At 44.8% G+C, this 144,179-nt stretch overlaps 1 protein-coding gene across 2 annotated transcripts; it reads right to left on the bottom strand.

The window, feature by feature from the left end:
- Positions 1 to 67,037: 67,037 nt before the first annotated feature.
- PHKA1 (phosphorylase kinase regulatory subunit alpha 1) lies at positions 67,038 to 129,177 on the bottom strand. 2 transcript variants are annotated; one of them, XM_051968647.1, is made up of 33 exons: positions 129,066 to 129,177; positions 127,888 to 128,046; positions 125,093 to 125,140; positions 122,285 to 122,453; positions 116,815 to 116,897; positions 116,194 to 116,274; positions 113,097 to 113,195; positions 111,990 to 112,136; positions 110,825 to 110,878; positions 108,919 to 109,041; positions 106,653 to 106,748; positions 106,050 to 106,157; positions 102,170 to 102,248; positions 100,089 to 100,223; positions 97,080 to 97,189; positions 95,852 to 95,996; positions 94,256 to 94,334; positions 93,148 to 93,332; positions 91,671 to 91,847; positions 90,678 to 90,772; positions 90,020 to 90,159; positions 86,149 to 86,308; positions 85,278 to 85,357; positions 80,603 to 80,681; positions 80,342 to 80,471; positions 77,962 to 78,063; positions 76,280 to 76,395; positions 76,164 to 76,202; positions 73,107 to 73,157; positions 72,343 to 72,513; positions 70,851 to 70,904; positions 69,960 to 70,160; positions 67,038 to 68,329 (listed from the first exon to the last, which is right to left on the bottom strand). In XM_051968647.1, the coding sequence occupies exons 1-33, from the start codon at positions 129,141 to 129,143 to the stop codon at positions 68,156 to 68,158; spliced, it is 3,747 nt and encodes a 1,248-aa protein (XP_051824607.1). In that variant the 5' UTR covers positions 129,144 to 129,177; the 3' UTR covers positions 67,038 to 68,155. The 2 variants fall into 2 exon arrangements, with proteins under 2 accessions (XP_051824607.1, XP_051824608.1); XM_051968648.1 differs by lacking the exon at positions 73,107 to 73,157.
- Between the last annotated feature and the right edge of the window lie 15,002 nt (positions 129,178 to 144,179).

Below are 144,179 nucleotides of genomic sequence, written 5' to 3'. Positions count from 1 at the left end.
TAACCTTAGTACCACTTGACCTTTTTCTTAATAGCGGTTTTTTTCTCTCCATTACACATCAAGACAGATGTTAATATTCACTTAAATTTTTTTTCTACGTTCCGAATATTTTCCTTCTCTCCACCACCTCCCTCCTCTCCAAGACAATAGACAATTTGATGGAGGTTTTATAGATATCTCACCCGAGCTTTGAAGCTCCCCAGACTATTTTGACAGGAGTGGACCATGCTTGGATATTCATCCTTTGTTCCTGTCCCTCTCCTGTTTCTTCTTCATTGAATCTGAGTTGGGCGGGGAGTTCCCTGTGCATCCACACCCATTTTTTCCTTAGCCAAAGTTTCCCCTTTTGGCTTCAGAATTTCCTTTCTGAGGTACACATTTTCATATATGGCAAATGTGATTATTTGTTCTGCTCAGGCATACTTCTGTTATTACAGGAGGGGAGAGGGGACAAATCACTGGGGTATAGACAGTAAACAAAAACAAAGAGTGGAAAATAAAGCCATTCTTCTATTTCCTAATTTCATTATTTCTTTATCTATGGCCCCATCCCAGAAGCCAAATTCCTTAAGAGAGGGGAGCAGCTCTTTTTTGACTTTGTACCCCCGGGGCCCAGCATGGGGGAGCCTGGCTCTTCATTAATGTTGGTGGAGTTGGAATAACTTGAATAACAGCAAAAGGGGCAGCTGCCCCAGGGCCCCAAAGCTCCATTTTGCATTACAAATTGCAAAGTAAGTATTAATTTACAGGGGCCTCTTGGGCCTGTGTTGGCCCAGGCCCCCACCTGTTCTTAATCTGCTCCAGCTTGAAACCCAGAACATCTTTCCAGGAATATGGGAGCAGGAGACCCCCTGGGACTCCAGCGGCCTCAGGCCCCCTGGGAATGGGGCAGTACAGGATAAGGCTGGGCGGTGCCTGGCCACTTGCCCCCAGAATGAGCCTTCGGCCTTGGAGACCACTTCTCAGTGAGGAAGGTCCAGGTAACTCACTCTGGTGGCTGCCCTGGTGTCATCAGTTCAGCCTGAGCTCTGGACAAACTGGTGCTGTCATTGTTTTCCGCCACCTGTCTCTCATCTGGCTGCTCTGAAAGGAAATAGGATCTGCTCTGAGGCCGCTTGGCAATTGTCGCCTAGTAGCTAGAGGGGAAAGGGATTTGGGGGGCCCTGAAAATAACTCTTGAGCCAGCCAGCTCCAGGGGCGATAGGAGAAGGCTCTGGAGGAGCTGAGGATGGGGAGGGGTTGAGGGGGAATGTTCCCAGGCGTCAGCGGCTCCTATTTCACTAGGGCCTTAGGTTACGGTAGTGGTTCCCAAGCTCTTTCCTTTCAGTAGCCCTGCCTGCCTCAGAAACTGTGCCAGGCTCAGCATTCCCATTTTACAGATGAAGAAGCTGCTACTCCGAGACAGTGAGTTAGCGTCCAGTAAAAGAGCAGATCTGCCATAGGAAAGCCGGTGTTGCGACTTGAGTCCTTCTCACTTGACTCCTGCTCCATTTCAAAGTGGGAAAAGGCCCCAGTGCCATAGATCTCCCCAACCCCAAGGAGAGATGGGAAGCAGAAACCACCTGGCTGCCTCGGCCTCAGTCTGGTTTTTAGTGGGCGCTCTGGACTTGACGAATGAATGAGTCAGACCACATGGGCCGGGGAGAAGAGGCTGGAAGGGAACGCAACTTAGTCTAGTTTGGAAAGTCTGGAATAAGTCACAAATGGCCCAGGTCAGCCCCAGTTCCAGTTTGGTCCCCGCCCCAACTCCTCCATTCACCATCAGGGATTATGGGGGCTTCTAAGTCTCTGGTGCTGAGTATCCTGATCAGATATCCTACTGTGTACAAGGCAGCCTACTAGGGAGGGATGATACAGAGATGAGTGACCTTTGACCCCAACTCTTGGTCACATGAGGCTCATGGCTTAGCAGAGGAGGCAGCAGAGCACTGAACTTGGGGTCAGGAGGACCTGGGTTCAAATCTCATCTTAGACTGGGTTCTATGACCCTGGGCAAGTCACTTGACCTCTCTGTGCCTGTTTCCTCATCTGTGAATTGAAAGGATGGGCCTTGATGATTTGCAATGATCTTTCCAGCTCTCTATGATCAATAAAAATGACCTTAAGTGATTAAGTGCCAAAAGTCAAATGCCAAACTAAGAAACCCAGACTTTATTCGTTTGCAGGAGAATGAGATTGGACAGCTGGGTGGGGCTACAGTGGATAGAGCACCAGCTCAGGTCCCACAGTCAGGAGAAACTGAGTTCAAGTCCTGCCTAAGGCACTTCCTAGCTATGTGACCCCAAGCAAGTCACTTCACCCTGTTTGCCTCAGTTTCCTCATCTATAAAATGAGCGAGAGAAGGAAATAGTGAACCACGCCAGTATCATTACCAAAAAACTTCCAAATGGGGTCATGAAAAGCCAACCATGACTAAAATGACCTAACCCTAGAAGTGTAACAAATGCCTACTATATACCAGGCAGATTGCCAAAGCCTCAGGGATGCAAAAGACTTGAACAAAACACTTGCTGCTCTCAAAGAGCTTCCATTTCAACATGAGAATGGCCAGAGAGAGATGGAGACAGGAGACATTTAAGAAGCAAAATCTCCAAATCTGGGCACAATTTTTCAATGAGCCCCTGCTAGGTCTTGTCCTAAGGACTCATTGGTCTATAGTTTGCAGATCCCCCCCCCCTTTTCCATGTGGGGGAAATTGGGATTTTCAGTTCTACTAATATTCTCCAGTTTTGAAAAAAGAAAAAGTTCCCCGATAGCAGCCGCTCCAGAGGTGGGCTCCCACACCCCTGTTCTTCCACAGGCTGGGCTGCAGCTTCTCTAGGCCTGGGCTCTCTTTCTATCTTCTCATCACCTTGGAGTCACCCTTTAGGTTCCTCCTCGAAGGGATGGCAGTTCTTAAGATTGATGAGGAATCCCACCCTATCATAAAGCTTAATTTTCATTGGCTCTTCAAGAAAGAGATGAACTTCTGGAGGATCCCAGGAAAGTATCTTCCTCTAGGCAGTCTGATTAAACATCCAGGACACCCAAAAATAGCAGCAAAGCATTTATGTCAGGGAATAGCACCTTGACCTTCGGTCCAGACTGCTTTGCTGTTATGACTCCCTTCTCATACCTGGGCTGCAAATGAGAAAGTGGGATGAGGGGATCTCCAGGGCCCTTTTCCACTGGCAAGCCTTCTCTTCTATTCTAAAATCCTTTCTAGCTTGGGCTTTATTTGTTGTAAGGTATGACACAGTTTGGGCCTTCTCACCTGTAGGGTTCCTTCCCGCTCCAACAAACTGGACTTCCACCATCCTGTCCTGTGGCCCCTTCTCACTCCACCATTCTGTGCTGTGTCCTGAGCTCTGAGACACTCTATCTGGTGTCCCCTCCTGCATCTGATGTTCCATTTTGGGCAGGCCCCTCCACAACTGGACAACCTCTGTTCAAAGGTCCTTCCTACCTCTGACATGTCATGGTCCATGTCTGATTAATGACTGAGGGCCATCTCTTATCATTTAATTCAGAAGGAAGGGCAAAGAAATATCTCTTTCGGCTCTGCCAGCCCTGCCTGTGTGGACTCCCTGCAGAGACCTTCAATTTGCCTGCCTACCCCAAAGGTCAAAGTCCAGAACTGAAGCTGGGAGCCTCCTTTAGGGCTCCCCTCACCATGGAGCCTCTCGCTGGCTGGCACCCCGTCCCTCAGCGCTCACCTGCTAGTGGCGCTTCCCGGGGAAGGCGTTCCTATGGCTTGCAACAATGCACCCTGCTGGGCGAGAAGCGAGGGCGCTGCTGAGTCAGGCACAAGCCCCCACCCACATCTCCTGGCTTCAGCTTCTCCTTCCCCTGACCCTTATTTGGGACTCAAGTAGGGGCCAGGAATAGGAGACGAAGGAAGGGGGGGAGGAGAGGGAAGGGAAGGAAGGAAAGAGAAGTAATTTTAGAGCACAGGCTATTCTCGGGAAAGTTCAGGGGGCTGGGTGGGGTAGTGGAAGCTAAGAGTCACGAGCAGTGAGAAGGTGGCCTATGGGCAAAGGATGCCCAAGGGCGGGGCCGTGCTAAGAGAGGAGCAGGTGTTTGTGGACATATCTGCTCCCTTCTTAGATGCTAAGCTCCTCCAGGCCAGGGACTGCTGCCTTATGTGGCCGGGACACCCCCTGACACCTGGCACATACAGTACTCAGCACGTAGGCCATGTCCAATTCACGTCGGGTGAGTTGCATGGAAACAATGTGGCCCAGAATGGCCCTGCCCCCTTCCCTCAGCAGCTAATCCATTTACCAGCTTTACTCTCGGGAAGAGACTTAGCGCCAGGGTGAGAAGGTGTGCGAGGCGCCCAAGGTACTCAGCAGGAGACACTTATTAATGTAACGCTTAGAAAAGCCATCAATTTTTGTGCCAGAAAAACGAATTTTCCAGGGCCCGTGTGTGTTAGCTGTTAATCCTGACAGCTGCCATTGGCAGTGGATTGACAGTTTACCAAGTGCCTTCCAAAGAGTATCCCAGTTTAGCCTTACAGTGGCCCTTAGGGAAAAGAAATGGGCAGGCCGCTGCCTCCTCCTCCTCCTCCTCCTCCTCCTCCTCCTCCTCCTCCTCCTCCTCCTCCTCCTCCTTCTCTTCCTCCTCCTTCTCCTCTTCCTTCTTTTCCTCTTCGTCCTCCTCCTTCCTCTTCCTCTTCCTTCTCCTCTTCTTCTGTCTCTTCCTCTTCTTCCTTGGAGCCTGATGTTCAGAGAAGTTAAAGGACTTGCCCTCTAGTTTGAAAATGGAGCCAAGGCTCAAAGCCAGTGATTCTGCCTTCTGGGTTCCCTCCATTCTTGCTGAGTACTACGCTGAAAGCTTGAAGACCCAGAGAACCTGTAACATGTCTTGTGGGGAGACTCAGGACCTTGGCACAGGCTGCATAGATGCCTTGCCCTGTCCGTGCCCAGGGATCATCCTTCAAATTCAATTGGATTTGCTCCAACAGCAGTTCCCACGTCCCAGGAGCACTTGCCCCATATCCTCTGGCAGAACCTTTGGTATTGGGAAAGTTTTCTTCCCCACCATGCCCAGGAGCTCCCTGGACACCAAGAGGAGAACTGAATTCACTGTACCAGAAACTACTTTCAGGTGTTTGGGAGGAAGAGCCAAGAGATGAAATCAAACCTCCTGGGCTCCTGCCTTAAATCTTTATAACTCTTTACAATTTACAGAGACATGCCACAAAGCAAATCCCAGGCAGCTGTCCTCAAAATGACCCTAGGAGGAAGTCTGGGGTAGGGGCCCAGACTCATTTAGTACATGAAGAAAGGGTGCTTGGCAGAGAAGTGCATGTGATGGTGGAGAGAGAGAGTGTGTGGGCTTCGGGGTGTGAACACTTGGGCCTTGGACTCGGGTCTTGTCTCCGGTAAATCCCTTCGGTTCTTTTATCCTCTGTGAAATGGGGAGGGGGGAGGAGGATGGGACTCACTCATGTTGGAAGTCACTTCCAGCTCTTTCTGATATCCTAGGATCCAATGACTTGTCAAGTCACTTCCTGGCAGAGGCAGCGTTGGAACTCAGCCCCATCTCTCACCTTCTTCAGGAAGAGGACCACTGGATTACATGCCAGGCTTTTGGGTGGGGTCTTCTATTCTCAATGGCTCCTTGATCAATAAATGCCGATTCCCTCGAGACAAACTCTCTACCAGGAGGCCAACCATCCAAAAGCCCAACATACAAACGCCTCTTCTCCCAGCATCCTCTTCCCCAAGTCTAGATGTGGCACTAGCTCCCAAAGGGTGAAGGCCAATACTCCTCAAGCTTTTTCAGCTCTGTATCATGGTTACCCAAGAAGGGCAGGAACCCCAGGCAACAGAAAGTGGCTCTGGGCACTCATCCTAATTCAGTAAACTGATCGATTTGAGAGATGCTGGGCTACCTCATTACCAGTTCCTACTGCATTAGAATGGGAATTCCTATTTTAAGCAAAGAAAGAAAGGAGGGGAAAGTAGCAGTTCTAGCCTGGCTCTGGAGGTGGTGATGAGCTAACAAATCATTCCCCCGTCCCTGGCCAGACAGATCTGCAAAGCTGACAAATGGTCAGGAGCTCAGCGGGCCTGCCCCACATACAAAAGCCATGCCATTTCCTTTGGTTTATCTTGTGGCCGTGTGAATATTTCAGCTGACATTCAGACTGAGTTCTCAAGTAGTTTCCTAGCAAGCCGATGGTTTTTCCATCCAGTTTCACCAGTCTACACTGTCTACCCAATGAATAGGACCAATATGGTAGAGCTCACTTTATGGGCAAAGAGAGGGAAAAGCTTTGAAAGCACTGGCCCAGGGTTCTGGCCAAGAGCCTCCACCGGAAGGTGGCAGAATCACTAGGGCATTCACCTAATTTGTCAAGTCTGATCGTGGCAACAGTGGGGGGCCCGGGAAATGACCCAGTCTTGGACCTAGAAGAGCCATGCTACCAAGTTTGAGAACAAGGATGGCTATACTTGATGGTGGCTGAGAAGGATGGATGGGGAAGGGAAACGAGGAGAAGGGAGTGCCCGCCTTCCAGGCATGGCAAGCAAGCCAAATCATGGATGCAGGAAACAGTTGATCAGGGGCCAACCAGGGAATAAATCAGGTGTAAGGAGGCTACAAAGGTAAGATGAGAATAAGTAACGAAGGGCTTTTAAAGTCAGGATGGTGGGGAACCATTACACTTGTGATGTGATCCTCCTGGTGCTTTAGAAAGGTGGTCTGCAGAGCTGACTGAAAGAGGGACTGGGGTAAAAAGAAACTGAGGCAGGGAGACTGACCGGAAGGCAGTAGGCATGAGGTGTCGCAGGGTGATAGAGTGGAGAGAACATATTGAAGAGCTATTGTGAAGGCAGAAATGACAAGACTTGGCGTTGCATTGGATCTGTGGAGGGAGTACCAGTGAAGACCAGAGGATGCTACTGAGCCTGAGCGACTTGCAGGATGACGGGTCCCTTGACAGCAATCGGGAAGTTGGAAAGAGAAGAAAGTTTGGAGGGAAAGACAGAGTTTAGTTGGGGCCATGCTGAACTTAAGATCCCCCTATTCCATTGGTGGGAGAGCAGCTCATCCAGCTTTGGAGCCCACCTCTCACCGGACTCTCACTCCGAGAAGCTGTAGCCTGGACAGGGGCCACACCCTGGTAAAACTGGACAGGTGGGTTAAACCAGGATGAGGGCAGCCAACAAGCCTCAAACCCATCATTGGAGTTAGAGGGCATGTGAAGACTTCAGCCCGGCAGAATGGATAGACGAGAACAGCTTGTTCCAACAGTCATGAAGGTGGCTGAAGAAGGCACCGTGGAACAACACTCAGAGCTTGGTCAGACGCCAGTGATCCCAAGGTCATCCCCTGCATCCCAGGCCATCGTCTGGCATCCTGACTTTGGTCTTGCCACTGGACATCTAGTTCTCTGGTAGAGAGAGCGACTCCATCTCGCTTAAATCCAGTTCACGAACAAGTCAAGCTATCATCCCATGGTGTCACCGGTTTTCAAAAATGAAGGACAAACAACAATTCCAACAGGTGAGATGCCTAATCAGAGACTATGACCCCTCACATCCCCAGGCAAATAGAAATGCTCCCTAGTTATGGCTCTGTGTGCTATGAGCAGGCAGTAATAACTGGTGAGGGACAAGGGGGAGGGAGCAGTGTGAGAGAATCTTCTTCCATATGAAGGCTTGAAGATTGGAGACCATTCCCCCTCCCCATTCCCTCTTGGAAGGGTCAAAGCCATTTCTGGTTCTGCTCCTAGACTCCAGGGATATAAATAACTACTGGGGAAATAATCCGGATGGAAGGGATGGAGGGAGAGGGAGGGAGAGTCTGAAATGCTGCAACTGTAGAATCAGATTACTTGGAAAATCTGGGAATGGAATTTCTAGTGTCTTTCCAAAAGTTTATCAGAGGCCTTGGTGATCATGGCGATTTAGGATTTTTTAATCATGGTGGTTTTCTAAATTATGAATAAATGCTAATAAGTTTAAAAAAACAAAGCAATCTCATATTCTAGGAGGTTTAAGTATAACTTCTATTTAAGGCCCTAAGTATGGGCGATGGTCGGTGCCATATGGAGATGGTCTGGAAACCCTGGCTGTCTTTCACAGGTTTGCCAAATTTTTCGCCACTAGTATTGGATCTTGCTTTGATTCTTTAGAGATAGTGTGTTTTGTGATTTGAAGCTACACAGTATTACTGGGAAAATGATGGTGTAACAAAGGCAGGTTTTTATAGCAGAGAACAGTCTGAGGGGAGGTGACATTTGAGACCGCTGCAGTTTGCTTTTTTCTCATTCAAACCCGTCCACTGTGTGTGGCCACGGAATGTGTACTATGTACGGACGGACTGACTGGATGAGCAAGCCATCCAACTACACGGTCTGTACTCTGGACAAGAGGTTGGGCTTTAAAAATATCTTCCAATGGGAATTGTTAAGCTGAGCTATCTTGAGTGGTTATGAATCAAGTTTGTAATTCATTAATGTGGAGAACTTCCTAGTATGGAAACTCTCTTCACCTGTGCAGAAAAGAGACTTGCCTCTAGCTTAAAAGTATTAGACATATGTCTGGGGGACACTGCAAGCATCATTATGTTGCCTGTGTCAGAAATAGGACCTGAAACTTTGTTGTTCAATCAAAACTGACTCTCTGTGACCCCGTGCTCTCCACTGTCCATGGGGTTTTCTTGCCTAGGATCCCAGTGTAATTGGCCATTTCCTTCTCCTGTAGATTAAAGCAAATGACCTGCTCAGATTCACACAGCTAAGTGTGAGAGGCTGGATTTGAATCCAAGTCTTCCTGACTTGGAGCCTGGCACTCTCTCCACTGTGTCTCTAGTTCTGAAATAAGATGACATAAGTCATTACATAAGTAATGTTTCTGGACATTACCAACAAAGTCCAGCAAGAAGAGAAAAAGAAATTATGTAATAACAACTGATAGTATAAAATACTTGGGAATTTACCTGCTGAGACACACACGGGAACTCTATGAACACGGCTTCAAAACACTTTGTACGTAAATAAAGCCATCTCAAAAATTGGAGAAAAAGGAATTCCTTACGGGGGGCGGGGCAAGTCAGTATAATAAAGATGACAATACTGCTTACATTCATTTAGTTGTTCAGTACCGCGCTATCCAGCCTACCAAAGGATCACTTGATAGAGCTAGAAAAAAATAACAAAATTAACGTGGAAGAACGAAAGGTCAAGAATCTTGAGGGAATCAATGCAGAACATTGGGAAGTGGGGGGAAAAGGGGAGCCAATGGTCCCAGACCTCAAAGTGCATTAGAAAGCAGTCATTCTCCAAATACTTTGGTACTGGATAAGAGAGAGCTTGATCAGTGGAATAGATTCGTTCAGTCACTTCAGTCCTGTTTGACTCTTCCTGAACTTACCTGAGGTTTTCTTGGCAAAGACAATGGAGTGTTTTGCCATTTCCTTCTCTAGATCATTTTACAGATGAGGAAACAGAAGTAGGGTGAAGTGACTTGTCCAGAGTCACAGGTTGTAGGATCTGAGGCTGAATTTGAACTCAGCTCTTCCTGACTCCAAGTTCAGCTGTCTTAATTGCAGCACCACTTAGCTATCTCCAATCTGGTGCTCTTAACTTTAAGGTCAGCTCTTTACCCACTGTGTCAGGCTGCTTTCTGACTCAAAATATTTAAGTCAGTCAATCAGTCAATAAATATTATGCATATACCATATGTCAGGAACAAGTCCTAGGAATACAAAGAAAGGCAAAAGCCAGTGCCTGTCCTCCCAATCTATCAGGGGAGATGATAAGCCAACACATACGTGCAAACATGCTGTATCCATGATAAATGGGCAAAATGAGCAGAGGGAAAGCACTAGAATTAAGTGCTGGGAAAGACTTCCTGTAGAAGAGGGGATTCTGGTTGGTATTTGGAAGAAGCTGGGGAATAGGAGGCAGAGATAGGGAGGAGAGTATCACAAGGAGAGTTGAGAGATCATGGGTCTTGTATAAGATACAAGAAGGCTGGATATAGAGGGAGGGGCTCAGTTATGAAGGGCTTTGAATGAAAAGTTGAACATTTTATAGTTGATCCTGTAGGTGACAGGGAGTCACTGGAGTTTAACGAGGAAGGGGATGAGAAGCTTTGGGAAAATCACTGCGGTGGCTCAATGGAAGACGGAGGACAGACTGAAGTGGAGAGGGAGTAGAGGCAGGCAGAACCATAATAGGGGTGAGGTGATGAGGATCTGTCCTAGCAGAGGGGCTGTGTCAGAGGAGATATGAAAGATGTACTATCAGAGGAGTGGGTGGGCTGGCTGCATATCAAGAGCAGGTGGTCTGCCTGAGGGTGTCACTGAGACCCAGGGAATGTTTGGAGAAAAAGGCTCCCAGTACGGTGGATAAATCCTTAATGGAAGAGAGATGAAGGACTCATAAAAACAATTGCATGGGATGAGATGATGAAGATGGTTATGTTCTCCCCCAGATGAGCTCATGAAACCACTGTTGATATTATTGCTCCACCAGGAAAGTCTGGCCTAGAAGAAAGAGTCAGAGGAGAAGCTGACTTAAAATGGCACTGTAGTAGGAAGAAGTCAACCCTAGTCTTTTCACCAAGATCTAGAAAATGTACCCGACTGAGTCCCAACTGAGAATAAGTCTCAGTGAGTCATTTTTTCCTGCCCAGGTTGGAACAGGGAGGAAGACTGAGAGGTTTGTGAGCACAAGGGGAAGGACTGTGTCCAGGGCAAATAGAGGTCCAAGATCCGGGATAGAAGAGCCTACACTTGTGCAGAGGGCACGAACAGGTGTCAAGTGGCAGCTCTGTTGGTCATTGCCCAGTTCTGGGTCACAGATCCAGGGTGGACTGAGGAGGGGACCGGCCCTTAAGGGTGCTATTCCAGGCTAAGGTGTGGCTGTGGGCTCTGAGCTGCTCTCTGAACCAGATATAAGTTCACAAGCAAACAGAAGCTCTTTGGCTTGGATCCCAGGAGCAGAGAGGGGTCTCAGCTCCAGCCTGCAGCCCAGGCTAAAGCCTGCAGGAATAAATAGGACAGGAATCCCAGACCAAAGGGGAGCCTGCAGTTCTGTCTCTCTGGACCTGTAGAGCTTTCCAATTGGCTGATAGTGGCTGAATCCAGCAAAACTATAGGAATTTCCAACCTGGGGCTAAACAGCAGAAGTGTTGTGTAGCTCCAAACCCATAACAGGAACTTGCAGAGATCAGATTAAAAGGGCAGTGATGAGACTGAGTTAGAGCACTGAAAGTTTACGTATCCCCAGGCTGATCAGTCCTTGAGATCCTAGAATAACACAATATTCAATACCTCTAAGCAAGCAACAGGATGACGCAAGAAAACAAAAGTTCAACTGAGACATTTCACTCAGAAGGGCACAGTCTAGCTTTAATGTAAAACATGAAGTCGAAAAGTAGGTTATAACAATGAGCCAATGAAAAATAGAATCCCATCATAAAAAAGCTATTGTGGTGGCAGGATACTCAAGACACAAACCCTATAGAAGGGAATGACTCCTAAATATCCACAAGCAAAGCCTCCAAGAAAAACACAATTTGGCCACAAGTTGGGTCAGAATTCCTGGAAAAGATGAAATAAAAGGTTTTTTTTTTTAAATAGCAAAAGTGATGTCAAAAAACAAGTGATAATACCAGAGAAAACATGGGATAAGAAATGAAAGTTATGGAAGAAAGATATGAAAAAAAGAATTATCAATTTGCAATAAGAGAGACAAAATCTTACCCAAGTGGAAAAAATCAGAATTGATAATAATGAGAATAGAGCCAATGACTCCATAACATAACAAAAAACATTCCAAAACAGTTAAAAGACTGAACAAAACTCCCAGAAGACAATATAAGGTACCTTACAGCAAAACCAACTGATATGAGAAAAGAGATCAACAAAAGATAATTGAAGAATTATTGGATTATGATAAATGTGGAAATGTGTTTAGAAGAATCGCACATATTTAATCTATATTGGATTACTTGCTGTTTAGGGGAGGGGGAAGTTGGGGAGGGAAGTAGAAAAATTTGGAATGCAAGGTTTGCAAGGGTGAATATTGAAAACTATCTTTGTATGTGTTTTGAAAAATAAAAAGCTATTATTAAAAAGTAAAATAAAAAGAATTATTGGATTAAAGTCAGTTCCCTATTAGTATAAATAATTAATATCCTGAAGTAGACACCTTATTCAAATTCCCACTGCAAACTTCATTGTTCCATTGACTTGGAAAACCAAGTTCAATATTTTATATAATTATAACTTTGAGTAGTGCAAATTCAAATACGTATGACCACTTCCGAGAATCCTTTGTTCACATGCATCAAGATGATCATGACCCAGACTCATAAAAGAAAGTAGATAACATATTTCCAAAAAATCATGAAAACTTTCAGAAATGTCCATCAAAATCTAGAGCTTTAAAGTAAAAGGAAAAAAAAAATACTACAAGCAGTCAGAAAGAATTCAAGTACTGAGGTGTCATAGTCAACACATGGTTTAGCAACCATTACTTTGAAAGAGTGAAGATCTTGGAATATGATAGTACAGAAGACAAATATACACAGGCTTATAACAAAATACAGTTACCCAACAAAACTGATTATAATCCTTCAGGGGAAAAATGGATTTTTAATAAAAGAGAGGACTTTCATGGATTCCTGATGGAAAGACCAGAGCTGAGCACAAACTTTGAAAACACAAACACAGAAGTTAGGAGAAACACAAAAAAGAAAAATAATAGGCTAAACAAAGACAAACTGTTTACAGTCTAATATAGGGAAATGATTCATAAATCCCCTCAGAACTTCGTTATCAGGGTAATTGAGGAAATCTAATTAGACAGAGGCCCTGGGAATGATTCTGTTTTATCTTAATGATTTTAAAAGAAAGATGGAAATAGAGAAGAAGAGGATTACATGAAGAGGGGCTGGAAGAAAGGAAGAAGGAGGATGGAGAGAAGTGTTGTACTTAATTGTCTAAACAAACAGGAAGAAAAGGATGGAGGAGGAGTAAATGACACTTGATCCCCCTCATCTGAACTGTCTAAAGGAGAGAAGAATATATACATCATTGAATATAGAATTACATTTTACTCAACAAAAAACAAGGAGGAAAGTGGGGAATATACAGGGAGGGTATATTAAGAGAAGGAAGAATAATCTTAGGCAAAGGAAACTCAAAAAGGGGATGGGAAACAAAGGAAATGAAAAGTTAAAAAAAATAGGATGAAATCAGCTCCGATAGATCAGTGATGAATAGAATGAGCTACACCCAGGGAAAGAACTCTGGGAGATGACTATGAACCACTACCTAGAATTCCCAATCCCTCTATTTTTGTCCACTTGCACTTTTGATTTCCTTCACAGGCTAACTGTACACTATTTCACAGTCCGACTCTTTTTGTACAGTAAAATAACTGTTTGGACATGTATACATATATTGAATTTAACTTACACTTTAACATATTTAACATGTATTGGTCAACCTGCCATCTGGGGGAAGGAGGGAAAAAGTTGGAACAAAGGGATTTGCAACTGTCAATGCTGAAAAATTACCTCTGCATATATTTTATAAATAAAAAGCTATAATAAAAAAATAGGATGGAAGGAAATACACAATTAACAATCATAATTGTCAATGAGAATGGGATGAATTCACTGCTAAACTAGAGAGAATAGTTGAATGAATCTAAAAAAAATCAACAATATGCTATTTATAAGAAACAGACTTGAAAAGAGGATGATGTACACAGAATTACAATGAGGGCTAGAAAAAGCTATTCAATTTTCACTGAAGCAAAATAGTCTGGGATTGCAACCATGACCTCAGACAATATAACAACAAAAATTACATTAAATTAAAAGAGAAAACGGGGAAATGGCATTTTGCTAAAAGATGCCATAGACACTGAATTAATATAAATACTAAACACATAACGCACCAAATGCCATTCACATTTCAGAATTAGAATTTGGTGAAAGTGGATCTCGAGCTCCTCAATACCTTCACTCGCCACATTTTTATCTCTTCCTCTCTGTCAGTGGCCATCCCCCATTGAGTCCTCAATCCTGAATACTCTACCTTTTCCTGTGCAGGACCAGCGACCAAATCTAGGGGTTTTCTTTGCAACAGCATCTCCGAAATCCACATATTCCTATCTGTCTCCACTGTCTCATTGCTGCTTTCCGCCTCCTCCCTCTTAAGCTGCAGTGCAATGCATTTTTCTTGCCCATCACTTCCATGTTCTCTATTCCAACTTCAGAATGCTATACATATTTTAATAATAAAGACACTAGCTGACATCAATGCCCTTTCTAAGCATCTCACTTGGGTTTCCAGATCCCATTGTGCTTTGTTATTCGTGTTTTGTAAATGAATGAACCAAGGCATAGGAAGGTGAAGGGGCTCAGCCATGGTCACAACTACCATTTGTCAGAAGCAGGATTCGAATCCTGAGTCCAGCTACCTTAATGTAGTTTCTTCCGAAATAAACACAAACGTGCACTTGACCACTGCCTTCCAAAGCAGCTGCCAGCCACACTGTACAGTCTGGCTTTTGCCTCTTCTTCTACAACAAGCTCCTTTTTAGGTGTGTTCACTGAACCTGGGCTCCATCACTCTCATCTCCCCGAGCCTAGGTCCCTAGCGTCTGGAATTGCACACAACACCCCCTGTTTTGCAGCCTTCCCATCTTATTTTTGAAAATTTTTTTGAGGCTTTTATGTTTTATAATCACTTTCCAAAATCTTCCCACACGTTACCACACTGAAGGGAAAATAAATCCTGTCAGATAGGATATGCAACATTCCACACCCACAGCCAGCATTTCTCTAATAAAAGTTAGAAGGTACACTTCCTTATCTCTTCTGAGGGAACAACTTGGTCATTATTGTAACAACTATGTCCTTTTCCTTCTTCAAATGCAAATGCAGGCCCACTTTCTTCCTGATTAATTACTTCTAGCCCATCACAAGATCAGTACCTTCTCCCTAAGACAGATTGTCCATGTAAATTCCCATAGGTTTCAAAGGATTTACAAAATTGTACATTTGCTTCTCCCAAGGAATTGGAAAGGCTTGATGCCAGAGACAAGGTCTGATCACCAACATCAACCCTTCTCCTCCCCAGCCCATCCCCGGTCCCTTTACTGTTTACTCCCTGAATTTGATTTTTGTTATATCCCATCTTTTGCTCCCCTGAAGTTGACAGCACTTCGGATAAGAAAGAAGAGAAGAGAGAGCAGAGGATGATGGAGCTGTGAGATCCACTGAAGGTGAAAGGAATCATTCCCCAAAGGCCCTATTGACAGCCACAGGGTTTTAGTAGGTGACCAACCAAACCCAAGGCCACTTAGCTGCTTTACTAGCCATCTGGGCTGCTTCTGCTCCTCTAGCTGTCCCCCTCGGCCTCCACAACGTTTAGGGGTGCACTCTGGCATTTGTGAACCGATGGATTATTTTTCTGAGTGGCCAAAAGACTTGAATCTGAAATTTGGATTCTCTTGGCCTGTCACTCTAAAGGACAAATACAAGTTGTGTTAATGAGTTTAAGTTATTATTTTTTTGATGACGCAGCTGTTTTGTCAATAGGAAATGATGGGGGAAGAAGAGGAGAAGATTCTTCTTCTTCTTCTTCTTCTTCTTCTTCTTCTTCTTTTTCCTCTTCCTCCTCCTCCTCCTCCTCTTCCTCCTCCTCCTCCTCCTCCTTCTTCTTCTTTTTAAACAAATTGTGACTACCTGGAAAATTTGTCCCAGAAAAACAGCAAGTGGTGGTTTAGTAGACTATAGAGCATGGAGTTAAGGACAAACCATAGGTAAAACACTTGGATTCCTCCTCTTAAGTATCTGAATGTGATCCTTAGGAGGAAAAAAAGTCTAGTAAAGAATATTAATTCTTCATGACCCTCAAACTTGTCCAAATCACACAGCTCTTGACAGTCTGAAGACAGATCATAATACAAGGATCCATTTTGGGTACCTGATTGTTATACACCGAGATCTGGTCCTGAACTTTGAAAGTTAGGATATTTTGATTCAGGTCACCCAGGAGAGATGAGGCTTAGGGACAGAGATTGAGGCTAACCAAGTTCCCATGGAGCACGTTGATTATTCAGAATGAGATCAGATTGGTTTACATTTGATGACAGCCTCTTCCAGGGACCAGAATATTCACCTCTTCCCGGTGGTAACAGTCTCCTGAACCATTCCCTAGTTGCTTTATGAGAAAAAGCAGTTAAATGAACCTGAGATAGAGGTTGGTGGCCTAGTGGCCACGGACAGGCTGAGAGAGTCACTGTTCCAGTCACTAGAATACTCTGGTGTGGCAGCCAGGTGCCATGTTTCTCATCCTCAGACAGTGTTGGATAATCTCAGAAATATCTTTCCTTCTCCGGCCTCCTTTTTTTACCCTTGTCTTCATAAGACTGCCTGCTTCATGACCTGCCAAGTCTAATGCTCTACTTACTATGCCATCTTGCTAACTGATCTCAAAGTTATTTTATCATTATACTTAAGCCATGAATTGTCACCATAACACCATGAAGAACCAGAGTGACAAATACTATCTGTGTTTCTCTCAGAAAGAGAAGGAATAGATGGTAAAGAAAATCAGAGTCATTTGTTCATACCCCATCGCAGGGCTTTTCCTCTGATACTGTCACCACTCTGGTGCAGATCCTTCTCACGTCTGGTGGTTGGTCTCCCCATCTCAAGATGCTCCCCACTGCAACCCATCATCCCCTCAGTTATGGAAGTGATCTTTCTAATGGGCAGGTCTGACCATACCACCTTCCCCTTCCCCATTTAAGAACCAAGAACTTCCCTACTTCAGTGTTGCAGACACCATCAAAAGCAAGAGTTTTTAACATTTGTTTGTGTTCTGGGCCCTATAAAAGTTCAGTGAAGCTTCTGCCCTTTCCTTCTTAGCATAAAATAAAATCCATAGGATTATAAAGGAAACAAACGATTCTGAAAAAGGTAGGGGTGTGTGTGTGTGTGTGTGTGTGTGTGTGTGTGTGTGTGCGCGCGCGCGTGTGTGACAATTAGGGTTAAATGACTTGTCCAGGGTCACACAGCTAGGAAGTATTAAGTGCCTGAGGCCAGATTTGAATAGGTGCTCTATCCATCATCTGGCTGCCCCTTCCCCCATAGATTTTTAAAACAAGTTCACAGATCTCAGGTTAAGAAGTTCTGCTTAAAGAACCCCTGCTTGAAGCCTCTCCATCTTGGGTAGAACCTGTCAGACATTGGAGGAGGACTTTGGCCAAAGAACAGTGAAATGAGTGAGAAACGAGGCAGCAAGTGCAAGGTGATGTCATCTGTGTAGATGGTGGATTTCCCAAGCACTTTAACAACTGATCACTTGGCTCTTAAAAATATTTATAGAGTCCTATAGCATTGGAGCTGAAAGGGATAATGGAGGCCATGTAATCCAATCCAATTGTTGATTAACTACCTATTCTGTGCCACCACTGAGCTGAGCCCTGGGAACACAATGAATAAAAAGCTAGCCCCTGTCCTCAAAGAGCTTAAGTCTTCTATGAGGGAAGGAGGTTAGTATTCCTCCCTCAGCCTCAGAATCAGAGAGAAGACCCAGAGAGATGGATGGGCCTTCAAGGCCTGAGCTAGCAGCCAAGTGCTAAGTGTAGAAGTAATGAGTTGAGACCAAGCAGAGCAGCAGATGCAAAGTGAAGTGGCACCCTATGGAGTGGTACCTTACAAATCTGGAAAATGAGGTTCAGAGTCTGCTTTCAGGCCCAATTTTTCTGACTCTTTTTGTTGTTTATTTTAGTTTTAAAGATGTCTCTCCTCTTCTTTCTATCTCCCCCTCTCCACTGAGAAACAAACTATTGCAAACATGCATAGTCAAGTAAAACAAATGCCTACCTTGGCCATGTCCGTCAAAATCTTACAATGAGTCCCTTATCTCTTTCTTAGGAGATGGAAAGCAAGTTCTATCATGGGTTCTCTGGAATCGTGGCTAGTCATTGCTTTTGTCAAGTCTTTTCAATGTTGTTGTTATTATCTAAATTATTTTCCTGGTTCTGCTCCCTTCATACGAGTCTTCCCAGGTTTCTCTGAAATTATTCCCTTTATCCCCTCTGAGGCTGTGCAAGATTAAGATGGAATTGAGAAATGCTTTAAAAAATAAACATAAAATATGATATACTGTTTTCTTACTGTGATTTTCTTTTTTTCCTTTTCCCCCTGAGGCAATTGGGGTTAAATGACTTGCCCAGGGTCACACAGCTAGGAACTGTGAGGTCAGATTTAAACTCAGGTCTTCCTGACTTCGGGGCTGGGGCTCTATCCACTGCACCATCTAGCTGCTCCTAATTGGTGGTTTTCTATGTCAATATGCTGCCTTTGGTGTTTGTTTCCAGTTGAGTTTAACACCACGGCCTTCTTAAAGCACTATAATATGCATCACATTCATATATCACAACTTGTTCAGCTATTCATGTCTATATAAATATACATAGGTATATGTGCATGTATGTATATACACATATAAAATGTACACACATTTTAGTGGCTGATTCTTTGCTATCAAAAAGAGCTGAGATAAAATTTTTGTATATATGAGTCCTTTTCCTCTTTCTTTGATCTTTGTTGTATAGACCTAGTAGTGGGACACATTAAAGGATCTGCATAGTTTAATAGCTTTTTTGGTGAATAGTTCCAAATTGCTTTCTAGAATGGCTGGTCCTCACCACAGCTCTACCAACAGTGTGTTAATGCACTTGTTTTCCCACAGCCCCTCCAGTATTGTCATTGTTTGGTTAACTTTGCCAATCTGATGGATGTGAAGTGGAACCTTTAATTTGCACTTCTTTCATTGTTACTGATCTAAAACATTTTTTAAAATATGGATAGTGACAGCTTTGATTTAGTTCTCTGAAAACAGCCTCTTTTTATCTTTGACAATGAATAATAATAATAATGATACTGGTAACAATAGCTAACATTATACAGAGTTTACTGTGGGCCAGCCATTGTGTTAAGCGCTTCATAATTATGTCTTTTGATCCTCACAAAAACCCTGGGAAGTAGGTATTACTATTATCTCCATTTTGCAGATATGGAAATGGAGGCAAACAGAAGTTAAATAACTTGCTCAGGGCACATATCTAGTAAGTGGTTGAGGTTAAATTGGAAGTCAAGTCTTCATAATTCCAGGCTGAGGATTTTATACATTATGATACCTAACTACCAACTAAAAATGGAGAGGTGGTTTATTCTTATATATTTAAATCAGCTTCCTATATATCTTAGAAATATACTCTGATATTTTATCAGAGATACCAATTGCAAAGATTTCTCCATACACACATTTACAAGTACTTCTCTTTTCATTTTAGTTGCATTGGTTTGTGCAAAAACTTTTAATTTTTTGTAAACAAAATTGTTCATTTTGCCTTCTGTGATCCTTTCTATCTCTTGTTCACAAATACTTGTCTATTCATAAATGTTTCAGATATTTCTTCTTTTTTTCCTCTAATTTGTTTATGATGTCATCCTTTTTTGTTTAACTCATGAACACATCTGGAGTTTGTCTTGATGGATGGTGTTAATATTGCCCTATACCTAGTTTTTGCCAGACTGCTTTCCAGTTTTCCTAAAAGTTTTTGTTGAATGGCGAGTTCCTGTCCGAAGAGTCAGGATCTTTGGGTTTATAAAACAGTAGGCTACTGTGCTCATTTGCTTCTGTGTATTGTGTGCCTAATCTATTTCATGGGTATCGAGGTGGCATAGAAGAGAGAGCTCCAGCCTGGAGTCAGAAAGAATTGAATTCAAATCTAGACTCAGACACTTACTAGCTGTGTGATCCTGAAAAAGTCACTTCATCCTGCTTGCCTCAGTTTCCTCATCTGTAAAATGATCCGGAGAAGGAAAAGGCAAATCGCTCCATTGTCTTTGCCAAGAAAACCCCAGGTAAGTTCAAGAAGAGTCAGACAGGACTGAAGTGACTGAACAACAAATTTATTCCACTGATCAAGCTCTCTATTTCTTGTCCAGTACCAAAAATTTGGAGAATTACTGCATTCTAATGCAGTTTGAGGTCTGGGACTGCTAGCTCTCCCTTTCCCCCACTTCCCAACATTCTGCATTGATTCCCTTGAAATTCTTGACCTTTTGTTCTTCCAGATTAATTTTGTTATTTTTTTCTACCTCTGTGAAGTGATCCTTTGGTAGGCTGAATGGTATGGTATATTGAACAAGTAAATGAATGTAAGCAGTATCGTCATCTTTATTATATTGGCTTGGCCCCCCCCCCCATAAGGAATTCCTATTTCTCCAATTTTTTAGATAGCTTTTTTTATGCAAAAAGTGTTTTGAGGCTGTGTTCACAGAGTTGCTATGTGTGTCTTAGCAGGTAAAGTCCCAGGTATTTATACTGTCAATTGTTATTTTAAATATAATTTTTCTTCTTGCTAGACCTCTGTTGGTAATGTACAGAAATGCTTATGATTTGTGCCAGCTTATTTCATATCCTACAACTTTGCTGAAGTTGTTAATTGTATTGATTAGTTGTTTAGTTGACTTTCTAGGGTTCTCTAAGTAAACCCTCAGATCTCCAAAAACAATGATTTTGTTTCCTCTTTGTCTCTGCTTATTCCATTTTTTCTTATTAATATAGTTAGCAAGTCAAGTTCTGTATTGAATAAGAGTGGTAATGAGGGATATCCCTGATGTTATTTGAAAGGCCTCTAGTTTATCCTTGTAGATAATGCTGGCTTTTGGTTTGAGCTAGATACTACTTATATTAAGGAAATGTTTATTCTTTTATCATTTTTTTAAACAAGTTATCACAAGTTTTTCCACATCTATTGACATAACCTTATGATTTTTTATTGTTATCATTAATATGGTCACTTCTTTTTGTAATCTTTTTGATAATGAATCAGCCCTGTACTCTTGGTATAAATCCAAGCTTTGTGATTTGTGGCTCTAGTCTCCTTGCTGATTTTTTTTTGCTTTAATATTCTGTTTTGTTTTCCCCTGTATAAGTATCAAAACCATTTTTGTATCATAGAAGAAATTTGATTTCCACCCTGTCCCAGTTTTTCAACTATTTTAGGTAATACTAGAATTAATTATTCCTTAAAAATTTCCTTATAAATCCATCTGGACCTGTTTTTCCCCTTATGGTATTTATATTTGCTTTGTTCAATTTCTTTTCCTAAAATTGTATTATTTAAATCCTCTATTTCTTGTTCTGTTCATCTGTGATCCAGGGAACAGAGAGAGCATTGTGTCTGGAGTCAGGAAGACCCGAGTTCAAATCATACCTCAGATAACTATTCATTGAATGTGAGACATTGCCCCAAGTTGTTAATGAGAGAAATAAAAATCAAAACAACTCTGAGGTTTCACTTCACATTCAACTAATCAGATATGATAAAGGGTAGGAATAGTCAATGTTTAAGGGGATGGCAAAAGATAGTTATACTTTGTGGCTTGAAAAACCCAAAAGGTATTAATAAAGACTTTTTAAGATTAAGTTGACAAAGTTGATTGGACTGACCTGACCAAATATAAAAGAAACCTGCAAGAGTAGTGATAAAATTTTCAAGGTACTCAGATCAACTCTGAGGTTATCCTGAAGAGATATTTTCCATAGAATGGAAAAGAACACAGAACATTAGTATTTAGTATTACCTACTAAAAGGCAATTCAGAACACATCACCAACTAGTGACCACAGGAGGTCCTACTATCATCTCTGGCAAATCTGTATGAGAAAGATTTATGCATGTCATGGAAGGCTTCCTTGATAAAAACATGAGAAAGATGAAGAAAGATTTTTACAAATAATTTTTACAATACATCATATCTTTACTTGCACAGTAGAAGTACAGATATATATTATAAATATATATATGCTGTGTTCATAATTTCTTAAAAATTATTTTTATTGATGTATTCTGTGTTTTACATCATCATAGTTTTTCTCAGTATCTCCTTCCTTCCCAGAGACCTACCCTATAAAACAAGTAATATTTTTAATGATTAAAAAAAAGAAGAGAAAAAAATCAGTATAATTAGTTCAGTGAAAAATTGTGCAAACCTGTCACGTGTAATGCCCATGGCCCCTTTACACCTAGGAAGGAGTTGTTTGAAAGCATCCTTTCCTATCTCTTCATTTGAGTCACTGTTAGTCTGGCTACATTAATTTTTGACTTGCTTATTGACTTGGCTGTCTCCTCTGTCAGAATGGAAGCTCCCTGAGAACAGGTATTGCTCTATTCTTTGTATTTGTTTCCACGCCCACCCACGCCCACCCACGCCCAGCACAGGGCCCAGCTTAGAGCAGGTATCTATATCTATATCTATATCTACTATATCTATATCTATATCTATATCTATATCTAAGTGTTATATTGAAATTAACCTCTAAAAATCCAGTCCTTTCCACAAGACCTACCACAAATGCCCAGTTGGGAGAAGAGAAGAGAAACTGATCTGAGGGGCAGGCCAGAGAATGATGAAACAGTCATCTCTGCCTGACCTGAAGGACAGATGGGTTTGAGGGCACACCTGTGGAACTAAAAGGGGCCTGGGGAAGCCATCGAGTCTTCTGTAGAGGAGGACATTGAGGTCTAGAGAGAGATGAAAGGACTTAGATGAGGTCACAAAGGGATTAAATGGCAAAACTGAGATATGAAGCCAGGCCCCTCTCCCTCTCCATCTTATACAACTGCCTCTTTTGTAAACTAGCTTATGCATTTAATACCAATGGTAGACCTTTCTCCAATTACACAGAAAGTGCCTTGCGCTTGCTCAAAGGATTGGTGACCTATTGCTTGAGTCTTGAGTTATTTTTATTCACACACTCATACACACGCGCACACACACACATGCACACACATGCACACACGCACATGTTACTTCCTCTAAGCCCTGCCAAAAGAGGACACTTTCCTTGCTGTAACTTTGACCCTTCTGGTGTATCATGTGCTGCTTGCCATGGTTACTACTTGTTACTTGGTTTTATAAGGGTGCCCGATCTGTCTGTCTGCCCCTTCTCTTTCCACAGCTGTAGCCCTATACACTGTACTCGGTGCCAGCCTGAGCCAGCCTGGGGGCTAGAACTGAAGGCAGGGCAGGCTGAAGCCCATTTAGGACAGTGGCCTTCATCCCCACAGGCTCAGTTCCTCCTTATCACACATGCAACTGGGGCCCCCTAGTGATCAAAGGACATCCCTGGCCACTGAGGCTGACCCTTTGTTTCTGGTACTTTCCCCTGCATCCCACTACCCAAAAGAACTCGACCCTCACATGTAAGAACATGGACAGAGTCTGATGTTATTCTAGATTTAGAGAAGGATAGTCAGGCTTGGAAAGATTACCCAGAATTACCCAGTTACATGTCAGAGACAGGCACCAAACAGGTTTTTCAGAGCCAAGTCCAGCCTGATGGGTAAGGGCCCCCTGGTACTTCATGTACCTTTTATCCACCCACTGCTAACCAGCACATATGCATACTCCTTGATCATTCCTCTCCTGCTCATGAAGCCTTCCCAGATCTCCCAAGCAGACAATTACTTCCTCCTGTGTCCCCTTTGCACACATTCTGTATTGGATTGTCACTTTGTGCAAGTCTCATCTTCCATACTGGTTTCCAAGCTTCTCGGGGGCTATATAGTATACCCCTCCCATTATCTAATCGTTACATGTCTCTTGAATGGATCTGTCTAACCAGATCCCCTCATGGCACCTTAAAGGGTGGGACGGAATCTTAAAAAACCTTAATTCCTGCAGCATGGTGCAAAACCATGCTCAACTAAAAAAACAGCTTTGAGCCAAATTAGCACTCAATATTAATTGGTTTGATTTCAGAAAACCACCAGGCTATTTAGGTCTAACTGCATATTATAATCTAAAATCTCTCTCTATAGATCATACATGGTTTATTTTGCAGCAGTGATCATTTAAAGCCCCCTCACATTTGTTGAGCATTTTAAGGTTTGCAAAAGGCAGTAAAATATTCTGCACTGTCCTTGTGAATTTATTCCTCATTTTAATTTCCTTTACTCTTCTTCAGGTGACCAGACTTCTGCTAACCAGGAAGCTCTGGAAGAAAGGATTTCAAAGGAGTTTTGAGTAGTTGAGGAATAGTAGATGAACATGGACATGATCATGTAGAACATTTAAGGAAGAATACTGAGAATTTCTGGACCCTGGTGGCCAAGTCCCATTCATTCGTGAACATGCAAGTTCCAAATGCTCCCAAAGCAGTATTCACCTTTGTTAATAACTCTATTAAGTGGTCGATTCAGCCAGAATCTAAAGGTTATTTGTTGCTGCTAGAAAGCATCGCACCATCATCCAAGGGCTTATAATCTGAAGGTCAGTGTCATCACATCAGCTTGTAAAAGTGAACCAAACCAACATGAGATCATTGCATAATGGCAATAATTGTAAATACAACTGCAGTTATATTCAGGAAGCATCTAAATAGTGAGGGCCCTCTTCTTGTTTCCCTTTCTACAATCTTACTTGGTGAACTAGCTTATCAGTTCCCACAGTTTCAATTTTCCAATGTCAATGCAGATGACTCAGTTCTGCTTTTCCAGCCTTTACATCCATCTGCTGACCTTCAGCTTCACATCCCCAAATGCCTTTTAGATTTCAAGAACTGGATGTTCCATGGACATCTTAAAGTCATCATGTCCAAAATCGAATTCGGTATCTTTCCCCCCTTCTTAATTTTCCTATTACTCTTCAGAGTACCACCATCCTTCCAGGCTCACCCCACAAATGTCACCCTCAGCTCTTCTTCCTCTTTCATTTCTCCACTTCCAATCAATGACCAAGTCTACGAATTTCTACTTTCATAACATTTCTTGTCTATTCTCTCTTCTCTCCTCTTGCACTGATGCCATCTTGGTACAAGAAGCTTTTACCACCTCATTCCGAGACTATTCCAATAGCCTGATGGTGAGTCTGCCTGCTTCAAGTGTCTCCCACTGCAGTCCATCCTGCTGCCGAGGTGATCATCCTACCATAGAGGTCTGACCGCACTATTCAATAAACTTCAATAGATTCCTATCAACTCCAGGATCAAATAAAAAATTGGTTTTCAGAGCTCTTCATCAGCTGCTCTCTTCCTAGCTTTCCAGTTTTCTTATACCTTGTTTCCATGTTGCCTTCCTCAACAGCTTGGGAGCTCTGTGAGGGCAGGGACTATTTGTCCTTTGTCTTTCTTTTTATCTCTAGCATTTAGCACAATGCCTGGTACACAATAAGTACTTTATTTTTTATTTTTATTTATTTTATTTTTTTAAAATTATAACTTTTTATTGACAGAACCCATGCCAGGATAATTTTTTACAACATTATCCCTTGCACTCACTTCTGTTCCGATTTTTCCCCTCCCTCTCTCCATCTCCTCCCACAGATGGCAAGCAGTCCTATACATGTTAAATATGTCACAGTCACAATAAGTACTTAATAAATGCTAGTTGACTAACAAATATTGATGCTGAAATCCAAAAACTCCTTCAGGACTACCCTGGATCTATCCCTTGCCTGTCTAACACTTTCTCTTCTTTCCTGGACACTTTTATCCTCCATTCTTGTACAACTATGTCTCCCCCCAGCCAACTAGGATGGGAAATTCATCATATATAGCAGTGAGAACACCCTCCCCACCCCATAAAACCCATGACCTTTGGGCTGCCTTGAGGCAGCCTTGTCCTGCTGCTGAGTGGATGAGACCCCATCTGTCCTACACATTAGATAAGTGAAATGCTAGTGAGCTTGACCAAGATGAAGGCGCAGTTTGAGAGCAGTCTCTGGAAGGAGTAATAAGTGACCTCCCAACACCTATTCTTCCTCCTCCTGTTATGTCTACGAGACCACTGTAGCCAATGTTCTGGCTAGCTCCATGACTACAGCCATTGGTAATTTGTTTAAGGTTTTAAGCCACTCCTTGGGTAGGTTAGACATGATTTAACATAATACAAGTGTTTAGGTCTAGGGAAGTGAGTGTCTCACAGTACTCCATCCTCATAAAATCACCTCAGTAATACTATATTGAGTCCTGGGTATTACAGGTTTGGAAGGGCATTGGTATACTGGTAATCTTCCAAGGGAGGGCAGTCAGGATGGTGAAGAACATGGCCAATTAGCTGAAGAGACTAGAGGGAGTGTCGGCCCTGGAGAAAGGAAGACTTAGGGGGGACATGAATGCTATCTTCAAATTCTGGAATTATTATTATTTGGTGTATAATGTGCTACCATCCTGTCTGTCTCCCACCCCCAGTCTTTCCCCACAAGTTTGTTACTAAAGAGTCATCCAATTAGATTTTCTTGGGGCTTTATAGACTGCTCTGTGCTTATGTGATTCTTGCCGGGTACTCTAGACTGGGGATTGTATCATTTCCTTACAGATCAGTCCATATTTTTCAGGGTTTCTTTAGAGAATTCTAGAATCCATCATTAAACATGTAAGACACTGATACTGGACCATCCAGTCTGGCATGCCCGCATTGAAGAAGGCACTGTGATCTATGAACCAAGCAGAATTTCAATAGCTTAAAAGCAGCGTGAAATGAACAAATTCAGATCTATCTCCATTCCAAATGTGCACAGGAACTATTTGTGCCCAATTTGTGGGAGAGCCTTCTGACCTAATATCAGGCTGATCAGCCACAGTTGCACACACAGTACCTTGACCCCAACATCATGATGTTATTTTGGTCCTTTCTGAGATCAAAGGACAGCAACCCACAAACCTTGTGACAAGCAATGTGCTAAGTTTTCAGAGATACAGAGAGACACAAGAGACAAGGATATGTCCTCAAGGAGGACATATCTGTTGGGTGAGACAACAAGCGAGCTACATGCAGGATTAATTAGAAATAATAAGCAGAGCAAAGGGACTGGGACTAAGGGGGCTTGGGAAAGGTGTTCTATAGAAGGGGGGGTTAGTTGGGGCTTGAAGGAGAACAGGAACAGAATTAGGCAGAGATGGGGAGGAAAAGCATTTCAAGTATGGAGAAAAGGCTCCAAGTCCTATGATGGTGGGGCTGGTTCATAGAACAGCTTGGGGACAGTGTCCCTGGCTTGAAGGGAATGTGTCAGGGACATAAGAAGAATGGAAAGGGAAAAGGGGGCTAGGTTACCAAGGGCACTGGATGCCCAACAAAGCATCTGCAATTTGGCTCTGGAGGCAATACTGAGCCACTGGAGTTGACTGAGTGTGCATGTGTGGGGTGGGGTGGACATAGATAGACTTGAACTTAGGTAAAATCACTTTGGGGGCTGCTCATAGTTTATATTTATGTTCTCTTTATGTTTACTCACATTGTACAAACCAGACTGGAAACGTGACTCTGGAAAACATGACACCTTATCTCATGCTACTTAGGCTAAGGGAAATGATGACAAAAGCATATTGAATGGAGCATTTTCCTAACCCAACTCTTCTATCCTAACCACCATTAAATAAAGAAAGAAAAACATCCCAAACAACAGAACGCTGCCCATGATGGTCAGTCATTTCATAAAGTCATGTATTAATAAGGGAAAGTTGAGGGCCAGGAACACCACTGAAGAACGGGGGCATGAAAATATGCACATATTCAAAAGAGTTCTTTGTATCAACAGGTGACCTCTTCCCACAGTTGCTGTAATTAGCTGAGAATTGAAAGTTGGTTGGTTTTTCAGATTCCTTGTAAAAACAGGCAGGTCTCAGACTTTCAGAAACAAGAGTCTACTATACTTCCAGGACAGTGCATCATTGTGATTGGCACGTCTCTCAACAAAATGGTATTGAGTGGCGAGGATGGGATTTTGATTAGGTGGAATGACTCAGCTCTTGCCATCAAAGAAGGGAGGCTCTGACAGTCCTACCTCATGATCTGGGATCTCAGAAGACAGTGTTCTCCCGAGGATGACCCCAGGCAAGTATGTCCAGCACCGAGGGGTAGACTCCTACCGTCATCAAGAATTGGGAAATTAGAAGGAAATCAGAAACCATAAGGAAAAAGAAGAGGGTCGGGGTAAGAAAACATTTTATGGACAAGAAAACCTCATGGTCCAACAAGACACTTTCAAATCACATAGCACATAAGTGAGATTAGGAAGGCCAAAGTCTAGAAAGATCATATAAGCTCTCATTTTGGAACATAAAAGTCTACCTTAAGTCTAGGCAAAGAGATCAACAATAAGTTAGATGGGATCATCAGGATCTCATGAAGTAACCAACTCAAAATGAAGGGCTTCTTAGCAGAAAACCATGGTCATAATCTTCACCCCCCAGACAGCTGAAATACGGTCCATATTTTAAAACTGTTGGTCCAAAACCCAGAAGACAGAAATGACAGCATATTCCATTTGTATTATGCGTGGCAATTTTCAAAGTGCCTTCACATATACAAGTATTCCTCAAATTTTAGTGCAGTTTTAAGTTTCAATAGCCTGAAACTTTAATCGAGACTTTTGGGAAAACCTGTGTTATGTGATTGGACCCTTATAACAACTTTGAAAATAAAAAAAAAGAATCTATCCTTCTTGTCACGGTCACTTTCTTAGCCCCTAAAAAAGAAACTTCCATTGCACTGGATCTCTTGGCCTTTCCTTGAGCATGCTAAGTTCTCATATGAACTATTGGGTGGAGACTCAGGAACTTGTCATTTCTGGAATCACTTCTGCCCAGGGTCTAGCATTATCACAACCCATAGTAATCATGCTCTCAAACAAAGCAAAAAAAAAATGAGTTCTAATTAAGAGACGAGGAAGAAAACTACATCTTGCTAAAGGTACCATAGATAATGAAGTAATAGTGATACTAAACACACACACACACAAACACTCCCCCCAAGTGACATAGCATCCAAATTCTTAAAGAAAAGTTTAGGTGAGTTAGAGGAGAAAATAAACAATGAAACTATACTAGTGGTGAATCTCAACTTTCCTCTTTATAACCAGATAAATCTAGTCACAAAGTAGAATTTTTAAAAAGTTAGATATGATAAACCTCTGGAGAAAACTTATGGGGATAGAAAAATATATCTTTTTCTCAGTGGTATATGGCACATACACAAAATTGACCATGTATTAGGGCATAAAAACCTCACAATCAAATGTAGAAAAGCAGAAATATTAAATGCTTCCTTTTCAGATCATAGTGCAATATAACAATTACATTCAATAAAGGACAGGGGAAAGATAGAGTAAAAATTAATTAGAAACTAAATAATCTTATCCTAAAGAATGGGTGGGTAAAAAAGAATCATAAGAAACAGTAATTTCTTTAAAGGTAATGACAATAATGAGAAAACATATTAGGATTTATGGGCTGTCTCCAAAGCAATAGTTTGAGGAAAATTTTAGAGCTAAAAAAATTCATATCAAAATTCATTCAGAAGAACAAAAAGTCAAGAATATCAAGAGAATTAATGAAAAAAATGTGAAGGATTGTATCCCAGAAGTCCCAGATCTCAAACTTTATTATAAAGCAGCAATTGTCAAGACTATCTGGTACTGGCTAAGAAATAGAGTGACATATCAGTGGAATAGATTAGGTACACAAGGTATAGTAGTAAATGGTGATAGTAATCTAGTGTTTGATAAAGCCAGAGATTCCAGATTCTTAGACAAGAACTCATTATTTGACCAAAACTGCTGGGAAACCTGGAAAACAGAGTGGCAGAAATTAGGTATAAATCAACATATCATACTATATACGAGATAAGGTTAAAATAAGTATGTATGATATAAGCAAACTAGGAGAGCAAGTCACCAGTCAGATCTATAGAGAAGGAAATAGTTTATGACCAGAGATAGAGAGCATTACGAGATGTAAAATGGATAATTTTAATTATATTAAGTTAACTTTTTTTCCACAAATGAAACTAATGTAATCAAAATTAAAAAGAAAGCTGAGAAATACATTTTACAGCAAATGTCTCTGATAAAGGTTTCATTTCTTAAATATTTAGAGAACTGAACCAAATTTATAAAAATACAAGTCATTCCCTATCAGAGCAGCTAATGTGACAGAAAAGGAAATGTTGGATGGAGAGCAATTTGGAACAAAGTCCAAGGGGTAATCAAACTCTGCAACCCTCTGATTCAGAAATACCACCACTAGCTCTATATCCCAAAGAGGTGAAAAAAAGGAAAAGGGTCTATCTGTGTTGTGTCCTGCTTTCTAGAGCCCCATGCTGGGGTGATTAAAATATCCTGCTTTCTCGAGCCCCCAAGTTGGGGTGACAAAACATACCATTCCTTTCTCAAGCCCCCACTCTGGGATGATTAAAATATACCTTTCTAGTGGAGAAGTGTTGAGGATGGACTCCTGAGGATGGTGGGAAAATGGAGTCCATTTATTTCAAGGACTTTCCCCTTTAACAAAAACAACACTGTGCATATGGGACCACATAAACAACTTGCTATGGTACATAGCTTGCCACAGAGTATCACTCTTCCACCTGGTATCACCCTGCTTCAATCACAACACAGGTTGTCACTACCCCCCCGACCCCCCCCCCCCGACTTCTCGGGAAGGCCAAGAGCCCTTAGGGGAGATGGGGAGCCAAACCAGACATTGTTAGCAGGTTCCCTCTGGGCTGAAGGGTCTTATACCTCATCCAGAGTTCCCCCACTGTCTGTGACCTTGTACATATTTGTATAAAAATATTCCAAGCAACATTTTTTTTTGTGGCGGAAAAGAATTGGAAAATAAGGGGATGACCATCAATTGGGGAACAAGTTGTGTATGAATGTAATAGAATACTATTGTGCTTTAAGAAATGACGAGTAGGTGGATTTCAGAAAAATCTGGACTTGCACTAATTGATATAAAGTGAAACGAGTACAAGCAGGAAAACAATGTGTACAGTAACAGCAACATTGTGTGATGATCAACTCTGATGATTTAGCTATTCTCAGCAGTACAATGATCCAAGACAATTCAAAAAGATACATGATGAAGAATGTTATCCACATCCAGAAACAACTGATAAGAGTCTGAATGCAGACCAAAGCACATTATTTGTCACTTTTTATTTTTTGATGTTTTTTTCTTTTTGTCTGTTTCTTCTTTCCCAAGACTAATATGGAAATATGTTTTCATAATTGCACATATATAACATATCAAATTGCTTATCTTAGGGAGAGGGAGGCGAGACAGGGGGAGAATTCAAAACTCAAAAATTTTTTTAAATCAATGTTAAAATTTGTCTTTATATATAATTGAAGAAAAATACTATTAAGGGAAAAATATCTCAAAGAACTAAATCAGAACTAAAATATGTGAATCTTCATAATTAACATTTAAAGGAAGATAATCCATTTGTTTTTTTTCCTTTTAAAAGTAAAAGTTACTTTAGTGAGACTATTAGTAACAAAGAGTGACAACATTAATGTTACAAGTCTCTACTCTTATACCATCTGAATATAGTTACCTCACACTACCACAGAAATTTAGCATTATTTATGGGAATCTAGATCTAAATGCTCTAAATTGATCTAAAACGAATTAACTGGATCTAAAATGAATTAACTGGATAATTGAGAAAAGCTAATCATACTTGATCTCTAATATGTAGAATTAGAAAATAAGTAAATTGGAGTCAAATGAGCTTGAGGCCAGTTTGCTTTAAAACATTACAAGAAAAACAAGGCCATATTTAGAGATTAGTACAAAAATGGACACTTCATTACATTTTGTCTAAGAATTAAAAAATGACTTTTGTCAGTAAACATGAGTCAGGAAAAACTGGTTTGACAGTATAGTCCCAATTTCTCAAGATGCATGTTTTTAGTCAGATCTGACTCATTTAGAGTTTTCTGGGCAGATACCATAATGCAGTGGTCCTAAGTGTAGTCCAAAGAATTGTTGGGGTCTCTGAAACCCTTTCAAAGGGTCTACAAATTCAAAATTATTTTTTATTTCTAATATAGTAAATAGCTATAAATACAACCCATGTGAACAAAAACTCTTTGAACAGATCCTTGATAGTTTTTTTTTTTTTAACAACATGAAGATACTGAGAACAAAGGTTTGAGAACCACTGCCATAATGGTTTGCCATTTCCTTTGCTCTATCCACGGAGCCAATCAGTTGCCCTTAATAACCAAGGAGGTTGGTCACTAGCCCATTGCCCAACCTGCTAATTAAGTTTCCTAGGACCCTGGTCCTGATTTCTTATTGGAAAATGACCTCATTTTGATGGTTTTGATTTCACAGTTGGTGACAGGGCAGTCTTCTATTGGCTTTTTTTTTCTTAAACATAATATAAATTTAAACTTTGTAGGGCTTTGGGCTTTTTACTGGAATATGAATACCATTGCATGTCCAAAGCTACCCTACCACGTGCTGCCTATGGGCCGATGGCAATGGAAGCCATGCACCTATGTGATCCCCCATTGACAACCCTACCATTGGGAGTAGCAATAAAGTTTTGATTTTATCTCTGTGTGGCGCTGTTGCTCTTTGTCCAAACCACTCCCTCCCTCTGCTTTGCAGTTAATAAAAGGTAAACTCCATTTTATTTGCAGATCTCAGGTGTTTGATAATTTTTATTTTTACCTCCAGCAAACATTATACTTGAAAAATTATTAAAGTCTAACCTGAAACAGAAAGTATTTTAAATAAATTTTCCAGTGACTTATTTTACAAAACAAATGTACCATTAAAGGTCCTTTTAAATGACCCAAACTAGAAGACACTGTTACTTTCAGCTAAGCTATCTGTACCTCCTGAAATGAATAGGTCATTGACCAAGATGCAGTATTTGATAATTCTTGGCAATAAAATTATTCAGATGACCTAGAGTTAACTCAGGAGCAAAAAGGAAAAAAAAATCTTCTTAACATGAAACAATGCTAATACATTTAATTCGAAGTAAGCAATTAGAAATGATCTTAATTGATTGGGCCCAAGAAAAATAAATAGTTTGCCAGCAGGCCAGGAGGGCAGGAGGTCAAAGTTTACCCTTATAAAGTGGCATTCTTACTTTCATCCCATAGTATTTCCACCATTGAGCTTCAGCTAGCCAGCAGTAGAGTTTGACTTTTCTTAAAGCTTGAGTTTCATATAGTAACTACTCAAACGAGCATAAGCAGTCTATAGGCTTTAAAAAGTCTGTGTATCTTGACCTTACAAACCAATGGAAATCGTCGTATCATTCTGTCATGTTAGCAAAAACATGTTAATAAATCTAATTCTTCATCAATAACACAAGCTCCAGCTGGGGTGGCACTTCTATAGAAATGTAGGATTGCTTTCTTTGTGCTAGCAAATCTGGAACCTCTTAAGTTCTAAAGAGATTTTACATTAACATTTTATATGATTCCAGCTCCTACTGGAGTGGGTGGCTTGTTTAAAAAACTGGGGGATTTTTTTGCAATATAAAACATGGGCTTTTGATTGTTTATGCTTCCAAAATGACTCTTTTTTCTAGTAAGCTTTTTGTTTCCTAATTCCTATATGAAAGATAAAACACCTCTGATATTATCTGCTTCCGCTTTTCTCTGTTATAGTCAAAAGCATCATATGACTTGGATGTTTGTGAATTTTATAAATTATATTTCATTTCTATTTCAATTCTCAGCCCGAGGAAAATTTGGTATATGCATGTTTCTTTTATAAGTTTTCATTGATATCTTCTGTTTCTTACATCACATTATTATACTTAAGTATCCCTTTCCCTGGCCCTTCTAGAGAGCCATTCCATATAGTATTTCTTAGAGAGGAAAAAAAAAATCAGTTATCACTACATTGAGAAATCTGAAAACTTGTGCAGTGTGTAACACTCATGGATCTCTCACCTCCTCAGATCAAATTGCTTACCAGGTCAGGGAGGAGGGATGGGAATGAGGGAGAGAGATAATTTGGAACTCAAAATTAAAGAAAATGTTAGAAATGGTTTTTACATGAAATTGAGAAGAAAATTAAATATGACTATTTCTGTTTTTGAAAATCCAGAAGGGGGGTATGTTGGAATATCTTCTTATATGTCTTTATTCAAGTCATGCTTTTTCTTGATATTGTTCCATTCTCCTTTGTGTTGGTATATAATTCTTTCCATTATCATTGTTGTAGTACTGTGTCTATTATTTTCTTGGCTCTGCTCACTTCCTTCTGAATCGGTTCTCGGAGATCTTCCCAGGCTTCTCTATATTCATCACATTGATATAGAACAGCAATATCTCATAGTATTCCAGTATCACAATTTGTTTATCCATTCCTAATATGATGAGTATCTACTTTGTTTTCAATTCTTAGCTACCACAAAAAGTGCAGTTATAAGTGTTATAAGTTATAAGTTCTCTAGAACATGGGGCCTTTTTCCTTATTGATGATTTCCAAGGGGGTATAAATATAATTAATGGAGTCACTGTAGTTACTTTTCATACTTTCAAATTATTTTCCAAAATGGTTGTACTATTTCACATTCCAGCAATTTTCATTTATCACCCCACAACCCCTCCTACATTGTTGCCATTTTTTGGTAATTTTAATTTTCAACCTCAGGGTTGTTTTGAGTTACATGTATCTTATTAGTGATTTGGAGCATTTTTTAATGTGATTGAAAATACTTGGACGTTCTTTTGAGAACTTTTTGTTCACATTCTTTGATGAGTTATCTACTGGGTATGGCTCTGTGTGTGTGTGTGTGTGTGTGTGTGTGTCTCTATACACACATATATGTATTGACTATTTATATATCTTACATATCAAATCCTAAGTGAAATATCATACAAAGTTGTTTTCTCTCCCACTTGCCGACTTCCCTTCTTATCCTAAATGATTTATTGTAGTGTGTGCTGGAGCTTTTCAGTTTTGGTCCCACCAGATGGCTTTAACGATTTTCTTTTTAAAAAATTATTTTCTCCAGTTATAGGTAAAAACACCATTTTTATACATGTACATTCATTTTTTTTTACACATTTCCTTATGAATAATGTTGGAAGAGAAAAATCAGAACAAAAGGGAAAAACACAAGAGGAAAAAATAGAAGAAAAGGGCAAAAAAGTGAACATAGCATGCATTGATTTCCATTCAGTCTCCATAGTTCTCTCTCTGGATACAGATGGTATTTTCCATCCAAAGTTTATTAAGATTGTCTTGGATCACTGAACTGCTGAGAAGAACCGAGTTCTTGCTGTTGCCATGTATAATGATCTCCTGGTTCTGCTCGTTTCACTCAGCATCAGTTCATGTAAATCTCTCTGAAATCAGCCTGTTCATCATTTCTTATAGAAGAATAATATTCCATTACTTTTATATACCATAGCGTATTGGGGAATGACTCAATACGCTATGGTATATAAAAGTAATGGAATTACTTTTGGAATGGAATGAGTCATTCCCCAATTGATGAGCATCTACTTATTTTCCAATTCTTTGCCATCACAAAGGGAGCTGCTACAAATACTTTTGTACACGTGGGTCCTTTTCCCTCTTTCATGATCTCTTTGAAATACAGACCCAGTAGTGGAACTATTGGATCAAAGGGTATGCACAGTTTGATAGCCCTTTGGGCAGAGTTCTAAATTGCTATCCAGAATGGTTGGATCAGTTCCCAACTCCACCAACAATGCATTAGTGTCCCAGTTTTCCGACATCCCCTCCAACATTTATCATTATCTTTTGCTGTCATCTTAGCCAATCTGACAGGTGTGAAGTAGTAGTTTAGGGTTGTCTTGATTTGCATTTCTTTAATCATTAGTGATTTAGAGCATTTTTTTCATATGACTATAGATGGCTTTCATTTCTTCATCTGAAAATTGTCTGTTCATATCCTTTGTCCATGTTAATTGAAAGGCTTGTATTATAAATCTGACTCAGTTTTTTTTACATATTTTAGAAATGAGGCTCTTATCAGAAAAATACTGGCTATAAAATTTCCCCCCTATCTTTCTACTTCCCTTCTAATCTTGACTGTGTTTGTTTTGCTTGTGCAAAATCTTTTAAATTTAATGTAATCAAAGTTATCCATCTTGCATTTAATAATGTTCTTTAGTTCTTCTTTGGTCATAAATTCTTCCCTTCCCCAAAGATCTGATAGGTAAACTATCCCTCACTCTCCTAATTTGCTTATGGTAACACTCTTCACACTTAAATAATGTATCCATTTTTGACCTTATTTTGATATGAGGTTTGAGTTGTAGGTCTATGCTGATTTTCTGACATCTTATTTTCCAGTTTTCCCAGCAACTTTTATGACAGCTTCTTTAGAATATAGAGGTCCAAAAATACTATTTACCCTTTGCTCTTTCTTCTTTTCATCATATTCATGGATATTTTAGATTTTTTGTTTTTCCAAGTGAGTTTTGTTATTATTTTATCAGGTTCTATAAAGTACCCCCTTGGCAATTTGGTATTAACTTGATATAACATTAAAAGTGTAAGTTAATTTCATACTGTCATTTTTGTTATATTGGAATGATCTAGCCACAAATGCTGAATGTTCCTCCAGCTATTTAAGTTGTTCTTTAAGGAGCACTTTGTAATTTCATCCAGACAAGTCTTTTATGTATTTTGGTTTGTTGATCATCAGATATTCTATACATTGTAGTTAGTTGGAATGGGATTTCCTTTTCTGTAATTGATGTATATTTTATCATATTGAAATGGTGTTGATTTTTGAATTTTTTTGGTAGACTGCAACTCTACTGAAGTGACTTCCTCCATTAGTATAGTTGCTGATTCCACTGTATTTTCCAAGTAAACCATATCATCAGAAATTAGGGATAGTTTTATGAATTCTTTACTTATCTTTATGATTTTAATTTCTTTTTTTTGTTTTATTGCTATTGCTAACATTTCCAGAACTATATCAAATAATAGTGGGAAGAGTGGACATCCTTGTTCCACTCTCATATTTATTGGAAAAGATTCTAGTGTATCGCATTACATATGATGCTTGATATTTATATTTATATAAATCATATGTATGAATATATGTATGTATGTTCTCTGTCAAAACTCTGTAGAGTGAATTGATTTCCAAATACCTGGGCTTCTTGACAGGCTATTCTCCTTAATGAATTATCATAGAGTGTCCCCTACAAAGGCAATGTAATCAATCCCCAGATCAGCAGGAAGGCGCCAACTGTTGTTTTCTTCCAGTGATTCTGAAAGGTTTTGACAAATTGAACCATCTTTAAGCACCCAGCAGCACCTGGTGAAACAGCGCCATCTTCTGGTGAAGCGGATAAAAGGTGACAAGAGAAAGTCTATCTCCCCCAAGATATTTCTTAGATGAGAATTGGTTCCAGATAGAAAAGAACAACAAAACCAAAGGGAAATAGCAGTACAATTGCTTCATCTAGTTCAAGACCATTTAAGAGGATGGTCAGAAGCAAGTAGGAGTTCTGGTCCAGGAGATAGAGAGGGAAACTATGGACTGAGAGAGGCAATGAAACCTGGTTCTGGTTCCTAAGCCTTGTTGGGCTTTGAAACCTATTTTTGTTAACCTGCTTTTACTCCTCTTGCTTGTATTGGATGAACCATTTATCCTGTCCTGACACCTGGGTTTACCACACCTTCTATATGGTAGTTTCTTAGGAGATCATTTTCCAGAAAAAATGATAAATTTAGAAGCCTGGATATTGCAAGAAATAATACAAGAAGACTACACAGACATTTTGAAAACATACAGCAAAGTACTGATTAATAGCATTCACAGATCTCTGCCAGAGAAAAATCCACTTCTTAAAACTCTAAGGTATGCAGTGCTTGAACTTAATTTCCATAAAATGATTTTGCAGGCATCCACAAAGAAGGAGAAGTCTTCAACTATAGAGGAAATTAAACTTGAAAAGCCCCCAAATACTCTCTATATCTAGCAATCAGAGGAGATATTATAATAAGATATTCTAAAAGCAAATAAGAATGAGCTATGCCTCCCCCCTTCCCGGCCCAAACATATCCTCCAAAGCTGAGTCTAATAATCAATTCATGAAACTTATGGACCTTGAACCAAAGACAAGAATTAGTAGGTACTTAATAAAAGTTTCTTGATTGACTCTTGCAAAAGAAATCAGAGGTAATCAGGACATTCTACTCAAACATGCTAAACAAAAGAAACCTAAGGGAGGAAAAGATCACTTATCAAGAAAAGAATGAAATAAATAATTTGCATCTTTTTCAGGCAAGACAAGGCTACTGTTGGTTTAAAACCCAATGAAGGTTTAAAATAAAGGACAAAGAAGACTCAAGAGACAAAGGATCTAAAGGACTGAAAATTTAAGAGGAACTTCAGGAGTGAAGGGAAGGGATGGAAGAAAACCTATACTCCCTTCTATGTATAAGAATTATTTTTCTGGAGTTAGGAAAAAAAAAACATAATCAGTAGTCACTCAAGAGGGGAGAGTCGGGAAAAAGCCAGAGAGAAGAGAGTAGTTATAAGTGGAAAGGAAAGTCATATCTTCAGACCATGCTTCATCTTATGTCATACCATTTGCTTTAATTATTTTGGCATCCATTGTAGGATCAATGTTCTCTTTTTTCCTTACGTGGATCCAAATGCCCGAAAAAAAAACCAGTTTCCATAAGATGGAATATACTCAGCCCTGGTATTCCCACTCTAGGGCTGCGCTTTCGTAAGTGATGAGTAAACTCAACTAATGCCCTATAGCTAGCATAATGATTATGTGTATATGTATGTACACATTTAAAATTTACCTATATATCTACAACCATATATGTTTGGTCATAATTCATTCTTCTGAGGAGTTTATATCCTAATGGGAAGTAATGAGACAGATGGACAAACACATACATTTCCACATATAAATAACTATGATTGTTAGCAGAAGAAAACTTTAGCTGGAGACTCAGGACAGCCTTCTCCATTTAACCACCCTTATTAACTGGGGGACAAATCATTTAAAATGACTGAGTTTCTGTTTTCTTATGAGTAAAATGAGGATAATAAAATAGGCCCCCACTATTTGATCTGATAGCTGTGACAGGAAAATTGTTATTATAATATTGTTGTTTGCCCTTCATTATCAAAGAGGGCCATGATATCATGGAGGTGATACTGTGGCATGCAGGTGAATTGGATTTAAGTGAGAGAGGTACCTGCCTCACTTTTCCCTCCAGAGCCATCTGGGTCCAAATGAGCAGATATAGATCAGGATGACTGGAGATGAACCTTAATGCAGTGGGAGACCTTGGCCTTTTAAGGGAAGGTCTTTCATAGGTCTGTTTGACTGAAGCAATACCAATTCAGTGATCAAGGTTAAGTCAGAAATGAAGCAAAGAATGGCCTTTTTTACCCTGTCAAAAAAGAAAAAAGTTATCTGGGAGGGGTAGGCCCTTAGAGTTTTGGGCCCAAATGGAAGCAATTGCTATTTACATTCAGTCTGAGGCAATGACAGAAAATTGTTAATAGCAAATGATCCTTTGCTCTTAAATGTCAAGTCTCTTAAATGATCCTAATAAATGTCAAAATTTTAGTAATATCTTACATTCCTATTCTTAAGATACTTACCCTCAATTAGGCTGAGCTGAACCCTACCCTAAATCCCACTCTGGGATCTTACCCTGTAAACAAAGCCAGTTTCCAAAATAGCTGCTCTTATTCTTGTCCCCCTTCCACTGGGACTCATAGCATGGAGGACAGAAGAGCTAGAATGAAATGGTTTTCCTTGCTTGGACAGCTAGAGTGACTAGTATCACATGATCAGGTCTAATATGGTCTACATGGTTTCCGTTCCTCTTTCTCCTAAAAGTATAAGACCCTTTCCCACGAGTCTCCCAGTTGGGAAAATCCATAAAAGATCCACGAGTGCTCTGCACTTGTGGGATATCCCCCAGGATGGCAGGCTTGATACCCTGTTATCTTGATTAAAAGATACCTTATTTCTTCTCTTACAAGTTTTATTTCAGGATTTGACAGCTGCAAGCAAAGCTTTATCAACTGTAAAGCTTGGGAGAAACAAATGCTACTGGACTAGATGCCATCTTCTTTCTCTCTAAATATCTCATTCAGCACTGAGATTCTGTGACCCTATTATTATCTCTAATGCCAGGCTTCCTATTCAAATTGAGTAACCATTTATTAAGCAATTTATTATGCACAGTGTTCAGTGATTCTAATCCAGCCCTAATTAATTTCCCTTCTCTCTTAATAACGGTTACAAGCTCAACAAAATTTGGATCTTTATTATATGATATATATCCAACGTCATTTATGGCTTTCACGTTTATTTCCTGTGTGATGCTGGGCAATTCACTTATGCTCAATGGATGTCAGCTTCTTGATCTGGAAACAACAGGTTTGGATTAGATGAACTTTAGAGGTCTCCTCCAATTCTAGATCTATCTTTATCTGTGGATTCGTGTTGTCTAAACTAGATTGAGGTCCTTATAGTCAATGAATAGTTTCATATTTTTTTTTCATATCTCCTGAGGTGGAGTGTAAATGCACACTTCCTTTAGGAAAGCTGCTCAACAAAGCCTAAAGCTGCCTACTCTTTTTCACAATGCTCAAAGCCTATAGGAAATAAATGCTATTATGTAGCTCCATTAAAGATAAGCCTGACTTGCCCCTGTTCCTTGTCTCAAAAGTATAGAACCGTTCTCAGCTTAATTACCTGAAATTACATCTGTCCGAGCCAAGCAAACTAATTTGTTCTTTCCCCTTCCCTCACCTCTTCCAGACTTTGGTTTTACCCTCAAAGCAGACAACGGGGGCTTTTCCCAAATTCAGAGGCCATTCAGGTGTAGCTTTCTTGTCCTGCTGAGGCACCTCCACATTTTTTAAAATGCTAAGCAGTTTGATTTTAATAAGGAAAGAATTTGCCAATGATTGGTAGAGTTGAGGATAAAAATAAAGCCCAAACTCCTTCCTTCCCAAATTGGCTAGGAGCCCTCAGATTTCCTCTCATTCCTACTACCCACCTATCCCTAGTCAGACTGCTAGCTGTGGAATGGGATTCAGTCAGCCAGAATGGTAGAGCTCTCCTACCTCTGGGGATAGAAGGGGGGGGCATAGAGAAGTCACACCTTGGAGTGGAAAAGACCTTGGGGTGAGAAGACTTGGGCTCCATGCCTGGGTCAAGTCAAGTCACTACCATTCACTGAACCTCATTTCCTCATCTGTCAAATGAAGGGATTTCACTAAATTATACCTCTGGTCCTTTCTGTCTCTTGCTGGAAAGTTGTTGTCTGAACTCTTAAATCTCTGCTATGTGCTCATCCCACTGTGAGAAAAGATATGAAAAAAAATATGAAAAAGTCATTGACTATAAGGACCTCATAATCTAGTTTTAGACAACACGAATACACAGATGATGATATGTGTTAACACCCTGGATACTTTAGAATCAGCCGGAGTCATAAGCAAAAGTCCTTGGTCTTTATTCTTGGTCGAAATGAGATGAATGGACACAGGACTCTCCACAACTCTCTTCTTCATCTCCCGGTCAGAAGTCACTCTGGCTTGTCTTACTCCACCCTCTAATCCCTCCTCCAAATCTCTCTATACACCAATAGATTGAGCCCACACAGAATGGTGGGAAGGGCCATTTTCCAAGCATATGCTAATAGAGTATTATCCAATCAGTAGTTAGCCTTAAGTGCTCGGTTGTCTGACCTCAGTGCATGAACTAAAAAGAGTTTCAGCCCTTTTCAATGATAGATCTAGAGTCAGAGGAGACCTCTAAAGTTCATCTAATTCCCCTATCATCCAGGCCAAAATAAAAACAAACCTAGAAGTATAAACTTTCTTGAAGAAGATATATGTTGCCACATTGACCAAGCCTGAAAAGTTACATACTTTCCTGAATCGCACATTGGTCATGTCTAGCTTTAGGCTGTTTGTGGTTGCCTTGCTAAACCTAAACCTAAGTGTTATAAAAAGAACATGGAAGAAGGTTAGATCATTTGTTATTCTTTTTATAAAGTAAAGAATAATTTGCATGCCACAAATTTGGTGGCTCAAGACATTCAAGACCTGCCATTTCCCCAATCTTTTATGTGAAACAATAAACAGATTGGTTTATTTCTGATATTAAATGAAATGTGTGCCCTAATCACTATTGATCAGAGAAATGCAAATTAAGACAGCTCTGAGGTACCACTACACACTTCTTAGATTGGCTAAGGTGAATATTGGAGGGGATGTGGGAAAACAGGGACACTGATACATCGTTGGTAGAATTGTGAATACATCCAGCCATTCTGGAGAGTGATTTGGAGCTATGCTCAAAAAGTTATCAAACTGGGCAGCCCCTCTGACCCAGCAGCGTTTCTACTGGGCTATATCCCAAAGAGATCTTAAAAGAGGGAAAGGGACCCACATGTGCAAAAATGTTTGTGGCAGCCCCCTTTTTTATTGACAGTTTTTATTTTGAATTAGGGTTAAGTTCACACAACTATTACACATTAAATGTCTGAGGTCGGATTTGAACTCAGATCCTCCTGACTCCAGGGCCAGTACTCTATGCACTCCACCATTATAGCTTTTTATTTACAAGATATATGCATGGGTAATTTTTCAGCACTGACCCTTGCAAAACCTTTTGTTCCAACTTTTCCCCTCCTTCCCCTCACCCCTTCCCCGAGATGGCAGGTTGACCAATACATGTTAAATATGTTAAAGTATAAGTCAAATACAATATAAGTATACGTGAAATACTATGAACTAGTATTGAAATAGTGTACAATTAGCCTGTGAAGGAAATCAGAAATGCAGGCGGACAAAAATAGAGAGATTGGGAATTCTATGTAGTGGTTCATAGTCATCTCCCAGAGTTCTTTCCCTGGGTATATGTAGCTGGTTCAGTTCATTCCTGCTCTATTGGAACTGATTTGGTTCATCTCATTGTTGAAGAGGGCCATGTCCATCAGAATTGATCATCATATAGTATTGTTAGTGAAATATATAATGATCTCCTGGTCCTACTCATTTCACTCAGCATCAGTTCGTGTAAGTCTCTCCAGATTTCTTTCAGAAATCATCCTGCTGGTCATTTCTTACAGAACAATAATATTCATATATCACAATTTATTCAGCCATTCTCCATCTGATGAGCCTCCACTCAGTTTCCAGTTTCTGGCCACTACAAAGAGGGCTGCCACAAACATTTGTGCAAATACACATCCCTTTCCCTTCTTTAAAATCTCTTTGGGATATTGTAATGGGCTGAGGCTTGAGTTGAGGCACTGAGATCCCAAGCATGTGAGGCTAAATAGTATTTGGACCATATTCTATTAATGTATATACTTGGAGAAAGAATGGCCCCACCCACTCTTTGTGCAAGTCCTGATATGTTGTATAGGAAATGACGATTTTGGGGGGTGGAGACAGGGGAGTGGAAAGGGAAGCAGAAAGGGAGACTGCTGGCTGGTTTCTTGACATAGCTGCTTGCATTGCTATCACGACCTCCCTTCACCTGCAATCCCCCTTCACCTCTGCTGGCTGGCTTCCTGTCGCAGCTGCCCATATTGCTATCACAATCCCCCTTCACCTCAAAAAAGAATAAAGATTGAAGATTTTTCCCTTAACCTGAATTCCTGACTCTGGCTGATTTTAAATACATGGTCATCACAGGATGTAAGCCCAGTAGTAACACTGCTGGATCAAAGGGTATGCACAGTTTGATAACTTTTTGAACATAGTTTGAAATCGCTCTCCAGAATGGCTGGATGTGTTCACAATTCCACCAACAATGTATCAGTGTCCCTGTTTTCCCACATCCCCTCCAGCATTCCACATTATCTTTTCCTGTCATCTTAGCTAATCTGACAGGTGTGTAGTGGTATCTCAGAGTTGTCTTAATTTGCATTTCTCTGATTAATAATGACTTGGAGCATCTTTTCATATGGCTAGAAATAGTTTCAATTTCTTCATCTGAGAATTGTCTGTTCATATCCTTTGACCATTTATCAATTGGAGAATGGCTTGATTTCTTATAGAGTCAATTCTCTCTATATTTTGGAAATGAGGCCTTAATCAGAACTTTTGACTGTAAAAATGTTTTCCCAGTTTATTGCTTCCCTTCTAATCTTGTCTGCATTAGTTTTGTTTGTACAAAAACTTTTCAATTTGATATAATCAAAATTTTCTATTTTGTGGTCAATAGTGATCTCTAGTTCTTTGGTCATAAATTCCTTCCTCTTCCACAGGTCTGAGAGGTAAACTATCCTATGTTCCTCTAATTTATTTATAATCTCATTCTTTATGCCTAGGCCATGGACCCATTTTGACCTTATCTTGGTGTACGGTGTTAAGTGTGGGTCAATGCCTAGTTTGTGGCAGCCCTTTTTGTAGTGGCCAGGAACTGGAAACTGAGTGGATGCCCATCAGTTGGGGAATATCTGAATAAATTAAAGTAATTGAGTGTTATGGAATATTATTGTTCTGTAAGAAACAACCAACAGGATGATTTTAGAGAGGCTTGGAGAGACTTAACAAGAACTGGTGCTAAGTGAAGTGAGAACCAGAAGGTCATTGTATACAGCAACAACAAGATTATACAATGATCAATTCTGATGGACATGGCTCTCTTCAACAATGAGGTGATGCAGGTGAGTTCCTATAGATTTCTGATGGGGAGAGCTGTCTACACCCAAAGAGAGGACGATGGGAACTGAGGGTGGATCACAACATAGTATTTTCATCTTTTTTGTTATTGTTTGCTTGCATTTTGTTTTCTTTCTCATTTTCCCTCCTTTCTGACCTGGTTTTTCTTGCGCAGCATGATTAACTGTGGAAATATGGATAGAAGAATTGCACATGTTTAACATGTTCTGGATTACTTTCGTCTAGGGGAGGGGTAGGGGAAGAGAGGAAGCAAAAGTTTGGAATACAAGGTTTTGCAAGTGTGAATGTTGAAAACTATCTTTGCATGTATTTGGAAAGATAAAAAACTATTAAAAAAAGAAAACGAGGACAAAGAGTGACAAAGCTAGTTAGTGTTCAGTTTTCTGTTCTTTTGCCTTGACTTTTCAAAACTTCAAATAAAGGCTATAATTTTTTTTAAAGCAATGTACTATTTGTAATTATTGGGATCTTGTCAGGAATCACCTTCATGCCAAAGGATCAGTGGTTCAAGACTCTCAACACCTAGGAAGTATATGATGGTACACCATTTTCAATTTTTTATTCAAACAAATAAATTTGTTTCTGATTTTAAAGAAAATAGTTATCCATTTTGTAAACTGAAATTTATTCATTTTTTTAGTAAACAAATCTAATCACTCATTTTGACAAAAATATTTCTCTATATTTTTTAACAGCTTTTACAAAATGATACTGCCCAGCCATCCCCATGGAACAAACTTCAAAAAATGTCCAAAAAATTCTTGCCAAACTTAAAGCCAAATCATTATCATAAAGCAGCCTGGGAAAGAAATAACTCTTGGCACATTGGCCATGCCTAAAATCATATGATGCTGCATATGAAATGAATCACCTCCCTAATAGCAAGTAGCAAGGATCTTCAAGCTTCTGTTCTTTTGGTTCAACATTGCCATAATTCCAACAAATGCTACAAAAACGGTAAAGAAAGACAAGGTGACTTTTATGATATCCTGTGACCTTGCCAGGAATTCTCCTATTGTCATGAAGACTTGGGGTAGGGGCTCAAAACCCCCAGCACCAGAAGGCATTACTATGTTTTAATCTTTTTTTTTTTTTACTACTATTATTTAACCATTTTTTTTAAACCAAAAGATCAGCTAGTTTACATCTAGTTTTTAAAAAAATATTTTCAGTGATTTATGTTAGCAAATTTATTAATTTGTTCTCAGCAAATTTATTCCATTATTTTTGACAAAAAATTTGATTTCCCTATTTTTTGGGGGGAGAGGGGACAAATTTGTCAAAATCGTGCTTTTAAATACCCTCATCCCCATGAAACAAAATTTGGAAATTTTTCTAAATACATAAAAAAACTATCTTTGCATGTATTTGGAAAGATAAAAAAAACTATTAAAAAAAGAAAGAAAATGAGGGTAAAGAGGCAGCAGGTGACAAAGCTAGTTAGTGTTCAATTTATGACCAAGCAGTCTGGGCAAGGAAATAGCTTTGCCATATTGGCCATGTCACAAAACTGCATGTATTCCACTACCATTTTAAATGAATATCAACCATGGTAGGAAACATGGAAAAGTCTTCAATTCTGTTAGCTTTACTGTATAAAACCTCAAAATAAGGGACGCAAAAATGCTAACAAAGGGCCAGGTATCCTTTCCTAAAGATTTCTGATTTACCAGGAATCATCCATGTCTCTTGGAGTTACAAATTAAAGAACTTTAACATGATTATAGCTACACTTTCAAAAATCTGTTCTTTTGCCCTATGGCCTAACTCGTTTCTGATTTGAAATGAATAAATTTCCACATTTCTTTTAATAATCGAATACATTTATACATTTAGTTCATTATACAAATTTATCCCATTACTTTGCATTTTTTAGAAAACTTGTTCAAAAGAGTAATTCCCAGCAACCCCAACAACATGCAAGAAAAGTTGGGAAAATGTCCAAAAATATCCTTGAAAAAAGTCCAATCAAATCTACATTTCAAAGCTTCATAGGTAATTAAAAAATCCTTGCTGGCTAAGTCAAAAATACAATATAATTTGCTGCATTGTTAAATAAACTCCATCATAGCAGGTGACGAGGTTACTCTCTGGTCTTCTATTATTTTTGGTTTAGTTTTGCCAAAGTTCAAATTAAGACATTTTTTAAAAAAACACTAAAAAGGAGGGGGGTGAAATACCTCTTAGAATCTTGCCAGGAATCACTGTTGTGCCAACAGGCTGCAGATTCAAGACTTCTAACACTACTCTATACTTTATTCAAACTTTTATTTAAACAAATAAACCATTGGTTTACTTCTGCTTTGAAAAACATAAGTTTAATTTTTTTCAGACTAGAAATTATTTCCTTATTTTGACAAAGAAGTAAATGCATTTGCCTAATTTTTTGACAACTTATAGAAAATGGTGCTTCTTAGCAACATAAACACCATGGAGAAAAAAATAGGAAAAACGTCCCAAAATAGCCTCAACAAATGCTAAAGACGGGTAAGGAACCCATCATGATTTCTGTGACCTTATAAAGAACCAGCCTTTTGCTAAAAGGCCAGGGTAGGTAGACCCTGCTGCTCTATTTTTTACTTTATTGAACAGATTCAATGTTCAATTTTTGCATTATAAGAATAAATTTATCAATTTATTTTAATATATTTGTTTTTATTCAGCAAAAAATTATTCCTTTATTTTGATTAAGAAAGATTAAGGTTTTTTTGGGGGGTGGATCTTTTTTCACCCACCAGACTCCTACATATACTTTTTTTTTTTTTTTTTTTTTTGCTGAGGCAATAGGGGTTAAGTGACTTGCCCAGGGTCACACCTACATATACTTTTAAAGTTCTTAAAAAGGAACATAGGATCCCGTACGTTTTTCTTTTTTTCTTTCTTTTTATTATTAGTTTTTTATTTTTCAAACATATGCATAGATAATTTTCAACATTCACCTTTGCCAAACCTTGTGTTCCACATTTTTCTCCCCGCCCAACGGCAAGTAATCCAATACTTGTTAAACATGTACAATTCTTCTATACATATTTTCACCATTATCTTGCTGCACAACAAAAATCAGATCAAAAAGAAAAAAATGAGAAATAGAAAAAAAGCCAGCAAACAACAAAAATGATGAAAATACACTGTTGTGATCCACACTCAGTCCCCACAGGCCTCTCTCTGGGGGCTGATGGTTCTCTCCATTACAAGTCTATTGGAATTGCCCGGCATCACCTCATTATTGAAAAGAGCCACATCCATCAGAATTGATCATTGTATAGTCTTATTGTTGCTATGTACAATGAGCTCCTGGTTCTGCTCATCATCAGTGCCTGTAAGTCTCTCCAGGCATCTCTAAAATCATCCTGATGATTGTTTCTTATTGAACAAGAATATTCCATAACCTTCATATACCATACATAACTTACTTTCCAGCTGACGGACATCCACTCAGTTTCCAGTTCCTTGCCACTACAAAAAGGGCTCCCACAAACATTTTTGCACCTGTGGATCCCTTTCCCTCCTTTATGATTCCCAGTATATTTTTCTACCCCCAGTTGCCTACCATTGCATAACCAAGCAAATGTGTACACAACATACTCCAAAGCTGAAAAACCTAAGAAAGGCACATCCTGATCTAATGCATCATTTTGAGTAGAAACCATGCCCAAACTTGGAGCTCAGGGATAACATCAAACAAATGGGGTAGCTGAGATTCACACTGCCTGTTGCCCTCTTCAGTTGGGCCAGGGGAAATTACCAACATGCAGTACCCATGAGCAAACTACTCAAGCTGCTGCTCATGTTTCTTTGAATGATTTTTGTGGAATTTTCTGGGGGCAGTTCCTCTTCTTCCCCCCCAGATAGTGCTCCATACCAATAAAGTTATTTCACAGGGATACAGAATCCTAGTTGATTTTTCTATCCAAACTGACAGTCCATCATTGGGTAGCCAAATAAAAATGGCTACAATAGTTCAAAGCTGGATAGGCCAGAGAAGGCACATCTTGATCCAATTCATTGTTCTAATTGAAGTCTGTTAGGAGATCAAACCCCAAAACCTGAAGTGGTTTTTATAAAGAACTTTATTAGGTAATTTGGGATAGTCGAGAGCTAGTGGCTCTTTCTGAAATCCTTGTGAGTTCAGACAAAGTCTATGTCTCACTGTCTGCAGGTAGGCAGTAGGTAATGTACTGACACAGTTGTATTGAAATGTGTATCAGTAGTAAAGTATAAATATTCAAATTTGGGGACCCCAAAACACAAGCTTTAGGTGAGATCTAAGCATTCCCTGCAGCCATCCTGTTTCCTCAGAGCTTCTCAAAATTCAGCCAGATCTCTAAGGTAAACTTCTGGTTTAGACAATTTTCTAGCCATATAAAGCTGGATTCAGACAATACTGACAAAGGATAAATAATACACTTTTCTCACAATTCCTCTCTCTTGGAGCCCTTTAAAGCCCAATATTGTCATAAGCAAAGAGCCAAATTAAGTTCTCAAAGGCAGTTCATTAAAATAATCCAACTCATTAGAAACAGCCTCTTCACTATCTACCTTGTCTAGAGCTTAATAGAATTCCTTTAAGGAGGGGTAAGGACCTGATTGGCAACAAACTTTTCCCAACCTCTCATGGTCACGGGAATCTATCTGAATAAATCTCAGGGGCTGTAAGTAAGGGGGTATTAAATTTACACCAGGAAACAAGTGCCCTGTACTCATGAGAATTTAAAAAATCATAACCCCATACTTCTTTCAATGTCTTAAAAATTAAACAAATCTGAATCATAATCTCATACATTCCTTTAAAGAGAGAGAGCTCATTAAACAGACTTGATAACCTGTTTACAGACTAAGTCAGGTTACAGAATAAATTATATTTAGAGGGGTCATGATGGACTGAGAGGAGAGACTTACATATCACCAAGATAATACCTTGTCAGGGAAATTCTCCCTAATACAGTTAGCTGTAGTGATAACTAAATCACTTTGCAGAGTTCAAACTTCCCTTTGGTTTCTACCCAAAGAAGGTCAAAAAGAGTCGATAGTATTATTCCTTAAGTCAGGTTCTGGTTAGGTGAGGTTAATATGAACACAAGACAGGCTTTCAGTTGACCAAAAGTTGCAGGAGGAATGGCTCTAAGCGCAAAACAACAAAAAGAAATTGGACATATCTCTTCGGCAAGCAAACTCACACCGTGAAATGGTAAAATCAAAGTAATTGATATCAAATAACAAAGTCTCCCTAGGGTCTGGTAACTCACTCCAGATGACCATTTAATCATCACATTTCATCTTGAGAACCAGCTGTCTGATGGAGTCATCTGATCCCTGGAAACATCTTCCCATGAAAATTCTGCAATGGGGTTTGTTCTCATCACAGGAATGTCAATACAATTTAGTACATCCTCTTAAATCTGGTTTTCCTGAAACTACTTTGTGTGATGAAAACCAGTTCAAACCTTATGGAGTTAACTCTATTAATGACTCTTCAAGAACAACATCAAATTGGGAGTCTATAATTCACATGAAATCAGAAAACTTAAGTTTTTACATATTATTTGCTCTATCTTTACTTGAACGCCATACCTTATATGGACAATGCCATCTATAAGCAGAAGGAAGAATCTTACCAAAGACCCAGGAGGGCTTGATTTATAAAATGAGCCCTTTTCTTTCTTAATATTATCAAGATAGAAACTTCAAAATAGAATAAAACATGATTTAAGTTTTCTTTACATCATTATCAATGCAATTTTATGTATAAAATTCATAATCCAACTTTGAGAATTTATTACTAAGACATTCAAAGCTTATATATCCCATTAGAAACATATGGAAGCCATCTAATCATATTCAGTGTCTCTCACACACAAACACAAGTTCTGAGAGAAAAGGCTAATCTTGTTGCTTTCTTAAATCAATATTTACTATTTCACTAAAATTTGAAAACTTTTAACATCTTTAACCCATCCCCACTTTTTAAGGAAATATATTCCTCATCTTTAGGAAGAATGAGATACTTTAAGGACCTAATTTTAAATATATGAATATATAGCCATTAGCAAAGGGATGACCTCTTTGGGAAGTCCATGGGATTTCTCTTTTGAATGGTAGACTATTCATACCAATTCAGTCACAACTGAAATCAAAACTCAGAGCAACACCATATCACAGTCCCAAGAAATGTTATTTCAAATGGCAAAATTTCACTAATCACAGCTTAGGGCTACATTCCTTTTGTTTTTCATGTTTCAATAACTGAAAAAAATCATATATAAGGTCTTATTTGTCCTTTCTAGTTTAATCCATCTTGGAGCAGTAATCAATCATTACAAATTCAGAATAATCACATTCTATAGTTTCTCATATATGGTGAATACATGGTACTCACAATGGTCATTCAAAAACCCTGAAAAATGTTGGATATCGTAAGCCCACAGACCATCAGATAAGCACAGTGCCTATTAACTCTTAAGGAAAAATAACAATTTCAGAACTAGGTCTCTGTTGATACTAAATTGGCTGAAAAGTGTAACTTCAACATATACTTTTCTAGTTACAATTTTATAATTTTCATAAGCAATGAGCAAATAATATCAGATAAAAAACATTTTTTAAATGAAGACTTTTAAGCCCTTCAAATTCAGTTATGAGAAGTCCCAGTTTCTAAAACAATTTTATTATTTATACCTTCACAACATGCTGTCAGCAGCTTCTCTCACAGAACTAAGATCTACCCAAATATGTTCTATTTGGGTAGATCTTACCAAAATAAAAGGTCCCGAAGAACTTCACAAAGACAATTTACAAGGTCCAGGATCTTTCTCTTTACCAACAATAAATTATTATTATCATAGGAGATATACTCACTTAAATATTCAGTTTAACCTAACATCACAATGAGAATTTTCAATAATTTCAAATAATATAACCACAATAGCTTCTAGGTATCACTTCTCAAATTTACAGCATTTATTATACAACTATTTCCCAAAATTCACAATACTAGAAAAATGAGAAGCCCTATCATTTTTTAAAATTATATTTTTAAAGCATAATACAAAACTTTTTGACAAAAAAGCATTGATTTACTTTAATGCGTTTATGAATCCTCTTGCTAATGGGATTCAAAAACCAGTAAAGAATTATTATCATTAAAACAATAATCATAACAATAACTAACATATATATAGCACTAAGTGCCAGGAACTATGGTAAGTACTTTATAATTACTATGCATCTGATCTTCACAATCCCCCCCGGGAGGTTGATGTCATTATTATCAACCCCATTTTACAGAAGAAGAAATGGAAGCAAACAGAGGTGAAGTGATTTCCCCAGGATCACACAGCACATTTGAACTTAGGTTTTCCTGAACCATGCTGTTTTTAAGTTTATGAGCTTCATGCCCAATATCGAGAGTGCTTTCTTTACATGAAGTTTTTATTCACCACAATGATCCTAACAGGAGACAGAATACATTTTACTTTAAACAAGACCACTTTTTAATCTAGTTTCAGGACAAACTCCAACCAAATTAAAACTGGATTGACAATCCCAAATGATAACATTCAAAGTCTCTATTTTCCCTGAAGCCCAGTACCCTAAAATTCTAGAGCTTGCTGATTTCAAAGCATTCTTGGCGGCAGTCTCACATTCCCACACTCCTCTTCTGGAACCCATGAGGCTGTAAAGATGGGAATGCCCCTTCGAATGGTCCTTAAAGGCCAGAAGTTTAGTATGCTATACAAAAATTATTCCATGCTGCAAATTTGTTTCTATGCAGCATGCACGTGTAATCTGACAGAATATATTATTCATTTGGAATTGGAACTGATTTCTTAAAAAATTTTCCACCTCTTTCCTCTATCAGATATTTTAAAAATCTCAATTCTTCCCAAACTCCCAAACCTTATATATCACGCTATCCTCCATTCACAAGGTGAGTGCAAAAAGATTCCACCTTCCCTTAATATTCTACCCATTCCTCTTCATCTCTACTTACTTAAAACTTCCTGACATGTATTAGTAGCATACAGTCTCATTAGATACCTCCACAAAGGCAAGGGGGGGGCAGCAAATAAATAAATGGGCAGGAAAAAAAATTATCCACACTGTCTGATGCCTTCTGTGTTTGAGACATGTTGAAAGACCCATCAACAAACCACTAAATTTGCTGCATGTTTTCTTGATTTTTTCCAAAGGGGGGGATCTTTCTCTTTACCAACAGTAATGATTATCATATATGGGGGGGACAATTTTTTTTTACCCCAAACTCCTACATATCACCTTTAACGTTTCTCACTGGGGATACAGCATCAGTTCTTTTTTCTACACGTACTGATTATCTATCCTTAGAAAACGAAGACAATATAGATATCAGAGTCCAAAGTTGGATAGATCTGTGAAGGCACACAGCTTGATCTAATTTGCCATTCTGATTGAGCAGAAACCTTTAGACCAGTTCTATAAGCAGTACAGAAACAGAGAAGAAGTGATGTATTGCCTGCTGAACCCTTCACTTGAGCCAGAGAAAATGCCATAAGATTAAAATCTCCCAGCAAACCAATCAAGATGATCCTTATCTTCTCTTTCATAGATTTTTGGCAGAGAGACTTAGTCGTATTTAGGATAGCCTTTGGACCAATACTCATCCATACCTCAAGAATGCTGAAAAAAGACAGACTTGCACTCATCTAGACTGCATGTTTACTCACTTTCCATCTGTCAACAAAGTTGTCCCTAGTCCTAAATTATTCTCTTCTTTGAAGCTAGTATTTAGTCTCCTGAAGCTACCCTTCAATCCTCTTAAATGGCTATACATCTTAATCTTTTTTATAGGCATTTTCTAAAAATCATTCATAGTTGGTTTCTTTCCAGGACCTTTTCCTCTGAAGCTCACCAGCATCCCCATCCAAGGCTTTTCCAGGATTTTCTCTAACCACTCTAAATGCTTAGACCTTACCCTGAACCTAACTTACCCATAGCTCAATGGTCTCCATGCAGACAAATTACTGATCATTTACATTTCCTACTCTCTACTTTCCATGTATCACGGACGATCTCTCAACTGCAAAAGGCTAAATCAATCACAAGGTGTTGATACACATTTTTATTCTAATTTTTTTTCTCTATTTTTCTCTATTGGCCGCAATGGCTATTTGAAGGAAGGGTAGCCTGCCTATGTTTCATGTACCTACCCAAAGTTTACCAGGATCGGTATTATTTCCAAATCCATGCATAAACCCTTTGATCCACTACTAGGTCATATCCTGAATAGATCCCAAACCAATATGTCCACAAATATTTATAGTAGCTCTTTTAGTGGTGGCAAAGAATTGGAAATGGAGAGAGCTAACCATCAACTGGGTGAACAACAGTGTGGTAGATAATTGTGATGGAATGCTATTGTACTACAAGAGATAAAGAGTAAATTGCTCCCCCCAAACCCCAGAAAGGCCTTCATGAACTCATATAAAGTGAAATGAGCAGAACCAGGAGAATATTGTTCATAGTAACACCGGACGACGATCAACTGTGAATGATGTAGCTATTTTAAGCAAGGCAATAATCCAAGACAATTTCAAAGGATTTATTAAAAGTGCTGTCCACATCCAGTTAAAGAACTGATCGAGTCTGAATACAGATATGGCCATATTTTTTTTTTTACTTTCTTTATGTTTCTTGGCTTTTTGGTCTGTGCTTTCTTTTACAACATTACTAATATGGAAATACATTTTGCATAACTGTACATGTATAATCTATGTCAAGCTGCTTGCCCTCTTAATGGGAAGGGGAAGGAGAGAAAGAATAGGAACTCAAAAAAAAAAAAAAAGAACCTTAACAATTGTTTTTACATATAATTAGGGGGAAATTAAATATTAAATTTTTTTGAAAAGAAAAACGCTTTTGACACTTCTATTAAAACATTCCTATTAAAACACTCACAAGCACAGGAATAAATGAAGACTTTCTAAAAATGATGAATAGTATCTGTCTAAAACCATCAACAAGCATTATTTGTAATGGAGATAAACTCGAACCAGCACTATTATTCAATATTATACTAGAAATGGTAGCTATAGCAATAAGAGAAGAAAAACTACAATAACAATGGTTTTTTTTACAGAAGTTTTTTCCTCCCAATCTTTCCATAAATATAATGAACAGTATCAAAGGCGATTATGAAAAAGACGTACATTTATTTGTCCATTCACCATCTTCTCAGTCCCTTCCCTTGCAGCCAGAAGATATAATAGGCTAAGGACTAGCATCTTGCTGGATTTCACTGGACTAGAGTTCAAACCTCAGTTTATTAATAGTTAACTACAAGACATGACAGAAGTTCTCCGTATGGGCTACTGCCAGCTTTAAAAGGGATACCACTGAACTCCAGGTGTGCCTTGTAAAGATCTGCAAACTTCGTAAGAATCCCATTGAACCTGTTTCTCTAATTCAAAATTCAATGAAAGTGCAGTTTTTCCTCAGTCTTTCCCATGAACATGAGGCTTTCAAGGGGATTTGATAAAAGTTAGACATCTGTCTATCCTCAATAGTTTCAGTTTCTTGGTTTCCATTAAAAAGAACAACATTTCTCTATTTTGCCAAAAGATGGGTGTTCAAGTCCCCCTAGATCTGGGTTACTTGCTCAGTTTCAGTGGTCTCGAGGCAGGGGTTCCAAGCAAACGTTTGTAATTACATCACCAGTCAGGCAGCGGTCAGCCCAAGTGCCTGCTGCCCATCCAACAAGGGCTACCACTGTATGGAATAAACACCATATTAAAGTCATCATCTGCACAGCTTTCAAACAATCCCCTGGAGCTCTGCCAATGATAAAAAATGCAATGAGAGCACGATATGTTTAGTTTTCCTCCAAACATCCCACAAATTCCGTGAACACTTTCAAAGCCCCTTACACGAAGTGCTAATTTGTGTCTCCATGATATTCTCACCATATTATTCACTATCCTTTCCATTAAAATTGTTCAAAGAAAAATCTAGGCTGGTCACAAATCAGTCTAAACTCGTTCAAATTCACTGGTCTTAAGAATAAAGTTAAAACTTAACCTTTCGGCCTCCTATCTCCCGGGTGGAGCACAAGACATGGCACCCGTTCTGTACGCTGCTGGCCGCCAGTTCAGTGTGTACCCTTGTAATGTTTATCACGTACAAAGCCCGCAAAGGAGCCCTTGGAGCAAGGCTTCTTTCTCAAAATTCAAACAGGATAATTTTGTCCCAATCTTGTCACAGCTCTCTTTTTCATGTGATTTGGGGAGAGGTAAGCTTTGGCCATCCACCTTCCCATCAAAACATGGCTTCTGCCCGGCACCAAATGTTTCAAGGATAGGGCTCCTTCCCTCCACTGCACTCAAGAATTGGAGCCCGAGCTGAACTTGATGGGCCCATACCTTTTGGGGGCACAGCTCAACAGGGAAGCCATTCTTCACACTGCTTGGGGAAACTCCCTCAGAGTTTCAAAAAAACAACCTGCCACAGGTTCCTACTTTATTATATTCCAGTGGAAGTAAATTCATTCATTTTGGGGTTTTCCAGGACTTGTCAATCCCCTTTCTGCTTCTCACCATATCCCTTTTCACAGCTATCATTGCCAAGGAACCTCATTGGTACAAGAACAGTTTTCTCAGGTTCTTGGCTTCTGCTGATGCTGTGACTCCTGATGGCTCTAAATGGGTGGGCCACCAAGCTAGGAACCCTGATTTTCAATTGCATCTGGCTGATGACTCCAGTCTAGGTCTACTTTCCCTCATCTGGTTTTCCATCCTGCCACCAGAGTTACACATGTACCCTCTTGCCCACTTGGAACTGCTGCTCCTCTTTCTATTTTCAAGAGTGAAAATGGAATTGATCCGTCTACAAACATTTTTCTACATCATCTGTCCTAATAACATGTCTCTTGGCTTTCAGCCCCCAAATGGGTGGACCCCTAAAGATCAGCCGCCTTGACCTTCCTTGCATGGCCGGCCAGTTGATCTCCCTTGGGAAGTGCCACATGTGAGAGCATCAGATGCTCCAGTTCATCACATGCCTGCTCAGAGGGGTCTAGCAGGGCAATACTGACTCTGCACACACTGTTGCTCATTCCCTACAGCATCTTGGGAGGGCTATCAATTTCAAGAGCTTGTCAAAATGTTTCCTTTGGCTAACCTCTTTCTCTCAAGTTCACCTCAATTAACACACCCTTGCAAAATAAGCAAGAGGAGACCTGTCTCTCTGCTGCTCCTCTCTGAGGAGCCAGATAGCACTGCAATCACCCGCTTCTTCTGGGCTCTTTGGGGTTTCATCTAGTGTTCTTTATCTGAGGCTTGGTAACGCTCCATTCACATCTGTCCAAGGTTTTCAGCATCCTCAGTGCCCACCCGATTCTGAGACCAGAGCTTAGACTACTCCCCCATATCCATACATAGCACAGACCTGAACTCCAAATCTGCCTTCAGGCCTGCCCGTTCCCCCATACAGAACTAAGTCTGGTAGTCCATACCCCAGTGTTCTTTAGTTCTATCCCACTCCACAGCTGACAGATTATTCATAGTCCCTTTATCCAAACACATTATTCTCATTCTTTCCATTCACAGTATCTAAGTATCTACCCCTAACTCAATGCTTTTCTTTCCCCTGTCACTCAGGGGTTGCCTATTATTCTCCCATTAAGTGATGCTCAGTGGTCAGGGCTTTATAACCCCAGAGGAAATGGCTTCCCAGCATAGCTTTATCCAGTCCTCACCTTAGCAGTTTCCAGCTTTTTAAGCAGAATTAAAAAGAGAAATAAGCAAAAAAAGACTAAATCAAATCTATTTGAAGTAACAAACCTGATGTCTATGAGCTGGCTCTCCAGGGAAGTCTAGATTCTGTCATATAAATGGAGGTTATACCAACCGAAGCCATTAACACGTCTCCACTTGCTTTCCTTGACTGGATTGTTTTCCCCACAAATTAATGCCAAATATTAATAGCTGACACTCACAGGCAATTTAAGGTTCACAAAGTACTTACGATTATTTCATTTGAACACAAGGTCTTTGTTATTTAAACCCGACGGGCATCGTTCCCTACACTTCACAATAAGGATGCTAACCAGCAGAGCCACTTGGCCAGTCGGTGGCACAGGTGGGATCTGGGTATTCTAAGTCTTCTATTCAAGCGAGCGGGCTGCACGCTCGGTGGAAGAGTCGAGATGAGCACATAAGGCATCGGGGAAGAGCTCATTTTCAGTCACCTCTCCCACATGCAAGCCTTTCTTGGCTCTGCTTCATTCCAGCCTGGATTATTAATCTGCAGGTGAAAATCCCCTGAGGTCCACATCTTAGCCAAACTTGCCCCATGCCACTTGCTAATGGTGAGAAAAGAGAAATAACTGCGTGTTGAAAAGGAGGCTGGGACGCCTGCTGAATTCACTTAGCCAACTCTGGACCAAAGGAACATGCTTTGAAATCTTTCATTTAGTTTTGAGCTTTTGTTTATTTAAGCTTTCCTCTGCCCGTATGTAAACAAGATCCTATTTTTACAAATATAAAGAACATAAAATAAGCTAAATAAACTAACCCTTACAGTGAACACTCACCTTCTGCCAAAATGCGGGTCACCAGCTGCCACTGAAGGATGTACTTAAGACTCCTGCCAAGAGCCACTGCAGTCATCCTGAATGAACACATAGGGGCTCCCGCTATTGCATCCACTCCCAGCTGAAAAGCGGCTGCTTTGGGATTCAAATGTCATAAAAGAAACATTAGAATGGTAAACGGCAAAGGAAAAAAATATTTGCATCAAGGAAATACTTTTTTTTAAAAAAGACACAAAAGCACACCTTTGCATTCATGTTTATGTTTTAATCCAAAGCACTTAAAGCTTCTAAATCCCAGGCTTTCTTCCAGATTCGGCTCAGGTGACACCCCTCTCTCCCCCCATGGCACAGCTGGGGTTTCCTTCCTCCAGAACTTACTTTCCATGTACTTATCTTTGTGTGGTATCACACACACATACACACATATATACACACATGAACATGTGTGGATACATGCACCCTGCCCCCCCCCAAATAAAACAAAGACAATGAAACAGGTTCAATCTCACAGGAACCTAACATTCAATAAACCCAAGAATACAAACACAGGGTAAAAACTCTCTGTCCAAGAAGATCTGTTAGGAGAACTGAAATCCAGTTGATACAAATTAAGGTTACACCATTACTTATATTCTATATATTTACCGTAAGATCCAAGCAGGCGAGAAACTTAGATGTACAAGGTCACATCACAGTGGCTGGAGAATACGAGGACGAGCCTTTGAGATCAGTTAGGAAGAGGATTAGAAAGGGCTAGCAGTGATCACAAAGGCCACTTTTTATTACAATATAATTGTGTTACATTGGATTCCATTAAAATAAGAAACTACGGGGTGGGGGGGTGCGAGGGGAAATGTTTCCTCAGATAGTCTTGTTAATTCTGAGAAAAAAGATATATAGAGAATTGATAAACAGGCAACTCAATCAATAAATAAAGAGTAAAGAGTCAAAAACCTATCAACAATCAAATAAATTCTCAATTACTACTACTTATAATGCAAATTAAAATGACTCCAGGTTTTACCTTACAGGGAGCAAATTAGCAAATGTTGTTAAGAGACAAAAATAGTTAATGTTGAGGAAGATGAGGGACAACACTAACAGTTGTTGGAGCTATGAATTAGTCAAACTCTTTGGAGAAATAATTGGGAATTATGGAAGATGTTACCTAAGGGTTCATCCCCTTTTACCCAATAATCACAGTACTGAGGAAATCCAAGAAAGTCCAGTTCCGAAGAAAAACCTCATAGAGTAGTATTTTTTTTTGTTAAAAAGAAAATGAAATAACTGTGCCCACTGACTGTGGAATGGCTAAGGAAAATGTGGCGTATGAATGCAACAGAAAGCAAAAATACTCAGTAAGATATGACAGCTTTAAACTATTCCAAAAACCATGAGAAAATATATCAACCTTTACAGAGGGAAGTTAGTAGAATCAGAAGTGTGTGTGTGTGTGTGTGTGTGTGTGTGTGTGTGAGTGCGTATGTGTGTGTAAAACACTAACAGAAAACACTAAATGACAACCCCAATCAAATTAATATCAATGACCAATTTACAATCTCTACCCTATTGAAGAGATGAGAAAACAGATTTCCTTCCTCCATTTAGGTGGGCTGAGTGTTGTGAGGGCACTCAGTTGTATTTGACAATTTTTTTTCTTTCAAGTGAGAATTTAAGTAAAGGTGGAGAGAAATTTTGAAAAAGTTTAAATACATTTAACTTGCACATCAGCCAAACTCTTAAAAAGTTCCTCATCCTACACAGCAGAGTGTGATAATTGAAACGGTAGCCATCCTCATAGCTTATGGCCTAACCGGGAGACGATCTGCACGTATATAGATACGTCCCAGAGACAAATTTGATGTAAATGGCATGTGAGGAGCACCAAGTGGGAAGCAGCAAAGGGGGATAATAGAGTGCATGAAGAGGATTAAATGTGAGAAGACTAACAAGACAGGAAGGGCCCGGCAGTTTGTGAAGCGGTCTGAATACAGGAGGGCTGTACATTTGATCCGAAGGAATTTCCCAAACAGGGAACTACTGGAGTTTACAAATGGGGGGAGAGGAGGTGAAATGGTGATATTAAACATGAGCATTGGGAAAATCACTTTGGGAGCTGAAGGATGGGCTGGAGTGGGAGGGGCTTGGGACAGAGACACTCACTGAGGTGGCTGGTGCAAGTAAGAGATGATGAGGACCTGGACTAGAGTAGTGGTTGTCTGAACAGATGGGAACATATGGGCATCTGTGCTGAGGAAAGACAAAGGCCGAGATATATGGGGTGAGAGAGAACAACTGGGTTTCTGATCAGAAGTGGCAGCGAATTTGGAAGGAGATGGCTTTGTGGGAAAAGTTAGGAGTGTTAATTTGAGGTTGTCATGTTTTCTCTATCCATAGGCTACCTAATTCCTTATATTGAATAAGACTCAAACTGGTAAATAGTCAAAAGGGATGAGCAGGCCCTTCTCAAAGGAAGAGATCCAAGCTATCGACAACTTCTTTTAATTTCCAAATTAAAACTGATTAACAAAAGGAAAATTAAGGCAACTCTGAAGTTCTAATTCATACCCATTAGATTGTCAAAGGGGACAAAAAGAGGAACTGTGCCTTATTGGTAGGGTTGTGAGCTGTGATGCGGCCATTCTGGAAAGCAATTTGGACCCGTGCCCACAAAATCACTACACTGACCGTACCTTGTGACCCGTGATACCACTACCGGCTTATATCCCAAAGAGATCAAAGAAAGAGAAAACAGATTCATGAGTACAAAAATATTTATAATAGCTTTCTTTTTGTAATGGCAAAAGACTGGAGACTAGGGGTGCCCATCAGTTGGGAAATGGCTAAAACAGTTCTGGGACATGCATGGAAATAGGCATGATTGTGCTGAAAGAAATGAAGGGGAAGGCTGAAGGGTTCAGAGAAATCTGGGGGGACTTTTAGAAAGTCTGACACTCAGGTGGCGTGAAGTGGGCAGAAATAATGTACACCCAAAGAACAACTTTGAAAGACTTTCCAACACTACTGACATTCAAAGATTCCAGAGGAGGAATGAGGAAGCCCATCCCAATCTCCTAAAAAAACAGGGGACCAACTCCAGCTACAGAATGGGACCTGAATTTTAACATAGCCACCAGAAAAACTGATTGTGATTGGTATATATATATGTATGTATGTATGTTATGTTTCCCCCCAATTTTAGGAGGGAGAAGTTAGAAACAGTATAGATTTTAAAAAAAATTTTTAATAGCTTTTTATTTACAAGTTATATGCATGGGTAATTTTACAGCATTGACAATTGACAAACCTTTTGTTCCAATTTTTCCCCTCCTTCCTCCTACCCCCTCCCCTAGATGGCAGGATGACCAATACATGTTAAATATGAGAAACAGTATAGATTTTAAAATTTCATTGAAAAAAGACAAAAGTAAATTAAAAAAAAAAAGAACCAAATGTTCTTCAAGATATGGGACCAGAACTAAGGAAAGGGGAAAAAGGGGAGTCTTCTGCATAGACATGGAAACAATCCATGAAAAGATCACCAAGAGAAAAGAGGAGGGTCCTAGATAGCTATTTGGGTCAATCAAAAGTATCCAGGAGAGAGCGTTCAGTGTTGCAGAGAGGTCAAGGAAGAGAAAGGTGAAAATTCTGGGTAGCTGCCTGAAGGGGAGGTGGACGTCCCAGCTTTCAAATACCTATTTCCATCCCACATGGCAGTCCACAATAGAGTGAAAATAATCCAGAAATCCAATGTGAAACTATAGTTAGACTACATTATTTGAGCTCAGAACTCCACATAACAGCTAAAAATTGCTACCATTGCAAGAATGGCTTAGAAGTGCTAACCTTACTCAATCATGGGCCCCCTCGAAGGCTAGAACAGACCAAATGAAAAGCCACGATTCCCTGCCAAACACACCCTCTAACTCGGTAATCTCCAGTGGCTCTCTATTGCCAGGATCAAAAACAAAATGCTCCTGTTCACCAAAGCCCTTCATAACCAGCCCCCTCCTACTTTCCAGTCTTCTTCCTCCCTGATAAATCCTCTTCAATCTCTCTCTTTTTTTAAATTATAGCTTTTTATTTGCAAAACACATTCATGGGTAATTTTTTTTAACACCGACCCTTGCAAAACCTTCCATTCCAAATTTTCCCCTCCTTCCCCCACCCCCTCCCCTAGATGGCAGGCAGTCAACTACATGTTAAATATGTTAAAATACATGTTAAATTCAGTATATGTATACATATTTATACAGCAATCTTGCTGCACAAGAAAAATCAGATCTGGAAAGAAAAAAAAAACCTGAGGAGGAAAACAAAAATGCAAGCAAACAATAACAGAGAGAGTGAGAATGCTCTGTTATGGTCCACACTCAGTTCCCATAATCCTCTCTCTGGGTGCATATGGCTCCCTCCATCACAAGCTCATTGGAACTGGCCTGAATCATCTCATTGCTGAAGAGGGCCACATCTATCAGAATTGATCATCATATAGTATTGTAGTTGAAGTGTATAAAGATCTCCTGGTTCTGCTCATTTCACTCAGCATCAGTTCTTATAAGTCTTTCCAGTTCTCTCTGAAATCCTCCTGCTGGTCGTTTCTTCTAGAACAATAATATTCCATAACATCCATATCCCATCACTTATTCAGCCATTCTCCAATTGATGGGCATCCATTCAGTTTCCAGTTTCTTGCCACTACAAAAAAGGCTGCCACAAACATTTTGGCACATACAGGTCCCTTTCCCTCCTTTAGGATCTCTTTGGGAGATGTGCCCAGTAGAAACACTGCTGGATCAAAAGGTATGCACAACTTGATAACTTTTTAAGCATAGTTCCAAATTGTTCTCCAGAATGGTTGGATTTGTTCACAGTTCCACCAATAATGTATCAGTGTCTCTTCCATCTCTTGATTCTGGGCATTTTCTCTGGCTCCCTCTTCCCCTTCACCTCTTGGCTCTCTTTTCCATCTACAATTCCACTTCCTATAGCAAGCCTTTCCCAGTACCTCTTTCTTCTAATGCCTTTCTTAATATTTCCTTTTTATCCTGCATCCATCAGATGGCACCTAATTGCATGTTGCCCCTCCCCTTAGATTGGGGAGTTCTAAGAACTCTTAGATGGGAGTTCTTTGAGGTCAGAGGCTCTGATTTGTCTTTCTGTATCCTCAGTGCCTAGCACAGACTCTAGCAGTTGTCTTTGTCTGCCTCAGTTTCCTGAATTGTAAAATGGGGATAGTAGTCCCTACCTCCCAGGGTTATTGTGAGGATCAAATAAGATAGGTTTTATACAGAGCTTTTATACGGTAGCACAGGGTGGGACATACAGTAAACATCTAATTTAATATTTTTCTTGCACTTTAAATTTTTTTAGCTTTTTATTTTCAAAATGCATTCACACTTGCAAAACCTTGTGTTTCAAATTTTTCTCCCTCCTTCCCTCACCCCTCTCTTAGACAGCAAGTAATCCAATATGTTAAATATGTACAATTGTTCTATACATTACTTCTACAAATATCATGCTGCCCAAGAAAAATCAGATCAAAAAGGAAAAAAAATTAGAAAGAAACCAAAGTGCAAACAAACAACAAAAGGTGAGACTACTCTGTTGTGATTCACATTCAGTCCTCATAGTCCTCTCTCTGGGTGCAGATGGCCCTCCCCATCACAAGACCATTGGAACTGGCTTCAATGATCTCATTGTTGAAGAAAACCTCAGAATTGATCATTGTATAATCTTTTTATTTATTTATTTTTTATTATTAAAACTTTTTATTTACAGAGCATATGCGTGGGTAATTTTTCCAACATTGACCCTTGCATAACCTTTTGTTCCAAATTTCCCCCTTTCCCCCCACCCTCTCCTGTAGCCGGCAGGTAGTCCAATACATGTTAAATATGTTGAATACATGTTAGATTGATCATCATATGATCTTCTTGTTGCCATGTATAATGATCTCCTAGCCCTGCTCCTTTCACTCAGCATCAATTCAGGTAAGTCTCCTCAGGCCGTTCTGAAATCCTCCCGCTGATCATTTCTTACAGAACAATAATATTCCATAATATTCATATACCACAATTTACCCAGCCATTCTCCAATGGATGGGCATCCATTCATTTTCCAGTTTCTAGCCACTACAAAGCCTGCCACAAACATTTTGGCACATACAGGTCCCTTTCCCTTCTTTAGTATCTCTTTGGGATAGAAGTCCAGTAGAAACACTGCTGGATCAAAGGGTATGCACAGTTGGATAACTTTTTGAGCATAGTTCCAGATTGCTCTCCAGAATGGCTGGATGTGTTCACAATCCCACCAACAATGTATCAGTGCCCCTGTTTTCCCACATGCCCTCCAACATTCCCCATTATCTTTTCCTGTCTTAGCCAATCTGACAGGTGTGTAGTGGTTAGGTTGTTTTTTTCTTTTGCTGAGGCAATTGGGGCTAAGTGACTTGCCCAGGGTCACACAGCTAGGAAGTGTTAAGTGTCTGAGGCCAGATTTGAACTCTGGTCCTCCTGACTTTAGGGCTAATGTTTTATCCACTAGCTGCCCCAGGTGTTTAATTTTAAATGCTCAGCTGGATTTGATTCTCAGTTCTACCTCTTGAGATCATTTTGGTGAAGCACTAATAAGCACAAAGCAGGTGTCCTTCCCTTTCCTTATTACCTGTGTGACCTCTGCCACTTAACTACTCCGTGCCTCAGTTTCCTCCTCTTTCACACGAGGGCATTAGCCTAGTTATCTTCTAGGGTCTTCTCCATCTGGAAGCAGGACCCAGAGAAGGGATGCTGAGCAGGGCAAAACTGGGGGGGGGGGCTCTCCTTTCTTCTTCCAAACTTGCTATGGGAAAAAAAAGAAAACAAAACAATGGAGGCTCCTTACATCGCTCTGGGGCCAACCTTGACCCGGGCCTGTGGTCCCTCCGGGCTCCAATCCCTCCCACCGTCCTTCCCAAGTGAGCTGAAACTGCCCTATCCCGGCCCCAAGGGAGCCTCCTTCCAGAGAGGGGCACCCGCGGCCTGCAGAGACCTACGGGAGGGGGTCCTCCAAGTCCCCGAACTCAATAATTGCAGCTTAAGTGGATACCTGCCTGTGGGGCCTTCTCTTCCCCAGGAGTCCCCCCCCCCCTCACCGGGAACATTCCCAGGCCGCAGCAGCCAGGCCGCAAGGCGCTCAGCCCAGCCCACCTTCCTGCAAGCGAAGCCGGCCTGGCACGGGGCTCCCCGGCACTGTCCCTGCCCCGCTGTGTCCCCTCGGCTGGGCCCGGCTTCCCCGCGCCAGCAAGAGGCTCACGTGTCGGCGCCCCCACCTGCCTCGGCCAGACGAGGAAAGTGTGCTCCGGTCTCCCTCTCCCCCAAGCAAAGACTCACCCCAGGGGCGCTCACCCGCACCCCGCCCAGCGAACTCAGCGGGACTTTGGGGCACGAGACCTGCCGGCTAGGTCACCCCTCCCCAAACTCCCCGCTGCTCCTGCTTACCCGCCTGGGGCCAGCGAGCCCCATGACCGCCGCCTTCAGCTAGTTCCTCCGCTTTCCAAGCGGCCGCTCAGGCTCGGGTGCGAGTTCGGGCTGTCATTCGCCGGCCGTACCCCAGCCTCGGTTCTGCTCACCTAACCTCCGTCTGACTCTTGGGGGGGTGCCCTCACCCGCCACTCCCTCAGACAGCCTGTGGAGAGCCCCTCGAGGCATGCCGGGACTTGTAGTTTCCCAGCAGCTCCTGGCTGGACCGACACCTGCCCCCTCACGCCCGCCCACCCGCCCCGCCCCGGCTTCCCTCACACAGTAGTTGGTGCGCTCCCCAGGGCCACCCTCCATCTACAATCTTTCTCATTACCACGGGCCAGATGGGCTCAGGAGGCCGAGGGTGGGGAGGGGAGGGAAGTGGGGGGAGGCACCCGGGGTGGGGCGGGAGGCAGGTGAGTGTGCTGAGGGCCCACAAGGGGAGGCTTGATCACCAAATCCCTTGGCCCTGTCCAGGGGCTCCTCGGAAGAATGACCCTTTCCTGGCTTGCTGCTGCCCCCAAGAACCAGGGGACTTACTTTGCCATCTGATTGGAAGCTGAGACCTTCTCCCTGGTCCTTGTGAGACTGAACTTCCTGAGGGCAGCTTTCTTACCTATTTGTACACAGTAAGCACTCAAAAGTTTCATTCAAAATTTGCTAGGGGGTGCCACAGTGGTTAGAGCTCTGGGCTTGGAATGAGGAAGTCCTGAGTTCACCTCCAACTCGGACCATTAGCTGTGTAAGCCAGGCCAAGTCATTTAGCCTCAACTTCCTCATCTGTAAAAATAGGACCAATCAAAGGATGGAATGATGCCGTAGCACATGGCAAGTGCTCCTGAAATGCTAGTTGTTATCACTATTATTCCCAAGGAGTGACTGAGCTCATTTTCCAGATGAGGGACCTGGACTCCCTGCTCCCTGGAGTATCCAGGCTCTGCTTAGTCCTAGGGACTGAGCTGGGCAAAGGACGGCTGGCATTTACCCACCAAGGGGCACTTTTCCTCCTGAGGACAGGATGAGCTTCCTAATGAGCAGAGCAGTCTGAAAGGGGGCCCAGCCAGTCCCTAAACAGAAATCTCACTCGTGCAATCCTTAAGTTGTCTCCTATTTGAGGGTCTCTGTCAAAGGGAAGCCCGGCCCTTCCCATCAGGGATGTCTCTCATTAGAAATCCCTCCCTGACATTAGGCCGAAATTTCACTCTTTGCCTGTTCTGCCCAGTGTCACTCCTGATTCTGTCCTCTGGGCCCAAGCAAGGCAAGGCCACTGTCTTTTCCACTCAAAGAGGGCTCGCATGTCCCTTCTTCAGGTTAAATGTCCCCAGTCCCTCCATATGGGTTGGTATTGTAGTCGTTGCTGATTTTTGAACCCTTTCAGTCTGAAAATGTGATGGCCGGAACCGAATACGACCCAGCAGACCCCAACGGCTGAAACCGCTGGCGAAGTCTGAGATGTTGGCGGCAAGGACACAGACAAGCACTGGGCATATTTTACTTTTATTCTGTTCACATCGCAGCTTTCTTTTTAAACAAACCAAAAGGCTACACACACCGTCAGTGTCAAGTGCTTCCAGTTGACTGTTGACGTTAAGTCAGACAGTGAAACGCCATGGTGTGTGAGGGGGCGCTGGCAAGGATAGGCCAGGAAACCCAGAAGTCCCAGTGCTGGGCACGCTAGGCACGTGCCAAACCGAGTTGAGCTGGCCAAATAGCAGTCTGGGCCTTGAGCTCCGTGGGGGAGGCCCAGGGGCCTGCCTCCAGGGCAGCCTCATCTCTCTAGCTGCTTCTTGCCCTCTGACAGTGAGAGAGTAGAGGGAGATCTTCTTCACCTTAGGGTTCCTGACACCCACTGCTTGTTCTTCTGTACACTGAGCTTGAAGCTTCTCTCAGTACCAAGAACACTGGCTCAGAGTTGTTCTCCAAGCCTAGAATGATTGTCGGGAGAGGGGAAGGGAAAGGGAGGAAGAGCTAGGAGGGAAGGGAAATCCAAAGGAAGAGATGGAAAAACCTTTAGATGAGGTGACCTAGGTATAGGAGCAGGGCCAAAGAACTGAACTTAGGGCAAGGGCTCAGGAACACTCCCCATCCTGAGAAATCCTGCTGGGCTAGAATCCTCCCATCAGGCTCACACAGGTACAGTGAGAGTCCCATCTATGTGCACAGTCAGCTGGAGCCAGATGTGTCCCACACCCTCTAAGTGCCTATGGGGAAAGTGAGGGGGGGTTGGTGGCTGGAGGCCTGGAAGACAGTGAGATGGAGCAGGACAGCTCGGAACCTCCTTAGGGAAGAAGGAAGGAGTCTGCCCATTGACCTGCCCGGCCTGAGACCCCACAATACAGTAACCTGAGAGGAGAGGAATAAGTTAGGATGAAAACCGGGAAAATGAGTCAGGAGTGGACTTAATTAACATCAAGCCAGCACACTGGGAACCATCCCTGGTGAAAGGGTGCCGAGGACCGCTCTAAGTGAGCTTCTAGACTTTGCTTCTGCCCAAGCAACTCTTGTGGTAGGGGCTTCCCCTCTAAGCTAAGGAGGAAAGGGGAGGGAGGGCGCGCTCAGCCTCCTGCAGCAGCCCCCGGCCGGGCAGAGGCCAGCAGCCTCACTGCATGGCGCAGACGCTGTGAGGCAGAAACTCTTGCACGTAGGTAGCTGCAGCTTTCGAGAGGTAGGTCATGGTGCCGAACCTGCCGCTGGGGGCACTGTCGTACAGGAGGGTGCAGATGCCAGATGATGGATCCTTCGCCAGCATGCTGTCGTCTGCCCCGAGAGCTTTCTGGGTGGGTGGGTGAAGGAGAGGGAAAAAAATGACTTGCCGGTTTCTGATCCTGCCCAAGTGGCTGCCCACCCCCACCAGCCCAGTGCCCAGCTGGATCTTGGGATGGGACATAAACCCCGAGGGTGCGAGGACAGGGACCTGTGTATGTGTAAGAAAGAACGGGTCCCTTTCCCGAGTCTTTGCATCTCCAGTCTCTTCCAAGTGGAGTTTAGTGTCTGGAGGCAAATCTGTGTGGTCAGGGAAGAGCAACTTTGGCTCACTGAGACTCTGTTTTCCCCCCTGTAAAGTGGGGACAATGATGACCCTCGAGGTCCTTGCTGTTCACCTCTATTAGTCAACCAAAACCCCGGTAGCTGTTGTCTGCAGACCCCCAGGTCACTTCCCTTACCTCCTTAGTTCAGTATCTGGCTCCCGGTCTTTCTCTCCTCCCCAACTCTTGCCCACATACTAGAGCACTTCCACACACCCAGGGAGCCTCCTTCAAACACCCTAACTACTGAACTCCCCAGCTACGGCCTCTCTACGCCAGCTCAGCCGCACATAAACATGGGCGTACCCCTGGATCTTGCCATCTCTCACGAATGCACTGCCTCCACCTTCAGGATTTCAGAGCCCTCCCATGCCAACCATAATCTACAGCTTTCCACCTCTGCCTTCCCTTACATTCCCTATCGTGTGTCCACATCATGACCTCCGTCACTCGAGCCTTCAATTCTCTCCCCACTCACGTTCCTGACTAGCCGTTCCCTCTCCTTTCCCAATCTAAGCCCTCGGTGGGCCAATTCCACGCTACGCTGACCTTCTCTTGGGACTCACTGGCTCCCTTATCACAGCTCTGAATCGTTCCCACCACTGACCCTCTTCGTTTCTACACAGCATTATATCCACGTGATGTTGGAAGATGTTCACTGGTCTACGGGGAGCACCAATACCCAGGCTTCCCTGCTAAGGCCTAAGACACGTCCCTTACATTATCCTCACCTGCCACGTATCTAGTGTATAAAAGGGCTACCTAGTGTCATGTGGACTTGGGCAAGGTCTGTCCCCTCTTACCTCAGTTTCCTTGGTTATATAATGAGGGAGTTGGACCAAAGACCTTTCAGCTCTACATCCTCTAGGAATACTTGTCAAGATCTTTAGGAAACTCCCCCCCTCTTCTACTAATTCAATGCAACTCAAATTGAAAAATGACGCGCTATTCTCTTGATTGTAAATGGCTCCGGGCTAGGAAATCTGAACGAGTACTGCAACCCAGCAAACATCTGCAGGAGACGGGCAGCAGAGTGGAGAGAGTGGACCGGGCCTCTTAATTGTTTGCAAGAGGATGGATGGTGGCGCCCACTGTACCCAAACCCTTCTGCCCATACAGCGGTCCAGCTCTGTGGACAGAGCCATGGAGAAAGCCATGAGAAAGTGAGTTCTGCCCCCTTCAAGGGTTAGGAAGTCAAGAGGCTCCCTGTCTGAGCTCAGTTTGGGAAGAGAAGGGAGCACACAGGAGAAAGCCAAAGAATAAAAGAAAAACCGGCTGCCCTGGCATGATTAAGCCAACATGGCCCGGCTGTCAAACTCCGGCTCGGCCGGCTCTGTCCAGACCCAAAGGGCCGCAGATAGCCCCGCCTGCACGGACCTGCTCTTGGAGGAAGAGCTCGTTGGCGATGTGCACGATCCTTTCCACAGCAATGATACCGCCCACGCTCTGGATTTCGATATCTGCCAGCATGGTCAGGACGAGGATGGCTTCAACCAGGAGCTGCCGGTATTCTGGCTGAGGAACGCGGTTGAGGACGGACTCCACGTGAACCGAGAACTTGATCTCCCCTGGTGTCATCTACGAGAAGGGAAAAGAACACCATTGCCACGTTGGAGATGCGTGAATCGGGGATCTGTGAAGGCAGAAAAGCCACCGGAGCCACCAGCAATGTTTTGGCCCCTTCCCAAATAATCAAGTTGCTCCTTGGGAGCTGGGCCCGCTGGCTCCCACCCGGCACTTTGGCCTGGCCTCTGGGTGGAGAAGGGAGGCAATAAGCATTTATATAGTACCTACTATGTACCAGGTAGAGTGCTAAGCACTTTTTCCTTTAAAATAAATATCCCATTTGGCTTTAAGAGAGGGGAAGTGAAGGAAACACAGAGCATTCTCAACCCTGGGACCAGGAGCAAAGCCTGGAACGCTCAGCCCTTTTCAGCAGACAAGAGGCTGCTCACACTGACTACGGTGGGGCCTCCTCCATTGCTAGGCCCCATGGGCCATTCTGATTCCCCCATCTCTGTCACCACTGTCCTCTCACCACCATCGACCCGAGTGGACAGCAGGCAGAGCGGCTACCCTGCTCCCAGTCTATGCCTGACCTGGGGCTGGGGGCTTCCCGTTGCACAAGCAAACATTTCTCCTTTTTCTTGATGTGATCCCTGAGAAAGGAGCCTAGAAACTCTCTGCCCACGTCCAGGACTTTGCCGAGTGGCCACGGCACGCATCACCCCGGGGCAGCTCGGGGCTAGGAAGCAACCAGGCTCTTACCTCTCTGGTCGTCGAAGAAGGGAGAACGAAGCCTTCCACGGAGAGGCCATGGCACTGCACAAGAGGAAAGCTTGGGTGACTGAGCAGAAATAGCTTTGTCGGGCTATGCTGACACCTGGGCATTGCAACACTGGGTATGGTCAAGGATCACAGGGCAGAGGAAGAAAAGCTTCTGGAAGGCTGGGGCTTGCCATGCTCTCTGTAGCATCTGGACCAAAGAAGGTGCTTGGGAAAACCTGGGACATGGGCTGGGAAGCTGTGAAGCCCAAATACTCAGGATATGGGCTGGGACCTCAAACCCAGAAGCCAAGATGGCCCGGGACCGCAGGGTAACTCTTCTGCCCTGTGTGGGTTTGTATTTGGGAAAATGTGCATGTGAGCAGGCGTGCAGGGGCCGGGCTAGGCCCGTGGATCCAGGGAATACCGGGAAACTTGGCAGTTCTACACACCACCTATAGGGGTACCAGCAAGCCAAACAACCCCAAAGTGCCTCAATGCTGCTGGGGGTGCACCCAGGTTACTAAGGGGGATCTGGAGTCCCTAGCCCAGCTCCCTGCCATGCTCCACCTCCATTCTCTAGGCCTCCAGCAGGACAAAGTCCAGCCCCATGCCCATGTGACACAAAGAGGTCACGCTAGGTTAGAAAGCCAACATGGTCCCCCAAGAAGGAGTCTCTGAAGGACCCCAAGAGAAATCCTGGTGAGAAACAGCTGCCTCCCAGGGGTGGCTCCCTCCCACTGACGGCAGAGGGGCAAGTGACCAGTGTGCAGCCCCACAGCTCATGGCAGAACAGAGCCTCACACCTGGGTCCCACTCTGATTTGGCCTCTTGTGTTTTTGTTGCTATGCTATGCTATGCTATGCTAGGGGCCCTACTTAGCCTGAGAGTTCCCTGGGTTCTAGAGCTTTCTGTCTAGTATCCTGCCCCCATCATAACTGTGTCCTCCCCTAGTCCTATCTCTTGTGTATGAGAGTAGAGGGGCACCAGACTTCAAGGAGAACGAATCCACTCCCCCATTGGATGAGGCACCTCAGTGGTAACAGGAGGTCCCAACTATGAGGCTCAATCATCCCATGAGTCTCTCCTTCACATTTGCCAGAAGCAGTCCATGTGATGTAGCATTAGAAATGTCAAGCACGTATGTAAGTTGGCTAGAGGGGAGTCAGTTCTAGGGGAAAGTCATCCATGCTGAGAGAAGACTTCCTTTGCTGGCAGACAGAGAAGTCCCCTCCTCCTTTCCCTTCCCAAGAGACCCTATCCCTAGGAGGAAGTGAGAGCCAGTGAGTGAAAGCTACCCCTTGAGCTTGGAAAACTAGTCTTTGAGGGAAGAGCCTTTTGCAGTAGTAGGGAAAAGAGAAAAGTGGATAGGGAGTGACGGAGTAGGGAAAAGTCAGGCCTCTGCCTACCATGAGAGCCCAGCGCTATTCTGACTGAGGGCCCACAGGGGACACGAGGGGAAAGCCAGCCCCAAAGCCACAACATGGGGTCAAACCTTCTGCAGGACCTTCCACACTTTCTGATAAAATCCAATGGGGACCCTGTTCAGGGCTCCATCAAGCCTGCGCCGGCGCTGCCACTGGCCCTGGCGAGTGTCTTTCCAGGACTGCTCTCCGAAGGTACCTGTGAAGGAGCCCCCACTTGGGCTTAATGAAGGTCCGGGAGACTGAAACAGAAAAGAGAAAAATCCAGTGGAGCCAAAGGCAAAAAAGGGGGCACGGCTGCCAGGCTCGAGCCTGGTGTCCCAACTGCCATGGCGTCCCAGGGCACTGCCATGCTCTCAATCACCCAAGCGCCCAACCTCGGAGGCGTCCTCTATTCCATTCTCTCATGCCTTTACCCTACATCGTGCCCTCTCTCGCCTAACTTAGGTTTGTTGAAAGCCATTGGATTAGAATTCCATCAAGGAAAGGAACTTGGAAGCTAAAAACTAAAGCGGGCCGAGTTCATGGGAACAACAAAATCCCCAGTAACTTGGAATGCTGCCCTTCCCCCTTCCCCCCTGCCCCAAACTCCAACCAGGACATCAGCCTTCTTGCCCCAACCCTTCTTCTCTGTTGCATTTTTGACAACGACGACATACATACTAAGTGGTTATTAATGACATAAAGCGATTCGTGTCTTTCAACTTAAAAGTGGGCAGAGGGAGTTAGCCGTACTCCCACCTCTCTCAGAACTTCTTCCAGCTCTAAATCTACAGTCCCAGGAGTCCCCCAAAGCTCAGCTTTTTAGCTCGCTTTGGCCCTCAACAAGAGTTACCAGAAAAGGCGAGGATGTCGGCTCAATACTCAGGCCATGGCCACCATTGGGCTAGGGAAGCAAATCAAAGAATACCAATTTCAAAGGAATGGGCCACTTCAAAAATAAAGCAATTAATAAATGCAAAGAATGGGTTAGTATATTATCATTGAAAAGCCCAAAAGAATAGAACTAGTCAAAGACAAATCACAGGGAAGGCAGCCGGCCCACAAACACATCCAATAAGCCTTGTAGTAGAGCCGATGTCTTGATTAAATTCCTTTTCGGAGGAGGATCAGTGGCAGGAAAGCAGAAGTAATGGGACACAGTGGGATGAAGCTTCTAAGAGCCTTTCAGCAGAAAAGGGCAGAAGAGATTGACAACTCGCTCAGCAGTTCACACACAATACTCTATCTCCCATCTCCCTGTCCTTGCCCCCAGGAAATAGAAAATTAGCACATTGAAATAGCAGGACAAGTTTTTCTAAATCCCACAGAGAGCCCCAACTATGAGTCTAATGGTAAACAGACACTTGAGGCTTGAAACCCCAGGAGCATCCACTATTTCTTGCTGATCTGGCGATTTGTAGTCAATTCCTCTCGATCACTACCGATCACTATGAGTGTTTTTTGACACACAAAGTCAGCCGAATTGCCCTCTGCTAAATGTGGCCCATCCCCCTTTCCAATTTGAATCTCTCTTCCTGGTCCCAGTTTTCTCCCATTCTCCAGGATAAAGATACTTGAATCATAATTATACTGTCCTAATAGCCCCTCTCCCTTTCTTCCTCGACTTATTCTCTCTTCCTTCTACATTGGCTGTTTGAAAATGTTCTTTCAGAACGACCTGGATTTTCCCTCCCAGCCTACCTATGGCTGCCTTCCTGCACACCCTCATTACCGCATATGAAGGAGTGCACATCCACAGTAATAAAGGCACCTAGTCAGTGTATATTTATTTTTGGTGTGGTCCTGTGACTTCGTCACTTTGGGGAAGTCCCTAGCGGTGAAACTCCCTTTATCAATGCATATTGGCCACCTGTCTCTTACTTTTGGCTGCTGTACTGAGGTGCTTTCTCTAGTGGATTTCTTCCCACCATCTTTCCTTGTCTTTTGGCTGGCCACAAACCTACCCATGTCTTCCACTTCCCCCATGCTGAACCCCCTCCCACTCGATCCATCCATGCCCACTAGCTCTCATTCCACATCTCTCCATCGTCTAAACTCCCTGAGAAAGTTGCCTGTAATCACAGCCTTCACTTCTCTTCTAACCCATCCCAGTTTAGCACAATGGCTGGCACAAAGAAGGCACTTAATAGATATTGATTGATTTATTAAAGCCTCTGCCATCTGGTTCCTGATCTCAGCAACTCAAACCGTAATGCTTTTGACTTTCTCGTTCCACTGAGGCGCTCGCTCTAAATTCACCGGGGATCTCTTAACAGCCAAAGCCAGTGGTCTGTTCTCAGGCCACGTCCTCCCTGACATCTCTGAGGCCTTAGATTTCATCCATCACCTTCTTCTCCTTGACGCTCTCTTCTGGTTCTCCTCTAATTTGACAGTCTCCTTTGCTGGAGTCAAAGCCAGGTTACACCTACTAACTCCAGGAGGCCCGCCAGGCTCTCTCCAGAGCCCTCCGCTCTTCTCCCTTTATGCCATTTCATCAGTTCCCAGAGTTCAGTTAAGTATGGAAACGCTTCTCAGATCAATTTTTCCAGCCCCAACTCTCTGCTGACAGCCAATCCGACACCTGCAAACACATTCATCGTATCGAACTGGATGCCATGTAGACATCTAGAAACCCAACATGTCCCAAACTCAACTCATTCTCTTTTCTGCCAAGTCCTCCATGCTTCCGAGTTTGCTTTCTCCAGTTGAGGGCACTGCCATGCTCTTGATCATCCAAGCTCCCAACCTCAGAGGCATCCTCTATTCCATTCTCTCACGCCTTTACCCTACATTGGATGTGTTGCCATATTTGGTCATTTCTATCTTGACAACATCTTTCCCCTATGTCTTCTTTTCTCCTCTCCCACTGCCCCGACCCTGGCCCTCATCACCTCCCATCTAGACCGTTGAAATAACTACTGGTACAATATCTGCCTCGGGTCTCTCCTACTCCGACCCCTACTCCACTTGGCTACCAAAGGGACATTCCTAAATCAGCTCCAGGCTAACCATATTACCTCGCTGCTTAATATACTCTCAAAGACCAAATATTTGGTCCTAAAGCCCTTTCTAACCTGGCCTCTTCTTACCTTTCCGGTATTCTTACATCTTACTTTCCCAATTGAGAATACAAATCTGGCACCAACATGAAGTGCTCCCGATTTCATAGGGGACCAACCAGAAAGTCTTCTCTGAATCATTCCTTTGTGCTTGCCAGACAACTCATCCCTCCACTGCTCTGGGTCCGATGGGTAAATGCGTTGTTATCTCTACCTACTGCCCATTCACAATTATGGAAACCAAGTCTTTCCTTAAGTTAGATCTCAAGGAGAACAAAATATTCCATTGGTGTCTGCTAAGCGAAAGGAAAGGCCCTCCTTGCAACTTGAGCTGCTGTGGCTTTAAAAACAATCCAGCCTTTCTCTGGTCAAGTTCAGAGACTGTACCCAGAGAGACACAAATCCAGAACGGGCCTCTCTGGGAGAAGTCTTTCTACTGTTCCATCCTATGGGGCCAGACAATAACTTCCCCAAAGACAACTGAGCAGGTCTCAACTTTTCAAGATCTAGAAGGGGGACTGGTGATAGACAGGATGGTGGCTGGGTTCTTTTCCATAGCTGCTCCAAAAGCACTAATATCTAATTGAGAGCTCTATTTGATTTGCTTATTTGTGGGCACCTTGCGCCCCCTGCCCAGTAGAATGGGAAGCCCCTTAGGAGCAGGGCCTATCTGCCTTTGGAGTGTATAGGTCACACACACATAGAGCACACAGTAGGTACTTAATACATGCTCCCTGGCTGATTATTTGAAAAAAGGGCTCAAGCACACACAGCTATCTAGTCTAGCTATCTTAGCCATGGCGGAAGGGGGGAGCGGCAACAGAAGCTGTTAAATATCTAATTTATTTTACCTGATTCTCAACTGAGATAGAATGCCGGCGTAATTCCACCTGGAAGATAAATGAATCTGCCTGAGTTCCGAGGGGAAGCTGAGGCCCTAATGAGCTTCCTCCCAGCGCTGCTTTACCTGCTTTATGTCACTTTTTAACTGCATGATTCCGGCCCGTTCGGTTCGGCTCACTCCCACAGCACCGACTTCATGAATGGAAATAGCGGGGCTGACATTGGAATCGGTAGGACGCACTATGGGTTAGAGTGAGACAATGAGAGTGACAGCAGGAGACAGAGACAGGAAGGAAGGGAGGGAGAGAAAGGGGGAGGGAGAGAGAGACACACACAGACAAGCTATGGAGAGAGGAAGAGACACTAACACACACACACACACACGTACACACACACAGAGGGAGAGGGAGAGTGAAAACGTGGGGCTCCGAAAGCCAGAGGCCACTTGGCTCCTGCCAGGGCTTTCATTAACCAATCTGGCCTCTTTCACTTCTCCACCAGTTCCGGGCACTTCTTCAGTTCCTCACTGAGGATGACCCAGGGGCAGTTCAAACCCACCGTGTGCCAAAGCACCTGTCCTGAAGCTGCAAGTGCTTTTTTTCTGACATGTCTCACTCAGACCTCCAGGGGAATTGCTACGGCACCCTCTCTGGCCCTCCTTCTCGGCCACATCTAATCTAGTCACTCGCTAAGCTGTTGATCGTACCCGTGAAGTGACCTGCATCGTCCTCTACTCGCTGGACCGCTGCCCTAGGACAGGTCTTTGGCCCCACCTTACCAGCTGGCCGGCGGCAAGGCCACGTAGCAAGTGGTGGCCAAGCTGAGCCGCAAGGGCAGCACACGGCTCTGGAGGGATGGCACTGAGGAGAGCTCCCGCACTCTTGGGATGTGAAAGCCCCAGGCCATATTAGAAAGGCCACCCAATAACTGAAAGCTTAATGCTCCTATGTATGCATGTTTTCCAGGACGGGGATTTGAAAAAATAGGAGAGAAAGATGCCAGTGGAAGGCAGAAAGCCAGGTTACAGAAGAACAAATGCCACTGAATTTCCACCACACTCAGGTCTGGTGGGAAATCCACGTGCCTGTTGGCGCTCCCTGGTACCCTGTGGCCTCCACGCTCATGCTTACATCGTTCCCATTCCGGGAAGCCATCCTCCCCAGCTCACTGCTTGAATTCCTGCCCATTCTCAAGGGCTTGGGCAAATATCCCCTCCAGAGGAACACTGCCAAGGGGCACTGCCCATCCACCCTCCAAACCCACCATGTTCTACTCATCTGTAACCTTCTGGGGCCCTGGTTGTATCAAGTTGGCCATTAGAGCCATGTCTGTTGGTTCTCCTACCAGAATGGGGGAGCCTGCATCCCGACCCAAAGCTGCCCTCCGGTGCAGTACCTGGCCCATGGGGGCACTTGGGAAGCACCTGCTGTGGCAGGATGTAGTATGTGTGATATTGGACTGCCTTCTCTCACTCCCCTCCCACCCTGGCACCAGAGCAAAGTTGAGCAAGGTGGAGCATCCCCTTTGTCTGTTCTTCTGGAACCACAGGCACAGATGAGAACTAGCTAAAGCCTGGGACCCTGAGGCAAAGGTGAGAGGGCCTAAGTATAAGTAAATGCCCCAGAGGCTGAGCAGGTACAGCTGGGAGCCCAGAGCCATTCAGGCCTCCGCTTGGGCCTCTGGGGGCGGAACTGCAGAAACAGGATCCCGACTTCTCACTGTGACAGCCACAAAATGAGTTCCCAGAACCCCCCCCACAATTTACTTTGGTAGAAACCGGCACGGACTGGAGCACTTCAAGCTTACCACTTCTTTCCACGCCAAACTCTTTGCCACTGAGAATGTGGTGCAATAGGTTCTTCATGGCCGAAGGACTGAGGTTCATCAGGCTCTCTGTGGCTTCTTGAGCTGCACGTGAGAAAACAAGGATGGAGGGGGGGAAGGCCATCGGGGCTTATGGGCCCTCCCCCCTCCCCACTTTTCTCCAGGATCCGTTTCCATTGTCAAGGTCCACGGGACTGCACGGACATATTCCTTGCCCCATATCAATTGCCCTGGAAGCATTTGTTAAAGGTGGTTGAAGGCCTTCAGCCTCTGAGTCAGGAAGGGCCAAATCCAAGCCCTGCTTCTGAGACTCCTGGCTGAGTGACCCCCCAAAGGCCTCTTAACCTCTCAATGCTCTGGGCAGCTTTGAGACTCGATACTGAATGGGAGGCACTGACCTCCATGGGGAGCAGGGAATCACGGGGCTGATCTAATGCTGTACGCCAGGCCTTCTGCCGGGTACCAGGATCCAGGGATGAGAAGGGACTTGGCCCACACCCTACAAACTGGATACTGCTCTTGGGCATGTGGGAAGATTGGGTCCAGCTGACTCGGGGGCTTGGCAGCATGGCTCCATCACTGATTGGTCATGGTGCAGACAAAGACCAAGGAATGGAAGGCATCAGGGTATCTTAAGCATTAGGGTGGAAGGAACCTGCACTTCAGTTGTTTTCAGTCATGTACACTTCTCCATGACCCGTTTGAGGTTTTCTTGGCAGGGACACAAGAGTGGTCTGCCACTTCCTTCTCCCTAGCTCATTTTACCGAAGAGGAAACTGAGGCAGATCAAAGTGAAATGACTTGGCCAGGGATACACAAGTATCTGAAGCCATATTTCAATTCAGGTTTTTTGACTCCAGGCTTGGCCCTCTATCCACTGCCCCCCTGTCTAGAAGGAACCCAGACATCACCTAGTATGTGGGTCAGGGACATTGATCTAGAAAACTCCTGGGTAAGGGAGTAAATTCTCTCCCTGTGCTACTTCCCACCTTCTGTTCAATGTGTGGTCTTAGAGAGCTGAGCAGAACATTGAGAGGTGAAGGGAATTGCCCAGAGTCTCCTTGTTAGGAGGTGGTCTGGATAGAACTCAAGACTTTGTGGCTCCCAGGCTAGCTGGCCATCCGCTCTGCCTTTAGTGTGAAGCTTCTTAAACTTAGGGCAGGGGTCCTCAAACTACAGCCCCCGGGCCAGATGCAGCAGCTGAGGACAGTTATCCCCCTCCCCCAGGGCTATGAAGTTTCTTTATTTAAAGGCCCACAAAACAAAGGTTTTGTTTTTCCTATAGTCCGGCCCTCCAACAGCCTGAGAGACAGTGAACTGGCCCTTTATTTAAAAAGTTTGAGGACCCCTGACTTAGGGTATCACCCCATATGAATGTATGTCCCAACACTGTCCCAACATTCTGATTTATTCCCAGCTGATGTTTGCTTCATATACCTGTTTTATATACTTCTATACCTAGGGTTACATAAAACTCTCTCAGGCAAAAAAGGGCACAAGTGGAAAAAGTTTAAGAAGTCCTGATTGGTCTAACCCACTTCATCTGGCACATGACAAACAGCCTAAACAGAGTAAGTCACTCGCCCAGGGTCACGCTGGTGGCAAGTGGCAGAAGCATGATTAGAATGTAAGCCCTCTGACTCTCAGCTCAGGTTCTCGCCCATGTATCCCAGGGACAGGTCCACGATTCTGATATGGGAGGGATGGGTGAAGGGGCCATGGCCATTGCCGGAGCTTGGGTTGTGTATCCTTTGGGCAACCGGGAGCCAGACTTTGGCAGAAGTGCCAGAACATGCCCCAAGAGATTGGAGCTGCTCTCTTAACCTCATCTTTCTGCACATATGCATGGAAGTTCCCCATTATTATGCCCTCTTGTCTTAGGGATCTTAGCTATTGCCTGGGCTTCAGTGGGCACCTCCAGGCAGATTGATTTTCAAACCTGGATGGTCACCCTCCCTCCACTTTCCTCCAGTGCTCCAACTGCCTGTTTTCTGTCTCCACTTTGTTATTCCCCATCAGGACTTCTGATTAAGCTGAATTCATCCACCTACCCTCAATACCTTACTGTGCCCTTTGGGCCTCTGTTTTGGCTTATGAAATCACTACCTTGCCAGGCTTGCAGGCTCAAACCATCCAAGGGATTACTGAACCTCCTTTTCTTTCACACCTCATGCCCAATCAGTCCCTTGCCCATATCTGACAGAACGGGGACCAGCCAGCATAACAGCAAGTTTGCCAAGGGCAATTTGGGGGTTCACGCCACAGGCAGCAGATGTACCAGGCTCCATTGCCCTTTTCTGGAATCAAGAGACTAAATAACAAAAGGCAATCTCCCTTGGAAGAGTACCGCTGAATGAGATACCTGAGCAGTTAAGCGACTGCACCAGTTCCGTCGCCATCACCTGGATGATGAGACCAATCCGGAGCCGGAACATCTCCGCAAAAAGGCTGGGCTGAGTTCGCATGTACATGGCCAGGTACACCAGGATTTCCTGGATACAGAACAGTTTAGACAAGAGGGGAGAAAAGAGCAGGGGACTTGACTCCGGGGCTCTCGGCAACTAACAACGAAGCCGACCCTCCCTTGAATGTGCTTGTCACCAGAGCCAGCCACTTTGCTCACCTGGGTGAGGATGGAGATGTTTACATCGTTCTCACTCGCTTCATCGATCAACTTGGTGAGCTCTTCATAGGGTAGGGGACTAAGGAATGAAATCTTCTGTCATTGCAAACCATATTCTAGTCTCACTGGGACCTTCCCACCACCTTCCACATCCCAAAACAGGCTGTGACCCAAGGGATTGTCTTCCACTTGCCCATCACTCCTGTCTCAGGGCCCAGGCCCTTACACAATAATGTTGGAGTCTTTACAAACTGCTAACTCATTAGAGTTGATAGATTATTGATTTGATCTTACAAGAAGATGTTTTAGGCCAGAACCTGAAACAAGGTACTAAGTAGAAGTCATTGATACAATGCTTGTGTTCACACCTTTACTCATTGGAGTTCACAAGTGTGGGAGAATCACAAAGTTAACTGTGTAACTTTATGAATTCATACCTCCTTTGAAGCTCTTAGGGCCAGAGAGCACTATGGGAGAAAATCCATAGTCCCTCTCTCGTATCCCACAATTCCTCTCTCTCATATATAAGATACAGACAGAGGCTCTCAGACAGAATTCAGCCAAATTACATGGAGAGGAGAACGACCAGAAAGCTAGCCGAGCCCCAAGTGAAGGAGACAAGAAATTCATTCCATCTTTGTGCTGGCTGGAGGCTGAAGAAAGCAGAGGCAGAGGCTGAAGGACAAAACCTTTGGATCTGGAGACATTCGGAGGGAGCTCTTGGAACCAAGCAGAGAGATAGGCCTCTAAGAATCTGAATATGTGTGGAATTAATTAGAAAGAAAAAAACAAGGTGGAGATTCAGAATTTCATATACATTCCTCTTTTTGTGTGATGCTGTGGATATGGAAATGCTCCTTCAGGGGTGATAAGAATAAACAAATAAAATTAAGAAAAAAACAGAGGCTTTTCTGGAATTTTGCCAGGAATCTCATATACCAGAAGACTGAGACCCTAACAAAGTAATCAGCAGTGTCCACCACAAGAGAAGCCAAACTGGTCAATGGCAAGGGCCAAACTGGGCAGAAGGAAGATAGGCAGAAGGCAGGAGTTAAGAGTAATGGGTCTGGTTCCCTGGGGTTGGTATGCAGGGTTATGATTAACCTGGAATAATTGCTGCAAATTGGAAACTTGTCCATTTTGGTCTAGGACCTTACTTTCCCCCACCCATGTTTCTCCAGGATACTTTGCAGTAAGTGACTAAAGTATCAAGGTGGTGGGATGATACTCCAAGGGATCGGGATAAAAAATAAGGGCACAGAGGAGGTTTTTTCCTGGGAACAGGAATTTCAGAAAACAGAATCACTCAGAATTAGTTCAGGTTGGCTGAGAATGCTACAGATAACCAAAAATGGGTGTTTAAGAGTTATACAGGGGCAAGAAAAGTCAGAGATACCTAGGGAGGATGGGAGAATAACTGACAATGGATGATAAAAATGCTCTCTACTACAATGGACAGACCAAAAATGCCTAATAGAGAACTGTAATGCAAAATAAGGAAGGAGAGAAGAGAGCACCTAACTGCCCTTGATGAGAGAACTGAAATGCAAGATAAGGAAGGAGAGAAGAGAGCACCTAACTGCCCTTGATGAGTTCAGATTTTCAGATGAAGTGCATCCCCAAATACTCAAAAGAGCTCAATGACCTGGCACCTATGATTGCTCTACCAACTCTGTATTCAAAGAAAGTGGGAGAGGTACTGCAGGGTAGACAAGGACAAACGTCCCAGTTTTCTTTTTTGCCCCTGGTTTTCAAAAATAAAAAGACAAGAAAACTATGTCTCTAAACCATCGGCCAGTGGGCTTAACTTTAACTGTGGCCAATGCGCTTAACTTGGGTTCCTGGAAAAAAATCCTAGGATATATTCGAAAAGGAAGTGTTCTTGAGAATCTAGCAACAGAATCAGTGATCACAAAGAGAAGTATGGCTTCTGCCAGAACCCTCTGCTAACTAGAAGGTACCAGAGGACAGATGCAGATATCATTAGCTTAATTTTAGAAAAGTATCTGGCAAAGGTCTCATGCTTGCCTTATAGATCAAATAGAGGCCTCTCCATGAGAAGTTGGGTGGACTGAGCCTGGAAGACTGGCCAGATCCAAAGGGTAGATCCTTGGCTTGGAGGATGGTCTTTCTAGGCGTTCCCCTAGGAAATGCTGATTTAATTTTGCAGTAATGGAGGTGCAGGGGTTTGCTCTAGGGGACTCGCTTTGAAGCTTGGGGATGCTGAGTTTTATGGCTGGCAAATGTTTATGCTTGGTGGGAAGGTATATGGGAAGGCTTGGCCTGAGAAGATGCTTCTGCTTTTTTGGGACTTGCTTCAGGGGCCATGTGATATAGTCCCCGAAGGCCTAGGCTTCCCACAATGCACCTTAAGCTATCATTAATATTTAACCACCGTCAGGCCAGTTCTATTGGCCTGGTGATGGAGAGAGCCATCAGCACCCAGAGAGAGGATGGTGGGGACTGAGTGTGGATCATAACATAGTGCTTTCACCTTTGTTGCTTTTGTTTGCTTGTTTTTTTTTCTCATTTTTTTCCTTTTCCTTTTTGGTCTGATTTTTCTTGTGCACCATGATAATTGTAGAAATTCATATAGAAAAATCTCATATGTTTATTCTATATTGGATTACTTACTATCTAAGGGAGGGATTGGGAGGGAGAAAAAAATTTGGAACACCAGGTTTTGCAAGAGTGAATGCTGAAAGGATGAATACAGAGAGGACTGGCGAGACTTACATGAACTGATGCTGAGTGAAATGAGCAGAACCAGGAGATCATTATATACCTCAACAACGATACTGTTTGAGGACGTATTCTGATGGAAGGGGATCTCTTTGACAAAGAGAGCTAATTCAGTTTCAATTGATCAAGGATGGACAGAAGCAGCTACACCCAAAGAAAGAACACTGGGAAATCAATATAAACTGTTTGCATTTTTGTTTTTCTTCCCGGGTTATTTTTACCTTCTGAATCCAATTCTCCCTGTGCAACGAGAGAACTGTTCGGTTCTGCACATGTATTGTATCTAGGATATACTGTAACCTATTCAACATGTAAAGGACTGCTTGCCATCTGGGGGAGGGGGTGGAGGGAGGGAGGGGAAAAATTGGAACAGAAGTGAGTGCAAGGGATAATGCTATAAAAAATTACCCTGGTATGGGTTCTGTCAAGAAAAAGTTATTAAAAAAAACAGTGAATGCATCTCTGCACATGTTTGAAAATAAGAAGCTTTAAAAATAAAAAAAAAATTACCACCTGCTGATCTGATGTTTATAATGTGTTGTGATGGAACTATGGATGGCTAATGGCAAGGCCTAGTGGATGGGCCCAGTAACAGAGTGGAGGATGGGAGCCCAGTAGCCTCATTCTCTCAGTTATTAGCACCATGGCTTTCCTCACTTCCACCCAAATAATCTGCACATGTACTGAATAGAAGTTCTCTGAGAGCAGGGAGTATTTCCTCCTTGTCTTTGTATCCTATCACCTTGCCCAGTGAGTGGTACATAAATAAGCGTTGCCTAAATGCTTACTTGAATTTACTGCCTTTCTCTGAGGAAACTATGGCCCGACTCTCATGTACAAAAAAGGGACAAAAGTGAAACACAATTATTATGGGCTCATGCTGGTGGTGGTATGGGAGTATATGAAAGGCCTGCTTGCCAGAGCATGGGGCCCACGGGTGGCTTAAGGACATGGGATGGGTCCTGGGGAAGTCACTGCACAGCACCACATTCCACAGCTCAGCCAAGCTACTGTGAGCTCCTTACAAGGCCCAGCTCAAGGTCTCAGTTGTTATATTCCCTGCCACCACCCTACCTGAATGGTAAGGACCAGAGGGAATCTAACCTCAGAACACGGGAGCATGAGCAAAGATACAGCATAGAGTCGAAGTAGTATCTTACAACCCAAGAGATAGTAACATGCATCACGTAAAAGGGCAAAGCTTGGGTGGTGCTGCTGCCAAAGGAGCATGTGCATATGTGGATGGGTGTGCATCAGCGGGGAGGAGGAGAGAAAGTATGCCTGTATATGAGTGTCAAAGCATGCACTTGCATGGGTACCTGCCTGGGCACCTACAATGCCTCCTAAAATCACAATCTCTACGAGTCAGCGGGCTGCAATGATGGGCCAAATCTAAGAAAATGGCACTTAGGCTTAATGCGTGTTTCACATGGAATAAAAAAAAATGGAAAAAAAATCTACTCACAAATAGAGGCAAGGAAGACACAGCAAGATAATAGTTCAAATGACAACAATCTGGGTAGAATCTAGAGGACTGCCAAGAAATCTGGTGCCATATGAAGGGACATTAAGAGGGAAGAGGTAGTTGTGCTGTTTCTCCCGGCTGGGCTGGGTCACATCTGACAGGACCCACTTTGTTCCAGATGCCACTTTTATGAGGGCCACTCATAGGCTAGGGGCAGGGAAGGAAACTGAGGGAAACTATCCAACTAAGGTCAAAGATTTAGCCATTGGCAGAATCAGGCCTAGAACTCAAAGCACGTGCTATTTTAGCTATTTACAACCTCACTGGCCGTGTGTGACCTTACACACACACACACACACACACACACACAGACACACCCTCCCCCCCATAAGCCTGGCAAGCTGAGTGTGCCAGATGAGCGGGTTCAATCAAACCAATCAGTTCTCACAAATCAAGCAGCTGACTCACGCAGAGATGGTCTTCTCCCGTGGCTCTGGAGGGAGTCCCACCGTCAGGTGCTTCTGGTGAGACAGCAGATCCGTGCAGGCCTAAAAGACAGCCAAATATGCCAAGCAAGTCCATGGCCAGCTCCCACTCTTGCTCTGAGAGCCAGAGTAGGGGCTCAGTGAGAGCTGGCTGGACTTCCCTGTGTTCCTCTCACCAACATCACATCCCTTGACACATCTACCGGCCTCCCCCAATCACATCAGTTCTCCAAGTCAGTCTTATACATATGACATGCCAACTCCAAATGAATTCACTTCTACAGCTCCCTAGGGTGAAATGGATAGGGTTCCCTCCTGGAGAACTGTTTTTTCAAAAAAGATTTAGAAATCATCCACTTGGTGATTGTCAAAAAATGTTCCAAATTCAAAGCCATTGTCCAAAAAATGTTTAAGTAATTCCATCCAATGAGAAGCAGGGTAGGGTGAGTGACTGGAAAGCAGACCTCAGAATAGGGCCACCCTGGGTTCAAATTCTGCTTCTGTCACACACTGGCTGTGGGACCCCAGGCAGTGCTCCAAGATCATAATTAGAAGTAAACTGTCAATGTTCATCAGCTAAAGGAGTTTCCGAACTGGAAGGTCTCTATACCGATGAAGTCACTGATCCAAGCCCTCTTCTCCTCCAACAGATGCATCCCAAACCAAAAAGCAACATCAAGTTAGAATGTATTTGGGAGTGATGATGACATGGTTAGCTCTGTGCCAGGCATCATGGGTAAAATGAAGCCTAATATGTGGCTTTTCAAAATCTGTGAGGCCACCAGAGCCTTTCCTGTGGTTTCTTTCCCACATCCTTTGCAAAGCAAGGGGCAGGGACAAGGATTAGGGTTTACCTCATCCAGGGCTTCCACTTTCTTCTTCAGAATGCCAGAGATGTAGCGGATCAGGCCCCAGTGGCGCGCTTCCCCGGCTCTGCCATACAGGGCAGTGAGGAGCTCCTGGACCGTCCCGCCCTCCTCACTGCCAGATAAGGAAGTGTTCCAGTCAGGACCCCTATTTTTGGAAAAATAGGAGGAGAGAAAGCACAGTTAATTTGGGAAAGTGTCCAGCGTTTGCAAATATGTTAAGCAGTCTCAAAACAAATGAGTCTTTAAAATATAAAACAAAAGGATTCCCCAATCTTGCATGGCTACAAATCATCTTTGGACAATCTAAACCGTGCGTGACCCAAAGGGCAGAGGAGAGAGATGTACGTGGGGGTGCCATTGTCAGGAAAAGACCACAGGCCACACTGGGGGGCAGGCCCAGAGACCCAAGAAGGATTTAGCCACAAATTGCCTAGGACAAGAAGGCCTGGGGTATTGGGCTGCGGACTGGGGAAGGGAACCCCTCATGGAGGAGCTACATCCTTCGATCACTGAATAAGCTTTTGTTAGTAGGCACTTAATGTATACCAAACACTGGGCTAAGCCATTGGGATCAAATAGTTCTTGTTCTCAATGAGCTTATAATCTTTTGAGGGGAGAAACCAGATGTCAACTTTTCCCTCTAGGGGAGAGTATAGCAACAATTGGGAGGAATCTTCTGTCCTTGGATTGATGTGGTCCAGCCCTTAGGAGTGATGAAGTAATAACCCCAGGCTACCTGGCCTTGAGAATGATAGAGACCCCAGTAGCAGTAGAGACCCCCTAGACCTTTCAAGAAACCCCAGGTCATTCGGCCTTGGGAAATGATGAAGTCCCCCTGAGAATGTAGCTCTCGGGAGTGACGGGGCACAACCCTGGAGAACGTGTGTGAAAGAAAGGGAGTTGGGCCTGATACTTTTACTCCATCAAGCTAGCCTCCGGGGCAGCTGGTTTGTCGCCCAAGAGTCCAGGCCGCCATCTCTCACCTGGACCCGAACAATGAGCGTTTCTCAGTTTCATGAGAGAAGGAAGGGGGTTATCGTCAGTCCCCACGACCAAACTTCCCGTAGATGGTGTGAACCCCAGTCCCGTGATGTCATTCCCCCGGCTCTGTTCTTTGTTCTGTATTGCCTAAATCCCTATAAATGCATCTGCTCACCCCTTACTCTTGCTGCCTTCCTCTCTAGAAATCTAGCCCACTTTAATAAGTGTTACAATTACAATAAAAATCCACTCTTAACTTGGAGATTATCTAAGCCTCTAAATTCTTTTAGGCCACCTGCACCACTGGCTTAGAATACCAGTATTCTGGGGTCCCCCCAAACCAAAAGCTTAGTCCCCAGGCTTCTGCCCTCCGGAGCAATGGCCCTGTCTCTGTGTGTCTCCCATCCCTCCCTTCCCTAGCCTCTCTGTGGTAAAAATACCCATTCCCTTGTTGGCCATCAGGCAGATCAAAGGGAGAACAAATCTGAAGGGGGCATCCTTCTAGAACAATCTGAATTGTAAAAGATGATACTTTTAAAGTCAAATAAATGAAATCTATGTAAGTGTAATTTTGGGCACCACAAAGAGCCAGCTTTTCCAGCAGCTAATCCCCAGGTCGGCTCTGCTAAGTTCATCACACCCCAGTAGCCCTTGATTGTGTGACTCTAAACTCCTCTGCCAGCTTCAATGGCCACTGCTCCCCATTCCATGCTTCATAATCCAGCCCAACTGGCCTGCTCTCTGCCCTTCCACCATGGTCCGGCCTTGTCTTCCCTTAGAGAGCCCTCTCTTCCTTCAACCGCACCTTGTGCGTAAAGGTGCTCTGGTTCAATCTTCATCTCGAACCCAAGTCTAGTTCTCCCATTAGAGGGCTTCAGATCACATATTGACACTCTCTCAAAAACCCTCACCTCCCAGTTCCTTAACTCACTCATTTCTCATAAGCTCCTTTCCCACCCAATCTCTGCCACACACATGGATTACTACACTCTTGACCCTGCCATGACCTTGAAATGTTCTATTTCCAAGGTCCTATTATCTAATCATAATCTTCAACCATTCCATCTTTCCCTCTGTCTTAACCCCAACCCTACCCTCCATTCTCACCGTGACTTCTAATCTCCTCTCCTACCCCCCCAATTCTTTCCTAGGCCATCACCCTGTACCGCTCCATTCTCCTCCCTTCCTTATCTTGTCCCGTTGAGGAATCTGGATCATCCTCTGCACTTGAGACCCTTGTACCCTTAACCCGTGGTCAACCTTGGATCCCAGCCAACATCCATTGCCCTGTTCCTACTCATAAGTTGCTCGATGGAGTTATGCAAAGTGATGATCCAAATTGATGTTATGGAATCTGAGCTGGGGCCCTCGCTGCAGCAAAGCAGTCATTTTAAATGGTCCCTCTTCCAATTACTAACCCGACTCAGCACAGTGCCTATTCCCAACCCTTTCATCCGATCTCAAACCTTCCACGGCTCCTCTTCCATCTTCTCAGATGAGGACTTTGTTTCACACTTCACTGAACAATAACTGGAGCCCATTCACCAAGAGCTCTAACCCTTCTGCCCTCATTTCACTTCCCTCAGATGCCTTCCGCCAGTCTTCTCCCTCTCTCCGGTCTCCCTGTCAGGGCAAACCCCCAAATATCCCATCTGATCTTTTTAGCAAGAGGACAATCTGCTCATCCTCACTTTCTCTCTAATCTTCCATCTCTTCCTGTATACTGGATGCCTCCTTAATGCCTACAAACATGCCTATGTCTCCCCCATCCTTACACACAATCTCTCCTCCCCTTCCTGGCCACATTTCTTGACCAAGCTGTCTACAATTGTCGCCTCCATCTCCTTTCCTCTCACTACCTTCTAAACCTTCTGCAACATGGCTTCTGACCTCATCATTTGATCAAATCAGTTCTCTCCTACATTTCCAGTGATTTCTTAATTCTCAAAGCGAATGATCTTTTCTCACTCCTCAAGCTTCCTGAGCACAACACCTTGGATGCTACCCAGCTCCCTCTTCTCTGGGATTCTGTCTCCTCTCTAGGTTTCTCATTCTCTTCCACTTCTCCTCTTACTGGTTTGACTGTTTCTTCTCTGTGTCCTTTGCAGAATCTTCCTCCAGGTCACATCCAAGGTCAGAGCCTACCCTAGGCCTTCTCTTCTCACTCTATATTCTATTATCCCTCATCGTTTGCCACAGAGTCAATGCCCTGCTGGCTCTCCTGACCTCCACTTCCACATCCTCAACTGCCTTGTTTACACGTTGAACTACACGTCCCACAAGTACCTCAAACTCAAAATGTCCAAATAGAATTCATTACGGTTTTCTCCTTTCTTCCCAAATTCTGTTCCTATCAAGGAAATCATCCTTCTTCTCACAGTCACCCAGATCATGACCTTGGCATCACTCAAATCTTCACTCACATCCATTGCACAGAATTGATCTTCGGCCAAATTTTGCATTTCTACCTTCAGAACGTGTCTTTCCACTCATTGTCGGCCCTCTAGTGAAGGCCTCCATCTCCTCGTGCCTGGACGACTGCAGCACTCTTCTAGAATCTGCCTGCCTCACTCCAGTCTCTCCCCACTCCAATCCACCCTCCACTCAGCTGCCTAAATGATTTTCCTAAGGCTCAGGAGTCCGGGCACGTTATCCCACCCAGCAGCCCCTGTGTACGAAGTATGAGTTGTGTGGCTGCCCTCGTCCATGTACTCAGTAACACTGGTGTCCTTATCCTGATTCTGTATCTTTTCCCCTGGGACAGTTTTTGCCTTTCTCTGCAAAACTCCCAGATTTCAATGTGTCATGTACAAAGTTACTCATCACCCCATGGGAACTTGTCAAGCTTCAGAATAACTGAGTCAAGGCCACATACTTCATGGTGTAAAGCACGTAGAGGATGTCAGCTTGGTCCTGTAAGCTTGGGCACTCGTGCAACTGGCCCACCAGGGCCTGGAAGTCTATCTCCCCGGATTCGTCCCGGGGAAGGTGCATCTCCACGTGGACAGAAGGAACCTGTAACAGTGCCGTGGGGCAGGAATGGGGAAAGGAAGGAGGAGGAGGAAGGAGAGGAAGAAAAGGAGACCGAAAAAGGGAAAGAAAGGAGAAAGGGGAAGGAGGAGGACAAGGGGAAAGGGAAGAGGAAAAGAAGGGGAAGGAGGAGAAGGAAGAGGTGGGGAAGGGTCCCCAAAATGGTTTTAAGTAATCAGGCAGAGGCCCCAGACTCAGTCTTCTCCCTCCCATCCCCATGCCCATCAGAAGGCTGTAGCTCTGAGAGGAGTGTTAGCATCTGGGGCAAACACAAAGCCAGAAGCAGCTGCTGCCTCAGGCCTCTCGCCCGGAACACAACTAAGCAAAATCAAACAGAAGGCAACTGTTGCTTCACTGTTGTCCTTCGTTCTCCAAGAGGGCCAAAATGACTGTAACTTGCTAGAGTCAAGTTACAGGGTTTTCTGCCCAGAAAGCCGCTCACTTGGATCGGTGCCCATTTCCTAGAGGGGTGCCAGTGGCTGGGGAGCTTTCTGCCAGGTTACCTGCTCGGCTTGGGGAGGCAGAGGCGTGGCATCCAGGAAGCTGAATGAAGTTCGGGAGGCTGGCAGCAACTTCGTGGGAAGGTACATGTGAGCATCTGGAAGAAATCAGTGGGGGAGGAGGGTTGGAGGCATTGGGAGACTGAACATTTCACACTTAAGAAAAGGCTACCCCGGGCCTTCCCATTTACTGGGCAGTTCTGTGGAGTACAGCCAAGAGAGACCATCTTTTGGGACGATCACCTCCAAGGAACAGAGGAGTTGCCATGAACTCCTGAATGTCCAAGATCCTGGGAGCTCGGATTCCGAGCTGGAAGGAGGCTCGGGAATTCTGAGTCTAGGTGCACCTTAGGGTGAGGAAGGTGAAGGTTCCTTCCTCTGGTCAGAGGCAAAGGCCCAGGGTCCGAACACTGGACACCTTCAGGGTGCTGATGTCTAATAGACTGTGCCTCTGGTCGGAGGGAGTTGGGGGCTTAGAGATGGCAAGGCCATGCGTGATGATTGTGCAGCTTGTGGAGGGCACATTCGGGGACCCCCCACCTCCAGTCACAGAGCACTGCTCTCCTTGGGGCTCAGAAGAGTGATGACAGCCTCCATTCCAGGCCCTGCTGAAGGAAGGGGCACTGGGCAAGGCTGTAGGGAGAGTGCCACCCTGAGTGCACCCTCTAAGTTCTGCTTCCCTCCTCCTTCTGCGGCTTTTGGCAATATTGTGTTCCATTTCTCCTCCTCTCATGAAATTATTTCTAAGGGAGCAAAGAAAAAGGTCCCTCCCTGTCCCCCAGGGGCCTCCTCTGTCCCCCTGGCCTCTCTGCTAGGCTTTCATCTTCCTCTTCCCTCTCCTCTACTTCCCCTTCCTCTTCCTCCCCCCTTTCTCCTCCTCTTTCTCTGCATTCCTCCTTCTTCCCCTCCTTTTCTTTCTTCCCCTCGTTCTCTTCCTGCCGTCCCCCTGCTCATTCTCCGCTTCCTCCTCCTCCAGGGAGCCACAGTGTTACTCACTCTGTACATGCAGCTCCTTAGCCTTGGTCACCAAGGACATGTAGTCACGGGTTGTTTGTACCGCAGTTCGGAAGCGACTGAGCCCTCCTTGCTGGGCAGCGGGGGCCAGTGTGGGCTTGGGCGCTGTGTGTTCCAAAAGGTGGTCTATGTACCACATCACTTCATCACTGTCACCCACTGCAGGGTTTGTGGAAGAAGAGAGAGAAAAGGAACCCGTGTTAGTTCATTCCTTCACAGCCCAGAAAACGTCGGCCTGGCTCGCCCGCACACAGGGCACTGCACGGGAAGAAAAAAGTCATGGAGTCACTCTGCAAACCCCAACCTTTAGACCTCGGCTTGAGCCTCAACCACTCAGGAATCATTTATTCGTCTATTCATTCGGTCAACACTCACTGACCCCCACCGCTCGGGGAACCCATACAGTCTCTGCTCTTGGTTGTTATAATCTAGTCAGGGTGGTCCTTATAATGCGGCATAGGAAGAGAACCTTTCTCCTCAGAGCACACACAGAAAATGCAAGAGGGACCAAGACCTAGAGAAGGGAGAGGGCAGAGGGCATGAGGCTGACCGATGCTCTCATTTGGTGAAGTTTCGAGAAAATGGGGTCTCAAGAGACCAAGTCACACAGGTTATGGCAAAGCAGACTAGATCCCAGTGCTCCTACTTGAGTGTAAGTGCTTTTCTGGTCAGAGCAATGGCTAATGGGGTCATGATGGGGATGGCATTTAAGCCGAGATTTAAAAGCTGGGATCTCAAGAGGGTGATATGGAGGCAGGTTGGGGCTGGGAGCATAATGGAATTCTAGGGGAGGGAACAGAAGACATTTGAGAAAAGGAAGACTGGAACAAGGTCTTGGGTAGGTGAGCGGGTACAGGATCAAGGGCACGGGTGGTAAAGTTTGCCTCTGAAAGACACAATTGGCTTCTGATGCATCTCTCCCTCATGGCCACAGTTTGACATCTTCATCTCCTTTGTGGGTTCAGGGCCCTGCCTCCTTTAGCTTGATTCTTCTGAGAGATGACACTGCCTCATGACCGTAGTCTGAGCCTCTGCTCTCTCCACTGATGAGAAGATTAAGGCTTCTGGGAGGAGTACCTTTACTTCCCTCTTCTATACCTTGGGAGTTTGTCACTTCTTTTTCTGTCTCCCCACACACACCTGATTCTGGATCACGTGGGTCTGCTTCACCACTGCTTCCTCCTCCGCAAAACTTCCCCTCTGCCCCCAGACCTCATAGAAAGTGACCAGTGGACTGAGGGACATGTCCGACTGCCTAGGTTGGAGCTTCTGCCCCAGGATGTTAACCCAGAAGCAGACCGCCGAGAGGGGAAGCCAAAGTGGAGCAGTGATCGAAGCGTATTCAGTCAGGGTGAAGACGGGGAAGTGAGACCGCTTGTGGTAGCGGCAGATTACGATGGCTAGTAACATTTGGTGTCGTCACCTATGGCTACACTCCTTTGGTTTCTCTGTCTCTTACCTTGCTTGCGGGAGTCAAAGCCACCCAGCCAGTTGTCCGAGTAGAGCTCTTCATCATCATAGTCATCCTCTTCATCATCATCATAATCCCCACCATACAGCTTACCCCCCTGGCCAGGATCCATGAAGCTCAGGTGTGTACAGCAGGATGTCGTCAGGAACTCAGACAGCTTACCGGCTTGGACCCTGGTAATAAGGAGCAGAGAGAAGGGGGTCAAGTGGGGTGTGGTGCCCCCTGAACTCAAAGTTCTTCAGGGGAAATCTGCAGGTTCAGACTAGAGACCTCTGCTCGGGGATCCTCTGTGTTGAAGGTCGTGCAATTTCACACCATCCCTACGCTGATTCTGAAACTGTGACAACAAGGCCCAAGGAAATAGCAGCGATCAATAATCAAGAAATGTGTATTAAGCTCTTGCTGGATGTCAGGCCCTGTGCTGACAGTCCCCAGATAGACCAGTTAACTTTTCTTTGTTCCAGCCCAGGCACCTAGCGAACCCATGCCCATGGTCACAAAGGGAACCAGGAAAGAGAATGGGTGCAGCTGGGGACAAGTCTATGACCAGGATCTCCCAGAGAACTCCAAGGCCTTTGGGAGGTACCAGTCCAACGGGATGGAAAGTGGATCAGCCTTGGAGTTGAAGGACCCAGAGTGTTCACAGCCTCACTCCACCCCTCTGCCTCAGTGTCTTCTCTCTGGGCTTCAGGTTCCTTCTCCGTAAAATGAGGAGGTTGGACCAGACAGCCTCTCTACAGCCCTACAGACAGCACATGGTCTTTGTGTTTGTGAGCTACAGAAGCAGGAAATAGAATCCTCTTGGACCTCCAAAGCCCCAGTTCTGATTTTCGATTTGGGCTGTTCTCCAAACCTTAAGTGATCATGGAGTCTTGTCTCCAACACTGAAGCCAAGTAACTGGCAGGAACACCTCCCTTCATCATACACCCACCCACATCCTTGATCTCCTCCATGAGGTAGCCAGTGCCTAGCAATAGAATGGGATCTACCAGGAGATAAAGGGATCTGTCAGCTCCCCCAACCTGACGTACAGTCCTGTCCCACTGTGCCCCACTCCAACTCTTATTCCACGGGCCAGCAAGAGAGGTTACTTACCTGGCCCCACCGAAATAGCCGTCCTGCATTTTTCTGAGCATAGTCAAGACAGATGCATTTATGGCAGTTCCAGATTCATCTTTATAAAGAAAAGAAATATTTAGTGCCAGAACAGTGAGGTTGTAAAAAAAAATAGCAAGTATTTTCAAGTACTCCCTCAGAGATGATGGGGCCAGTGAATCATTTGCCCTCTCAACCTGAATGGGGAGAGGACCGGGTGGCATTTTAACAATCATACCCCCTTAGAAGGGCAGCCAGTGTAATGATATTGACCAACGCTTGGCATCTGAGTCCCAAGGCCATGCCTTTCCAGCTCAATGAGACTCTAAGCTCTTCATGGAACCTCTATGGAGATCAGCTTTGGCCCAGAGCAAGCCTCTGAGATCCACTATGGCCAGACATCTGGAGAACAGGCTGGTTCTAGGTCAGCCTTCCAGGAATTCTGAGCTATTCCAAAGGTACAGGGAGCCCTGGCCCCTCTACTAATTCACAATGTGACCTTGAACAAGTCACTGCCTTTCTGCCCCTGGTACAAGTCAGAGTGCTTAGTCCATCAGTGAGCTGGCACTCTCTCTTTGGTTGTGTTACAAACCGAGAGCCTGGCCTCCAGAATTGGCATTCTATTACACGTGGCCTTACATTGTTTCATCTGAGTCTCCCTTCTATTCAATGAGATTTGAAGCTTCTTGAGAGCAGAGCTTGGCACATGGTCACTCCTCAATAAATGCTTTTATAAACAACTGAAATGGGGGAAAGCACAACCCTGCCCACCTCCTGTATCCAAATGTGACAACTCCCCTGAGCCAAAGCCGCAAGGCCTCTGTCTGAACCACGACTGAAACCTACAGACTGCTTATCACAAAAGGAGTTTTGGGGCACAAGGGGGAGACTGGCTGGACCCCGGAACAGAAGCCATTGCATCAATGGCAGCCCCAATTTCTGGGCACTAAAGAGAAAGTGATGTCAATACCACTTTTCAGGGACAGATGCCAAAAGGGAGAAGGAAAAGCCAAGAGTTTGCGCTCTCCTGGATCTGAGGCCTTTGGTTAAGTTAGCAGGTCTTGTGATGAGAGGCCCGCGCACTTATTGCTGACTGCTGCTGATGCTGGCAGACACCTGCAGAGCGGCACTTTCCCATGTGCAAGCACAGCTGAGGGAGTGTGACAGGAACTACAAGGTATCATGACCTTCATTGGGAATGAGAAAATGGAAAACTAGAGAGCCTAGAAGACCATGGAGCTTAACTGGAATCAAGTGGAACCAAAGGGTCCTAGCTTGGAGAGGAGAAGGGTGGGGATCAAAGGTCATCAGGGGAGCTACTGGCAGAGGTTGGATAGGGGCCCCCTGTTCTCTTGATCCCAAGGCCAGAACTTTAATACCTTGATTCTCCAAAGAGAAATCAGATTCAAAGTATTCATCAAGTGTTCCTTGTCTTGAGTGGGTGGGCTTGGGCTACCAGTGGAACCACTGGTTCAATTGGATTCCACTGACCAAAGGGCTCATTAATGGTTCCAGGAGCTTAGAGGGGTCAAGGACTCCTCGAGCCTTCTGGCAAGCCGGCTGCCCGACTTCCTCCATGCCTCCCACAACTCTTACCAAGCATGGTGTGCAGGATGGGAAAGGTGATGGTGGGCTGGCCTGTCATCCTCCAGCGGCTACACAGGTAGGACAGGTCTGTCCGCAGCATCTCTACTATCATCTTGTTGTCAAGGGCCAAATAGAACTGTTGCTGATCTATGAACTGGGGACAAAATGCAGGACACAGAGGAAATCCCAGTCACCAGCGGGAATGCCCACAAACCCACAGCTACACGATATCCTACAGACTCACCACCTAAAAGTTGCCAAGGCACTTGGTGGTGGCTCCCACGTTTCAGGAGGGGGCCCCTAATGATGGGTGTGGGATGTGCCAAGATGTGTGCCATGGGCAAGGATGGCAGACTATCCCCCTCACCCCTGACCCCACAGTGGAAAACAGTGCCCATCCCTGCCCGTGAAGCTGTCCACAGGACAACAAGCATTTACTACCCAGCCGCTGAGTTTTTGCTCAAATCATGGGGTATAGTATAAGATAAATATCAAACTGACATAAAGAGCAGAATTGAAGGTCTTATTATGTGCAATTAGGAAAAATGCTGTTCTCTCCAAAGTAACACATGATCTCATGGCCCAATCCAATGGTTTCTTCTCAGGCCTTATTCTCCTTGGCTTCTCGGCAGTCCCTGACACTGCTGGCCCCTCTCGATTCCCTGCTACTTTATTCGCTCCCAGTTTTCAGGACCGTCCCTCTCCGGGCTCCCCTCCTCCCTTTCTGACTACTCCTTCTGGCTCCTTTGCTAGTTCCTCCTCCAGATCATACCCTTTAACCGCAGCTGATCCTCAGGGCTCTGTCCTGGGTCCTTTTTTCTCTTTGTCCTCTAGAATACTTTACATGGTTATCTCACCACCTCCCACAGATTTTATGACTCTTTCTCTGTTGATGATTCTGCCCCAAACTCTGTGCTGATGGCCAGTCTCTCATCTTCCACCGACCTCTGACACATCTCCAACTGGATGTCCAGTGGGTGTCTTCAACTGCACACGTCCAAAATAGAGCTTGTTCTCTTTCCCTATTATTGTGCAGAGCAATGCCCTCTTCCCAGTCCCTCAGCCTCTTATCCCAGAAGTCATCTTGGACTCCTCATTCCCAGGTCATATCCAATATGGTGTCAAGGCCTGTCCACATAATGTTGTCATTAGAGATACCAGACAACAAGAAGCTCATGCCTTCCTGACCAGTCATTGCCATCCAACAGCCATTCATTCACCAGCCCATTCTACTCACCTGTGGTGTGAAAGCAAAGATGGTTTTACGAATGTCATAGAGTTTAGATGTTCCTAGGACCCCCATGTGTCGGTATGGTCTTCCACTGAGTTTCATCCGGTTGTTGCGGCCTAAGATAGGATCAAGACATTGTCACCATGTTGTTATTAGGTTGTAAATTTGTTCTGAGTGTCCGGTGTAGGTGGATTAGTCTGGTGGGCACTACAGTGGGACAGAAGGGAAGTTCCTCCTTTCGAGCTGCTTACTCTCGAATCAGGGAGCCATGATGAACATCCAAGAAAGTTACAAGAGGAGAACAAAGACTCTCTCTAGAAATGAATGGCTTTGGTTGGACTTAGGGTCTCCTCACTTCTTCCATGCATGAAATTTTAGGAAAATCCTACAGATCTGCTCAATTTTCTTATAACTGACATTTTGTTTCAAGATAGCCAACTGAAGTGAAAAATGAACTTGGAATGTATCTTTATCATTTTGTTGTTTGTTTGTTTGTTTGTTTGTTTGTTTGTTTGTTTTACCAGCATACCAACTTCAGTCACCATCAGCTAACATCTTGAAAAAGGGATTTTGCCCTGATGCATCATTGGTAGAGCTGAAAACCAATAGAACCCTTCAGGAAAGCCATATGGAAATATGCAAAGAAAGTAGCTAAAATACTCTTGGACCCAGAGATTCCACTACTAGGCATATACCTCAAGATTAAGGAATGTAAAAAAAAGACAGGGTGCATATAAAACAAAATATTTCTAACACCACTTTTGTGGCAGCAAAGCACAGGAAACAAAGCAGATGCCCATTGATTCAGGAATGTTTATACAAATTGTGGTACATGAATGTAATGGAACATGATTGTGCTCAAAGAATCAACAACTGTTGAATACAGAGAAACATGGAAAGATCTGTAAGACTTCATGCTAAGTTTCGTCCTCCTATTAAACCAAACCTGAAATTTTCTTAGTATAACTCTAACTGGGTCATATTGTATGATATTTTGAATATGTTATTTTAATCTATTTTCTAACATTGAATTTGATTTAATTTTTACACCAATCTTCACGAAGTATACTGGTCTACAGTTTTCTTTCCCTGTGTTGTCTCTTCCTACCTTTGGTATGAAGACATACCATTTGGTATGTGCATCATCAAAAGTGTTAGGAAAGATCCTTTGTTTTCCTATTTTTGCAGTTTGTGTACTTTTGGAATTTATTATCCTTTAAATGTCTGATAGAGTTAATTTACAACTCCATCTGGTCCAGAAAGTGTTTTCTTTGAGTCTTCATTTATGGTTTGTACATTTTGTTTTTGATATAGATTTGTTTATCTAAGTATTTCTTCTGTTAATCTGTGATTATATTTTAATTTCTTATTTAAGTTATATTTTTAATCAATGAAAATCTGCCTTCTCTTCTCACAAAGCCCCGCTACAAACATTTATATGCAAACAAAAAAAAATTCCTGCATTATTTTATTTTTCTTTTGAAACATCCATTTTATCTAAATTATTGGGGGTTTTGGCATATAATATGGCAAAAGAGTTTCAAATAACCTCCTTTATTTCCTCTGCAATTTCTGTGAATTGTTTAATTTTGATAGGAACAATTTTTTACTGTTTAAAAAATCAGACTATTTATCTAGTTTATTTATTTCCCTTTTTGCTTTCAATTTTGTTATTCTCTTTTCTGATTATTCTTAATTTCTGCTCTGATGTTTAGTTGAGGGAGGGGGTTTAATTGTTGCTCTTCTAGTTAAATTTGATGATTTTTTCTTCCTTTATTTTGAAAACAAAACCATTTAGAAATATATATTTTCCCCTAAATACTGTTTTAGCTGCTGTATCCCATAATAATCAGTGATTATTGGGCCTTGATGAGTTTTCAGATCAGTTGTTTTCAATAATATATATCTTACATCTTGTTTTGTTTTGAGGGTTTTTTCCATTAAAAAAATATTTCTTCTTGCTTCTTGAAGTTGTTTTCTTTTTGAGCCACTCAAATTTTCAGATAGTACATGTGAAATGGCAGTGAGCCAAGCTCAGATCCTTGGGACACTCCACTGGAGACCTGCTGCCAAGGTGACTGCTCCATTAATGACTACACTGGGAGGCCGGACACTCACTCTGTAATTCAGTGACTGGATAGCCCACCTCTCCCCATCTCATCCACAAGAAGAATGGCCAATAATATACCAAATGCCCTGCTGCAGAAACTTTCAGGAAGTTAGAGCCACAACTCTCCCTGCTCCACTGCTTTAGTAACAAGGAAAGAAAGAATCCTTTCATGACCCTAGCATGTGGTTCTTTGAAGTTAAAGGGCAGCCTCAGAAGTTTATCTAAGACATAAATGAATACAAACTTCAAGCCAATATAATTTCTTGGAGGCTTATACACCCCCCCCAACAACCCACACGAAATCCAAATCTCCAACAAAAAACAATAGTTACCATTTATAGAGAACTAAAGTTTGCAAAGACTTTACAAATATTATTTCATTTCATCCTCACAATAACTCTGAAATCGTTGCTATTATTACCTCCATTTTGTAACTGGTGAAACTGAGGCTGAAGGCAATTAAGTGACTTGATGAAAAGTTAAGGGTTAGAGGAACCCAGGTCTTGATGACACCAGGCCCAGTACTCTATCCACTGTGCCATCTGCCTATGTAAGTAAGAGTTCACCACTATCATCTGGCACTCTGAACAGGGCCTCCAGGAATGGAAATGGGGCCAATACTTTCATTAAGGAGGCTCTTGGGATAGCCATTCAATTCGCTGGCCTCCAATGATGCCCTGTAGTATCTGGTGAGAGGAACCTGTGATACTCTCCACAGGTAGTGAGCCATTTTGTGAAAGAAGCCTTCTCCTTAAGGCTATGGAAGAGGTAGAAGGGGGCAGAAGGAAGCTAAATGTCTACAGTTCCACAATTCCAGCTTAAGGTCAGTGAAATACTGGTACAGGACGAAGTCAAGCACCAGGGAAACAGAGGACCTTGCTTCCTGAGCTGGCAGAGTTCCTTACCTAGGCTGGCATAGATATGGCTGAGGATTCGGGCTGGTTGTACTCTGATGGGATACACTTCAGCAATGGTCTCCACATCAATTCCATTGTTCCTCAAGATGGTCTTGATGTCTTCTGTCTCAGCTAGAAAGGACACTGTAGGGAGAAAACAGACTATGCAGAGAAGAGTGTTTTCTTCTTTAGTCTTTTGCACTTTATGGTCACCTCCCAGCATTTCACAGGCCTATCTTCCTATAGCCCCTCCAACAACTAGCATTACCCTCAGAGATGCTTGAATTTGCATATTTCTTATTGTTAGTGAGTTGGAGCAGTTTTTCATATGGTTGTTGATAGTTTGCATTTCTTCTCTTGAGAACTGCTCAATCGTGTCTCTCAATCATTTATCTATTGGGGAAAAGGCTCCGATTTGTTGCCAGCAAAACTAAAAAGCTCTATATCTACATAAAATTCCACTTTTGAATGATTTCCTTTAAAGGGATCAACTTCTAGTTATCTAGTCCCCTAGACTCGGCTTTTGGCTCAGTCACTGAGAGCTTATGAAGAATTACCCTGGGAGCTATTTCTCTTTATTTATTTATTTATTTAAATTAAAAATATTTTTCTATTTTCCCCCAGTTATATCCAAATTTTTTTTTCATTTGTTTTTAAGATTTTTGAGTTCTAGGTTCTCTCCCTTATCCCCACCCACAATTAAGAAATCACATGTGAAGTGATGTAAAACATTTCCATAAAAGTCAAATTGTGAAAGAAAACACAGATCTCCTATCCTGATGAAAATAAACACCCTCAAGAAAAATTAAGTTAAAAATAGAGAGATAGAAAGAGACATCAAGAATGCTTTGATCTGTATTCAGATTCGATCAGTTCCTTCCCTGGGTAGGGATAGGATTTTTCATCATGAGTCCTTCAGAGTAGTTGTAGATGATTGTACTACTGAGAATAATAAAGTAATTTACAGCTGGTCATCCCAGAACATTGGGAACATATTACTTTGGATACAGGACATTTCATTTTGCTTGAGTTCATAGAGGACTTTGCAGGATTTTTTTTCCTAAGAGTATCTGGAAGCTAATTAAAAGAGACAAAATCCTTTGCAGAACAATTGGAAGCTTCTATAGAAGTTATAGAAGCTTCTATAGAAGCGGGAGAAAGTAACTGAGCCAAAGATCGCCAATAAAAGTCAATATCCAAAAACGTAAAAGGTATTGACACAAATAACTAATACTGAGAACCATTCTGCTATAAACTAATAGAGAGGAACAATTTTCAAAAGAAGAAATGTAAATTCTAGGTGACTCATGAAAACGTATTCCATATCTCTAAGAATATGAGAAATGCACATTGAAACGACTTGGAGGCTCCACTCCATGCAATGTATTAAATGTGGAAACGGTTAATGGTGCAGGAGCTATGGGTACTTGGTATACTTCTGGTGGAACCAGGAAGTGATCTGACCAGTCTGGAACGCCCTGTGAAATTCTGTAAGAAAAGTAAGCAAACTGCCCGCTCTCTGACCCAGCAATCCCATTACTGACTGGGCTTATTCCGGAAGGAAGTCAAAGACAGAAAGAGACGCCTATACAATTTTCCCACCCTCCTGAACCTCAAAATCAAACTTTTGAGGAAGGGATGGGAGAATGGACATAATGTCAGTCACACACACACACACACACACACACACACACACACACACACACACACACGTATTAGCAGCAAATAGAATCAACTTAATGTCATTTTTAAGCACTTACTATGTGCCAGGCATTTAGGATTATTGATTTGTGATTGTTTTGTTGATTTGTAGACTTAAGAACGTGATGAAGAAATTGTTTATGGTGCAGATTAAATTTTTTGGAGGCAATCAGGGTCATATGGATAGTATAAAATAGGAGTAATAAAAGTACCTACCTCATGGGCTACTGAGGGGATCAAGCAAGATAACTGGACACAAAACATTGAGCAAACCTTGACAGGCACTATGCACATATGCTATTATGCTACACACACCTGTTCAAAAGGTTTCTGCCTCCAAGAAGTTGTTCACTACACAATTTCTGCTCTTGGTGAAAAGACATACCTACCTTGAACCACAACATCTGGCTTGGGGACAGTTGAAAACCTGCGATTCAGAGGATCAATTTCCCCAGGTGCTAAAAACCCCTAAGAAAAAGAAGCAGAAATAAAGCAATCACAAACTCTCCCCTCTTTCCCCGGCCGATGGGGAGAAGCTTGCGTTGGCCATCCGCCTCAGCAAGAACCTGCATGGAAGCAGAACTGCTGCTTATCACCCTGTGACCCTGGTCACGGTTTTTTCTGTGCCTCAGTTTCTTCATCTAAACCAGATGATTGTCAAACTCCTATGGTGAGAGCAATATCCTCAAATCCCCTCTTCCTTCCCCTAGAAATCAGGCTAGTTTTTCCTTAAAAGACGTCGAAATTTTAAAGTTCAAATGCCTGAAGCTCAGGCCATTGGAAATCACTTCTAGGAAGGCGGGATGGAAGGTCATAATAGGCGATTATAATGGGAGGAGATAATGAGAGAGAAGCTTCATTCACACCCTTGTGGAATACGCTTCCCCAGCTAAGGAGATGTCACGCTACTTTAATTAGATATTGACGGATCCACAATTATGGAATATGTTTCCATATCAAAGAGGAGTAGCCACCAGGACCTTGGCCTGAGTCAGACCCAGCACAGAGCAGCATCTTTCTAACTCCAAACCTATGATCTCGTGACTTTCCGCCAAGTTCTTTTCTCCAGAATCTAGTTTTGTTTCAGACTCCAGCCTTCTCTGGACACGTCTTCGCTGGTTGCAAAGCTTCCAGAGCCAACCTCTGGAATTCAGTTCCTCTGTCCTGCTGATTTCTCATTTGTCTCTATGGTGTGTCACCCGCTCAGCAAGTCACCTTGAGCTTAGGAGTTGTGGTGACCCACGTGGCCAGTGAACTACATCTCCCCTGAAGGACTGTTACTCAAAAGTTCTAGGATGTCAAGAGAACATAACAAAAATCAAATGAAAATTGAAAAAGGTAGGAACGAAGCGGGAATAACATTTCCAGACCTCAAACGATACTACGAAGCAGCAGTCATCAAAACCATCTGGTAGTAGTTTAAAAATAGAGAAGGAGATCGATGGAACAGACTAGACAGAGAAGAATTCGAAATCATAGAACCCAATAACCCAGAGTTGATATACGTTATTTTGGAAAGAACTCATTTAATAAGAACTGCTTACAAAACCAGAAAACGAGCTAGCAAAAGCTCAGCGTCGGCCAATACCTCACCCCATATTCCACAATAAATTCAAAATGGATACGTGACCTGGATATTTGAGAGTAGAAGAGAAGCAGATCCTATACTACCCATACCTGTGGGTAGAAGATGGATTCTTCAGCAAAGAAGAGAGGACATTAAAAAGTTAAAAGAGATCATTTTGTTATTTATTTATTTTATTTTTAAATAACTTTTTATTGACAGAAAAGAGATCATTTTGATTATCCTATACTGTAAAGCTGCCGCCCAAACAAGTTAAGGACATCTGCGACAAGAAGGGAAGTAGTTGAATGTGGAGGAAAAACAAAACCAAAGCAAAAACAAATTGTATCAAATATCCCCAACAAAGACGTAGAATCCAAAATCTATAGAAAATGAATAGACTAAAAGCGAAGTGATAAAAGGATATGAATAAATGGGTCTCAAAAGAAAAAAATACAAAGTATCAACAACCAAAGAATGCTCCATGTCACTTGGCAGCCAGAATATTGGCGAAGATGACAAAAGGAGAGACTACAAGTGTACCCATGCTTTGTTGGTAGAGCTGGGAAGTGGAAGTACCATTCTAGAAAGCCATTTGGAATCATGCTGAGAGAATGGTGAAAACTTCCACTGCCGAGCACATATCCCAAGCAGGTAACTGATAAAAGAAAGATCCCCAGGAGCAGCTAGTTGGTATCATGGTTAGAGCACCAGCCCTGAAATCAGGAGGAGCTGAGTTCAAAACTGACCTCAGACACTTAACACTGCCTGGCTGTGTGACCCTGGGTAGGCCACTTAAACCCAATTGCCTCAGAAAAAAAAGAAAAGCCCCCAACACATATTTATATTTACTTTCTATATTTATAGCAGCCCTTTTCTTGTTATAGCAAAGAACTGGAAACAAAGATGCTTATCAAGTAGGGAAGAGCTAAACTAGTATGGCATGTGGTTAGAATTGAATGTGTCTGTGCTATAAGAAATGGTGACTGCGATGAACATGGGACCTGAGGTAAAGGGAAGCAAGCGGAGCCAAGAAGGCAGCAGACACACCACGTGCCAGCCCCACAGTCCCCCAGAGGCAGATGACGCATTTGATGTCTGATTTTTTTCAATATAGTGATTGGTTTTGCTGCCTATTTCTTAGCTTTTTAAAAAATTCTTTATTATACAGGATGGCTTTCTGTAGCAAGCAAGGATACTGGGAGAAATTTAGGTGATGTAAAAACAAAAGCTATCAATAAGAATTAACTTTTTTAAATCTTGAAAAAAGAAAATCAATGTTGTGAAATGACAAAGAGCAAACCTGACCCCAAAGAGCAGCTAGCTTTCTGCTACTCCTCTGCAGATGGGGCCCGTGGGTGCACAAGCTTGCATACGGTGCAGGATATTTGCTGATTTGTTGTTCAGTTTTGCTAAATTTTCTCCCCCTTCTTCCACTTTTTATTCTCTAATTCCTAGTCATCCCTTAAGGATGACTCTCAGAGGTGACAATTAAAAGAGAAAGAAAAATCTAATTGGTGGGAAAGAAATGTGTTCCTCCATCCTCTTCCAGTTCTCCTCAGTCCCATCTCTTTGCTCACCTGACCCCAAAGATTGGGGTGATAGGGTACATGGGCCACAGACATCCTCTTAAACTATTCAGCACGGCCTTGTTGGTACACCCAGAAAAGGGACAGGAGAAAGATATTCATCCCAAAGGAAAGGCAGAGTGACCATCACTGTCCTGGGAAAGCAGGAACCCACCCTCCTGGCCCAATAGGAGGGTTCAAGCTATCTTTTAGAGAAGATGATACTTCATGATTGTTTCTGGCAGAAACGACAAGTTTGATAGTCTCGCACATTTAGATTGGGGATACAGCTAACTCACACAGAAGGCCCAGCTACTTCGGGAAGCCTTGCCTAAGTAACCCCAATGAGCAGCGGTCGTCAACCCTTCCAGAGATGCCCTGATGCCACCAAAGTTAACGACAAACTAAAGGAGGCTGGTTCAAGCCTGCCAAGGTCCCCTAGAGCTTAGGGCCAGGCTCAGCTCCTGTGGATTAAGAGCAGGGGAAGGCTGGAGGAGGCCATGAAGACGGTCAGCCTTCTCTTTAAGAAGCAGCCAGTTATCACCTCCCGTTGAAAGTGGGGAGATGACAGCAATATCTACTCCCAGCTTGGCTGGGAGGGTCGGGTCTGATCAGAGAGCTTTGTAAAGAGCTCTGCAAAGCCTCCAATGCTGGGGAAATTCATGTTATCATCATCACCATTATTATTCTTTATAATATTTTCCCAAGGAAGGACTCTTTCCACTGCAGAGCCTCGAATAAAAGCCTGAAAAGCTGAATGGCACTGTCTATTAGCATCCCACCAGTTCCTGTAAGGGGCATCCCCCTAGCCTGTGGGCAGGAGACTCCACCAAGGGCAAACTCAGCATCTCCAAGGAGCCCTTCCCACCTCAGAAGAGCTGGCAGGAAATTTCTCCTGACCCAAGCCTAATGTGTGCTACTCTCCCCCATCGTGACTCCTGGGTCTGCCCTACTTGGCCAACAAAGCTAATCCCTCCCTCGGTGTCTATAGACAGCCATCCTGCCTGCCCTGGCTATGCGTGGCCACCTCCTCCAACTGGTCACCCTTTGGTATCTGCTTTGATGTGACCCTGCATTGCCCTGTTCCACCCCATGCCCAATGCCTGCCTGCCACTTAGAGGTCAGTGCTCTTGGTACCTCGGCCATCAAGCTTCCCAGGATGTACAGGGACTGGCCCCACATGTGAGGCAGCTTGCCCATGGGCACTCGGTCCACGGTGTGAGGATGCTGGTACTCTTCGTCAACCTACGAGAAAGCAGATGAACAGCGATTGCAAATGTCAGAGACTGACCCGATCCCACAGTTCTGGGATCCAGGGAGGTCTGAGCTCCTCCATTGGCCAATGGCCAAGGGGCCAAATGCAGGGATGACAATCTCAGAACTCCTTCGTGCACTTCCTCAGCCCCTCAGGGTGCCCCGGCTGGATCCTGCGGGGAAAGGGGTCCCATGCATTTTCTGTGCAGAATGTGGAGGGGTCCTCAGCCAGCCCTGGCCTAGACCACCAACCCCTCTTGTAAGAGGTGCCTGTCAAATGTTGTGGCTTCTCAGCGCCATCTTCTCAGACCTGCTTTACCATAGATGCCCACCCCAGATTCAGGTCCTGTGGCTGCCCTTAAAGTCTGTGCATGATAAAAGTAGACGCTCATTCCCGGGTGCCCGTCTTAGTGCCAGGAGATCCAGGTATTGTGAGGAAGGCCGATCCAGCGGAACAGCTCCCTTCAATTGCTATGCTCTACTCACCTTTTCAGGAGGGACACTATAGAGCTCAGGGAGAAGGCGAACCCCATTCTTGCCCTTGATAAGGACCCCTTCGAGGGCTTCCCGGTATTCCTGGACCTGCAAATGAGAGCGAGATGGGGACACATGAGGGCCCTTTCTCGGGAGAGCCTGGAAATGGAACTAAATCAATGTGGAACCATTGCCAAGGAGCTTCATTCTGGATTGAGGGCAGGGGGTTGGAAAAGAATCAAAGAACCAGGATGGGTCTGCTGGGGCAAGGCCAGAACAAGGGACCGGGCCAGGCAGGCCATCACCTGAGGGGCTCAAAGCCCAAGGGCTGGGAAGCCAAGCAGTGAGAGCAGAGTCTGTGCAGCCACAGTGGGGACATCATGGGAAAGCTGAAGACAACGGGGCCTGCCAGCAGAAGGATGGGAAAGCAGGTACCTGGCGTACCTGGGCACTTGGAGCCTTGAGCTGCTGGATCAACAGAGAACCCACACCTGTTGTCACATGCTTGCAGACTACATTCTGATAAGGATTGGCTGTTTGCTGAGAGTGTCTAGAACACTGGCAACGCTTATTGCCAGCAACAGGGAACGACCCCAGGGATTGCTGGTGGGAGATCATTATTATTAACTGAAGATATTTGCTGAGGGCCCCCTCCACTGAACTCAGTGGGCCTTCCCTCTCCTCCAGTACTTGGCAGGGGGCACCAGGCACGGGACCTGGGGAGCAGCTCTCCAGACCCAGGGCAATCAGTGCACCGGGTATTGTACATGGGTTCCAAGGCAGAGATGGGCAGCTGGATCTGAGACACGTGAGGTGTACCATGTCCCCACGGAAGGACCGGGAACTGTTTGAAGGGCTTGAGTTAAGAAAAGCTTTCATTGTCTATTACAAGAGACTCGGCTCTGGAGGAGGAGGTGAGGCTGGCAACCTTGCCCAGGCCTCCCTCACTTCTATCCAACTTGCATATTGGGGCATCATCTCCTTGATATTTTGGGCTCTTGAGAACAGGAGACCATTTCATCCTGAAGGTTATGAGGAGCCCCTCATGTGGATTGAGTGTGGGTGGAAGAGGGAAGAGGGAGGCTGCTGTGGTCAAACCTCCATTTTCCAGGAAGTGCCATGGCTCCTGAGTAGATGATGGTTTGGAGGAAGGATGAGCTTGAGGCAGAGGGTCAGTGGGACAGGGGTGACGGGGTTGGATGAAAGAAGGGGAGGATTCAAAGTATGCTGGGAAATGGGAAGCTGTGGAATTGAACAAGAGATCAGACTCGAAATAGATGATAGGTGATGTTGGTGAGATTGGTGTCGGCTGGATGATGACCTCAGAAGCCAGACTACGCAGGGTCTCAGAGGGAGGGAGAGGAAACCGTGACACGTTAGCTGATGGGACAACTGAGTGAGTATATTTTTCTTCATCGCCCAGCACTTAGTACAGTGCTGGGCACACAGTAAGCACTTCAGAAACGTACACTGGCTTACTGCCACAGGAGTAGAGAATTGTGCGGTTGAACTGGTTTGACTAATATGTGGAGACTGAGAGGAGTGCAGCAAGTGTGAGGGTGATGGCCCAGGGAAGAGCTAACTGATGGAGGGATTGAGGGTCGTGGTTGAGGATGAAGAAGAGGCTTGGGGATCATAAGGCAGAAGGAGAGAGTGAATGACGGAAGGGTCCAACCCGAAAAAGGAATTCCAGGGTTCCCGATCGAGAAGTGGAACACTTGGGGGTTGACGAGATCAAGGCTGTGACTGCCCTGGGGGTGTGGCCAAGCTAGAGAGGAGGGAGTCTTGGGATTGAAGAGATCACAGAGTCCCCCAGCATAAGGGCAGAGGCTGGGGTGGCAAGGAAGACAGAGCCAGGAATGGAACGGCCAGGCCTCCGAATGCGAAACCCTGAAGTTGTTCCTCTGTGTTTCTCTCTCCCCGGGGCTTGGCGATATCAGACCTGAGCAGGGACCTTGGGATGAAGTGGGAAGCAGACTGGCTGTGGCACCCGAGGCCTGGCTGTGGCACCAGCAACCTGGGGTTTCCTGGCTCTGTGACCTGTGACTCTCCTCCCGTGAGCCTCCCTGGCTCCTCTGCAGTGTGATGGTGTTGCCTCAATGATCTCTAAGATCCCTTTCCACTGTGAGCCCCACGTCTCTAGGCAGGTCATCCAGATCCCCAAAACCCTGCCACTGAGACAGAGTCCCGGTCCAGTCATTGACAGAAGGGGAAGCAGGATCCCAGGACTCTCCTGATGGAGAAAACTACAGCCCCTGTCGAGTGGAGGCCCCCATACCTGCTCCACGTTGCCACTGAAGACCCCGTCCAGGATGAAGTAGGTCCAGAACAAAGGCCATTCACACTCAATGTTCTCAAACAGCTTCAGCTCAGCTGGCTCATAGTACAGACGATGAGGATCCTGCAAAAACCCGGGTCCGTCGTGTGTCACGATGGTCAGAAAAGCTGAAGGGACGGCTGAAAGGCCCTTGGGCGGGCAGCAGCCTTCCTCCCACTCTAAGACTGCCCATTGGCAAGCACAATCCCCCCAACCAAAGAGCCTGGGCCACCCCATCTGTGGCAGTGATCATGATGGAAGCAGGAGAGCCAAGCCGGGGCCCTTTGTGGCAAGGCTGGTGATCTGGTGACTGTCCTTATGTCACCTGGGCACAGAATACACCAAAGGGCTGGCTGATAATGGCTGCATCACCGACTCGGGGACATCTGTGCCCTTGCCAGAACCTTCAGAAGCTCTTTCTGTTCTCCAGGACATGCTCAGGTTACAGGTCATGGAATGCCGACAGCCTGGCCCTCCCTCCAATACCAGGGCTTTGGCCAAAGATTAGGGGACATGGGTATTGTGGCCCTGACTACAGCCTCTGACGTTGACAAGCCACTCCACCCCTCAGTTTACCCATTTGTAAAATGGGTTTAATAATACCATTTCCCCTACAGATCATGTTTGTGAAGTGCTCCCTACATATCAGTTCAGATGTGGCTGATAAAGGAGGCAGTCGTGGAGCACAGTATGGCCCCAGCATTAATATTGTGGTGGCCGGGTCTCCCGTCTGTGTCCTCCCCGAAGCATTCTAGCAAGGAAGCAAAGTTAACTCCACTTGGGGAGTGGCCATGCTGAGGGGACACCTGGGAAGCGGCCACGCTGAGGGAGCACTCAGAAAAACAGCAAAGGTGAGGAGGGAAGTGAGTGCAGGTGGAAAAGTTGGTGAGCTTCAGGACATCTAAGTGAAAGTGTCTGTGAGGCCACTGAAAAGGCAGAATTGGAGTAGGGGAGAGAGGTCAGGACAGGAAATGGGGATTCTGATGGAACAGCCCTGACACCAGCTGTAGCTCTCTGAGGGAAGGACTGTGGAGGAAGGACAGAACATTAAGAAGAGGATTCTGGGAAGATTCCATTACTGTTACCACCACTGCCCCCACCCCAAAGTGGTATCAGGGAACAGGGAAGAATTAATACCAGGGCAAGCAAAGGTCTCACTGGTATGTCAGCTGGCAGAGAAAATGAGTGCACTGTCCTCGAAACCAAAGGGAGGGTGGGAGGATGAACGGTGTGACATGGTACAGAGATCCCAGATTCAGAGGTGAAAGGGCACAATGAGGAACTGAGGGTTAGAGTCATCAAGCTAGCGGGAGTTGGGCAACTTCAGGAAGGGCACTGAATGTGGTGATGGAGACAAGCTGGAAGACAGCTGGCAAGGGGGCAGCAGGGAGAGGGCACACATCTCTGAAGAGTTCAGGTCACGTCTCCAGGCCGTCCCCAATTTGAAAAAGGTAGCAGAGCCTTGAGCCTGAAGACACTGAGCATTGCCTGGAAGCATACCCTGGCTCGGCCCCCGATACCCTCAGCCCTTCAGATGGGGTCCTGGCTTCTCTCTAGAACTAGTTCAACTCTTTGAGGCCAATGGAATAGAACTCTGGAGGCTTCGATGCACACAGCCAGCTTTCCGCTGCCTGGCGCTCCCTGCCTCTTTTAGACGCCAGTCACCAAGCCAGGGGGCCTGACACTGCTGGTGGCCAAATCCAAGAAAAGCCCAATCAAGTTTTTAGTCTGTGAACTCGGGCAAAAATCAGAGCTGCATGTGACCTAGGGGAGAAAGCTCAGCTGAAACGTGCCCCAAATCCTGCCCCTGGCCAACTTCTGCCAGCCTCAGGTGGGGTTGGGGGAGGGCGGGCGGAAAGAAACTTACCTCTTTGGGGGTTTTGTACCCATCTCGGAGAAAGCGACAGCAGCCATAACGACCCTGGGTGTAGGGATGAGGAAAAGAGAGCATCAGATTCCTGGGGCCCTCTGCAGACCCAGAGGGAAACAGAATGTGCCAGCCGAGTCCTGGGCACAAGCCCGCATCAGAATAACTGGGGAAAGCTCAAGTTGCAGAAACACGCAACTCCGCACACTTGGCCCCAACACCAAGCTGGTGATTTTGGTATGATCAAAGAGTGGACCCTGTGTCTGGCCAGAAGGTTCAAAGAGCCCAGTGAGACCAAGCCCCTGCCCCTTCATCCTTTCTGTGACCTTCAGGGCCTTTCCTGTTTGCCCATCCTATTCATGCTAGGATCATGGATACCAACCAATCTTCATCCAGCCTCATCCCCAATCTATCAGTACCTACTTAATTGGGCATCATGATTAGGCCTGGTATGGAACAATTATTTGTTAAACATCTATAACGTGCCAGGCACTGGGCTAAGTGCTCTGCAAATATTATCTCACTGGATCCTCACCACAATCATTGAAGCTAAATACTATTATTATCCCCATTTTACAAATGGGGAAACTGAGGCAGAAGGCAGTGAAATAAGTTGCCCAGGGTCCCACAGTTAGTAGGTGAGTCTGAGGCTGGATGTGAATTTAGAGCTTTGCATCTCAAAGTCCAGTGCTCACACATCGTGCTCCCCAGCTGCCTCAGTGACGTCCGATGGGAACGTTCAATGAAAGGGCCTTGGACTTGGGACCAAAGGATGTGGGTGCAAATGCTCACTGTACCACTTGCCACTCAATGTGACCTCTTTGGTTTTCTGGACCAGATAAGCTGAGCTCTCTTTTAGGGTTTCATCCCAGAATCCTATTGTTTTTCAGTTTTATTGATTGCATGACAGCCCACCAGAGGCTCCACACTGAATGGTCCCTTGCTAAAAAGAAAGTCGGGCAGGGAAGGCTGTGTCTGACGTATGGGACATTCTGCTCTTGGAGCCCACCACCTTTCTGCTAAGAGGGGAGTGTGTCTGCCACTGGTCCCACCTTATAAAAGAGCTGCTAGGCTGGTACCCACCGAGTCTGAAGCAGACCGACAGCTGGCACCACAGATTTTGGCTGGCACCCTGAATGGGAGAAGGGGCCGGACAATGACTCACCTGAAGCTTGGTAACTATTTCTTGCTTCGTAATCTCCACCAGCTGGCTGTCCTCTACCGCAAATGCTGGGAAGGAAATCACCGAAAGGACACTGGCATCCACCTCTTTGGACATCGAGGCCCGGGGCAGCATGGAATGGAGGATGGACTGTGTGAGAGGAAAGGAAGGGCTCCATCAGGCAAGTCTTTAGGACCCATCCAACAAGCCAGTTTTCTTTGGAGGGTTCACTCCAAAGCGCGGTCCTCTGAAGGCCCGCCGGGGAGGGCTCAACCAGCTGAGGGGCCTGGTGTGCCTCCACTGGCAAGTCTGGTCAGACTCAGCAACCTCTGCTCCCAAACATGTCCATGCTGGCTCACAGTCTAGTCTACCCCAGGCCGGGGTACAAGGCGGTTAAGAATAAGTTCCAGGCCCGATGATTTCAGAATGAAGGGACAGACTGGGACCTCCACTCGCCATAGAAGTCACCCTTTGTACTCACGTCACTTTCTTTGCCTGCCACTAATGGACACAGAGCCCTCAAGCCCCATTAGCTCATGAGCAACTGTTCAAACAACTGGGAACCTGCTTAGACAAGGGAAACCATAGCTGCCGAGCACGTCTCCGTGAGACTGTGGCTGCCGGCGCCTCACATGGGCCTTCTCCCAAACAGGCAAAGACTTTTTTTTAATAACCTCAAAGGTCAATGTAGACGCCACGAGCCACAGACTCGATCCCCAGACGATATTCCACATCATGTTTCGAAGTTCTCACTGGGCGGCATCCAAAAGAGCCAAATTCCCTGTCCCGGCAGAGGGCCCTGAACACCCCAAGCCGTACAGCAATCCTAGCCTGACTGTGAACACTCTGCCAGGATCATCTTCTCTGCTTGGCTTTGGGGCCACCAAGGGCGGCTCAGCACATACTCCTATTCTGCCAACTCTGCAGATTTAGAAAAGGAAAGGCTTTGGGAAGGCGGCTCTCAGTTAGCTTAGGGGCTGAGTTGCCCCAAGATGGCGGCCGGTCTTCTGGAGGGGAACGGGCCCACCCCCTATATCCGAGGCCCAGTGGTCTGAGCAGGTGGTATGATTCAATGCAGGGCAGAACAAAGCTGAGCGTCTATTCCCTTACCTGGCAGTGCTGGACCTCATCCGACAAGACGTGGATTACAGATTGGGGCCCCCCCTTCATGCCAAACAGGTCCAGCTCATCCAAGGCTTCCAGGGCCGCCTGTGAGCAGTAAGCAAAGAGACAAACAAACACCTGAGCACCCGCATGTCTACTTCGTCTCTGCCCCCACCGTCCCGGACATCGCCTGGGTACAGACAGCAGCATCTCGAAAACGCTCTGGCCTTTCTCTGTGGCCGGACCGTGCGGGACAAGCCATGACTGCACCTGATGTGAGCCCCTCTTCCACATCCCCCCCGCATGCTGCACCAGAGAAGGCATCTAGTGAAGCAGGGAGCGAACAATGCTATTACTTTATAGGCCTCTGAAAAAAGATAAAAAACATTACTATATCAAAGGGGAAATTCAAGTGGAGCTCTGGCTGGGCTAGACAGTCATTAGGTACCCCACAAGGGGGCCCCAGGCACTCCTTGGCTTGGCGTGCCACACAGACATGGGCCCTACCTAACCCAGCCAACCCCAGGAAGCCCAAGGGCTTCCCAGCAGCTTCTAGTGTCACCTCAGGGGTAGCCAGAAGCTTGGGTTGGCCCACCAGCACACCGCAGGTCTGCCAGAGAGAATGAGTTGGAGGAGATCCCTGGCAGTGTCTTTGGGGAGCTCTGGGGCCTGGGCAGCTTTCCCATGTTTCTGCATCCTCTGCCCATGTGTCTGTGGAGGAGGCTGATGGGCTGGTCCACATCACGAGCCGCCTGCAGTCTGTGACGAGGTTGGCGACAGCTGTGTCCTCAACAAGGCTTCTGGTGCCTTCCTTTGGGCATGCACATGGAAGAAGGTTCAGAGAGGTTTGGGGCCTTCTTTGTAGGGAAGCCTCTAGAACTAGGTGGCTTGATGAATCCGTCAATCAACAACAAGCATTTATTAAGCACTTATTGTGTGCCGGGATTGACCTTCTAATGAGAGAACGGCCTACACACGGATGAACAAGGAAGTAGTGACACATATGACCTATGTCTTGGGGACGGGGGCAAGAAAAAAATCTGGAACTCAAAACTTTAGAAAAGCGAATGCTGAAAACTCTTGACATTTAATGGAAAAATAAAATACTATGTACAAGAAGGAGAACGAAAATATATGCAAAATGGAGGCCAGGCAGTTTTAGGCTGGAGGCTGAGCAGCTGGAGGCGAAGAAAATGATGCTGAAGGAGAGCAGGGATTCCAAGGCGTAGAGTGAAGAGGAACAGTGCTCCAGGCACGAGAGGCAGCCAGGGCAAAAGTGTGGAGTTGGGAAAGTGGGATGTCGTGTGTGAGGAACAAGGTTTGAGTGGCTGAAAGCCGGGGTATGAACCGGCAACTCAAAGGCAAGAAAGTTAGATAGGCAGGAGCTGGGTTTTGAAGAATGTTCAATGGCAAACAGAAGGTAATATTGGATCCCTGGAGGTAATAGGGAGCCACTGACACTCAGCGAACAAGAGGGAGAAGGGTAACGTGGTCAGACATGCACTTGGGGAACATGACTTTAGCAGCTGAGTGCTGGCTGGCCTGGAGGGATGCGGAGGCCACCAGAGGCCACCACAATATTCCAGGTGAATCGAGATGACAAGCCTCAAGAAGAGTAAGAGCATGAAAGAAGAGAAAGGGCACGTGGGAAGTACATAGGAAAAGGCAAAGAGGGACAGAATGGCAGAGCTCTCGGCCAAAAGATGGCAGTTTGGAAGAGGGCAGAGTTCTGCTTTGGATGAGTCCGGCTCCAGGTGCCTCTGGGAGCGCCGGCAGGAAACGTTTAATGGCAGACTGGAGATGCGGGGCTAGAGACAGTGGGCTCCGTGCTATGAGGCGCCACTTCGAGAGGGCCAAAAGGTAGTTGGCAATTCAGGGCCAGAGCTCAGGAAAGAGGTTAGTCCTGGACCACCAGACCAGAGAACCACCCACAGAGAAATGAGAACGAGTCCCAGGAGCCCACTCATGTGCTTCACCCCAGTAGTTTGTGTGTCTTGCAAACCTGCATCGTGCTCCCCTTTAGGTCTACTTCGTCCTGTGTCCCTCATGCCCCCGTGCTATGTTCCCAGCAACATGTGCTCCCATGTAACTGGCCACAATGTGCCTCTTTTTTGTCCTCCATCTATCTATCTTCTGGCTGTCCACATCTCATCCCTGCTCCTCCCTGGCTGTCCCCACTTCCGGGTCCCCCATCTCTCTCTGCTGTCTGCCATGTTCTTGTACATCTGTATGGCACCACGTCTGTGTATTCACCCATGTGCCATTGAGTGGTCCCTCTGTGTCCCCTACCTCTGTCTGTACCCAGACCCTCCATCTGTCTCTGTGTCCCCTATCCCTCTATGGCCCTGTCCACCCCGTCCTCTGCCATCTTCCGTCCATGTCGTGTCTGTCTCCTTAATAATTGATGTGTCTCCCCATCTATCTGAAGGCCCCGCTCACTGTCTGCACTTCTGTGTGGATCTGTCCTGCTTCCCTGTATATATTTGTCCCTCGGGTTTGTCTGTGACCCACGTGGGCAGTTTTGAGGATCCAGAAGGGGCCGCCACAGGGGGAACCTTGAGTGCTCCTTTCAGCTTGAGATCCATTACCCACTGGTCCTATGAGGAGCTTCCTACCAATCTGGGCTGCCCAGCAATGGATAAGAATCAGTGTGAGAAGGCAGCAAGTCCCAGATTGAGAACTGGAAGGGACCTCTGAGATTGTCAAGTCCCAACTCCCTCATTTAACAGAGGAGGAAACTGAGGTCCCTAGCAGTAAAAGATGCCCACAGGGCTACACTAGTAGTAGCTTCTGGTAGTGGTACAAGTAGTAGGCTAGCTGGTGAGGGGGAGAACCAGGATTCGTCCCCAATCCACTGCCACCAAATGAAAAGCTCTCACCACGGTACATCAAATTCCTGCTGAGCACTGACAAGTCAGGTGCCCCTTGCCACAGATCCTGGAGAGAAGCTTCTTGGTCAGCTGTGGGTTGTCTCCTATAATTCTCTGAGTCTACAACCTGGGTCAGGCCTGGTGCACAAGGTGAGCCAATGGGACGCGGCTCCAAGGAAGACGAGCTTTGTACAGTTTTTTTTTTTTTTTTTTTAACAGTCAGAGTGACTTACCTTGGCCATCCCGACAGAGCTCGCATTCAGTTCCGATATGCCCTGGTTGGTCTTATCACCACGTTCCCATATGCCAAAATCCTGCCAGAAGAAGGCCAGCCCGGTCAGCAGAACCCTGACCAAGTCTCTGTGAGCCACGTACCCTGGGCCACATATTGGGAGGATGGCTGGAAGCAAACCACCCTAGGAGCTACCAGGGGCCCAGCAGAGCAAAAGAAGGAACCAGCAGAGAGCCGGCTGTGTCCCAGCAATGCCCAGCTCTGAGATTTCAACGTGACCTTGCCCCGGGGGCCCCTGGCAGCCCACAAGAGCTCAGCCTACTATATGCTTACAGTCGCAAAGGGCTTAGTTGCACTTGGCAAAAACAACTGAGCTATTTCCTGGGCTGTCATGGGGAAGGTGGCCACATTATTAGTGATAAAGCTCTCCGGCCCTCCGAAACCCAGCAGGCCGCTCGACGCCAGGTTTAGGCCTGAAAGCTCGCCAGTTTGGCAGGAAGGGCAATGCTCGGCCACCGTGGCGGAGCCCCTGGAGACGCGGGGGGCCATCCCTACCCCGGGTCAGCAGCAGGATAGGGGTCCATCTCCGGGCCGCCAAGCCTACTCCCAGAGGGCTACTTACAGCTGTTTTATAAGCAGACTCGATGTAAAACACAAGATTCTGTATGAAATTGACCTCATCTAGGCTGTGAATGATGTGGAGCCCTGGGAACAGAATAGAATAAAGAGAGCAGGTTAAACACTGATCACAAAGCACTTCTCATCATGGACTTGCAGGTTCCCGGCAGACCCGGAGCCGGGAGGGACCTCAGAGGCCATCTCTCCCCCCATCACCCCTGCACACCTTCCCCTCTGCCTGAGAGGTGAAGAGACAGGGAAAAATCAACCGGTTCTCCAATATGAGGGACCACAAGCATCCCAGAGAGGAATGCAAGCCAGGCCGCCTTTACTCCAAGGACGATGCTCTACCCACCACACCACCCAACTGCACATCTGCTCTAATAATAACAGGCTGCCTTTTTTTTTTTAAACAGGAGAAGCCCTCTAACTTAGGGGAGGATTCCGGCCCCCCTCAGCTTGGGCCTGAAAAACACTGAAAGGCAAAGCAGACAGGGCATTTCTCAGAATTCTTGGCTGGGCTGGACAGCTTCGAACACAGTAGGTGAGCAGTAAGGGCTTCTACGCAGGGTTATCTTAACTCATCAGGGAAAATAAGCCCCCACCGGTGGCGGTCACTGCCAGTAGGGACGTCACCACCAACCAGGCCCAAAGGAACTCTCTGAATCCGATCACATGGCTTATACTTCAGGCAAGACAAGTCGAGAGCCCCCAATTTCAAACTGGGTGATCAGGGAAAATTCCAGACTTAACAAGCTTAACAAGGGTTACTGTTGTCCCTGAGTCACTGCTTGGCTCTTAAACTCAAGGGGACCGGCAGGTCAAAAGGAGCTTAGAAACAGGGAAGCATGAGGGGAAGGAGGCTAGAGGCGGACCCTGACACCCGAGGGAACAAATATCCTTCACCGGCCACGGGGCCTTGACCCAGAGGAACACCAAGCGAACGAGTAATCAGTAAGGGCTTACTAAGTGTTGGGCACTGGGGATGTAGAGACACAACGACAAAAATCTCTGCCCCCACAGAGCATAGAGTCTATCAGGAGAGACAGCATATACACATGGAAGTGGAGGCAGTAGAAATTGTAAAACAATAAATCCCAGCAACTGCCCTATAGTTAAATATAAGGTAATCTGGGAGGAAGAGAAGGAGGTAAGGAGGGAGGGAGGCAGGGAGAGAGGGAGAAAAAGAAAGGGGCAGGGAAGGATGGAAAGGGGCGGGAAGGAGGGAGAGAAAGAAGGAGGGAAGCAAGGAAACAGGCAGGGAAGGAGGGAGAGAAAGGGGCAGGGAAGGAAGAAGAATGGCACCAGCACTCAGGGATTAGGGAAAGTTTTTCATAGAAAATGGGGCTCTACCATGCCCCAATTGATAAATGATCACAACATATGATCTATGCCTAAAGAACTGTAAGTTCATGCATATCCTTTGACCTAACAATACTACCACTATGCATTTATATCAAAAGAGATTTTAAAAAAAGAAAATACAAAATATTTGTAGCAACTCTCTTCTTAGGGCAAAAAATTGGCAATTGAAGGGACACCCATTAATTGGGGAATGGCTGAATAAATTGTGGTTTGTGATTGTCATGATTATTGTTCTATGGGAAATGATAAGCAGGATGCTCTCAGAAAAACCTGAAAAGTCCTCCATGAACTCAAGCAAAATGAAATGTGAAATGTACTACATACAAAGGAATAGCCACGTTCTGGGATGACCAGCTATAAATGACATTACTATTCAAAGTAGTACAATGATCCACAACTACTCTGAAGGACTTAATGAGGAAAAATCCTATTCATACCCAGAGAAGGAACTGATTGTGTCTGAATACAGATTTTTTTAAAATTCTTTTTTTTATTATATAGCTCTTAATTTACAAGATATATGCATGGGTAATTTTTCAGCATTGACAATTGCCAAACCTTTTGTTCCACTTTTTCCCTCCCTTCCCCAGATGGCAGGTTGACCAATACATGTTAAATATGTTAAAGTATAAGTCAAATACAATATATGCATACATGTCCAAATGGTTATTTTTCTGTACACAAAGAATTGGACTCTGAAATAGTGTACAATTAGCCTGTGAAGGAAATCAAAAATGCAGGTGGACAAAAACAGAGGGACTGGGAATTCTACATAGTGGTTCATAGAGTTCTTTTGCTGGGTGTATGTAACTGGTTCAGTTCATTACTGCTCTGTTAGAACTGTTTTGGTTCATCTCATTGTTGAAGAGGGTCACGTCCATCAGAATTGATCATCATATAGTATTGTTATTGAACTAAATAATGATCTCCTGGTCCTGCTCATTTCCCTTAGCATCAGTTCATGTAAGTCTCTCCAGGCCTCTCTGAAATCATCCTGTTGGTCATTTCTTACAGAACAATAATATTCCATAACATCCATATACCACAATTTATTCAGCCATTCTCTAATTGATGGGCAGCCACTCAGTTTCCAATCTGAATACAGATTGAAGCATATTCTATCTCTGTCTCTCTCTGTTTTCAGTTCACAAACATGACATCTTGACTGTCACACAGTATTCAATATATTCTGTTCAAGAAGGCAACAAGTATGTTATACGCTTTTAAATATTTTTTTTTAAAATTGAGTGGCTGTCCACCAGTTGGGGAATGGTTGAATAAATTATGGTATATGAATTTTTTTTATATTTTATTTTATAATAACTTTATATTGACAGAACCCATGCCAGGGTAATTTTTTTACATTATCCCTTGCACTCACTTCTGTTCCGATTTTTCCCCTCCCTCCCTCCACCCCCTCCCCTAGATGGCAAGCAGTCCTATATATGTTAGATATGTTGCAGTATATCCTAGATACAATATATGTGTGCAGAACCGAACAGTTCTCTTGTTGCACAGGGAGAATTGGATTCAGAAGGTAAAAATAACCCGGGAAGAAAAACAAAATGCAGATAGTTCACATTCGTTTCCCAGTGTTCTTTCTTTGGGTGTAGCTGCTTCTGTCCATCATTTATCAATTGAAACTGAGTTAGGTCTCTTTGTCAAAGAAATCCACCTCCATCAGAATACATCCTCATACAATACTGTTGTTGAAGTGTATAACGATCTCCTGGTTCTGTTCATTTCACTTAGCCTCAGTTCTGTCAGTCTCTCCAAGCCTCTCTGTATTCATCCTGCCGGTCATTTCTTACAGAACAATAATATTCCATAACATTCGAATGTTATGGAATATTATTGTTCTGTAAGAAACGACCAACATGAGGATTTCACAGAAGCCTGGAGAGACTGACAGGAACTGAGGCTGAGTGAAATGAGCAGAACCAGGAGATCATTGTACATGGTGGCAAGATTATGTGATGATCAACTGTGATGGACTTGGCTCTTCTCAACAATGGGGTGATTCAGGCCAATTTTAATAGACTTGGGATGGCGAGAGCCATCTGCACCCAGAGAGCAGGCTGTTGGAATTGAATGTGGATCACAGCATAGTATTTTCACCTTTTTTTGAGTGATGGTGGTGTTTGCTTGCTTTTTATTTTAGTGTTAATGTTTATGTTAAACATATGCAATCTTTATATATTTCTACATTTATCATGCTGCACAAGACAAATCAGATCAAAAAAAGAAAAAATGAGAAAGAAAACAAAATGCAAGCAAACAACCAACAACAAAACAGGTGAAAATACTCTGTTGTGACCCACACTCAGTTCCCACAGTCCTCTCCTTCGATGCAGATGGCTCTCTCCATCACGTCTATTGGAATCAGCCTGGATCACCTCATTGTTGAAAAGAACCCCATCCATCAGAATTGATCATCACATAATTTTGTTGTTGCCACGTAAAATGACATCATGGTTCTGCTCACAGAAGCTCTCTCACTACCTCTTTGTACACCAATCAATCAGCTTTTACTAAGCACCTACTGCCAGACATCATGCTAAGCACTGAGGCTACAAAAAGACAAAGTCCAGTCCCTGCCTGCAAGGAGCTTACAATCTAATCTTCTAGTCCAAAGATTATTTTCCTTATTGGAGAAAATGGCAAATAATAATAGAACAGGCCCAGCCTTCTCGCATCACCTTATCCACCTCTCTGAGCCTCAGGCAACTTCCAAGAACTTAGCTACTCATTATAGTTAGAATTGCAGTCTCTCTTGCCCACACCAGGAAGTTAAGAAATCCACTTGAGAAACCACAGCCTTTCTCATCCTCATGCCCACCAAGTGTCTTTGTGTGAATATCTTACAAATAGTTTCCTAAAAATAAAGCCATTTCACAGTTATTATTAAAATCCTAGAGTGGGTTTAGCTAAAAACATTAATTATATATACACACATCTTTCTCAGCAAGGGAAAATATTCGGAATACGTGAGCTTGTTGCTACAGTTAAAATTGCCTCCTTTTCCCGGGCCTCAGTTTCCTCCTCTGTAAAATGCTCTCTACAGCCTCTCCCAATTCTATGATCTATGACATGAAACAAAACAACCTGTCTGTGGCTCTGGTGAAGATGACAACAATAATGAGTGTTACTATTTCCACCTGCAGGGTTACAAAGTGTTCTTTTTGTATGTTATCTCATTTTTTATCCTCACAAGATATCCTAGGAGGTAGGTACTGTTATTATCCTCATGTTACAGTTGAGGAAACTGAGGCAGAGGCCAGATGACTTGCCCAGGGTCACCCAGCCACTAAGCATCTGGGGTAGAATTTGGACTGAATTTGGACTAAATTCTTCCTGACTCCAGGTCAAACACTGTGTCCGCGGGGGTATCCTCAGATGCTTATTCACTTCTAAATCTAAAAAAGGCCCCCACTAAAAAAAGAAAGGAAGGGAGGGAGGAAGGGAGGAAGGAAGAAAAAGAAAAAATAGGGTTGTTTAAGTCACCTCCAAGGTTCTTTTCCCTATAATGGGTTCACCATCACACTGAGTCAATGCCCTGGCAGTGCCTTTTAGCTTTAGTTTTGTGCTCCCCAATCCTACATGAGTTGATGGTGAATAAAGATGAATAAGGACTTTCTTGTACCATTTTCTGACATGGGGCCCATAGAATCTGATGACTCTCCTTTAAAACACCCGGGAAGCCAGCTCAGGCCCAATGCCAGGCCCAGCGCCAGCCCCAGTACCAGAGCAGAAGAGGAGGCTTCTTCTACAAAAAGGGGAAGGAGCTTTAACCCTAAAGCATAAAGCTGAATTATGATCACATGAAAATACAAGAAGCCCCTTTTCTGGGGGATTTTCCTGAGTCCAATCCCCACTGCCTGGGCAGCCAACACAATGGAGGGCCATCGCTACAGCTCCTTCCCCCTCGGCACTGGGGCCTCCTGACAGCCCTGGGAGGCCAGGTGCTCGGGACCGTGGGCAATCCCTCTCCTCAGCCCGGGGGTGGGTGGGAGGGGGGACACGGAAAGCAGTTTCTTTTAGCACTGTCTCATCTCTTGGGGACCAGCCGAGTGGGTGAGACCAAGGCTTCTGGCTGCACACTGACTCACCTGAGGCTGTCATTTGGGCCAGGAAGAGCAGGAACACGGAGGTGGCGTCCAGCTGCAAGTGGCCCCATTGATCATCTCCTACCACGGTGGCGCAGGTGTTGGTGTTGTACTTGGCGTGGAGACTGTCCTTGGTACTCTGACTGTATTTGAAGGACTCGACTTTGTCCACCTGAAACAGAACAGGTAGAACTAGAACAGCTCCAGTACCGGAGCCTGGGGACCCCTCTTCCCCTCAGTAAAATGCTCTCCTGCCGCCACAGAAGAGCTTGGATAGGCTGGCAGTTCCCTTCTGTTTTTCCAGGTCCCACCAACATTTATTAAGAACTGTGAGTGCTGTGCACTGTGCCGGGCACGGGGTGGAGGAAGCAGGTGGGGGGAGATGCCCAACCTCTTGGAGCTCACCCCTCTTTCTGAACTTGAGTATTTAATGGAAACAAAATACTAAATGGCCACATCCATACCTATAGCTGCTCCTGCACATGTCCACACCCCCTCCCACACCAGTCGAGGCTCCTATGGCCAACAGACTTCGGGATGTGGCCCCTCCAAATGGGCTGCCATCATCTCAGACTCAGTCTGGTCCAACCTGACCCTGCCACCTTCTTCCTTCAGCTGGGCCCTGTCCTGCCAGTGTCTCAGGCTCAAAAGCTTTTGCTCGTTTGTCTCTGTCTTCCTTATTAGTCCCCACACCCAAACCTTGCCCTTTGGATGGCATCCGACCCCGTCTCCACTCATGGCTTCCACCTTAGAGCAGGCCCTGGACACCTCTCACCCACACTGACGTACTAGTCTCCTAGCTAGTTTCCAAGGCTTCCAGTCTCTTCCTGCTCAGGTTAGTTAAATGCTCAGCCTGGAGTCAGAAACACTTATCTTACTGAGCTCAAATCTGGCCCCAGATGCTTCTTAGCTGGGTGACCCTGGGCATGTCACTTGATGCCATCTGCCTCAATTTCTTCATCTGTAAGGTGAGCTGGGCAAGAAATGGCCAACCACTCCAGTATCTCTGCCCAGAAAACCTCACGGCCAACACTGGCGTGCTAGGGCCCACAAGGTTACTGAGACAGACGCGACTGAATGACATAAACTGAACTATCCCCGTTCTGTGTGCCCCCATTATGACAGTGTAGTCCCTCCCCGAGGCCTTCTCAAGGTGCCGCCACAACCTCACCCCTGAACTGCTGCTTTCTTCCCTTCTCCCAGCTCCTGGCCTCTTTCTACTGTCCTGTTGTGGGATCCCTCCACACAGGCAGAGTCCCTTTGGGTCCATACCCTCCATGCCCAGCCTGACAGCCCAGATAATGGCCCATAATTCTCCCAGCCTAAAGTGTCACGGCAATGACAGGGAAAAAGCTGATCGGGGACATTTGTCAGCTGTTCTATCAACATGTGCTAAGACCTTCAGAGAAAAGCTCAGAGAGAGCAGGTGCCCATCAAATGCCAGTTATCCCTGCCACTCGAGGATGTGGAGGGAGAGAGGGACAAAGGCTGGCCGGGCATGCGCCAGAGTGACCCAGAGGGCACTTGAGCGGCTTGGGAGCCACAGGAAAGCAGCCCCAAGCTCTGGCCTCCTGGGACCTCACCTCCACCACCGATGGGTGCAAGTGCACTGAGAACTGATTTAGAAAGCTCTGGGAGGGGAATGAGCATCTCTGCTTCCTAATGCTTACATGGTGTGTCCAATGGCAAGGCCAGAGCAAAGGAGCATGGCTGCAGCTGGGCCATCCAGCAAGAAGGAATCTGGGGGGCAGCGAGAGGCCCTGGGGGCAGGCGAGGCCACAGGAACGGCCCCTGTTCCTTTCAACTTAGGGCCTGCTTGTTGGAGCCAAGGGCCTGGACTCACCAGCTGGGCCAGGGCAGGTGCACAGGGGACAGCTCCACCCTAATGGGAGCCCCTGGCAGTGAGGCCCGGGGCAAGAAGGGGGGTGGCTTCTCTGCCACTTCCCTTCCTTCCATTTTCTCCCTTTTTCACTCACTCTCTCCTCATCTCCCTGTCTTTGTCTCTGTCTCTCTCCCCTTCCTGTCTCTGTTTCTTTCCCCCTCCTGTCTGTCTCTTCCTCTATCTGTCTCTGTCTTTCTTCCTCTATCTCTGTCTCTTCTTCTCTTTGTCTCTCTCCCCCTCTGTATCTCTCTCCCTCTCCCTGTCTCTGTCTCTCTCCCCCTCTGTATCTCTCTCCCTCTCCTTGTCTCTGTCTCTCTCCCCCTCTGTATCTCTCTCCCTCTCCCTGTCTCTGTCTCTCTCCCCCTCTGTATCTCTCTCCCTCTCCCTGTCTCTGTCTCTCTCCCCCTCTGTATCTCTCTCCCTCTCCTGTCTCTGTCTCTCTCCCTCTCCCTGTCTCTGTCTCTCTCCCCCTCTGTGTCTCTCTCCCTCTCCTGTCTCTGTCTCTCTCCCTCTCCCTGTCTCTGTCTCCTTTTTCATGTTCCCTCCACTCCTATTATCAACAGTGATTCCTTGATCTGCCTGTGAAGAGGGAAGGTCAAGGGGAACAGTTGGCAGCTGGGCAGCCTGCGGGCGTGTTTCCTTCTATTCTGAGTTGGGAGGCATCTCAGAGGTCATCTGACAGAGGAGGAAACTGAGGCTCTAAAGGAGGCCATGGTTTGCCCAGGGTCTCTGGGGTCAGCAGCAGGTGCGGGGATCACATTCAGCCCCATTATCTAAGGAGCCACAGCAAGCAGAGAGTTCTTGAGGCACCATGGTATCTTTGGAGAGAAAGGCGGGGGCTCCCCTTCCAGACCACCCTTTTATTCTATGGAGGAGGTCACAGGTCAGCCTTTGGTGGGGCTGGGCAGCGGACACCCACAGCGGCGTACCTGTCTGATCATACACTGCAGCAGCCCCCTCATCAGCTTCACGACACTCTGCAGAGAGGAACAGAAAGTCGGTCTGTTAGCCCATGTCCCGGGTGGGAGCGCCCTGACTCAGCCAGCACAGCTGGTCCCCGACCTTTGTAAAGCACGTAACTCTATCCCCACTGTGGACTGACATGGCATTTGCTTCAGGAGCACACGGAAGAGCATGGGGTGCTGGGAGCAGGGTGGAAAACTACCCAGACACGTCAGAGAAAGAAGCCAAGCCACATTTGTCCCTGAGCTGGCTACTCAAAAGAGCCTGGGGGCCACCCCTTGAGCTGGCTGCCCCAAAGAGCTGAGAGGCCGCCCTGAGCTGGCCCCTGGCAGGAGGGAGAAGTTGTCTTGCTGAAGCCCGGGAGGACAGACAGGGCTTCAGAGCCCCTCACCCCTTCTTCTCCCAGAGCCAGGAACTGTGTTGGAGACAGCTCAGGAACACCCACCTGGACCTTGTCCAGGGAACAGGGAGCTTCAGTTCAGAGACAAGTGCAGGGGCACCGTGCCCAAAGTGAAGCCACCCACCCCTCCTTTAGTGGCCCTGATGGCTCCCCAGCTGGCTGGCCTCCCCAGCTAGTGGCCCCTCATGTCCCACTGGGGCCTGATTCGAGACTCTCCTGGCCCAAGGAGCCCCAACTCAGGGCCTCTAACACCCCAGGCCCCAGGCCGGGGTCACTCACACAACCCTCGCGCCCGAGCTTGGAGCCTGGCCCCACTTTATAAGCAGCTTTTGTCCCAGGCCGCCAGTAGAGCACAGTCAGGCAAAGAGTGGAACGAGGGCTCGGGGGGAACCAAGGACATCTGGGAAGTGAAACTTACTCCCCACTACCGCTAGAGACACAGACGATGTGGGCTGGGGGACAGGGGAGAGGGGGGCTCCTAATGCTACCCCAAGCCAGGGACTTCAGGACTCTTCCCCCGAAGCAATGGCCCTCCTCCCAAAAGGAAAAGGGAACACATGTGTCCTTCAAACTGATTAACAACCAGCAAGGAGTCTACAGCTATGGGATTGGAGCCCAAGTTCTTTCCATCTTGCCCACAAAGAAGAGCTGCAGGAGGCCCGCCATCCAGCATTGGTCAAGCACTTTTGGGGGTGAGAGGGAGGGGAGCTTGGAAAGGCTGCCCCTACTCTGTGAGAGGCCAGATGCAATTCTGTAGCTCCACACAGCCCACCCCACGGCACTCCCCCAGGGTCATGTCCGCTGCCTCTTTTATCCCTTACCTGAGTGAGCCAAATACTGAAGTAATTGGTACAGTCTCTGTCTCTGTTTCTTGTCTGTCTTTCTCTCTCTCTCTCTCTCTATTTCTCTCTGAGTCTCTCTTTATGTCTCTTTCTGTGTCTCTCTTTATGTCTCTCTCTGTCTCTCTGTCTCTCTGTCTCTCTCTCTTTCTCACACACACACACACACACACACACACACACACACACACACACACACAGCAGGATCCGTGCTCAAAGGAAACTATAGGCCTGGGATGGAGCCTTTCCGACATTCTGTAAGAAAGCTGGATCCTCTGCCCATTCCCCCTTCCTCATATCTCTACCACCCTGACTGCGCTCTTACCCTTTGCCATCCAGCCCTGAATCCTTCCAGCTCGGTGACTGAGTAATGGCACAGGCAGGGAACTTCACAGCCCATGGAGGGCACCTTCCATCCCTGTAGGCTCCACCCATGCCTGACCCTATGAGGTCAGACTGGGGATAGTGAGGGTCTCCTGAGCCCCCAAAGTGGCTGTCTGTGGCTTCAAGCGTCAGATGGACACTGAACTAGGACCTACTAGAGCGCCAGCTGGCCCAGGCTCCAAGAAAGGGTGTTGTTTTGAGGGAAGAAGGCAGACTCTTGGAGTCCCAGATCCTGGTTTGCAGGACTGGCCCTCAGGCCTATGTGCCTTTGGTCAAGTCATGAGACCAACAATTTCAAGCTTGGAAGGGTCATAGAGGTCATGTAACTTGAGGAAAAGGAAGCCCGAAAAGTAGAGTGACTGTCAGTCTCACAAGTAACAAGGGGCAGAGCTGGGTAGCATTGGAACTCAAGCCTCTGACCTCTAGACGTGGCCCTGTTCTAGCAGCTCGCTGGATGTATGAGCAGGGACCAGCCACCCAGAATGAGACGTGACTGGACTAGGTATCCCGAGTCTCGCCTGCTTGCTCAGGAGCACGGGCGGAAGCTCGGCAAATGCGGCCCCCATAGTACAATCTTGAAGCAAAGCAACAGAGGCTGAAAAGGGGGCCAGGAACTGCTGGAAGAGCTGTGGCTGCTCTGCCCACGGCACCCGTCCAACACGAGGGGCTGGTCCCCCAAAGTAATCCTAGAATAAATACACCGGGCACAGTGAAATACAGTTATTTACTGGGAGGAAGCCGAGCTTTAGGAAACACTCTCAGGCAGCAGCACAGGAGGCTTTTGAGAGAGGGAGTGACTGCACTTGCCAGGCAAAGCCGGCTCACGATGACGCAGGAGCTGGATACAAAGAAAGAGTGAGAGAGGGGAGTAAAAGGCCCCCAAGCAGCTTAGCCAACTTTGCTTAGTCCTGCCAGGTAAGTCCCGGCCGCCTCTCTGCCTCCTTCCTGTCCGTCTCTTTCCAGCCCTTTGGACATCCAGCGTCCCCAAATGAGTGTCCCAGGGTATCCCCAAGGAGGTGTCCCCACATGAGTGCCCTGGAATGGCCCTGAGGGGGTGCCCCACATGGGAGGCCCAGGGAGTCACCAAGGAGGTACCCCATATGGGTGCCCCAGGGTGGGCCTTGACAGAGTCTTTTACCTGTTCCAACTCATAGGCTTTGGCCTTGTCCTCGTCGCGGTCGGCATTCTTGCGGTAAGCCAGGCCCAGGCCCCACACCGCCAGGATGCTGTAGACGTTATCCCGGACCCAAGCATCTTTCTGATCACAGCTTGCTGGAAGTAAGCCAGTCACAGGATTCTGCCGAGCCAAAAATGGAAGTCAGAAGAGGTCCCGAGCCTGCAAGGGTGGGGCAGTGGAAGCTACCTGGAAGAGCCCTAAGTTCCCGGGGAACTGGAGGAAACCTAATCCAGGAAATAGGCTCAGCATTCAGTTCTTTGGCTCTCCCAGCATTCACCTGTTGGGCTCTCCCTCTCCCTCAGCTGTGGCTCTCCTCTGAAACCACAAACCCTGTTATTCTCAGGCTGGAGTCTGGCCTTTACGGCTCAATTACTGACACTGGGACAGAATGACAGCTTGAGAACAAGTCTGAGAAGAACAAATTATAAACCCCAACTGGCCAGTAACGCCCAGTACCCTAGCTACTGGCTGAGGCTGGTTTCTTCCACTCTTGGGGCCTCAGTTTCCCTCCTCTGTAACATGAGAAGGTTGGCCTGGGCGCTCTCCAGTCACTTGTAGCTGTAACCCTGAGCCCACTGCCCTCTGGGGGCCTCGGTTTCCCTCTCTGCACCATGAAGAGATTGACGTGATGCTCTCTCCAAAGTCCCTCTGAGCTCTGACAAAGTAAGACTAGACCAGAAGGAAGAGGATGAGAGCAAAGGATCCCAGCAGGGGGTGACTCTCTGGTATTGGTGGGACTTTTTCCGGAGTGAATTGGGGAAAGGGAGGAGGAGACAGGAGAATCGGACACCAGGAAGCACAGCCCTGGTCTCCCCGGTGCCCGCAAGGCTCCGGCCCCAGCCCAGCACTTCGGCCCCCCTCGCATGCGTTGTAGAGAGAAGCCAAGCCAAAGAGCGCTTATTAGGCACCTGCTTGCGCCAGGTGCCGGGGAGCCCGAGCCAAAGGTAAGGGATCCCCAAACTTCAGAGGCGCTAAGAGATCGCTCCGCTGGGGCAACCGTCTCCACGTCCAGCGGGGGAAACTGAGGCGGGGCGGAGCAGACGGTCAGGGCTGGTGTCTCGAGAGGCGCAACCACGGGGCGGTCCTTGGCTCTCTTTTCCTCCCTCCTTTCCCTCTCCCCACCCCCCACCCGCTCTCACCTGGTGGCACAGGATGGTCTGCTGTACCAGGCGGGCGTAGCCATCCAGCCGGACTCCGGAGTTGCTCCTGCTCCTCATGTCGCCTCCGTCCGGGTGGCAGCGGCAGCGGAGGTAGCAGCGGTTAGTTTGCTGATGCCGGAGGCGGGGTTGCCTCAGGGCGGGCCCGAGGCGGGGCTCTTCCGTGGGCGGGCCTTCCTGGGGTGGGGCGGGGCGGCCGCGCAGGCGAAGAATCCACTGCCGGGACAGCAGGGGCGGGGCCCAAGGCGCAGGCCCCCTCCTCGTCCTCCCCGGGCCGGGCGCGCCTTCACACACACATAAACACACACACACCCCTTCACACTTACACACACACACAGAGCGCCCCACCCCTCAACGCGAGCCCCTTTTATTTCTCCGCTTCAGGGGGCCTTGGGGACCCCCGGGAGGTGCTTGCCTCGGAAGGCTCCGAGGGACCGACAGCCATTTCTTCACTTAGACCCAGAACGCAAGGTGGCGCGAAGCCCGACTCGGGGCTTCTTAGCTCTCGCTTTAAGTTTCGCGCAGGCCCAAAGCTGCGAGCTGAGCTCGGCTCCTCCCCCAAGCCCCGGCCTCCCCTCTGCCGGCCTCCAGGCCGGAATTGGGAGACGGTCCCTAGGGAGGCCCGCGAGCCGAGCTAGCGGCGGGCAGCCCGCAGGGGGCAGTCGGGCCGTCCTGCGGCATGACCCACGGGCCTCAGCCCTGGCCCCCAGTCAGCGCCCCGGAATCCCTCCAACCCCCCGCCGGCAAGCGCCCCTCAGGACCTTGGTTCAACCCCCTCTTCTGCTTACTTCAGTTATCCGCAGGTCGACCCCTTCATTTTACTGAGGAGAAAACAGTCTGGGCAGGGGGAGCGCCACAGTGAAGGCTCCTCTCCTCCCTCGCGCGGGAAAGTTCCAGAAGCCTGAACCGCCGGCGCTCCTTTAGCCCTTAATGCGCTTTGGAAAGTGGAGAGCCCAGCAGCCCCTAGTTCGCCCGGGAGGGTGCCCCACGGTTACTCACCAACCCTGTTAGCCGGCTAGTCTGTGCCCCTCCCTCTGGCTAGGCCGGTCAAGGGTCATTCAGGCCTGTCCCCCAGTGAAGCCCTCTACAACGATTCTGCCCTTGCTGGTTTTGGAAGGCACTTCAGCTCCCATCTAGCTGCACACCCTCCCTCCCTCCCCCTCAGGCCCCTATCCCCCCTTCCCAGCTCCTGCTGTCAGCTACTTGGGCCTTCTGCTCGTGCTGCCAGTTCTATGGGATGGATCCCACCCAAACAGAACAAGTCCACCCTTCCCCAACGTGAACTTCTATTTGCCAAAGCTACTCTTGGTGATCATAAAATCAAGAGATCCCAGAGGGATCGAGGAAAGGAAGGGAAGAAGTCGTCTAGTGAAAAAGCCACATTCTGCAGATGGGGAAACTGAGGACGTATAACGGTTCCATGACTTGATCAAGATCACAGAAGGAGTAAATGGCAGAGCTGAAATTCCCACTCAGAAAGGTCACCAGATTGTCTGGGAGTATAACAGAGCTCTAGGCTTCAGGGAGAACTGACATGTAAAGGGTCCCTGATTAGCAAAAACTCAAAAGTTATGCAAACTAATACTAAAAACTAAAACAAAGCTAATGGCTTAAAGTGAACAAATTCAGAGCAAAAATTTAGACAAACCACCATTGAACTCTGGGTTCAGACCGGCTCCCAGCATATGGAAATTCACCAGCATGGAGCCAATAGGCCAGTAAATGTTTAACAGCCTGCTTTGGGGAAGGAAGGACATATATGTAAGATTCTTTAAAGTTTCATATGTATCATTAATATCTTTCCAAGGCACACTCAAGTCTAGACAACAGATCGAGGCCAGACTTGCAGCTTTTGCTGATTTCCTAGGTGAAAATGTTCACTCTGAACCTTTCTCAATCGCCTCTCCAGGTAAGAGCTGGCTGAAGTTCCTGCAACATGTCAGCCCACAGTCATCTACTTTAGAGGGGGTCACAGGCAAATCCTTTTCAAAGACAAGCCATTCCTGTGCAATAGAGATTATCTTTAACTAGCGAGAGAGGGATTATAGTGTAATGAATAGAGGAGGCAAAAAGATCCAACTTCAAATCTTACTTCTTATAATTACTATTTGTATGATCCTGGACAAGCCACTCTCTGAACCTCACTTTCCTTCTCTGGAAAATGGGGATAATAATAGCACTTACCCCAGATAAGAATCTGTATAAAGTAATTTGCAAACTTTAAAGTATTATATCATGTTAGGTAAGGACAAAAATTTAACAGCTTTTAAATGAGCTCTAGAAGGAAATGGCAAACCACTCCAGTATCTCTATCAAAAACAAATAAACAAAATGACAATGACAGCCACTGGCCACCCTTCATCAAGGCCTTAGTTTCCTAGTCTGTAAAGGGAATACCCTAGCTAGATCACTGGTATCAAACTCAAATAGAAATAGGAGCCGTGGATCCCTGCAGGCTGCATTTGGCTCTAGAAAGTCACACCTTTATATTTTTCTGTTTCTGCCAACATATTAGAATCAGGAGCTACATTTTAAGCTGGTTCCAAACAAACTCAAGAGTGCTGCCGGCTGTGTGCAGCCCATGCATGTTTGACACCTCTAAGGCTCCTTCCGGCTCTAGAGTTATAAGCCTGTAATCCTCAGCATCTTCCTTCTTCACAAAGTTGCCAAAGTGATATTCTAAAAAGCATGAGTCTGACCATGTCAGTTCCTTGCTCAATAACCTCCAGTGGCTCCCTATTACCTCTGAGATCAAATATACAGACCTATGCTTAGCATTTAAAGGACTTAACAGCCTGGCCACCTTTGGAACTTTATTAGACTTCGTTCCCTTTCATGGATTCTATGGTCCAGCCTCCTGGCCCTTTTGGCTGTTTCTTATGCACAACATTCCATATTCCAACCCCCCATGTCTTTTCACAGGCTGTCCTCCATGTCTGGAATGTGCTCCCTCCTTACCTCCACCTCTAGAAACTGGAATCTCTGGTTTCCTTCAAAGCACAGCTCCAGCATGTTTATAGAAAATAAGGACACCGAGTTACAGACAATAGATTTAGCAAGACATGCAGCTGCAGAAATGAATCGGGTCCAAGGCTTTTGGGCAGCACAAGGACGCAGAGGCTCACGGCTTTTTGGCTTTTATGTGAGTTTTTTACATAGCACAAGAGGACAACAGGTCTGCCTCAGCCAAGCTGTGATTAGATCACGGCATACGCTGCTGATGTCTTGTGAGTTTACAGAAAACATTTGAAGGACATAAAACTCAGTGACAAAAAGGTCAGAGAAAGTAGAGTCACAAAATGGAGTCCCTCACTAATTCATTGTTCGTGAGGTTGTGAAGAGTTCTGGAGAGCAATTTGGAACTATGCTCAAAGGGCTTTCAAACTACACACACCCTTTGATCCAGAAGTGCCGTTACTGAGTCTGTATCCCAAAGAGATCATAAAAGAGGGAAAAGGACCCACAAGTAATAAAATGTTTGTGGCAGCAATTTGTGTAGAGGCAAGGAACTGGAAATTGAGTGGATGCCCATCAGTTGGGGAATGACTGGATAAGTTATGGTATATGAATGTGATGGAATATTATTATTCTATAAGTAATGATGATCAGACTGATTTCAGAAAAGCCCAGAAAGCCTAACATGCATTGATGCTAAGTGAAATGAGGGGAACCAGGAGATCACTGTATACGGCAACAAGATTATGTGATGATCAATCTTGATGAACTTGGCTCTTTTCGACAATAAGGTGATTCAAGGTGATCTAATAGACTTGAGATGGAAAGTGCCATCCCCATCCAGAGAGAATTATAGAAACTGAATATAGATCAAAGCATAGTATTTTCATTTTTTTTTGTTGGTTGCTTTTCTTTCTTATTTTTTTCCATTTTTGACTTGATTTTTCTTGCACAGCATGATGAATATGGAGATATATTTAGTAAAATTGCATAGCTAGGTGGCACAGTGGATAGAGCACCAGTCCTGAAGTCAGGAGGACCTGAGTTCAAATCTATATTTCCCAGCTGTGTGACCCTGGGCAAGGGTTGCCTCAGCCAAAAAAAAATTGCACATGTTTAACCTATATTGGATTGCTTGCTGTCTTGGAGAGGGAGAAGGAGGGAGGAGGGAGGGAGAAAAATTTGGAACACAATGTTTTGCAGAGGTGAATGTTGAAAACTATCTGCATGTATTTGGGAAATTCAAATACTATAAGAAAAAAGAAAAAGAAAAAAATGTAGTCACTTTGGTCTAACAAACATCACCTTCTAGTGGCACTTTTCCTTACCTTCATAGCTTCCAGTTTCTCACCTCTCCCAATTGCCTTCGGCTTTTTCTCTTATTTCTCTTAATAAAGTAAAAGATGCTTTTTTCCCCTGATCGATAGTATTTTATTTTGTTCCCAATAACATGTAAAGATAGTTTTCAACCTTCATTTTTGTAAGATTTTGTGTTCCAACTTTTTCTTCCTTCCCCTCTTCCTCAAGACAACAAGTAATCTCATAGTTATACATGTACAATCATGTTAAACGTATTTCCATATTAGTCATGTTGTGAAAAAAGAATCAGAACAAAAGGGGAAAACCACAAGAAAGAAAGAACAGAAATGGTGAAAATAATAAACTTTGATCTGCATTCAATCTCCATAGTTCTCTTTCTGGATGCAGATGGCATTTTCTATTCCAAGTTTATTGGAATTGCCTTGAATCACCTCATTGTTGGAAAGAGCCAAGTTCATCACATAACCTTGTTGTTACTATATACACTGTTCTCTTGGTTCTGCTCATTTCACTTAGCATCAGTGCATGTAAGTCTTTCTGGGCATTCCTGAAATCATCCTGTTGATCATTCCTTATAGAATAATAATATTCCATTACATTCATCTGCCATAACTTATTCAGCCATCTCTCAACTTTGGGGCATCCACTTAATTTCTAATTCCTTGCCACAGAATAAAAGGTTCTTAAGGGTTGGAACTTATTCGTTTTTGTCTTTGTGTCACCTGGCATATAGCAGGCATCTAATAAATGTCTAGTATTTGATTGACTTTCCCAGGATCAGATAGCTACTAAGTATCAGAGATCACAGTTGAACCCAAGTTTTGCTGACGCTGTGCCCAGCCCTCTCATCACTGAGCTGGGCTGCTTCAATATCATTCAAATAAAAAAAATTAAAGCCAAAAGAGATACAGAAAAAATCTTCAACAAAATTCATCCCTGTGATTCCTTCCTCCGCCAACTCTCTCTCTCTCTAAAAGGAATATAGTTTTTCAAAAAGCATCTCCCAGAAACCCCCAACCGCTGCCATCATATACAACAGAGAAACATTTGAAGCGTTCCTACTCAAAACAGAAATACAACTGGTGCTCAGTCTCATTCATCACTCTTCCATGAAACATTAGAAATGCTAAGAATTACACTAAGGAAATCAAAGGGATTTAAAAGGATTCACATAGGAAATTCACTATGTGCTGATGACACAATTATTTATTTAGAAAAGCCATCAGCCTCTGTGAAAAAAAGGCTTGGGAGGCAATAAATGAGGCAGCCAGTCCCAGAGCCCCCCATGTAGCGCCTCCAACAACAGTAACAGCTGGTGTTGCTATGGCCCCTCAGAAAGGCCTTCCAGCAGACACTGAGATTCTTGTTCGGGTCGGGGTTGAACTAGGGAGATGATGTGGCCCCTTCCAGCTTGGAAGTTCTGGGTTTCTGTGAAAGCCCTTGGTATACATGATCTCATTAAAGCTTCCCAACTGGCCTGTGAGCCTGGTGACCTTATTATTCTTCCTTTCAGATGAGGAAACTGAGGCATGAAAGGAGAAGCCATTTACATTTTCCCCTGACCCAGATTCTAAAGCTTCTACCTTGGGAGATAGTCCTCAAAAGTTTCTGTCTCCTCCCCCCCCCAACCCTTGCCCTGAGAAACTTGGGTTACATTACAGGGTGTCAGGAGCTATGTATACCATGGTGAAGAGGGTCTAGCTGATGGAGAGCCTCAATGACCAGGACTCTACTGGACATAGCAAAATGGCCTTGAATGATGCTTCAGGGCTAAAGAACACAAAGGTGAGCAGATTCCATAATTGTTGCATCTATGAGTCAGAACCAAGGTGAGAAGCCACATGACTGTGCTCATGCAGATGCTAAATGGACAGAGATTAGTGGGATTAGGGCCAATAAATCTGGAGGTGGAGGATGAGGTCAGGTTGGAAGGAGTGTGCCCAGGCCTCCAATAAAGTACACCCAGTACATTTGAGTAACTGGCACTTCAGAAGGAATCCACCTAGTTTCCTTTTTTTAATCAAAACTTGTCATTTTTCAAAACATATGCATGGAAAATTCTTCAACATTAGCCCTTGTAAAACCCTGTGTTCCAATTTTCTCCCCCTTCCCCCATGCCCTCCCCTAGATGGCAAGTAGTCCAATATATGGTAAACATGTCCACCTACTTTCTAAGAGTTGCTAGACATTGGACGTGACTTGCAAAATCAGCCCAGGGATGTCTGGAAGGATGCCTCCTGGGCAGCCCCGCATGCAAACGGTTCAGAAACATAGGCCAAAATATGGACCAAAGACACAAGGTAGAATATTTAGAAATACAGAAATTAATACTCACAAGAAGATTTCCCAAGGAGAATACCAGGGACTGTAAGGATCTCCTTGGAAAAGTCTTGGACCCAGGAGACCCTGAGAAACTGACATTCATATACCATCATCTGGAGAAGGCCAGAGAGGTAGACTTGGGTTTAGTTATACTGATGTGGGGAAATGCCCCCACACAGGATAAATGTGCTCCAAAGAGTAGGGTTAGAAATGGAATAAGGGTGAGGATTAGGGCCAGGGAAAGTCATCTTCTTAGTATAAGAGACAACATGAGGTTGAGGAAAGATAATCTGTGGATCTGCCATTATTATTTCTATGTTCATTTGCTTTTGTTTGATGGTCATGTGTATGAGGTTATGACATAAGCACATGAAGTATCCCACATGGTGGTCAGTTGATCGGTTAGTTGCCTTTCATGCTTGAAGAGGACCAGAATCACCTCACTATGTTGGGATCAGAGGTCTGACCGTGGTCAATCAGACCAATAGGAGCATGGAAGGCCCTACCTCAGGTTAGGCACCAATAGTTGACATGAACATTTGGAGCAGAGACGTCCCTAAGTTTGCACATCTCACAGTTCTTTTGTCCTGCTGCAATTCTGCTCTGCTCATATGGTATAGTGCCCGTCCTGATGTGATCATGCCATGCGGGAGTGAGTGCCAGTGTCTGCCACGACTCACAATCAATCCCAAATTTCCTTGGAGAATCCTTGAGAGTGTCCTTGTATTGCTTCTTCTGAACACACGTGAGTGCTTGTCTTGGGTGAGCTCTCTGTAATATAGACTTTTAGGCAAACTCACATTTAGCCAAGCCATTGGAGTTGTACTCTCTGTAGTGAAGTTTGATTGCCCGGAAGTTCAGCTCAAGAAAGGACCTCAGTGTCTGGTACGTTATCTTTCCAGGTGACTTTCAGTTTCCTGACATGGCGCTGGTAGGCCGTCCAGATTTCATGAGCGTACGGCAGTGAGGTCAGCACAATGGCTCTGTAGACCTTCAATGTGGTGGTTGGTCTAATACCTCTCCTCTCCCACACTTTCCTCCCAGACACTGAGCCAGCTCTGGTCACGTGTCCATGAACCTCATCATCTTTGTGGGTATCGCTGGAAAGTATGCGGCCAAGGTAAGTGAACTTAGTCACAGCATTTAATATTTGTCCATTTCCTGCAACTGATAGTTTCACATATAGATGGCTGGTGAAGAAGTGGTTTCTTGGTATTAATTGTCAGATCAAAATCGGCATGAGCAGCAGAGAATTGATCCATACTTTGTTGTGTCTCGGCTTTAGAGGCTGTATCAAGTGCACAATCCCGAATAGAATTTCTCATTGAAGTTATCTGATGGTCCGTGTCATATGCTATCTGGTGCACATGTCCTTGCTACCCGTTTGCTCTTTTGGGCCTTCTAAGGGGACCTCCTCTGATGTCATTGGGTAGCCTTTACACCTGTGTATACTCGTGTGTATTTGGTGAGATATCATATGAGTACAGGAGTCATGCTTGTCCCAGCTTATTTTGCAGGGCACTGTAAAATTCCAGACCCCAGGGAGGGAAATAACGGTCCTCTGGCAAAGCTTGGGCTGACCCCAAAGACCCGGGGAGTCGTGTTTATTTAAAGCTCTGGACAAGTTTACAAAATACTTTATGTGTATTATCTCATTTAATTCTTTTCCAACAACACTGTATGGTAGGTGCTATTATTATCCCTGCTTTACAGATGGGGTAATTTAGGCTGAGAGAATTTACATGTCTTTCCCAGGGTCAAAGAGCTAATGAGGGTCTGAGATAGGATTCAAACTCAGATCTTCTTGACTCCAAATCTAGCTCCATTACCTACTGCACCATCTAGAGCAAAGCTTCTTAAAGTGTGAGTCTCACAACCCCATATGGGGCCAGGTAACTAAATGTGGGGTCCTAAGAAAATCTGGCAACAGTCACTGATTTTTGGACACGATAACCAGAAATCAATTCAAAATCAAACGTAACGAATCTGAGCTGTTTCTGGCGGCTCTTGCCTATCTTGCTTTATTTGACTTCACTATAGCCTTAGTTCTGAACACACAGCAGGCTCACTTTTTACTGTGCATGTGTGCAAACTCCTGGAATGCCTCGGCTCAGATTTGGAATGGGGTGGTGTAAAAATTTCTCAGGTGAAAAGGGGTCTCAAGTGGGAAAAGTTCAAGAAGCCCTGAGCTTGAGAAGAAGCTAGTGTAAAATGCAGCCCTGGGGACAGGGTTTCTTGCTCCCTCCACCCAAGAGTTTTAAGGAGAAGAAGGCTGGGGATCCAACACATGGACACCAGCAAGTGGCTGGCTGGGGTGGGGGGCGGGGAATGACTCCAATCTGCTGTTTCCTTCTTCCAAGGCAAGCCTCTGCTGGAGACAAGAGGAAAAGGGTAGGATAGGGCCGGCTTGGGGCTGGATATTTTTAGTCATGGCTGGGGCACAGAGCTGGGCAGTCCTTAACAACCTCCCCACCCACCTCCCTCCAGTTGGGTACGACAGGCACCCATTCCTAATTGTGCCCTTTTACAAAATTCCATCAGAGACTGTATCTGACCCTGAATGCGGTTCTGGTAAACTCTCGGGGTTGGCCTCGTACTGTTTGCTGGCCTCTCTTTGTTTGAAACACGAGGGCAGGATGGCTCTCCAGGGCTGGGATTGAGGCTGTTCTTTCTCCCTCCATCTCCCACCCCACTGAAAGAGGGTGTTTCCTGACTCAGGGAATTCTCATGAGTCTTTTCATCACTATACTCCCAAGGACAGAATAACTATCAGCTTGGACCATTTTACAACCTGACAATCCACCTCATAGGATGTTCAATCTCTGTTTCATCTTCTGCAAAGTGAAGGAAGTGCAGGAGATGATTTCCAGGTCCATCTCAGCTCTTGATCTAAGCCTCCGGCCTCCTTTGAGGTATTGCTTTGTTTGGTAAACTCTTTTGATCAATATGGATTGTTTCAGCCTAGTCCTGGACAAATGATCACAAGGGATCAGAAATGAGATTCATGAAGCTTTCCTCTCTCTAGGTCAGTGGTTCTCAAAAGCTGTGGTCCCTACACCCCCAGACTTCCACAGTCCCCAATTCCTACCCCCATGGAGTCCCCAAGTGGGGGTCTGAAAGAGATCTAGAGACCCAACTGCTTGGGAATGCTTCCTTGTTGCCCAATTATATGTTTCACTGAATGCTCAGTTCTTTAGAGCAAAGATTATTAAGCCATTATTAACCCCCCCCCCCCCCCCCCCCGCCAAAGAAAAAAATGGAGACTGTCACCTAGATCAAGCAGCAAGTGAAGTATTTCCTAGGTATTCACTGTCCAGCCTCAGCTTGCTATTCTGGGATTAGCCAGCTGTGGGCCTGCCACTCAAAGCCTAGCCTGGATCTATTAAGCAGATTTTTGAAGGCAGGAGGGAAATTGCCTGAGGCTGGTTTGAGCTTGATTGGCCAGCGGGTGGCAGTGGAGCCCCAGTAAAGCTGTCTCCCATCTGCCCCACCCATTCAGGGTTTTTTCCCAAGCTTGCTAAGTCATTTTTAGGCACCTGGGGGCAGGGCTGAGCTTCTCCATCAGAATAGGTTCTACCTACCACTCCCTTTAAAATTTCCAGCCCCTGATCTGCAAGCTCATTCAGGCCCTTGCCTAGGGTTTGAGGAGACTCTGGTAGAACTGGGTTCCCCCTGAGCCTCTATTTTCCCCCTATCCCATCCCAATTCCCTTTGCCCCACTTCTGTCCCTTCCCTGTGTCATTTCAGGCCTATCTGGCTCTTTGGGAAGCTCCAAGAATATAGCTGAATCAGAGAAGATTGACACTGCATCTAGGGGCTGGGCCTTTGTCAGGAGACCCCCGGGGGTTTGGGAGGTTGATAGTGCAGTACTGTATGTGGGGCCCCCAGGAATGAATAGCCAGGGAAGGCTCAGGGAGCCATGGAGCCTCTTGGTGGGACATCTCTGCCTTCATATTGTCTGTCAGCGTTGTACCTCGGAAAGGTCATCAAGGGGCTCCAGTGCCTAAATCTTGCCTGGTTCAGGCAAGAAAGCAAGTCATTTAATACCGTCCTCAGCTTTCTAATGGCAAAGGTTATTTTGGTTTTACCATTTAGAAGTTGAATGTCATAGACTCCCAGCTGAAAAGGGTCACTGAGTCTAACCTCAGGAGACTGAAGCCTACACAGGAGAAGTGTCTGAAGAGGCGTTCATACTCAGGTCTCCCCAACTTGAAGTCCAGCACTCCATTCATTCCATCAGGGTGCTGCTAGGACATAGGTTCTCAACCAAGGGCCACCAGATCTCTAAGGAGATTTGTGACTAAGTTTCAGAAGGTTCTTCTCAACCTATCTTGAACCCCTTGGATAGGAACCAAAATGACAGCCTCACTTTTTCTGACTTCTCAATGAAATTTAGCAGTTTCTTCTATTCTGAATCCGGGCACCAAAGCACGATTCTGAGAAGGGATCCATATTTACCAGATTGACTGCCAAAAGGCCCCATGATGCCCAAAGGTACAGAAGAGACCCGACTCAGCTGCAAGACCTAGTTCACATTGGCCAAGAGCAGCTAACATTCTGCAAAAGTGGCAAGCTTAGCAAATCTGATGATCCCAAACTCAGAACCGCTAAGAGGCCAGAGAACGGCATTTGCGTCCAAAGAGATTTGGAGAGACTACACATTGGGCCGAAGCTAAGGTGAAATCCGATGGAAAGATTCAACAAATCACTCCCAAGTATGAGATGGGGAGGCACGATGAGGAAGCAGGGGGACAAGAAAAGCCTGGCGGTTCACTCAGTATGAACAAACAACAGCCAAAAGGGCTAATAGGACACTGGGAGGCATTGAGAGCAAACATTATCTCTTACCAGACCACATCATCAATATCCTTTCCTGCCCTAGCTGCTAATAGAAGGGAAATGGGTTTTCTCTCTTTGTCTCCTTCCAATTTCCAAGGGCCTTGGTTGGTAGCCACAGTTCTCCAGAATGGCTGCCTGGGCGACCAGTTTTCCCAGTGAATTAAGACAACTTGATCATTCTTTAGTCTTTCTGTGCCACCCACCCAGAATCCTCTTTTTCTCCTCTTGGAGTCACTTGTTTTCTTCCTTCCATTTGCCCCGTTTCTCCTAACTGCAATCCCTGTCCATCACCATGAATCTCTGGGGCAGACACAAGTTCTTTCCTCCCAGCATTGAGTCCTGGAAGGGCTGGGGCAGGGGCCGGATTAAGGGGAAAAATGTGCCAGTATTCCTACACTTGTCCAGAAACTATCTCCATGGCAATACAGAAGTCCTCATAATCTCTGAGTACATATGGGGGGAAAAGGGAAGCAGTAGGTAACCTTGAGATTGGCATTAAGGCAAGGTAAGGAAGGGTCAAGTCAGGATTAATGGTTTCCCCAGTTGCAAATTGTTTGGCTACAGGGGGGAGACAGGACTGCCAGAGATGGAGAGGGAGCTCAAGGATAGTTAGATCCATGGGATTTATTAGGACAGAGAGGGGACTGTACAGCTAAAGGATCATTCAGGAGAAGTAGGGGGGTGGGGTGGAGTTCTGCCAAAGAGACCAAAAGTCAGGCTGGAATAGAGCCAGCAAACTGGTGCCAATGGAGCCAGGAGCTTCTCATGGCCCAAAGCAACTGGCCTGGGGGTACGTGACAGCCAGAGTCTAATTGGGGGGCTAAGAAGAAAGATCTGTAAAAGGAAGGGCCTCTAAATCTGTGACTGTGGCTGTGATTCTGCAACGGGGAGGGGTAGAATTTGCAAACTACCTCCTGAGAAATTGGGGCAAAGCTGAGGAGGGGAGTGGGGAGGAAGTAGGTAATCTGAGGTGGGGCAGGAACCCTCCGGGAGCCAGGGAACTCCCCTCCGGAATGCATTCCCTCTTTAGCCCTGTCTATCAAAGATCCTTTCTTCTTTGAAGATACAGCTTCTCCAAGACCATCTTTTTCACAAAGCCTCCTTTCCAGCTTCCCCCAACTGCCAGGGGCCTCTCTCCTGAACTGTTCTGGACTTAAGTACTCAGAGTTGTGTGATTCACTAGCTATTTTTTCTATTTTATAACTCTATCCATTTTTATGTGTCCCGGCTATCTCCCCTCTTGATTCTCCCCAGTAGAGATTGGTTCCTTGTATAAGCCCTTTCCCAATAGCGATTGGTTCATCATTTGTCATTGTGTCCCCAGGACCTGGCACGGTGCCTGGTACCTAGTTCCCATTGCCTAACTGATCTTCCCGGGAGCATGCTACCCATTGGGAGGTTTATGTTGTAGGTGGGCATATATTCAGGGGAAGTGGGAGAATATTCCATTGTCTCCATGAGCAGGAAGGGCATCCTCTGCTCTGCTCCTAAGAGGAGGATACACTCCTTCAATGACTTTATAATCTTTGTTTATTTTTTTTCACTATTCAAAAATTTTTATTTTTTATTTTTAAAACCTTTTTATTTTCAAAACATATGCATGGATAATTTTTCAACATTGATCCTTACACAGCCTTGTGTTCCAAATTTCCCTCTCCTTCCCCCACCCCCTCCCCCAGATGGCAAACAATACAATATATGTTATACATATTAAAATATATATTAAATTCAATATGTGTAAACATATTTATATAATTCTCTTGCTGCACAAGAAAAATCAGATCAAAAAAAGAAAGTAAATGAATAAGAAAACAAAATGCAAGCAAACAACAAAAAGAGTGAGAATGTTATGTTGTGATCCACCCTCTGTTCCCACAGTCCTCTCTCTGGGTGTAGATGGCTCTCTTCATCACAAGATCATTGGAACTGGCCTCAATCATCCCATTGTTGGAAAGAGCCACGTCCATCAGAATTGATCATCACCTAATCTTGTTGTTGCTGTGAACAATGATCTCCTGGTTCTACTCATTTCACTCAGTATCAGTTCCTGTAAGTCCCTCCAGGCCTCTCTGAAATCATCCTGTTGATCGTTTCTTATAGAACAATAATATCCCGTTACCTTTGTATACCATAACTTATTCAGCCATTCTCTAACTCAGTGGTTCTCGAAGTATGGTCTAGAGAATCGTGGGGATCTCTGAAACCCTTTTTGAGGGTCTACAAATTCAAAAATAGTTTTTATTTCCAATATGATAAATGTTTATAAATATAACCCAGATAAACAAAAACGCTTTGGAGAGATCCTCAATCATTTTTAATAGGATAAAGATACTGAAAACAAAAGTTTGAGAACCGCTGCTCTAACTGATGAGCCACCCAGTTTCCAGTTCCTTGCCACTACAAAAAAGGCTGCCACAAACATTTTTGCACATGTGGGTCCCTTTCCCTCCTTGAAGATTTCTTTGGGATATAAACCCAGTAGAAAAACTGCTGGGTCAGAAGGTATGCACAGCTTGATAACTTTTTGAGCATAGTTCCAAATCGCTCTCCAGAATGGCTGGATCAGTTCACAGTTCCACCCACAATGTATCAGTGTCCCAGTTTTCCTACATCCCCTCCAACATTCATCATTATCTTTCCCTGTCATTCTAGCCAATCTGACAAGTGTGTAGTGATGTCTCAGAGTTGTCTTCTTTGCATTCTCTGATCAATAGTGATTTGGAGCATCTTTTCATGTGACTAGAAATAGTTTCAATTTCTTCATCTGAAAATTGTCTGTTCATATCCTTTGACCATTTATCAATTGGAGACTGGCTTGTATTCTTATGGAGTCAATTCTCTATATAGTTTAGAAATGAGACCTTTATCAGAACCCTTAAATATAAAAAATGTTTTCCTAATTTATTGCTTCCCTTCTGATCTTAATGACTTTATAATCACATGAGAATTAGGTCCAGGGATGAGTGGAACATAGTCTTCTGCACAAGCTTTGGGCCCCTTGGTCACATAAAATGAAGAGCTGGAAGGAACCCCAGAAGGTATCTCATCCAATCTTTTTACATATACAGGAGGATCTGGAGGTCTCTATGGAAGTCAACACAGAGGTCAAGGGAAGTGACTTGGCTGGGGTTATTGTGGTAGTCGGTAGCAGGTCCCAAGCAAGCCTTCAGGGTCAACACTCTGGCCCCTGGACCACACTGGCTCTGAGGTCATATCCTCTGAGAGCAGCAAGAAAGAAATTCCCTTTCCAATCTATGAATGGGGAAAAAGTTCATGACAAAACTGGCCACAGAGGGGATGGTAACAGAGAAAATGGGTGACTTTGATTACATAAAACTGAAAAGCATTTTGCATAAATCAAATCACATCTTCCTTTGTGGCTTGGTGCTCCGCCTCCTGGAGGAACCCAGGAGATAGGGAGCCATTGACGCAGTTCCCAGTGACCTCTTTCCATTTCCACGGGGGTCATGGGAACAGGCGGGGAGAGGTACTTGGACCCCCCACACCCAAGAGACCGCCCAGTGCATCGGCCCGGAGAAGACGAGCCGGGTCATTTAGCTTTCCGAGCGTGGTCTGACAAGAAGGACCTGGAAAAATGGGAGTATTCCCAGAGCTGCTCGGGAAGGCCCTGATTCAAAGTCTGAGACATCAAGACTGACA

The sequence above is a fragment of the Antechinus flavipes genome, chromosome X (genome assembly GCF_016432865.1).
Source record: "Antechinus flavipes isolate AdamAnt ecotype Samford, QLD, Australia chromosome X, AdamAnt_v2, whole genome shotgun sequence".
Lineage (NCBI taxonomy): Eukaryota > Metazoa > Chordata > Mammalia > Dasyuromorphia > Dasyuridae > Antechinus > Antechinus flavipes.
The sequence above is the reverse complement of the archived record's forward strand: the minus strand, read 5'-3'. Positions and strand labels throughout refer to the sequence as shown.

What these genes read in the sequence shown, in the direction of transcription:
- PHKA1 (XM_051968647.1), bottom strand. Translation starts at nt 129,143, where the DNA reads ATGAGGAGCAGGAGCAACTCCGGAGTCCGGCTGGATGGCTACGCCCGC. An exon ending in GGCCCAAATGACAGCCTCAG is followed by an intron (nt 116,898 to 122,284) that starts GTGAGTCAGTGT and finishes TTCTGTTCCCAG; the next exon opens with GGCTCCACATCATTCACAGC. An exon ending in GCTCTGTCGGGATGGCCAAG is followed by an intron (nt 113,196 to 116,193) that starts GTAAGTCACTCT and finishes TACTGCTCACAG; the next exon opens with GCGGCCCTGGAAGCCTTGGA.